The sequence below is a fragment of the Panthera uncia genome, chromosome A2 (assembly GCF_023721935.1).
Source record: "Panthera uncia isolate 11264 chromosome A2, Puncia_PCG_1.0, whole genome shotgun sequence".
Lineage (NCBI taxonomy): Eukaryota > Metazoa > Chordata > Mammalia > Carnivora > Felidae > Panthera > Panthera uncia.
The window spans coordinates 74,947,762-75,091,940 of NC_064816.1; the positions used below are offsets into that span (position 1 = coordinate 74,947,762).

Genomic DNA, 144,179 nt, shown 5'->3' on the forward strand with positions numbered 1-144,179 from the left:
TTCTTCTTTAATTTTAATTATTGCTTTCTAGGTCTACTGAACAAAGGTCGTTCTGAGATTTTTTTTGTAAAAAATTATTAGAAGTGTAAGTAATTGTATTACTAGGTTAATTCTACCTCTTTATTTCACACTTTTTCCTAGTTTCTCACCCTTATTAAGCTGAATCATATCACTAAGTAACATGCAAAAAAAGATACAACAGTAACATCTTTTTTTTTAAGTGCTAAATTTTTCTACTTAATTCTAGAATAGCTTATCTAATATGGAATGGGGCTTTAAATCCCTTGCTAGCTGGTGAAAGATGAGATACCAATCTTCAGTTATAGATTAGCTCATCTTTAAATTTAATGTATTCTGAAAACCATGTCCTTAATTACCTTGAGATAAGATAAACCCTTGACTGCCATATGTATTACTCCAATTGTTCCTATGTTTTCACCACTTGGACCTCTGCAGAAACCACTGCCTTTGGGACAAAAGAGAGACACAAAGTGCTAGAAGTACCAATGAGATAGCGACACTGATGAAAAATGAGAACTGCCTGTACCTATCTTCCCCATTAATCTTCAATCTGAACCAGACTTCAGGCAAAACATTGAATCCCACAAAGAGAGCTAGAAGAGATATAAAACAATCTTGGCAAAGTGTCCTTGATATGAAGGACCTTATGCCCTAAAGAGCACATGCCACAAACGTATTTTAAAGAGAAAAAGGCTGCGTGCGTAATGTTAGAACAATGATGTCAAGAACAAATGACCTAAAATGACCTAAATGGTTCTGCTCCATTTCATTATCAACTTACTGAGCCAAAAACAGTAAACAAAAAATAGTCATCAACATACATCCACCTGAATGGTACTTCTGAAGATATAACTGTCCTAAGCACTCCGAGGGCATGAGACTATGAAAGGTCAAGGACTTGCCAAGGCTTCCAGGCCTACCTATTTTCTTTTCTCTCCAGGATCTTAATATATTGTTCTCTTTTGAATCCTTCTGTCCCCTTTAAATACACTCAGTTTTCTCATGTTCAAAATAAAGAACAAAAGCAAGAAAAGAGAAAGAAAATATTTTAAGTTCACTTCCCTTCTGAAGATGCTCCTTCACTGCCAAACTTATCAAAGGTATTAGTTACTCTTGCTGACACCGTTTCCATATGTATGTATGTATGTGTATGGATGTATAGGAAAAAGCATAGTGGATATAGGGTTCAATAATGTCCATGGTTTCAGATACCCACTGGGGGTCTTTGAACACACCCCTGTGGTTAAGGCTGGGGATTACTGTACCTTCTTAGGCAGTCTCAAACACACCCAAATCTTAATTATCATATATCTTTTTTTATGGATAACACTTTGGTTTTTTATTTTATTTTATTTTCTCTAAATATAATTTATTGTCAAGTTAGCTAACATAGTGTATACAGTGTGCTCTTGGTTTCAAAAGTAGATTTCCGTGATTCATCGCTTACGTACAACACCCTGTGCTCATCCCAACAAGTGACCTCTTCAATGCCCATCACCCATTTTCCCCGCCCCCCTCCATCAACACTGTTTGTCCTCTGTATTTAAGAGTCTCTTATGGTTTGCCTCCCTCTCTGTTTGAAACTATTTTTTCCCCTTCCCTTCCGCCATGGTCTTCTGTTAAGTTTCTCAAATTCCACATGTGAATGAAAACATATGATATCTGTCTTAATTAAAGTATAGTTGATATATTACTTTCAGGTGTACAACATAGCATTTCCACAGTTATTCACAAAATGGTCATGACAGTAAGTGTAGTTACCATCTGCCACCACGCAAAGCTACTGCAATATTATTGACTGTATTCCCTATGCTGTACTTCTTATCCCTGATAATTATTTATTTTATGACTAGAAGTGTATACCTCTTAATCCCCTTTACCTAGTTTGCCTATCTGCCACTCTCCCACCCTGGCAAGCAACCACCAGTTTTTTCTCCATTTATGAGTCTGTTTCTAAGGTTTGTTTGTTTGTCCTGTTTTTTTTTAGATTCCACATATAAGTGAAATATATGGTATTTGTCTGACACATTTAATTTAGCTGAATACCCTCTAGGTCCACCCATATTGTAGCAGCCCTTTGAACAGCACCCAGACTTCATGTGAGAGACTCATTTGCTAATTTTAAAGTGTTGGTCTGAGGTGTAGGGACCTGGGAGTTACTCTCCAAGGATGGCAACTAGTGAGCGCCATCTTCCTGCTGCCTTCTGCCTTGCTAAAAAGTCAGGAGACACCACCTTTTTCTTTTTCTTTCTTTCTTTTTTTTTTTTTTGTTTGTTTTCTTTAAAATTCTTTTTTTCTTTTTCTTTCTTTTTTCCCTTTAGAAAATTCGTTCTTTACTCAGCAAATGCCATCTTTGCATGCTCCCTCCACCTTATTCCAGCTGGTGGGCACCATCTTAATGCTCAACTTCCGCTGTGCTCGAGTGCCAGTATCCCCCACAGGAGAACTTCTACTCATGTCTGGTGCCCCAGCTTTTACATCTGGTGACCTAGTGTTTGTAGCTGTTACCTAGGGGATGCCCCTTGATCACTGGCTCTACAAGCCAGGGAGACTTGCACTCCTGGGTCCCATGGGATGGTAACAATCAGAGAGACAATTCATGACAGACTACAGTTCCCATGGCTCTGCATGGGCAGCAGACTAAAACACACCCCCAGTCTTTCTGTGGAAGAAGCCTATTTGTTTATCCTGGAGTTTTGACATTAAGGGCAGGCTTCAGATCTGGCGCATTTCTAGAGGCTATGGAGCTATGCTTGGGGTACACAGGCTGGAAGATGTTATCTTTATGCTCCCCACTAAAGCTCACTGGTATCTCCCAGAAAGGAATTTATATACTCATACTCATCTGGAGCCCCGATATTTTCAACTGCCACCAGCAGATACCTCCAGATAGGCTGGCTCTGGTGGCCATGGGCCTTATACTTGTGGTCCTATAAGATAATATGTATTTTCATTCCTTAGAAGCTGCTGCCCTGATTGGAAGCCAGAGTCTAGGTGCTGAGATCCTCCCTTTGGGATACTAACTCGTCTTGGCACACCCTCAACTATTGGGAGCTATGAAAACTAAAATAGGCTGCCTGGACAATCATAAAGGCTTGAGAGACAACCAAAAGCTAAGGTGGGGTTGAATGTTAAGTTTCATCTCTGACACAAGGCCAGCCAGCCCTTCAAGAGTAGGAGAGGTGACTATTTCATCTAATGCATATAAACCAACACAGAAAGTCAAGCAAAATGAGGAAACAGAGGAATATGTTCCAAACAAAGGAACAAGACAAAATGTCAGGGGAAAAAAAAACATAATAAAATGGAGATAAATTGGGGCACCTGGGTGGCTCAGTCGGTTGAGCGTCCGACTTCGGCTCAGGTCATGATCTCACGGTCCGTGAGTTCGGGCCCCGCGTCGGGCTCTGTGCTGACAGCTCAGAGCCTGGAGCCTGTTTCAGATTCTGTGTCTCCCTCTCTCTGACCCTCCCCCGTTCATGCTCTGTCTCTCTCTGTCTCAAAAATAAATAAACGTTAAAAAAAATTTTTTTTAAAAATGGAGATAAGTAATCTACGTGGTAAAGAGTTTAAGGTAGTGGTCATATATATGCTCACTGAACTTGGGAGAATGGATGAATACAGCGTGGACTTCAAGAGAGTGAGTTTATAAAAAAGCATGAAACAGCAGTCACAGAGCTGAATAATATGGTAACTGAAGTGAAAAATACACTAGCAGGGTTTTACAGCAGACTGAATGAAGCAGAAAAAAGGATCAGAGCAGAGGAACTCACCCAGTCAGAGCAGCAAAAAGATAAAAGAATGAAAACTGGTAAAGATAGCTTACGAGATTTAGGGAGCCACATCAAGTGGACCAACATTGCATTGTAGAGGTCCCAGAAGAAAAGAGGCAGAAAGGGGCAGAAAGTTTATTTGAAGAGATAATGTCTAACCTGGGGAGGGAAAGAGACATCCAGGTCCCAGAAGCCCAGATAGTTCCAAATTGAACACATCGTCTATCCCACCAATTCACTTCATCTATGGTGTCTCATATTTCAGTAAATGGCACTGAACTCCAATCAACGGGGCAGGTCAGAAGCTCAGGGGTTGTCCTAGCCACCCGGTACTTGCTTCTCCTCCATGTCCAAACAATCACAAAGAGTTGTTCGTGTTACCTTCTGAATATCTCAGTCAATTTCTTTTTATCTCCTCTCTTGCCACCGTAGTTTAATCTACCCTCAACTCTCACCTGGACCATTGTAAAAGCCTCTTACCTGGCCACCTCATATCCTCCATCCAGTTGTCTACTTTGTTGGTGAATTGATTTCTCTTTAATTTAATCTAAATATGAGCATGCCATTTCCCAACTTAAAAGCCTATCAATGAATTCCAATTGCTCTGAAGATCAGGAACAAAATTTGCATTCTGTGTATAATGTGACCCCTGTCCCCCTTTTCCAGCCTCATTTCTCAATGCTCTTCCCTCATGGGAGTGACTCTCAGACCTCTGGTCACTTTGGCCTTCTTCCAGTTCCCAGAGCATGCCATGCTTAGTCCTTGCTCAAGGCATTTGCATAGTGTTTTTTCTCTCCCCAGTATGCTTTCTTCTCCCCATGTTTACCTAGTTAATTCTTTCCCTTCCTGTAGATTTTAATTCAAACATCACTTTCTCAGTGAGGCATTCCCAGAACTACCAGCCCAGGTCAGGACCATCTTTTAGACATTATTTCAGCCTCTTGTATCATCTTTTCCCACCACTTCTCATGGCTCATAATTCAATGTTTGACCCCTCTGTCTTCCCAACTTGACTGTAAACTCCATGAGAGCAGAAACAGCCTCAATGTTTCTATCACAGTGTAGCCCAAACATCAGGCATATCAGTTGAAACAAAATAGATGCTGAATAAATAAACAAGTCGGTAATGGTGTTTTATTGTGCAAGGCAGGCAATAAGAGGTAAAGAAAGATATTAATTCTATGCCTCATGTAATGCAATAAATATAAAAGGACTCAGAGGAGGAAAAAAATCAATATAAATAAATTTTCCAGTGACATATTTATGAACCTTTTAGGAATTGGACCAAAAGGTAGTTGGGAAATGGTATATAACTTTCTGCCACATCCTCTGCGGTGCTGACAGATTTAATCTGGAAAGATAAACCTCCCAATAATAGATTCTTTAAAAAAAAAACTGAAAGAAATAGAACAAGAGTTTATGATTTATGAGACAATTGGAAATTTGAGCACTGGTTTTATTATATTAAGGAATTATGTTTTGGTTGATAACAGTATCGTGGTTATAATTTAATAGAGAGTATTTTTCTCTTAGAGATCTATACTGAAATACTTACTCATAAAATGGTATGGTATCTACGATTTTCTTCAAAATAGTATTTAAAGTGTTACATTTGCCAAGATTGACCCTGAGCTGGCAGTTGTTGGAGATGGATGATGTGTGCATCATGTTTTATAATGTCATGCTATTTTTCCATATGTTTGAAATTCACAGTTAAAAAGTTGTTTAAAAAGAAAGAAACAAGCAAAAGAAATGCACCAGGTCAAATCTGTTCACTGAAGAATTCCAGCAAGTAACGGTTACCTTGTATAAACTTTTCCAGAACATAGGTAAAGAAGCAAAGTTTCTCAACGCCTTCTTTGAGGTTAGTACAACTCTAATAATAAAACAACAGAAGGAGGGGCACCTAGGTGGCTCAGTCTGTTAAGCGTCCAACTCTTGATATGGCTTGGGTCATGATCTCATGGTTCATGAGTTCAAGCCCCACGTTGGGCTCTACGCTGACAGTGCAGGTTCTGCTTGGGATTCTGTCTCCCTCTCTCTCTGCCTCTCCCCTGCTCGCTCTGTCTCTCAAAAATAAACAAATTTAAAAACATCAATAAAAATAAAACCACACAAGGATATAGTATTAAAATATACAACTCTAGGCTAATACTATTCCTGAACCGACTTTAGGTGTAATATTAACAAATTGCAATACTAACAAATTGAATATAGCAATATATTAAAGAATAACACATGAGTAAGTAAAGTTTACTCCAGGTAAACAAAGTCAGCTCAATATTAGGAAATCATTCTATATAATTTACCACACTGAAAGATTAAAAGAAAAAGACATTTCAGGGGCACCTGGGTGGCTTAATGGTTAAGCACCCAACTCTTGATTTTGGCTCAGGTCATGATCTCACAGTCGTGAGATCGAGTCCCAAGTCAGGCTCTGTGCTCACAGCATGAAGTCTGCTTGGGATCCTCTCTCTCCCTCTCTCTCTGCCTCTCCTCCACTGGCTCACATTCTCTCTCTGTCTCTCTCTCTCTCTCTCAAAATAAATAAATAAACTGAAAAAAAAAACTTAAAAAAAAAGCCATTTCATTAGCTACCAAAAAAGTATTTTAGAAGAGTCAATACCCATTCATGTTTAAAAACAGAAATGTATAGCAAACCAGAACATAAAAATCAATTTACAATATAACAGAACAGATGGTAACTATACTGTGGTAGTGAACACAGCATAATGTATAGACTTGTCAAATCCCTGAATTGTACACCTGAAACTAAGGTGTCTCAACTATACTCAAAAAAATCAACTTAAACTTTTTACCCAATATTGTCCTGAATTCTATAAATATTCAAGATAATCTATGTGTTGAATACTCCTGTCATGGACGGTGGGAAGTTCTCAGGCCCAGCACAGGCCAATGCAACTGAGCAGTGAAGGACAGTGAAGGGAGCAAAACTCAGCAGAGGTGAAGATGGGGGGGTGGGGGGGTGCGGGGTGTATGTGACACTATCTCTTACTTGAAAGAGGGCAGAGCAAGAAGAGGCAAGAAAGGTGGGCACCTGCTCCACTCCCTAGGGTATAAGACAGAGCCCAAGGTTCTATTTTGTATATAACATATTATTTTTAATTAAAGAATAGTTGACATATAATACCTTATATATTTTTTTTTTATTTTCTCATTTTAGAGAGAGAGAGAGAGAGAGGAGGGGAGAGGGGAAGAGGGAGAGAAAATCTTAAGCAGGTTCCATGCTCAGCACAGAGCCCGATGTGGGTCTTGATTGTACAACCCTGGAATCATGGCCTGAGCCCAAATCAAGAGTCAGATGCTCAACCAACTGAGCCACCCAGACACCCCTCTATTTTTTATTTTTTGAGGAATTTCCTTACTATTTTCCACAGTGGCTGCACCAATTTACATTCCCATCAATGATGCACAAAGGTTCCCTTTTCTCCATATCTTTGCCAACACTTGTTACTTCTTGTCTCTTTGACAAGAAGTATCCATTCTGACAGGTGAGGGTTATAGCTCATTACGGTTTTGATTTGCATTTCCTTCAGGATTAGTGATGTTGAGCATCTTTTTATGTATCTCTTGGCCATCTAAATGTCTTTTTGGGAAAATATTTATTCAGGTCCTCTGCCCATTTTTAAATCAGATTGTTTTATGGTGTTGAGTTATATGAGTTCTTTATATATTTTGGTTATTAACCCCTTATCAGATGTACATATCATTTGCAAATATCTTCTCCCATTCAGTAGGCTGCCTTTTCATTTTGCTTATAGTTTCCTTCACTGTGCAAGAGCTTTTTTGGTTGTGTAGTCCCCATGGTTTATTTTCGCTTTTGTTTTCTTTACCTTAGGAGACAGATCCAGAAAAATATTTCTAAGACTGATGTCCGAGAGATAACTGCCTAAATTTTCTTCTGGGAGTTTTATGGTTTCAGATCTAACACTTAAGTCTTTAATCCATTTTGAATTTATATTTTGTGTATTGTGTAAGAAAGTGGTCCAGTTTCATTCTTTTACTTGTGGCTGTCCAGTTTTCCCAGCACCATTTGTTGAAGAGACTGTCTTTTTCCTGTTGCATATTCTTACCTCCATTGTCATAGGTTAATTGACCATATAAGTGTGGGCTTATTTGGGGCTCTCTGTTTTGTTCCATTAATCTGTGCATCTATTTCTGTGCCAATACCATACTGTTTTGATGTTTTGATACTACAGCTTGGTAGTATAGCTTGAAATCTGGAATTGTGATGCCACCAGGCTTTTTTCTCTCTCAAGGTTACTTTGGCTCTTCATGTCCTTTGTGGCTCCATACAAAGTTTAGGGGTATTTGTTTTAGTTCTGTGAAAAATTCTATTGGTATTTTGATAGGGATTGAATTGAATGTATATTTGCTTTGAGTAGCATGGACATTTTAACAATATTAATTTTTCCAGTCCATGAGCATGGAATATCTTTTCATTCATGTGTGTCTTCTTCCATTTCTTTCATCGGTGTGTTATAGTTTTTAGAGTATAGGTCTTTGACCTCTTTGCTCAAATTTATTCCTAGGTGTTGTTTTTGGTGCAATTGTAAATGGGATTGTTTTCCTTACTTTTCTTTCCACTAGTTTGTTATTAGTATATAGAAATACAAAAGATTTGTATGTTGATTTTGTAACCTTCAACTTTACCGAATTCTTTTATTACTTCTAATAGCTTTTTGTTGGACTTTTTATGGTTATCTATATATAATATCACATCATCTGCAAGCAGTGACAGTTTTACTTCTTCCTTAGCACTTTGGGTGACTTTTATCTCTTTTCATTGTCTGATTGCCTGACTAGGATTTCCAGTACTATGTTGAATAAAAGTGATGAGAGTAGACATCCTTGTCTTGTTCCTGATCTTAGAGGAAAAAATTTCAGCTTTTCACCATTGAATATGATGTTATCTATGAGTTTGTCATATACGGCCTTTATTATGTTGAGGTATGTTCCCTCTATACCAAGGTTGTTGAAATTTTTATCATGAATGGATGCTTAATTTTGTCAAGTGGTTTTTATGCATCAATGAGATGATAATGTGATTTTAATCATTCATTTTATTCATGTGGCTTATCACATTTTTGATTTGAGGATATTGAACCATTCTTGCATCCCTGGAACAAATCCCACCTGATTTTACTGAATGATCCTTCTAATGTATTATTGAATTTGGTGTCCCAATATTGTAAATATTGAGTACTTTTGCCGCTATGTTCATCAAGGATATTGGCCTCTCATTTTCTCTTTTAGTACTATCTGTGTGGTTTTGGTAACAGGGTTATGCTGGCCTCAGAATCAGTTTGAAAGCATCCCTCCCTTTCAGTGTTTTGGAATAGTTTGAGAAGGATAAGTATTAACTCTTCTTTAAATGTTTGGTAGAGTTTACCTGTAAAGCCATCTGGTATTGGACTTTTGTTTGTTGATAGTATTTCAATTACCAATTTGATTTCATTACTAGTTATCCATTTGTTCAGATTTTCTATTTTCCTGATTCAATCTTGGAAGATTGTATGTTTCTAGAACTTTATCCATTTCTTCTGAGTTGTCCAATTTGTTGGCATATAATTTTTCATAGTAGTCTCATAATCCTTTATATTTTTATGCTATGAATTGTGCCTTATCTCTTTTTCTGATTTTATTTAAGTCCTCTCTTTTTTCTTGATGAATCTCACTAAAGATATATCAATTTTGTTTACTTTTTCAAAGAATCATCTCTTAGTTTCATTGATATTTTTGTCTATATTTCATTTATTTATTTAGTATTTCTGATCTTTAGTATTTCTTTCCTTCTACTAACTGTAGGTTTGTTTATTCTTTTTTTTTTTTTCTATTTTCTTTCAGTATATGATAGATTGTTTGAGATTTTTTTCTTGTTTCTTGAGGTAGGCCTGTGTCACTATAAACTTTCCTCTTAAAATTGCTTCTATTGAATCCCAAAGTTTTTGGAACATTTGTGCTTTCATTTTCATTTGTCTTCAGGTATATTTTATTTCTTTTTTGATTTCTTCATTGACCCATTTGTTGTTTAGCCTCTCTATGTTTATGAGGTTTTTTAGGTTTTTTAATTGTAATTGATTTCTAGTTTTGTATCCCTATGATTGGAAAAGATGTTTGATAAGATTTCAATCTTTTTGAATTTATTAAGACTTGTTTTGTGGCTTAATATATCACCTATCATGGAGAATATTCCCTGTGTACTTGTAAAAAATGAGGATTATGTTGTTTGGTACGAAATGTTCTCTATATGTGTTAAGTCCATCTGGTGTAATGTGTTGTTCAAAGCCACCATTGCCCTACTGATTTCCTGTAATAGTTGCTTAATTTAAAAAATTAAAAATTAAGGGGCGCCTGGGCTGTGTCGGCTGAGCATCCAACTTCAGCCTAGGTCATGATCTCACAGTGTGTGGTTTCGAGCCCTGTGTCGGGCTCTGTGCTGACATCTTGGAGCCTGGAGCCTGCTTTGGATTCTGTGTCTCCCTTTCTCTCTGCCCCTCCCCCATTTGCACTCTATCTCTCTCTCAAAAATAAACATTTAAAAAAAATTTTAATTACAAATTACAAAATAATGCACAAATGATCAACAAATTATATAGATCAAATTTATTGCATAAATTTCCAGTTCACCACCTTTATATCTCTGTCAGCCCAGCATTTATCACATGATAAAAATTATACAAACTTCTAAATGTGTAAAAATAATTGGAATGAATAAATATAATCTGTATAAATTTCCTTCTTCTTTGATTTTTAACATATATCTATATACCAATTAGACTTTGGAACCCATGGAGCATTTATGCCCATTTTTGCTTTCCAAATTATGTAAGTCCTCACACTTCATTAGATTCATACATGTCAGTAATTATTTTGTATAATTTCATTGTGAAGAATCTTGTGAATTTTCAGTAAACGTAATCTGGCACAGAGCTTTAAAGTCATTCTTAAAACTTGAATATTGTTGGCACATGAAGGACTACACAAAAATATCCAGAATATGGGGATAGCATACGGAGAAAAAAAATCATCTGAAAGTGAAAACAGAAAGAAATATAATCATAACACCAAAAGCTGAAGAGACAGCTTACAAATGTGTTGCTTGATTTGGAAAACGGTTGATTCCTGTGTCAAGAAGACATGGTTCATATGTCACTGATGTAAAAGGAAACCGTTCCCCCTCTCCAATTGCACTGTAACTTGCCTGGCACACTGAAATGGTACCTGTGGAATTTGCACTGTTTTCTGATACTATCCAGGAGGTGCTTTGATTCTAGAAGACAGCCCTAATAACCTTGAACTTATTGCCAGAATGAAGAAAGCTAATTTTCCAGACTTAAATGGTTTAATGAAGATGTCTTTTGAGAGCATCTAACACTCTGTGTCTTATTCTGTATCTACCAACCAAAGTATTAATATGTAAACAGTTTTTCAGGGAGTAACTGCTATATACAGATAGTGGAATCCCAATTTCAGGTCAGGTTTATTTCACATTGCAATTTATTAAATTTTCCCTTAAAGCAACCAAACTTGAAGTTTCTTGTGAGCTTGGTTGGTGTTTCACAAGTCTTTATAGCTTAATCAGCATTGAGCAAGCAATTGATGGAACTATTTCTGGTCCAGCTCTAGGACCATGAAGATACCCTAAAGACATTTTTTATCTGAAGAACATAATGACCTCTTTGGTGCTTCTTCTTCATTTGCAATAGGTATTTACTCTCCAAATAAGAAAATATCAATAATAAATATCCAACTTGCTAATATCTGTTTAGTATTTGGCCATTTCTTAATACGTATTTTATTTCTTTGCTTATGCCCACTAAAATGGGCAACAAAGGAAGAAAATTATACAAGATTAAAATTTCCAACACCTTGTTTCATTTGAAAAAAAAAAAAAAAAGATTTGTCTGTCCCCAACAACTTCATGTGTGTAGACTTGATTTTTGTAGTCCCAAGGTATCCTGTGATACGGGGTCTGAGTTCACTCTGGAGACAGAAAACCAGACCTGGGCAGAATGGAGCTTGAGAAAGTGAGAATTACAAAGACTGGTCTGAAAACAAATAACAAGGAAATTGTTTAAAAAAAACAAACAAAACAGAGGAAATGATAGGGGCACAAATTTATTCCTAAATTTGGAAGCATTTGGGACCAGGTATCCATTTAACCAGGACATAGGAAGGAGAAATCCAAATAATCAAAAACTCAGTAGGCAAGCAGGTAATCTTATAATTGTCTAATATAAATCCCAAGCTTAAACTGCCCAAATTGAGCTTTTAATTTGATCCACTAAATCTCTTTCCAAAGTTGTCCACAACTCGTGTAATGAGACCACCCTGTAGTTAAAGTCAAAACCTAAGAAGAATCATTGATTCCACTCTTCTCCATCTAGTCCTAATGAATCTCCTCCTACTCTCCCACACACCATATTTCTCAGCAAGTCCTGTTAACTTTCCAAATATCTCTGATCTTTTATCCTCTTTCCACTACTGCCCTCTTAATCCAACCCTCTTAATCCAAGTCCAGTCTCTCACGTGGACTGCAATGGTCACTTAGCTGCTTTCCACACTTACTCTCGTATCCTGTCTAGTCTCTTCTGCATACAGCAGCCATATTTTTTTTCAATGTTCATTTATTTTTGAGAGAGAGAGGGGAGACAGAGAATCTCAAGCACGCTCCACAAGGTCAGTGCAAAGCCCGTGTGGGTCTTGAACGCACATACCGTAAAATCATGACCCAAACTGAAATCAAGAGTCGGACACTTAACCGACTGAGCAACCCAGGTGCCCCCAGCAGCCAAACTGAGGCCAAGTTGATGACCAGTGTTGGAGTAGCCGATTTAGACCACAGGATCAGAACCTTGCATTGAAGATAGCAAAGCAGGAGCACAGAGAAAGAGCATGAATTCCAAAGGCATTTTATCATTTCTGCACTGCTTATTCCCAGAGAAAGAAGTAAACTTAAATCTTATTTAGGGCACTGTTTCTCTTAGTTTCTCACGCAGCCAGATAAGTCTGACTGCATCCTAATAGACTCTGTATGGAATAATGTGCTCTAACAAGGGACGTGCTTTTAAAAAGGTAAAGCCTGTCCCATGTTTCTCTGCCTTCCGCGGTGGTCCTTGTAGACGGGGCCCCATCACTCAGAAGGCTACAGTTCGAGCTGTAGGAGCAGCAAGTGATTCGAGGTGGGAGGTCAGCAGAGCAAGGCTAATGTACACCATTTCTGAGGGGACATGAAGGCGGGAAAACTGATTCTTGGGTTTCCCCATAAAATTGTTTGCCTCTAGAGGGCAGAGTTTGTATCATTTAAATCCTTGTAGGTCCAAGAAGATCTTAAGCGTAGGAGGTGCTCATGAAAGGATAGAATTCAATAAAGGCCTTTCTGAGAGGCAACCATCCCTTTGAGCCCATCTTGAGCTTGGTCTCCCTCTTTGTCAGTGAAAATTATGAATTTTTAAATCAATCTGTTACTTTCCTATGTTTAATATTAAACCTCTGCGTAAAATGTGTTACACTGTTTTGTTTATTTCCCAGCTAGAATAGTGCTCTGTGGAATTAGGTGCTTTGGGAGGGCAGTGATAATAATTTTTTGAACAGAAGATCCTATTAATTTTTAAAAGTTTGAGCATTAATACACGAAAATGTATCTAGATGGTGCTTAAAAACTGTGATTGACAACATGAGAGCCAATACTGTGTTAGATTCAGTGTAATGATACAGTGGGCACATGGTGTAAGATTACAGTGAAACTAGTTGAATAAATGTCTCTGAGAATAAGTCGATATCTTGTGCTTCCTCAGGGATTTTAAAGATTGCGCTAGAAAAAAAGTGTGAACATGTTTGCTAGCCCGCACACATTTTCCTGAGCCTGCATAAGGAGTGCACATCACCTTTTGTTGCTTTACTGCAGCAAAACCAGGGGCAGGGGCCTGGAAGGAAGGTGGCAGAGGAAGATAAGTGGCAGAGACAGGACTCATTTTGCATGTTCTGGAGGGTGGTTCTGGAGTCCCAGAAATGAGGAGGTTATTTACCTGGTAACAAAGAGACCTAAGAGGCCAAATCTCGGGGGAGATTCCTTTATGGAGACAGAGAATCAATTCACTCTGAGACAGACCTCTGAGGTATCTGGGCTCCTAGCTGGTAATCACTGATGCTTCCCGAGCAGCAGACATTCCTAACCCCCTTCTTTCTTACAGGTGAAGCTTTCGTCTCGTTTCCACAAACGGAGTAGGCCAGCACTCACTGTTTCATCCTCCTTCACAGCTAGGTCATGGGCAAACCTCCCACTGTGACCAGGAGGGCCCAAGGGAAGTCTGCTGGGGCCTCTTGGAGAGGTTTTCACATCTAATACAGAGAGAGATGCGTTCATAACAAAAGCCTACTTTCTTTCCTTGCTCCTGCATGTTCTTGTGTGAGGTCGTGATAGACCTGGAGCAGTCACCTTTTGATGTGTGTGACAAAGACACATATTCAGTACATGGAAGGTCACAGAGGGGAGAAAATGGAAAAGAGCAAGAATCTTGATATCTTTGAGTTACTGGACCCACCCTAGAAAAACCTACCTTGAGACTCCCTTCTGTGGATGAAATTAAACCCCTATTCCTTAAGCTACTTTTAATAGCAGTTGTGATACCTGGAATCAAAAGCATTCTATCTGAGAAAAGTGAGGGAGACCTTTTTATTAAAACAGGATGATACATAGGGGTGCCTGGGTGGTTCAGTCAGTTAAGCATCCAACTTTTGGATCAGGTTATGATCTCATGGTGTGAGTTTGAGCCCCACATCAGGCTCTGAGCTGACAGTGTGGAGCCTGCTTGGAATTCTCTCTCTCCCTCTCTCTCTGCCCCTCCTCCACTTATACTCTCTCTTTCAGAACAAATAAATAAACTTAAAAAAAAAAAACAACAAGCAGGATGGTACACTCCAATATCCTCTAGGTAAGCCCTTGAGAAGTTGTCCCAAGTATCTGAGAGAACTACACAAGCCAGAATTCTTTTTAAGGGTGTATGATGAGCTGTAATCACTGGTGGTCCAAGAGCCTTACCCAACACTACAATTTACAGAGGTACAAAGCCACCATCTGAGCACAAGTTCAGGACATGTGGCTACAGAGTGATGACAAGTGGGCTAGAAGAGCCCACCATCAACCAGAGCAAAGAGCAGAGAGAATGACTCCCAAATCCAAGAGTAATCAATGTATTGAAGTGAGTCTCTTTGAAACCTTAAGAAGGGAAGAGCTGGGATAATTTGGAAGGAAAGAGAAGATTGTAAGTCCTAAACCATTTTGTTTGTTTTACAAGTTCTTGATTGTTCTGCAAGGTTGGTGTGCCCTCAAGAAACAAAACAAAATCTAGAACCATTTTTATGTGAGTGCCTATAGTATCATAGGTGTGGCTCAGCAAACACTTAAAAAGAACACTTAAAAAGCCTTGGCAAGCACCACGAGCTTTAATTAAATTGGATTATTTTAACTGAGTAGTATATACAGACATACTGCTCACTTTTGGGGGTGATACTTGTGTTCATTCTTACTGAGTTTGGATGAATTTGAAGAGCAGATTCATATCCTTATATGTAGCTTATAGCATGAAGTATCTGTGGGAAATCCAGTCCATGTGCCCAACTCGGAATGCTGAATTTCAGAGAAGGCCATAAGGATTTCTCTGTGCATGAAGAGCCCCTTTCTCTCCTCTGAAAAATAGGGAAAAGATCTTTGGGCCTGAAGTTGGCCCCAGGATAGTATGATTAATACCCCTGGATAAAGATAGAAAAAGGCAACAAAACCAGTCTGGGGGCACCTGGATGGCTCAGGTCATGATCTTGCAGTTCATGAGATCAAGCCCCAAGTGAGGCTCTGTGCTGACAGCGTGGAGCCTGCTTGGGATTCTCCCCCTCTCTCTCTCTCTCTCTCTCTCTCTCCCTGCCACCCCCTCAAAATAAATAAATAAACTTGAAAAAGAAAAAAGAAAACTAGTCTTACATCAAGGTTATGAAAATCCTCAGACATAAGATAGGAAAGGCAAGGAAAATAGTAAGTTTCACCAGTCTGAGTATCCCTTGCTGTGGCTTCATCCTAAGTATTAATTTCCAAGAAAAATTGAGTCTTAAATGCCAGTTATACTTTTCTAAAATCCACTAGAAATAAACACATACTTACTGAAATGAGAAACATTTATCTGAGTACCTCTGACACACATCATATGCCATCAGTGATAAGCAAACCACACTTAGGAAAACACTGCAATAAAAAATCTTGACAGTTTTTATAGTTCTAATGGTCTTTCTCTCCGTCATTGATTTTGGCCATTGAGTCCTAAGGTGACCATCAGGAAAATGCATAAATAATTATGACCCCCAAATCCCCATACATAGCATCATAACATATGCACATTTGCCTTACTTTATTTTTTTTAAGTTTATTTTATTTATTTTGATAGAGAGAATCCCAAGCAGGCTCCATGCTGTCAGTGGGGCTTAATCCCAGGAATCATGAGATCATGACTTGAGCCAAAATCAAGGGTTGGGTGCTTACATGACTGAGCCACCCAGGCGCCCCTGCCTTACTTCTACAGATGAATCAAACCTTTTTATTTTTGCTCTTTACCATTATTTCCCACTTTATTTGTTTGGGATTAGAAAAATGTATGTTTGGATATAATAGGAAACAAAAACACAACTAATAAAGATGGGGAAATTGATGCAGCATACATAGATTGGGAAACTTCTTGCAGGATATGACATGTGGAGGGTTTAACATCAGATGGATGATCAACCCAGCATTGCCCAGGTACATAGTGGGTGTAGCAGACCACAGGACATTTGCAATGGAATGACTGTGCACAATCCATGTATGTGTGCTAATCCTTCCTGTATGTGGGTTACACTTACTCTATCACTTCTGTACTTTCAGAAGACTCAGCAGTTTTCTGGGTGTCTCTGTGTGACTGCAGTGAACCCAGCAGACTGAGTCATTAAAGGGTCAGCAGCACTGATAATCAGATCCACGAAGACCCACATCTTTCTGTAGATGAGTCCTTTTCCTTGGGAAATCACAACTCTGGATGGTCCCCAAAGGGCCATGCAAATTTGAATGAACTTCTGTTTAATTAAAAAGGTTTTCTTTTTGTCTTTGTGACAACTGTTGATGCTTGGTAAAGCTAGAGGAAATTATAAAGGGTGATGGATAGGACCATTGTCAGGAGTTGCAGATGGGTGAATCCCAGACCTACTTCTCTGTTTGGGGTTTACTTTTTTTTTTTTTTTTTTTTTCCTGTTTTTGTTTTGTTTTTGTTTTGACAGTGTTTCTTACTGAAGTGAAATGTGGTCAGACCGGAATATCTGAGGCAACCTTTAAATACAAACATGTGCCAAAGTCTGTCTGGAAGAGTGTGGGGCAACAGAAGTGATGTAGTAACACCCACTTTGCCTGATCAAATGTATGAGTGGCAAACTTTCATAGCACTCTGAGGGATACAAATAAGGAGCTGGATGCCCAATTCACCCTGCTTGACTGGCTATTTGGTAGGAATGGTAGATTAATCCAGGGCTTGGAATAAAGTGAAGGGGCCCAAATGAGTCTTTGTATTGACATTATTTGTCATGTGTGGGTACTCACGAGAACAGTTTCTCAGAAACTTTTACATGCTACTAGATAAACATACTAAATGCTAGCTGTTAAACTGTCTTTCAAGGGAGGCTATTTCAAAACGAAATCTAAACTTTGTATTTGGTAATAATTTCATGGTTCTAAACCCCAATTAATTCAAAATTGGTCCTGCATTAAGCATGTAGGTAGTTACATACAGTGTGCCTGATTCTGTCTTAGAAAAATGGTGATTTTCTGTTGCTAACATATCTTCTTTTCCTCTGGAGATGGCGTTGATGGTTTAAGTCACTGATAATGTGTGTAGGCCTTGTGACTTTCTACATTTAACAAGCAATGTCAATGAAATACTAACATTTTTGCTTGTCCTGATATTAAACTTTTTCACCTTAACAGTGCAAATACAACACCAAGACTGTAAGATCAAATTTTATTTTGCCTTAAAAAAATGCTACCATAAACAAAGCCCATTTTGTAATCAGAACCCTATTTTTTTCCTGTGTAAGGCAGCATAGAACAATGGTCAGTTATACATACATGGATTCCAGGAAGCAAAGCCAAAAAAATTTGTCATTTAAGTAAAGTAGGTTATGGAAATTTTAAAATGAAGAAACAAGCACCAAATTAAGAGAGGCATACAGGATCATCTTCCTTCTTTGAATCACACTGCATGACTTAAAATTTCCCAAAATAAAAAAATTTTAAATAATTCACTTAAATGTTTTAACAAGTTATTTTCCCCAGTAAACACAGTCAACCAAAAAAAAGCCTCTTTTGTTTTCAACCTTTTTGCTGAAAATTACTCTAAATGTGTTATTATTTACTACTCTGGTGAGTGTATTGTCACTACCTTGGTATCTCACCACTTCCATGATCTTTGCCTGTACGGACTCCATACATGAAGGTGACTGTCCAGAACCTGTACTTACTCCAAGACCATAGTCTAGACCGAAGTTGCTATTAATTGAAGAGGTCTCCGTTTTCTTGTGATGAATTTCTCCATTCACAATGTACCCGTTTCCACCCCACTCTGCAGATAAAATGAGAGATTTTCACTAACTTGAAAAATAGTCTGTTAAGTCCCTGCCAGTTTTCACTGAACCGTCCCCTCCATGGCTACTTGTATCTTGTAAAACCTAAATCTTACAACTAAAAAAAAAAAAAAAAAAAAAAGGCAGCACCAGCTACTGACCATGTGGACAAAGGAAATCTGTTTCACGTAAAAATGCAACCACGTATAGGAACTGCGCAAGTGGATGGTCTGTACTTAGATGAAGTCATCTGACGTCGTTTCCCTTGCTTCTTATTTGGAGGTTGCCAAACCATTTCCCAAGATTTAACGATTCTAACAATGATGAAAGTCAGTTTTGCACCGTGTCAAAATCTTGGCCCGTTGTCGTTTACTTCTGGGCACTATTAGATTCAATCAGGCCTTGTACTTTCATTAGATGTGAGGACTGAATTCAACCCCCGCCTTCCCGCGCAGGGTATTTTCTCTGGGAAAATATCAAAACATCATTCAAAGGATCAAAGAGCTCAGCCACACAGTCGGAGGAAAGCGGAGTCGATGTGGCAGAGTAAAGGGGCCCCTCAGACCTTATTCCTCACCGCAGATCTTCCGATTTTAAAGAGTGGGTTAGAAGGACCAGGAGGGACAAGAGGGATGGAGGCAAAAGGTTCGCTTTTCAATCCCAGCCGGAGACAAAGGTAAGTAACTGCACGGGGGGGGATGGGGAGAGCGGCAGAGGGAGGCTCCTCGGCCCCCAGCCGGGTGGCGTGACTTCTGGAGGACTCAGAAAACGGGCCAGGACTGGGTAGGACGGGAAGGTGTCACGCGGCGGGCGAACCGGCTAATCGCAGAAGGAGCGAGGCTGGGAATTACCCCTCCCCCGCCCCTCACCGTCCCGCCGGGAAATGAAACCGAAGCAGGAACACAAATCCCCGACCGGGACTGCCCGGCAGCCTCCGGTTTCCCGGAGCCAGCGTGCGGGAAAAAGAGCGCGTGCCTCACGTCCTCTCCGCCCCGCCCCGCCCCCCCCCCCCGCGCGTTGCGCACGCGCGGCCGCGCCCCGCCCCTCGCCTCTGCTCCGGGATGATGGGGCGGGGGCGGTGAGCCGAGGTGAGGAGTCGGTCGGAGTCCCTGGGCTGAGAGCTCGAGAGCTGCCGCCGCCACCACCCCCCGCCGCGTCACGGCTCCCGGGCCCGCCCTCCTGTGGCCCCTCCTCCCCACTCCGCTTCCCCCCCTCTTCTCCCCCGCCCCTCCGGCCGAGCGGTGACTTAAGCAACGGAGCGCGGTGAAGCCCATTTTTCTCCTTCCTCGCCGCCGCGCTGGGCAGCTCGCGGCGCGTGGCCCGCACACTCCCGCCCGAGATGAATGCTGCGGCAGACGCCGATTTCAACATCCTCCTAGCTACTGACTCCTACAAGGTAGAGGTTCGGGGCGGGGGCAGGTGAAGGGGGAAGAGAGGGCGCGTTCGGGACGAGCGCGGGGCTGTGGGGCGGGGGGCGGCCGGTCTGGGGTCGTGGCGCTGCGCGAGCCCGAGGGAAGAAGCGGGCGAGTGGCGGCGGCCGGATGAGGCAGGTGAAGCTGGCGCCGCAGTGGGGAGGAGGTGGATGGAGGAGGGATGGAGGGATGGACGGCAGGAGGCGGGGCTTTGGGGTGCGTGGTTGGGGGGGGCGCGGCGAGGGGCTGAGGCGGGCCCCAGCCGGCGCAGCCCGCCTGCCCGCCGCTGGGCTCGGGGCTCGGGGCTCAGGCGGTTGTGGCGGGGTCGGGGCCCGGGAGGCTTGGGCGTCACCGGCCGAGCGCACGCTTTCCCCAGGAGCTCGGCCTTTTGGCCTTGGCCAGGTCGGATTGGGCCGGCCTGGGCGAGGGCTCTGCCGAGGAGAGCGGGTCAGTTAGGTAACGGCTCCTGGGGCTCGGCCCTTGAGAAAGGGAGTGGGGTTTGAGAAGTGGGTTTTCCCCGCCAAGCTGAATCGAGTGCACTTCCCCGCCCTTGCTGAGCAGGTACGTCCCTTCCCGAGGAGGAGGTGGGCGAGGACCTAGTAGAGGTGCTAGTAGGGGTGCCGCAGCAGCCAGCCACGTTCCTCTGCCTGTGGCCGGGGTGTGGAGGACACCTATCTGCCCTCGGGAAACATGCTGGATTCCCTCGTCCCACTCCACTGGGCTCCGTTTCAAACTCGTTTGCTCCTGGGGATCACTCGTGCTCCTTATCCCTGTTGTAAAGGCCGATCCCCTGCCCTTACTCCATTAGGGTCACTACAGGATTTCTGTGAAAAGGAATGTGAATCACGAGTTAAATGAACTGTAGTTTTAACCCTGGAGAACTTAGAGGAGTGGCACAACACAACATTGTGTTAATATGCCTATTGGACACTTCAGTGTATTGCTGCCCCATTAAGTTTGTTTGAAACCCACACAAATTAGTAAAGGAAAGAATGATTAAAGGAAAATGTGGCAAAGTTTTTCCCCCTAGTTTCCAAATTACATGAAGTAAACTGAACTATACTTTGCTAAAGCTTTGTTGGCCAACACACTTAAAAGATGAAATGTCAGGCCAGAAAACCCACTTGAACAAAATAAAGTTCAGTTTTTACTTGACAGTGTGGTGGTTTGAAATACAAAGGGAAAGCATATTTTTGGGTTTTGTTGTGAGGTTTTGCTTTTTGTTTCTTTCCTTAAATTTAATTGGACAAAGTATTTTGGAGAATCCCGTTTTACTTAAGTTCTGTTTTGTTCATTTCTTCCCAGGAGTTTAAGATTCTACTAACGATAATTTAGACGGGTAGTTACTTAAAACAGAGCCAAGTTTCCTTAACAAGTGGACTTTTAAATTGAATTTTAAAGTGGAAATCTACACCATTGTAAGGAGATCAAAGTATTATCAACTATGGTTTTCTAAGCCTTAAAACCTTCTCTTGTCTTAGGTCCTAGCATTTTGAGTATCTTCAGTAGTGATTTTAGAATGGTCTCATTCATAGTTTTCTCTTAATTAAATTTTTTCACCCAATTTTTTTCCTAAGTCTTTAAAATGATTTCCAATTTTTATAATGTGGTAATTTATGATTTGATTGAAAATGGGAAATAGTTGATGGGTCTAACTTTTAAAAACAAAATGAGTGTAAATTCCTTTAGTTCGTGGTTCCTCGAGCCATTATACGTAAGGAATGTAAAATTACCTTAACATCAGTTTTCTGGGATGCTTTTAATTAGAATGAATTACCATAAAGTTTTCTAATCTAGCAGGGCATACCTAATGCACTAGTAAAATTTGTATCTCTTTAATAGCTTATTCCTGCCCGTTTTCAAATCAGACTGGTATATTTTATTCTCTAATATGAAGCCTATTTGTTTTTTATATGTTTTTAAGTTTTTATTTTAATTTCAGCTATTGAACATACAGTGTAGTATTCATTTCAGGTGTACAATATAGTGATTCCATCACCCAGTGCTCATCACCCAGTGCTCATCACAAGTGCCTTCCTTAATCCCCATCACCTATTTAACACATCCCCCCCGCCTACCTCCCCCTTGGTAACCATGTTTGTACTCCATAATTAAGAGTCTGTTTTTTGGTTTGTCTGTCTTTATTTTCTCCTTTGCTCATTTGTTTTGTTTCTTAAATTCCACATATGTGTGAAATCATGATATTTGTCTTTGACTAGTTCACTTAGCATTATACTCTCTAGTTCCATCCATGTCTTCACAAATGGCAATATTTCATTCTTTTTCATGGCTGAATAATCCATTGTGTGTGTGTGTATATACACATATATACACATATATGTATGTATACATATATATGTACACACGCACACACACCACCTCTTCTTTATTCCTCAGTGGAGGAACAGTTGGGCTGCTTCCATATCTTGGCTATTGTAAATAATGCTGCTATAAATATAGGGGTGTATGTATCCCTTTGAATTAGTGTTTTTGTGTTTTGGGGGTAAGTACCCAGTAGTAAAATTACTGGATCGTAAGGTAGTTGTATTTTTAACTTTTTGAGGAATCTCCATACTGTTTTCCAGATTGGCTGCACCAGTTTGCATTTCTACCAACAATGCAAAAGTGTTCCTTTATCTCCACATCTTCGCCAACACCTGTTGTTTCTTGTGTTGTTGATTTTAGCCATGTTGACAGGTGAGAGGTGATATCTCATTGTAGTTTTGATTTGCATTTCCTTGATGGGGAATTGATGTTGAGGATCTTTTGATTTATCTTTTGGCCATGTGTATGTCTTTGTTGGAGAACTATCTGTTCATGTCTTTAGTCCATTTTTTAATTGGGTTATTTGTTTTGTGGGTGTTGAGTTGTAGAAGTTCTATATATATTTTGGATTCAAACCCTTTATTAGATACATCATTGTCAAATATATTCTCCCACTCAGTAGGTTGTCTCTTTTAGTTTTGTTGATGGTTTCCTTTGCTGTGCAGAAACTTTTTATTTAGACATAGTCTCAATAGTTTATTTCTGCTTTTGTTTCCCTTGCCTCAGGAGACATATCTAGAAAGAAGTTGCTACAGCCAAAGAAGTTACTGCCTGTGTTCTAGGATTTTTATGATTTCAGGTCTGACATTCAGGTCTTTAATACATTTTTAATTTATTTTGTGTATGGTGTAAGAAAGCAGTCCAGTTTCATTCTTTTGCTTGTAGCTGGCCAGTTTTCCCAATGCTCTTTGTTGAAGAGACTGTCTTTTTCCCATTGGATATTCTTTCCTGTTTTGTTGAAGATTAATTGATATGTAGTGGGTTTATTTCTGGGCTTTCTAATCAGTTCCATTGATCTGTGTATCTATTTTTGTGCCATACTGTTTTGATTACTACAGCTTTGTAATATATCTTAAAGTTCAGAGTTATGATGCCTTCAGCTTTGCTTTGCTTTTTCAAGATTGCTTTGGCTATTCGGGGTTTTTTGTGGTTCCATACAGATTTTAGAATTGTTCTACTTCTGTGAAAAATGCTGTTGGCATTTTGATAGAGATTGCATTAAATGTGTAAGTTGCTTTGGTTGTATAGACATTTTAACAATATTCTTCCAGTTTATGAGCATGAAATGTCTTTCCATTTCTTTGTGTTGTCTTCCATTTCTTTCATGAGTGTTTTACAGTTTTCAGAGTACAGGTCTTTCACCTCTTTGGTTAGATTTATTCCTAGGTGTCTTACTATTTTTGGTGCAAATGTAAATGGGATTGTCCTCTTAATTTCTCTTGCTGCCGCTGCAGTATTGGTGTATAAAAATGCAAGATTTCTGTACATTGATTTTGTATCCTGCAACTCTGCTGAATTCATTTATCAGTTCTAATAGTTTTTTGGTGGAATCTTTTGTGTTTTCTATATGTGGTGAGACCATGTCTTCTGCAAACAGTGAAAGTCTTACTACTTCCTTACCAGTTTGGAAGCCTTTTCTTTTAGTTGTCTGATTGCTGTGGCGGGAACTTCCAGTACTGTATTGAAAAAAAGAGGTGAGAGTGGACATCCTTGTCTTTTCCATGACCTTAGGTGAAAAGCTCTCCATTTTTCCCCATGCAGGATGATGTTAGCTATGGGTTTTTCACATATGGCATTTACTGCATTGAGGTATATTCCCTCTAAACCTACTTTACTGAGGGATTTTATCATGAATGGATGTTGTACTTTGTCAGATGCTTTTTCTACATCTATGGAAATGATCATGTGGTTCTTATCCTTTCTCTTATTTGTGTGCTATATCACATTAATTGATTTGCGAATAATCAGCCACTCTTGCAGCCCAAGAATAAATCCTACATGATCATAGTGAATAATTTTTTAATGTATTGTTGGATTTGGTTTGCTAGTAATTTGTTGAGAATTTTTCATCTGTGTTCATCAGAGATATTGGCCTGGAGTTAGTGGTGTCTTTATCTGGTTTGATATCAGAGTAATGCTGGCCTCATAGAATGAATTTGGATGTTTTCCTTCCTTTTCCATTTTTTGGAATAGTTTGAGAAGAATAGGTATTAATTCTTTTTTAAATGTTTGGTAGAGGGGCACCTGAGTTGCTCAGTTGGTTAAACGTCTGACTTCGGCTCAGGTCATGATCTCACAGTTCGTGAGTTCGAGCCCCACATTGGGTTCTGTGCTGACAGCTCAGAGCCTGGAGCCTGGAGCCTTCCTCAGTTCTGTGTCTCCCTCTCTTCTGCCCCTCCCCTGCGTGCTCTCTGTCCCTGTCTTTCTCAAAATTAATAAACATTAAAAAATTTTTAAAAATATTTGGTAGAATTTGCCTGGGAAGCTGTCTGGTCCTGGCCTGTTGTTTGTTTGGAGTTTTTTGATTAGTGACTCAATTTTTTTGCTAGCAATAAGTCTGTTCCAGTTTTCTGTTTCAGTTTTGGTAGCTTATACGTTTTTAGGAATTTATCCATTTCTTCTAAGCTGTCCAATTTATTGGTATATCGTTTTTCATAATCTCATAATTGTATTTCTGTGGTGTTGGTTGTTATTTCTTCTCTCTCATTTGTGATTTTATTTATTTGAGTCCTTTCTCTTTTTTCTTGATGAGTCTGGCTAGAGGTTTATCAATTTTGTTGAGTTTTTCAAAGAATTAGCTCCTGATTTCATTGCTCTATTCTATTGCTTTTTTTAGTTTCTATATCATTTGTTTCTGCTGTAATATTTATTATATCCTTCCTTATGCTGGTTTGGGGTTTTGTTTGTTCTTTTTCTAGCCTCTTTAGGTGTAAGGTTAGGTTGTTCATTTGAGACTTTTATTGCTTTTTGAGATTGTCCTGTATTGCTTTAAACTTCCCTCTTAGAATCGTTTTTGGTTGCATTCCAAAGGTTTTGAACGATTGTGTTTTCATTTGTTTCTGTGTACTTTGCAATCTATTCTTTTATTTCCTGATTTACGCATTCATTGCTTTTTAACCTCCCTTGCCATCTTTCCAGATTTTTTCTTGTGGTTGACTTCTGGTTTCCTAGCATTGTGGTCAGAAAAGACGCATAGTGTGTCTTTGATCTTGAATTTGTTGAGGCTTGTTTTCTGGGCTAACATGTGATCTATTCTGGAGAATGTTCTGCGTGCAATTGAAAGGAATGTGTATTCTGTTTTAGGATGGAATGTTATGAATGTATCTGCTAAATCCATCTGTTCATTCAAAGCCATTGTTTCTTTATTGATTTCCTCTTTAGGTCATCTGTCCGTTGATGTAAGTAGGGTGTGTTAAAGTCCCTTATTATTATTGTATTCTTATCAATTAATTCCTTTATGTTTGTTATTAACTGTTTTATGTATTTGGTGTTCCTATGTTAGAGGCATAAATATTTACAATCGTTATATCTTCTTGTTGGATTGTCCCCTTTTTTATTATATAGCATCCTTTGTCTCTTGTTACAGTTTTTGTTTTACATTTATTTTTGAGAGACAGAGAACGCACAAGCGGGGGAGGGGCAGAGAGCGATGGAGATGCAGAATCCAAAGCAGGCTCCAGGCTCTGAACAAGCTGCCAGAACAGAGCCCAATGTGGGGCTCGAACCCACGAACCACGAGACCAGAACCTGAGCCGAGTTGGACACTCAACCAACTGAGCCACCCAGGAGCCCCACAGTTTTTGTTTTAAAGTCTACTTCGTCCGATAAAAAGTATTGCTATTCCAGCTTTCGTTTGACATTATTTGCATGGTAGATGTTTCTTCATCCCCTCACTTTCAATCTGCCAGTGTTTTTAGATCTAAAAGGAGTCTCTTGCAGACAGTATGTAGAAGGATCTTGTTTTTTATCTATTCTGTCACCCTATATCTTTCGACTGGAGTGTTTAATCCGTTTACATTCAAAGTAATTATTATAAGATATGTATTCACTGCCATTATTTTTTTGTGATTGTTTCTGACGATGTCTCTGATTCATTCTTGTCTTTCTCTCATGGTTTTCTGGTTTTCTTTAATATATTTGGATTTTTTTCTCTTTGTTGCATGTTTATTAGTGGTTTTATATATGTGCTTACCATTAGGTTTGTATGTAACCTCTTTGGCATATAGTAGTCTATATTAAGTTGATGGGCGTTGGAAGTTTGAACCCATTCTTTACTCCTCTCCTTCCCACATTTTAAATATACGTTCTCATATTTTGCATCCTTTTATTTTGTGAGTTCCTTGACTGATTTTTTACAGAAATACCCATTTTTACTGATTTTCTGTTTCCTACCTTTATACTATCCCTTCTGGTCTCTGTTCTGCTCAGAGACTCCCCTTTAATATTTCTTTCAGGGCTTGTTTGGTAGTCATGAACTCCTTTAGCCTTTGTCTGGGAAACACATGATCTCTCTTTCTATTCTGAATGACAGCCTTGCTAGATAGAGTATTCTTGGCTGCAGATTTTTCCCATATAGCACTTTGGAACTAACATGCCACTACCTTCTGACTTGGAAAGTTTCTTCTGAAAGATCCACTGATAGCTGTATGGGGTTTCCCTTGTATGTTACTGCCTTCTTTTGTCTTGTTCCTTTAAACATTGTTTCTTTATTTTGCCACTTTAATTACTATATGTTTTGGCGTGGATCTGCTTTTGTTGATTTTTTTTGGAGGGTCCTCTGTGTCTCCTGGATCTGGATATCTGTTTCCTTCTCCAGGTTAGGTAAGTTTTCAACTATTATTTCTTCAAATACATTTTTCATCCCCATTTCCTCTCTCTTCTGGGATTCCTATAATATGAATGTTACTATGCTTGATGGAGTCATTGAGTTCTCTAAGTCTATTCTCGTTTTGCGTAATTCTTTTTTCTCACCTTGATTACTTTCCATTGCTCTGTCTTCTAGATTATTAGTTTGTTTATGTTCTTCCAGGCTGTTGCTCATTCCATCAAGTGTGTTTCTCATTTCATTTACTTAGCCCTTTATCCCTTCTAAGTTATTCGTTATTTCTGTGTTAATGGTCTCACTGATGCCTTCCACTCTTTTCTCAAGTCCAGTGAATGTTTTCATGATCATTACTTTAAATTCTCTGACATGTTACATATATCTGTTTCACTTAGATCTCTGCCCATGGCCTTTTCCTGTTTTTCATTTGGAACAAGTTCCAAAATGTCTTCTCATTTTGTCTTAGTCTCTTTGCCTGCTTCTCTGTGTTAGGAAACTTAGCTACGTCTCCTGTTCTTGAGGGTAATGGCCTTATAAAGAAGAGGTCCGATAGTGCTCTATTGTGTAGTGTCCCCTGTTCCCCAGGGCCTGGCACTTCTGGGAATGTCTCCAATGTGTGCTGCATGTGCTCACCTGTTGTGTCCTTTAGGCCAGTCATCTGTAGAGGTTCTCTTTGTCTGCCATGGGCAGTATTTGGTCCCTAGCCTGAATGTGGTGCATTTTAACTAGGTGTGCTCTGTTCTGTTTGTGAAGTGAGACATGTCACTATCACCAGTAGAACTGAGGCCCTGCAAATCTCCCACCTCAGGAAGTGCCATGTGCTCAGGGTTTGGCCCTCTTCTGGGCGAGGGGGCCCAAAGTGCTAGGACTGAGGCAAATGTGAATGGGAGGGGCAATTCCACCCAAGTGCACAGTGGCAGGGGGTCGTGGGGGCTTGGTGTAAGCAAGTTAGGTAGGGAGTGTGGGTGTTGCACTGGTTCCCACAGGTGGCCCTGTGCTTATGCTGAAGGGCAAGGGGAGTGAAATGGCTTCTGCCAGGGCCTTTGTTCCCAGAGGAATCTATCTATGAATGCTGCCTCTCTGGGACATGGTCCAAGATGAGCAGATAACCTCCCCACTGTGTGCCCTGGCTGTTTTGCAGATCACTGTTTTTTCACACTGTATGTTCATGGGCTGTTTGCCTGCCTTTTCTATAGGAGCAGGGCAGTGCCCTCAGCTGTATCCCGGCCAAGCCTCCTGACCTTTAAAACTCCAGGCTTTAAGCCCTGCTGATTGCAAGAACTCACAAAATTTGGCTCCTCTCACTTTCCAAGCCAAGTGCTATGGGGATTCATATTCCTCCGTGCTCCCTTGTGTGTTTGTCTGTCTGTAGCCCTTCTCCCTTCCACCATAGCGGCCACGATCTGTTTCTCCCAAACCACGTCTCCATACTTCTGCCTTCTTTTTTGTGGCCTCTTCTCTACCTTTAGTTGTGGGATTTGTTCTCCCGCCTTCAGGTAAATTTCTAGGGTATTTAGTATGATTTGATAATTATCTAATTGTTTTGGGACAAGGAAAGCCTAGGGTCCTCTTATTCTGTTGTCTTCCAAACTGGTCTAATATGAAATCTTTTTACTAAGATTTTTAATATCCCCCCAAAAAATATCCCTTAAGAGCATTTAGTCAGGTTGATATGTTTTATACCAATGGTTTACAACAGCACAATAAAATACATTGTGTATTCCATACTAATATTTTTAAATTTTATTTGCCTTATTAGTGGTCTTTATAGGCTATATCCCATTTTTACCTTTTTATCTTCTTAGATGAAAAGAGACAAATCAGAATCTTGACGTTAGAAGCAATGAAATTTTTATTTGGCAATTAAATGAAACTATTAGATATCCTTATCAGCACTTACAAAGTACTGGCTAGTTACAGTAGTGAACCTAGTGGTTTTAGACATGTTGATGGATAAGAGAATAACATTAATTTCTTTCTAAAACTGAAGAAAGAATAGTTGGTCGTCTAAGGACCATAAAAAGGTATTTTGCAAGTAGTACGATAGTGCTTAAGCACATGACAACACAGGTGCTTTGTTTGTCCTTGTATCCTCTCCAGAGGGTTCATTTCTGTAATCACATACTATATCATACATAATAAGGAACTGAGGAAACAGGTAAATGTGGTTGTTTTTCCATTTTCATCCTGGGTTCCTGTTTAATCATTTCAAAATGGCATAAAGCACAATTATCTACTGGGTTGTATTTACATTGTGCTAGGCCAGGTAAGGAAGGGTGCATTGAGGGGTGTTAGTCACTGCGGTGCTTAAAAGGCATTTGGAAATTTTCGTGAAGGAGACAGGTCAGGTTTCTGTTTGGGGGTGGAGGGTTCCCCACCTATCTCTGGGGTAGCCAATGATTAGTTTACAAATAACTGGCTCATTAAAAGATGCATTTCTGTTCCTTGTTCCTTTTCCTTCTGTGTGGATAATGTCTGTAACAATCTACAGCAGAGAATAGTTTCATTATTTCTGAACATTTATCCTGTTAGATAAAAATGGAAGATGTTGTCAATTAAGTTTAAAAAATATATATAGTGTATAACAGTAATCTCTAAGCAATTTACACATCACCCATTGTTATGAAATGTGTATTAAAACATATCACCCATTGTTATGAATTGTGCTGTCCAGCGTGGGTTGCTTCTCAAAAGGTCATTTGTAAACTGGTTATCTAGAACTCAGCCCATTTTCATCAATTCATTTAATAAATATTGGAGATCTCCTAGGTATTTAAAAGACAAAAGATGTCTCTTAAAATTCAGAATGGGTGAAAATTGTTTTTAGAGAAGTTACAGAAGATTATATAATTTATGATGATGAGGCACCCAGGGTGGCTTTTGTAAAACAGATTTTGCTGTCTCATTAATGGCGAATAACAAACCTTAAAGGTTTGGGCTTTTTGGAAAAAGAGTTGGGGATAGATGAGAATCCTCTCACTGGCAATTTTGTCCTGGCTGGGACTTTAGCAACCCAGTGTCTTTCTCTGACATGTCCCCATTTTTCATAGTTGCTTCTCTTTCATTGCTTCTGATCGGGCAGCTAAGTTATGTCACAGCGGCTCTCCTGGCAGCCTAATCTTTGTAAGGAGTGGAGGACTGTTGCAGTTTCTATGTCAAATTACCTGTGCATTCTTACAATGCAGTTTCCAGTAAGGTTTATACTATAAATTATAGGAAAAGCCCAGGCAATAGAAATAAAATCTTGTATGTAAGTTATGAATATAGTTCAGAGGAAGATTAACTTAGATCAGTAAAGTTTTATAAGATTTTGCAAAACAAAGATACCAGAAGCTGGTGTCCTCTTTGTCAGTTGATTAAATCTTTTTCAAGGGTGCAGCCAAAAAAGTACAAATTATCAAACGCTCTGTGCCAAAGAGGTTTAAGGGAAGGGGTAGTGTGATTATAACTGATTTGACAATTTCCTCTCTCCCCCAAAATGTAATCCAAATATTTTTAAGCCATACTTTTGAAGTTGTTATCGCTTCAAAAGCCAAATAGCAAAGAATTATTTTCTGTGGCAACAGAAGTATTTCCAGGACTTGAAAAATTTTTTAAAATGTTGAAAAGAAGATTGATTGATTGATTGATTGATTTTTGCTATTTTAAGCACAGTAGCATTGAAGAGACATAAAGTTTTAGCCATTCATTGTAAGGCTGAGTGGATCGTCTTCTGAGTGCCCTTACAAATTTTGGAGATAGTAAAACTTATTCTGTGGCATTATACATGTTACCCCATGTGCTCTTATATACACGTGGTATTGTTAAAATGTTGGCTTATGATAATTATTTAGCTGTTAAAATTATAACTGGTAAAGTAGGTTAGTAGTGATTGCCTTTGGACATGTGATCCCATTATGAGAGGAAAGCTCTTGAAAAGACACCAAATAGACTTTATGGAAAATCTGGAGAAGCTCAGGAAAAAGTTAAGAGTCTGCTCTCACAGAAAGATTCTATGCAACTTAAATATTTCTCATATTTCTCTTTAAATGTCATACTTGGGACAAGGATATTTACCCTAGGGATTATAATTTTTAGAAGCTTTTCACGAAGTAAATCACTCACATGACTGTGAAATTAGGTTCTGTTAAAAGAACTGCATTTTCTTGTGTGCCTGTGTTCTTTACCACACATGTATTTATGTACTGGTAGTGCTCTATTAGCTGTAGGAAAATCATGCTAGTTTAGGAAACATTTTTAGGAATAAGGTTTGCTGGGGATATTATGAGAAATTAGCTATTCTCATCTTATAAAAAATGCTGTTTACCATAGAACCATTTTTCCTATTGATAGAAGCTAAAGTAGTGCTAAGAAAACCAACGTGATTTAAGAGCTTCTTTTGTGTAGTTTAATTTTGAATACTGTGAGACTTTGTTAGCATTACATGACATATTTAAAACAGCTCTAATCCATTCCTTCCACAGCCTTTCCCATCTCCGTAAACGGCACCCTTATTCACCCAGTTGCTCAAGCCAAAAATGTAGGAAACAGTGCTAATCCCTCCCCCTTATTATACCCCACATCTAGTGTTTTAGCCTAATTCTCCTTTACCTCCAGATGAGCCACTGCTCTCACCTAAGCTAGTCTTTGGTGTAGTAATCTTTTACCTGATGGTCCTGCTTCCTCTTTGGTCACCTTGTAATCCATTATCCACCTCACTGTCCAGCTGATCCTTATAAAATATGAATCAGATCATATTCATTCCAGCTTAAAACATCCAGTGGCTTTCTATTGCACTTGATGTAAAATTCAAGCTCCTCGTGGTTGTCTGTAAGCCTTACATGATCGTGTCTCTGCATCTCTCTGACCTTACCATGTATGTACTTCCTCCTTCTCTGCACCTCTAAGAACCAGCCATGCTGGCCTTCATCGTGTCCTGTCCCTTACGTCAGTGTGTCTTCTATCTCCTTGTTGTGTAGGTCACATGTCACCATCTCGGAGAAGCCTTCCTGGCCCCCTATTTACAGCAGTCTCTCAGGCCCCCTCTGGCCTATCATTTTCTTTTAAGTTTCCAAACCTCCATCTGTATCTGAAATTATGGTGTTTTTATATTGGTTTTCTCTGACCTTTCAGCCCTCATTAGCCCTTTGAGAATAGAAACTATCTCAGTCCATTTTATTTCCCCATCCTCAGAATCTGAAACAGTGCCTGATATATAGTGGACACAGGATTTATATTTGTGAATGAACTATTTATAAAATAACAATTAATTAATTTGATTTTCTGCTGTATCATCTTATTTTCTGAAGGTTCCCAGGTTCAGAGAGACCTTAGCAGAAAGTAAAATGAAGAGGATAGTAAACCTACCAGAACTAGAATCATTGTAAATCATCTTTTGGCTGTATTTGTAGAATAGTATTTACTAAGAAGCTCGGTTTAAAAATTTCCCCGATTTAAACAATGGTATAAACCAATACAAATATATCTAACTATACTATTTTTTCTATAAATGTATTGGGTGTTCATTGGTAGGTGGTTAATGGTAAATTAGATTTCATGGTTAATTACCTGAGAATTAGCTGCTTTAACAGTTCAGTTCTTAAACCTAGAGAACTGCAGAACAGTTCTCTAAAGCTGTCCAAAGAAGATGTTTTTTTAACGTTTGTTTATTTTTAGAGAGAGAAAGAGCAAGTGTGCACAAGCAGGGGAGGGACAGAGAGAGGGAAAGAGAATCCCAAACAGGCTCCATGCTGTTAGCATGGAGTCCAATGCAGGGCTCGATCTCACTAACCCGTGAGATCATGACCTGAGCCAAAATCAAGAATCAGACACTTAAATGACTGAACCATGCAGGTGCCCCTGTGCTAAGGCTTTAAGTACCATAATTAAAAAACATGGCAGAAGTAAAGCTTTAAAATTATAAACATGTCCAGTTATTGGCCAGAACTGGGACTCTATTTGTCTGATCGAAAAATTTTAGTATACTTTTAGACCAAAGAGGAGAGTTAAATGCTTTAGGGACATTTCCATTCAGCTTTTAACTGTTTGGTCTACTCAGAAGATTCATTTACCTTCTCATACTTTTAAATTTGATGTAGAAAAAGTAAATTTATAAAGATGTACCTTTGAGTATCTGAACTGTAAAAGGTCAGGCTAACTACTGAGAGTCACAACTATGAATCTGGCTTTTATAAACTTGCATGATGTGATCCAGACCTTCCTTCAATTTTTACTTCATCATAGTTGACTTTTCTACCTCACTGCTTATTCCCACTAAAGGAGTTAAGAGTTATTTAGATTGTAAACTGGGCATTTTCATTTTTATGTACTTCTTGGGTATGTTTTTAGATAGTGTTCTCTTTTTCTAATCAGTTGAAATAGGGTATCGTTCATACGTATATAAATGTTGTTTTTGCATTTTAGTGAATCGGCTTGAAGATTTAACTGCTTTGGGTTTGGCTTTAGCTATTTCACTGAGCTGCTACTTCAGCCTCCAGTGGTATCAGTCTCCAGGTTCTAACCTTGAAAAAAAACCCTGGTGTAGTACTTCTAGGTTTAAAATTGACCACCCAGTTGCCTTTAAGCAGTGTACGGGTGCTGTTTTCATAGAGTGACAAGTTGCTTCTGTTGGAGCAGAAACATTTATTAAACATTTGTGATCTTTTTTTCTTTTGCTCTCTATATAGAGTATGTTCATCTTAGAATTTTTGTGCTAAGCTACAAAGGTTAAAGCCAAGTTTCATTGGGATTAAGATTGTGCAACCAAACAAGGAAAGCATTGGTTTCCCTTAAACTGAGGATCAGAGCTAACCAGGAACCATGGTTCATGTCACAGTGGTCATTCATGAAACTTGTGCTGCAAAGATTATTCCACCATGACCTACCTTACCACCCTGTACCTTAAGTTTTAGGACATGACCATTCCTAATGTTACAACAGAGCAAGTACACATTATTCTCCCAGTTATTTTCTATAGGTAAAATGTTTTAACCACATTAAAATATTTTTTAAAAAATCCAACTATAATGAACTCACTTTTTTTCTTAAAACAAAGATTAATTTTCAACAATGACTCTTACCCATATTTATGGAAAAATTTATAATACTCATTTTTACGCTCCTAAGGATTTGATGTTGCATTGGATAGACTTATTTCCCAATTTGGTGGTAATTGGAGAACAAGTAGTATTATGTATGAAACAAGATATGTTTTCTCCTGCTGTTGCTTTCATCCAGGTTCCATGTGTTATTGTGAAGATCAGAGTCATTCTCCCTACCTGGCTGTACAGATGAGTCATGGGAAGCATTGCCTATTGACTTCTCAAACATACCACATTTAGATAGTAACAGTACCACCCTCTTCCAGTATGTTCTTTTATATCCTGGTTATGCCCCTGCCAGGCAGCTACGTCTCTCTTCCCCTGAAGGAAGACCATTCCCCAAGATCAAATGAGATAACTTTCTTCAAACTTTATTTTCAAGTGCCTGTCCAGCTTAGAAGCCTCCTACTTCCTTAAGTTCATTTGATTTGTTTATAAAAGTTAATACTCTCCTGTGGTTTTCAAAGTAAGATAGTGAACATTAAAAGTATCCTAATAAGTATGATACTTATTTTTTATTCTTTACAGCCGGGAAAAGAAGCTGATGAATAGCAAATAAGTTTAGTTTCTTTGGTTTTAAATAATTTCAAGCCCTTTCAGTCATGATTTCTATTCTGTTCGAATGTTTTCTAACTCAAGTATTGCTTTCCCCTTTAGGTTACTCACTATAAACAGTACCCACCCAATACCAGCAAAGTTTATTCCTACTTTGAATGCCGTGAAAAGAAGACAGAAAACTCAAAAATAAAGAAGGTGAAATACGAGGAAACAGTATTTTATGGGTTGCAGTACATTCTTAATAAGTACTTAAAAGGTATTATTTTTCCTAGTACATTTCAAACACTGCTTTTATGTAAGCTCTTTATAATTTTTCTCCTATATTGTTATATTCTTAATTTAAAGGAACTCATTGAACAGTTTAATTTTGATATTTACTAAATTATTTTGACTATTCTAGGTTTTTTTTTTGAATTGTAAAAAATGTGTTAATTTGAACACATAAATCTTATAATTTGGTATATGTGATTGGTTCTAAATATGAGAAAGGTTTTCTGAAACTAATAAACTTGGGAATAAGTTTAGAAAAGTCAGTAATTTTCTGAGGCTAATCTGGTATGTTAATAGATTTTAAGTCCTTAATTCACAGTAGAGGATTCATTATTGACCTGGGAACTCATTTTGAATCATGGTAGCAATTAGAATATTTTTATCATAGTCATTTTTATCTTAAAGGCCTATTTTTCAGAACTACCTGATGCTGCGGCCTTAGTCTCAAATGTATTTTAAAATGGAAAACCCCCAAAATAATTTCTGTGCAGTTTTATTTGAAAGTCCATTTCTAGTTTGTTTTATAATGGTATTTCAAGGACGGTGGGGGGGGAACAGTTCCCAAAAGTTTTATACATTTTGGAAAATTTCATCTCTGACCTTTTGAAATAAAAATAATCTCAGAATTGAATACAGATTAAGTTGAATTTTACACAGATAAAAACTGAAAATTTTCCATAATCTTGACAAATTTTTAAGACTGATGTCACACTTCAATTTTACAGCTTAAAAACTTGATACAACATGACATTATTAATTATACCTAAAATATACTGACTACCTATTACAGGCCAGCATTATGCTAAGTGCTTCCTGTGTCTTAACTCAGTCCTCACAATCCTGTGAGTGGGTACTCTACTATTACCCTAATTTTACAGCTAAAGATAACTAAAAGTGTACTTGAGGAGCAAAAACTTAAACTTAGTAATTGTGAAAATTATTGGATTATCACCCCTGAAGACATCCTTTATGAATAAAGCAAAAATATTCACCTGGAAAATTATCTGTATCAAATTTCAAGAGTATTTAAATTAATAGTGAGAGAAAAAACACATCTTAGAAGTTAACTTATTCCTGGGATTAAGAAAAAAAATACTCTGTGTAATAGTTGCTTCTGCACACCTGTTTTTCAAACTGGAAATTAACATAGGGTGAGTGATCAGAAGTTCAGATTCCATTTCTGGCTCTGCTGTTGACTCTGGGTGATCATTTAATTTCTCAGTTCTTGTTTTTTTTATCCACAGAATGGTGAAATAGGTAGAGACATGAATCCTACCACAGCTCAGCAATTCATAGAATGCCTTTAGAAATGTAAACAGGAAACGTTTGTCCTTTTAGGTAAGGTTGTGACCAAAGAGAAGATCCAGGAAGCCAAAGAGGTGTACAGAGAGCATTTCCAGGATGATGTCTTTAATGAAAAGGGATGGAACTACATTCTTGAGGTAAAAAATGTTTTTAACGTTTTGCTCTACTTTGGTTTTTCTTTCAGTTCAAAATTTCTTACAAAGGAATTTGAATAGAAGACTGTTCTATAATTACAACTTTTTTCTGTCTGGCCCAAATTTAAGAGCTATTTTAGACATTCTTGGGAAAAGTTAAGGGTAACATTTAAATATTTTTTTATGGTGGCAAATAATTAGTATATAGAATCTATAGCAGGTCTCAGTAATTTGTTGTAATATAAACAAATGATAATTTAAACTTTTTTTTTTTTTTTAACATTTATTTATTTTTGAGACAGAGAGAGACAGAGCATGAACGGGGGAGGGTCAGAGAGAGGGAGACACAGAATCTGAAACAGGCTCCAGGCTCTGAGCTGTCAGCACAGAGCCCGACGCGGGGCTCGAACTCACGGACCGCGAGATCATGACCTGAGCTGAAGTCGGCCGCTTAACCGACTGAGCCACCCAGGCGCCCCTAAACAAATGATAATTTAGATAGTGTTTTTCAGAAAGGTGATTTCCTCTTTTCTTTGAAAATATTAGGAAGGGGCATCATTATTTGGCAATTTTGAAATTTTGGTCTATTTTCTTGGCTGTAGCTTATCTAAGGCAATAGATGCAGTGAGTCTATCATTACCCAGTACTTCTAGGAAATTTCCCTTACTGAATAATTGGAATGGTTTGGTGTAGATCCATAAAGTTGGCTTTCATTCTTTATTGTACTATGATATTAATACCTAGCATGTTTGGATCAGTTACTTAATTTTGAGCATCCAAAGATACGGGAATTGAGTTAGAAGAGTTGAATGGTGGTGATTATTATGAAGATAGGTTGGGAATGGGATCTTTAGGCATCTTGGCGCGTTAAGTGTTAATTCATTTATATCTTAAAAACAAATGTCTTTTCCATTGTAGACTATCATCAACAAAATAATTACAAATACTTTAACTTTCAGGCCTATGTTGTCATACTGAGTTTTACTATTTTTTACTTATGGGTCTTTGAAGAAGTCAAGTAAGCACTCTGTGGTATAATTTCCCCGTATCTTAAGTAAGGTCAGTAAAATCTGGGGGCTAATTCCTGCACTTACCCTATTTGGTTTGTTGGGAAGAGAATAGGAATAGATAAGTGTTAGGCTATATATAATTCCCAGTAGCCAGGGTGATAAATCTTTTGATTTTTTATGTTCAGAGAATCGCAGGGATCTAACCTAGAGATGGTCTTATCTAACCCTGTTGAAAGAATAGTCTGAGACGAGAAATGTTGAATGACTTGCCCACAGTCTGAGTCCAGATTGTTGAGTCCGAGCTGGGATTTCTAAGGCAGTATTCTTTCTTTTGTATCGTGAGACTTCCAGTGCTTCTCATTAAACAGACTTTTATCTATTTACCTGTCCCAAATCACATAAAAACTACTAGGATTTCTGAAATAATTTGCCTTCCTAGCCAAAATGTAGCCACAGCCCTTACCTTTAAAAGAAGGGGGGTGTAATTAAATATCTGATCACATAGTCTGTAGCAAATATGTTGCAGCCTAGTTTTGGAGAGAATTGTTGTACTTGGATATTCATTGCCAAAGCTCTAGAAAGTATACTTAATGATTGGTCTATCCACTCTACGAAAACAGAATAAAGGGAAAACCTGCTTAAGGTTCTTGTACTGTCAGGGACCTCTCTCTCTTTTTTTTCCTTTTTTTGTTTGACATTATTTTGTTCGTGTTGCTCTTTAATAGTAGTCCCTTATTTTATCTTTTAGTATTTAGCTTTTGTTTTACAAAAATGGCGACTAGAAGAAGGAGTGTTCTTGGAAAATTTTTGGAATATGTTGGAATAAACTCTTCTTTTTTTTTGAAATCTTGAGAAAAAACAACTTTTTTGTTTTGACCAGTTTGAGATTATCTCTGTCTTCTGGTAGAAATGTTCTTAGCAGAAGTACTTGGACTACATAAAATGTAAAAATTAATGTCGGTGTCTAAACTGTTAAATCATCTTAGCTAATTTTAAGAGAATGAGGATATTACTAGCAATATAATAACATGTACAATTGCAGTTTCTGTGACAGTAAGTTTAGCTTCTGTAAAATATGAAGAACCTATTAAAGCAGGTATCTGATTATCATTTGCTGAATGAATAATTTCATTATTGTCTTTTACCAGAAATATGATGGGCATCTTCCAATAGAAATAAAAGCTGTTCCTGAGGGCTATGTCATTCCCCGAGGAAATGTTCTCTTCACAGTGGAAAACACAGATCCAGAGTGTTACTGGCTTACAAATTGGATCGAGGTGAATTGTTTTGTTTTGTTTTTAATTTTTATTTAACATTAATTGACAGATACCATATGTTTTCACTCTTATGTGGATCCTGAGAAACTTAACAGAAACCCATGGGGGAGGGGAAGAAAAAAAAAAAGGAGGTTAGAGTGGGAGAGAGCCAAAGCATAAGAGACTCTTAAAAACTGAGAACAAACTGAGGGTTGATGGGGGGTGGGAGGGGGGGAGGGTGGGTGATGGGCATTGAGGAGGGCATCTTTTGGGATGAACACTGGGTGTTGTATGGAAACCAATTTGACAATAAACTTCACATATTGAAAAAAAAAACATTAATTGAAGATGTAAAAACCATTCAACTGGGATTCTAGTTTTAAAATTGCTGCTGATAAAGCTGTGTAATCTACAATTTACTAAATCTTTCCAGGCCTTAGTTTCCTCATTTAAAAAATGACAGTTGAACTAAATAATCTTTAAGGTTCCTTCCAGCAAAATCTAACATTCTAAGACTTTATCTGTGTGAAATTATTAAGAACTAGTACCGGTAAGGCTCAGTTGGCTTCCGTCTCGTTTGTTGCAATCTGAAATCTATGTTGTCATAGAAAAAACTGAGAAAAACAGCACAGGTATATTTTTAGTAATTTAAGATATTTTGTGGATATTCTGTTCTAATTATACAAAGGGAATTTTGTTCAGATTTTTAACAGCTTTCTTCATTATCTAATCAGTTTAGAGCTGAGGCTTTACTACCTGATATGTCTCATCTAAACACACTCAACACTTGCTGATCATTAAGTCCAAAAAGGAGGATACATAATAGACTCTGAGTTTATATTGCAAGGCTTTTTATTTGTTTTCCTTTCATTTGGACCCAAGCAGTCCTGTCTTCACGTGCTCATAGTTTTGATATTATTTACATATGTAACCTAGTTAGCTTCTCAACAGTTCGATTTAGATTTTATCTATTAGAGGAAATATTCTAGAAAGTGACTATAGAAATACCACTTTTCTGAGAGGTGTTTTTTACTTAGTGCTTAGAACGGATTCTTTATCTTAATTAGTTTATTAAGCTCATTTGTTGTATTGTAAAATAATACATTTGAGGTTATTTATAAGGACTAGAAAATTTAGGGGAATTAAGAGGTCCAAGAATGTGTTTGAAATACAATTTCTAAGTTGACAGAAAATTTAAAACTTCTCTTTATGGGACATTAACTTATAGTAGGCTAATAGCCCCAGAAAAAAATGTTCAATTAACCAAAATAATGATTTTAAATGGTTTACTGCTGTGTCTTAAAACTTTGAATTAACTGTGAACTCAAAGTAAAAGAAAACTTATCTCATTATTAGTTTTTGTACAGGTGTTACAGAATTTGTACTGGGAAATATGTGATTTTAAGAGGATGGTATTATTAAAAACACAAGAGTAAGCGTTCTTAACCACAACATCTTGTCTACCCGTATATCCTTTTACCATCAATACCAGAAGAGCCCAAACAGATAAACCTTATTTTGAAAATCATCATCACTTTTTTCACTTTTTCTGTTTTCTGATTGAGGGTTTAGTCAAGAAGTACTTTTCCCTGTGTTTGATGGAATTCCCATAGAGCAGACATTTATGGAGGACTAGTTCCCAGTTCACCTGCCTCATGTATGTTTTTCTTTATCTTCAGAAGGTGAAAAAAACACCAGCCTTTGAAAACAACCACCACCAAAAACCTGTTGTCATAATCATTATTTTGGTGTATTTCACTAAAACATAAAGTTAAAAAATTTTATATATAGATCCCTTAGAGGAGTAGTTTGTTAGCAAATAAAGAAATACCACTTTTAATACAAGAATTATTAAATGTGGGGTGCCTGCGTGGCTCAGTTGAGTGTCCAGCTCTTGATTTTGGCTCAGACTTTGTGAGATCGAGTCCCACTGATAGTGCGAAGCCTGTTTGGGATCCTGTTCTCTCTCCCCCACTCTCTCTGCCCCTCCTCTGTTCTCTATCAAAATAAATAAACTTAAAAAAAATTTAAAATAAAAATTTTTTAAAGTAAAATCCAGTGTGGGAGTGCTGGCTTTTGAAGGGAAAAAACATACATAGGTACGTGTTTTTATTTGCTTCTGCAACAGAACTTCCCTCAAATTTACCTTCTATTCTACTAATGTATATGATTTTAAATAACTTCAGTCCTTGCCAGGTATTTTTATCTAAGCCACAGTTGTTTATGGTCTGACACAATCCCTATTTTAGTTTCTGACAGATCCTGTGTTTTATAAAAAATTGTGTTTACACTAGATACCAAGTCTCCAGAAGAGACTTTTTCATAGTAACTTTGCATCCTTTGTGGGTTTCTGTTGTGAGGGTTAGAGAAGGTTTATCCTAATCTTATCCATCCCCAGCCCAAGTTTACCACCATGTGTATGAAATCTGTTACCAAATCCAACAAACTTGTTATTTACAAACTTAAAGTTGTTCTTCAGGCAACCCTTGTTTTGAAACATTTTAAATAATAGTGTTCCTTCCAGTAACCTCTCCCAGTGTATGTTCAAAGTTACTAATAATATCCTTTGATTGTTACTCACCATACACTGAATTTTAAAACCCACTAAAATTATTGGATTGCTTTAGCAATATCAATACTGGTGCTCGAAGAAACCTTAATTCTCGTCAGATTTCAAAACCTGTTTAAAAGAGCCTAAAGGTTTTGCAAAGGTGTCTCAGACTTACAAAGGGGCTGAGGAATGAACATATTGAGCTAAACTTAACTGTTTCTTCCAACCAAAAAGCAAAACAAAACCTTTTTGCTATTAAAAAGAATTGTAAAATAGATGGTGATCTCACAGTTTTACAGCACATGCAGAAATGTTTCATGTGACTTTTTTTTTTAATTTTTTTTTTTTTTAATGTTTATTTCTGAGACAGAGCATGAGCAGGTGAGGGACAGAGAGAGGGAGACACAGAATCTGAAGCAGGCTCCAGGCTCTGAGCTGTCAGCACAGAGCCCGATGTGGGGCTCTAACTCACAGACCGTGAGATCATGACCTGAGCCGAAGTCGGACGCTCAACTGACTGAGCCACCCAGGCGCCCCTCATGTGACTTTCTTAAAGTGACTTGCTAAAAGCCAAGGATGTAAAGCATAACTCAGTTAATAGAATTCTCTAGTGCTAAGCAAAAGTATATCTGAACTAAATAACCTACCAGTAGTCATAATAGATCTAAGAAAAATTAGGTCCAAGACTATAAAGAGGAGTAAATGAGTAACTTCTTTAGACCCAATACACCATTCAAGGTGTATTCCCGTGCTGCTGCATAAACTGTTTGATGCAGGTCCACATCAAGTAAAGAAATTGAAGATAGCCTAACTTACTTAGAAACTTCTACGGTGGGGCACTCAGGTGTTGGCTCAGTTGGTTGGGTGTCCGGATCTTGGTTTGGGCTCAGGTCATGATCTCACCATTTGTGGGTGTGAGCCCCGAGTCGGGCTCTGCACTGACAGTACAGAGTCTGCTTGGGATTCTCTGTCTCCCTCTCTCTCTGCCCCTCCCTGACTCGTGCTTTCTCTCAAAAATAAAAATAAACTTAAAAAAAAAATGTTTTTAAAGAAACTTTTATGGTAATTGCCTCAACATCCAAGTATGAGTGTAATATTATTTGCTTTGTGGCACTTTGGATAGAAACTAGGTAATCTGATGTTCTCTACTGTTAAGGTCCTGCTGTGCTTATCCTTTGTGTTGCTGAGCTGAGAACTGAGCTGTGCACTCTTTCTGGAATGCACGTGGTAGGCATCTTGCAGTATGGTTGAGACGTCTCACTAGTATTTCCAGTAGTATGGAGGTCTAGGACATACCTCCAGAGAAAGCAGGGAGTTTCCTCAGAAAAACTCAGCATTTTATGTTCTAATATTTGTGATTAATTTTATCACTACAGACTATTCTTGTTCAGTCCTGGTATCCAATCACAGTGGCCACAAATTCTAGAGAGCAGAAGAAAATATTGGCCAACTATTTGCTGGAAACATCTGGTAACTTAGATGGTCTGGAGTATAAGTTACATGATTTTGGCTACAGAGGAGTTTCTTCCCAAGAGGTATGGAAGTATGAAATGCACTTCATTTAATAAAATGTGGTTTGTTGGTTAGATTGCCATTATAAATTTGGGGGGAATTTTGATAGTGACCTTGGTTCTGAGCAGGCTACATTTTGAAATTCCAGGGATTCAGTCAATATATATATATATTATAAATATATATATATTATATATTTTTATATATATTATATGTAATATGCATATATATTATATATATTATACATATATACGTGTATGTACATATGTATACATGTACATATACATGTATGTAATATATATATTATATATATAAACTACCTACTATGTGTTAGCTTCTGTTCAGAGTACCTGGAATAAAGCTTTCAGCAAATGTCCCTGTCCTTTCTCTGTTAGATGGATGATGGATGGACAGACTTAAGTGTAACATATTATAATAAATATAGCAGATGTCAGATAATGCTACAGAGAAGCACAAGGCACAGAGTAAGGGAAAAGAGGCTGGTGGGAAAAGGGGGGGTGGGTCATTATTTGGTAGGTTTCTTTGAGGAGGTAACAGTTGACTCCTTAAATATTTAGGAAAAACTGGATCTTTGCCATAAGGAACTATTATGTCTGATAATGGTATCTCTAAGGATATCTGAAGACAGATATTCCTTTGAGAGCTATGCTGCTTTATACCTCAAAGTATGGGTCTTTTTCTTTTTTGGATTTTGGTTTATGGTTTATTTTCCAGACTGCTGGCATAGGAGCGTCTGCTCATTTGGTTAACTTCAAAGGAACAGACACAGTAGCAGGAATTGCTTTTGTTAAAAAATACTATGGAACGAAAGATCCTGTTCCAGGCTATTCTGTTCCAGCAGCAGAACACAGGTAAAATTCTGTCTTCATCTGCCTATTATCTAAACATTTGTTTTCTGAAATGATTTTTTTTCACTCTTGTATTGGTAATTCAGTGATATTTTGCTTAATTTCAGAGCCAGGTACTACAGTAAATCCTCATGAATTTAAGCCATACAAATTTAGCATTTATACTAGGCATAAGGACTAGTATCAGCGAGGTAGAGAACTTTGAACCATCCTCATGAAAACAATTTAAGAGCTTGCTTTCAACTCTCACATTCCCATGTAAGTTTTATTTTAGGAACTTTTTCAACTGCTCTATTGCCATATGCAGATAGGTTTCATGTGTTAAATCTAGAAGCACTCACTATAAAACTTGGTCACTTTTTCCCTTTTCCTGCTTTTCTACATGACCTCACGTAACCTTACCCTGGAAGCTGTCGCTTGGACCCAGTGCCCTCAATTGTAGAAAAGCTAGTAAGGCCTTTTGATGAAAGGAAGAGAGTTCATATCCTTCTTACGCTTCCTTATGTGACGTTAACTAAACATCTCAAGTTAAACTAGGGGCTGCGGCTGCCCTGCTCCTTGTGATAACTTTGTCGGAAGGCAATGGAGTTTTTACAGTGTACGACAAGCCTGATTTCTGGTTCTTAATAGCAAAAAATACTTACAGTAATGAGTTTGGGAAAATTTAGTAAGTTCTGCTCATACTCGGATCTTGCAGGGTTCTAAAACCAGCAGTGAGTTTTAAAATAAAGCTGAGCTTTTATCCAAGGCAATCTACTGGGTGCTAAAAGGGATAGGAAGATATAAAAAACTGACCCTATATTCAGTATAAAAATAATACACTACAAACACTCTGCTCTGTTAAGTACTTTTAAGGTGTTAGAGTGCACTAGTGTGCAAGGGAAGGAAAGGAAAGATGTTCTCTTCCTGGCAGGACCGAGAAAGTTTTATAGAGACAGTATGTGAAATCTTCATTTCTTGAAAGAATGGTTAAATTTAATGGGAGACATGAGCGAGCAATCATTCTGAATAAATCTTTTTTGCGTGCCTACCACACATCCAACATTGTCTTGAAAGAGCAAGAATGAAAGAGGAGAGTGACTGTGCTTTGGGAATAAGGGCTGAAACAGATTTTGTAGGGAACATGGGTTGGACTCAGAAGACAGGTTAACCTGTAAACGCCCTTAAATTCATCTTGACATTGAATGTTAACTATGTGCACATCATGCGAGGTTATTCTAATTCCTTTTTTAAATGGGAGTGGGCATCAAAGTTTTGAGCGTAAGCAGCTTTGTCATCAGAGAAATATTTTAGGATGGTTGTTTTGATAGGACATATTATGAATTGATAAAAAGAGAAATAAGAAATTAGGCTGAAGAGGAAGCTGTTCTAACAATTTGGAGAGATGCACAAAGGTTCAGAACGAAGTGGCTCAGTGAATGTTAAGTGGCTAAACACAGGCAATGGCTTAGGAGACAAAGTTGATAGAACTTGAGGATTCAGATTGGAGCTGGCGGAGGGTAGATTCCGCTAATATTTATGAGCCTTGCTGTATCAGTAGGGCCCTTGTTAAGGATTCTGACAGTCGAGACTCATCAGAGTCAGAACACAAGGATGTTGGTTCTACAGTTACAGTATTTTTATTTTGGACTTAAGGAATATCCATATATTAGACTCTTACTGATGGTTTTGCTTCACAGTAGTAATATCACAAGTATGAATCTGAGAAGAAAGGTATCTTCTTTAGGGTTTTCATGTTAAGACAGGGTGAAATCCATTTTAAAGTCTCACAGTAGTATTTACTACATTTGTAAAATTTACTCTTTAATATATAAAAATATTTCAGATGCTCTTAAATAGAAAAGTCTTTTAAACAATACATGGTATAGTGAAAAGAGCTTGGAAGTCAAAGTTGGGAAACCTGAGTGACCTAGTGACCCTACAGCTGACATTCTGGGTGGCCTTGGGCAAGTCACTTCCCTCTCTTCCTCCGTTCCTCCATCCAGCCAGACAAAAGGAAGAGCTAAAATTTTTTGTCTCCAACATCAGAAGGTCATTAAGGATAAATGAGCTAACATCTAAAATCACTTGGCCACCTGGGTGGCTCAGCAGTTGAGTGTCCACCTCTTGATTTAGGCTCAGGTCGTGATCCCACGGTCGTGGGATCAAACCTGGCATCAGGCTGGGTGCTGAAAAATGTGGAGCCTGCTTAAGATTCCCTCTCCTTCTGCCTCCCCCCTCCTCCTTCCCCCTCCTCACACTCTCTCTCTAAAATAAAAAAAAATTAAAAACTTCAAAATAAGAGAACTCTAAAGTTTAGAGCATTGCCATTATGGTTATAAATATTTTCTTAAGGAATGTATGAATCTGGGCTTAGAAATATGCCACTATCATTGTTTTAACACAACTTTTCTGTTTTCTTCCCAATGTTCTACCAGTTCACATAGTCAGATTATTTCTATTCATATAGTAGGTTTTCATATTCCTGATTTACTTATTCTGAGCATACTTATTCTGAGCCAAGCATATGTTAAAAAAAAAAAAAAAAAAAAAAAAAACACTGAACCCAAAGATGTGGGGAGAGTTTGGTTGACCAAAAAATTTAAGAGAGACATTAGACTATTTAATATAGAACCCAATTTAAAATTGTACATCGTGTGGTTAAGTGCTTACATTCTGTGGTTGATGTGAGCTTATGTAAAACTGCCTTGTTAAATTATATAAGTAAAACAAAATAAATCAATAGAAATTGAGAAAAAAAAGAAATATGCTATTGTGTAACCTTTCCCTCAAACTTTGGAAAGGTATCGATTTGATGCTGGAAATTAGAATAATAGCATTAGGAGAATTCATTGAACAAATATTTATGAGCTCCATATACTATCATCAGAAGAACAGGTGTTATGATTGGATTATGTAGAGGCTGCTGCAGGAAATGTCTCCAGGATGATGACGTAATAAAGGTAATCATCTCCCTGCCTAACAAGTAGATCTGGAGTCCAGAAGAAAAACCTGGACTAAGGGACAGATTCTGGAAACCCTTACCATGAGGGGATTTTTTAAAAGCTTTGAATATTTTTCACACAGGGAGTTGTATAGAGGAAAGCAAGTGTGCAGGTCAGAGCCTATGTTGGATTGAAGGAGAACATGACCTCTGAGGGGGACTGTAAAGGAACCATAGAAATAGGAAAAAATAAATAAATGAAAATGAGAGAGAGGTCACTGAAGTCATGGAAAAGGAAAGTTAAAGTGCCAGAGAAAGGAAGTAAGGTAAAGACTGAAAATGAACTTTGCTAGACAATACAAACAGCAGAGTTAGATGACTGTATCAGTGCATTGCTGGTGAAACAGAACTGTGTAGTCAAGGAGCTCTACCTGTAGGAGGTCATTATTACGTTACAAAGCTCTCTGGCATCGGTATTGAGCTTAATTCTCTCCATCCTTATTAAGAGGACAATAGTAGTTGACAGAAGGGGGTTTTCTTTGCATCTGAATTTTCCCTTCAGCCTGCAGATGTTGGCATGAAGTCGGGAGTTGGCATCATAACTACTAGCAGCCTCTGGAGTTGTTAAGAAGAGTGTTCACTCTAAAATGAGTTTTATGTAAATAGACTATCTCTCTGTTTCAGATAAGAGTAGTCTCTGGGTAGCTGGCTCTTTATAACCCTGAAGTGTACATGCTCTGTTATCATCAGTGTATCATTGACAGCAAGGGAAAATAGTCTACCCCAGTCCTTTAGGAAAAAAAATAATAAAATAACAGTTTCAAATATAAATTAGTATGACTCTTCAAACAGTTCTGAGATAAACTTATACCTACATGGGGTTATATAATAAGTGAAATGGGCTCTCTTTCCATTACTTTACTTAGGAAAATGGATGGGGTAGAGGAGAAGACTAGAAAACTAGGGAGAAGGAAAAATTGCTGGGCATGAAGAATTGGTAAAAGTTTTTCAACATTATTAGATTCTATTTAAGAATTTTTTAAATGATTTATATTAATCAAGAAGTACTTGTTACAAATAATTATTCAGTAAGAACTATTATTGAGGACATTGTGAAAATCACTATAACGGTTTTTGCCTAATAGAAACTCACATCTTACTTCCCATCATAATTATGTTTTGCTCAAACTAAGTATTAAAATTCTTACATTCCCTGGGCATATATTAACTTTATAGATGAAATAAATGACTGCCTGTTACTGGCCATTTGAAGATATAACAGGTAAAGGGTTGGTTGGCTGTATGTATGTATGTGTGGTATAGTATAAATAACTGCCTAAGTAGTTGCCTTTAAGTATAGGAGTTTTAAAGATAAAAAAAACTAGTGTATGTCCCTGCTATTATTGGTATATGGTTTTGAAAGTTCACAGAAGGGAGCAGGTCCTTGCGTTACGTAGCAAAATAACGGGAGTATGTGTTCATTGTTTCTCACATCTTGGCATAATGTACAGAGTGCATTCAGTAGCTGCTTGTTTTAGTCAACTAGTTTTATTGTATTTTTTAAGTGAACTCTACATCCAGCGTGGGGCTCAAACTCACAACCCTGAGGTCAAGAGTTGTAGGCTTCCAGCTGTGCCAGCCAAGCACCCCCTAGTTAACTGATTTTAAATGAGTAGGTTTAGGAATACAAAAAAAACAAAAACAAAAAGTTGGTTGAAAATAGGAGTTAAAATAACTATGAGACAGGAATAAGATTCCTGATAGTATTAAACATCAGCCAAGGGGTGGTTTGGCCCAAATAGTCGATGATCCTTATTACATGCATTCAGTAAACTAAATCTCACCTTTGCAGTGTTGATGGTATTAGAAGTATGTAGTACATCAGATATGATTTAGGAATAGATAATGTGTCTGCCTAAGTAAATCTGTATTTTCATTTTGTTTTCTAGTACCATAACAGCTTGGGGGAAAGACCGTGAAAAAGATGCTTTTGAACATATAGTAACACAGTTTTCATCAGTGCCTGTATCTGTGGTCAGCGATAGCTATGACATTTACAATGCATGTGAAAAAATATGGGGTGAAGATCTAAGACATTTAATACTGTCAAGAAGTACAGAGGCACCACTAATAATCAGACCTGATTCTGGAAATCCTCTGGACACTGTATTAAAGGTAAATTTTAATACATAACTTGATTATTAAAATGCCTGTGGACCCACTGTATCAATACTGTTGTAGTTTCATTCATGCACATGGCATTTCAGAACCATTTCTGGACCAGGCCCCTTATTTTAGAGTTGCAGCTCAGGGAGAGTAATAAATTTGTCCAAGGCCACACATTAGTAACAGAAAAAGGATACCCACAGTTCTGGGTTATTTATGTACTGTCGAATAGATAATACTGTTGAACAGATATTTTCTGCTTACCTTGAAAATTAATAGTATTAATCCTGTGCTTTTGTTACCAAGTTTGTGTTTTTTCTTTACTACAAGTCATTGCTATACCTTTGAAGTTTTTAGTGCAAAAGAAATATGTGGAAGGTGATGTGGAATAAAAAGAATTCAAAAATACTTTTCAGGTAGTGATTCTTTAGAGATACTGTTGATCCTCAGTAGAGCATTGTTGTTTTGGTTTTTTTTAGTGTTTAGGACTTGGTTTGCCTTCTTCAAAAATCATTAATAAGAACAAGTTATTTGATGCCTATTGCTAGAAAAATATTGTGTTAGGTGCTTTACTTAAGCTATGTCATATAATCTCTGTGAAAACCCTATGGTAAATATTACTCTCTCTCCAGATGTGGGGTCAATCTCATGAACCATGAGATCGTGACCGGAGCAGAAACCAAGAGTTGGGACTGAGCCACCCAGGCGCCCCAGCAAAGTCCTTTTTTTTTTTTTTTTTTTTTTTTAACTTTGAAACCTTTTCACACTTTTTTTGAGTTTGTTATTTTGTGTTGTATGTGTATTTTCCCCTACAGGTTTTGGATATTCTGGGTAAGAAGTTCCCTATTACTGAGAACTCAAAGGGCTACAAGTTGCTACCACCTTATCTTAGAATTATTCAAGGGGATGGAGTAGATATTAATACTCTACAAGAGGTATGTGTTTTATATTAAAGGTCCAATAAGGCAACCCTTATAATTAAGCTCTTTATTGGTTTGATAAATAGCACATTAATGATTTAAACATAGTTGTGATTCTTTTCATAAATGTGAAAAGCATAATGATAGCATATGTCTTTTCTGTTAATTGCTTAAAGTTTGTAATAAACGCAGTTGACCCTTGAATAGCGCAGGGGTTAGGGTCATGGACAGTCCCCTATATCCCACACAGTAAAAAAATCCATGTATAACTTTTGACTCTACCAAAACTTAACTCCTAGAAGAATGCCATTGACCAGAAGCCTTACAGTAACATCAACAGTTGATTAACATGTATATATGTATTATGTACTGTATTATATACTGTATTCCTAGTAAGCTAGACAAAAGAAATATTTCTTTTATATAATTATATATAATAGATATTTTATTAGAAAAAATATTAGGTAAAATATTAAGAAAATTAAGGAAGAGAAAATACATTTATAGTACTATACTGTATTTATCAAAAAAAATCTGTGTATAAGTGGACTGGTGCAAACAAACCCATGTTTCAACAGGCAGCTGTACTAGTGAGTTAAGGTCTAGGTGTATCAGCCATACCACACTTAACTACTCTCTGTCCTTAATTGGGCACCCTTGATGATGAGCCTGAAGAAGCGTCAGCATGAAACAAAATGCTAAACAACATTTCCTTGTATATAAAACAAAACATTTTGACACTGCTTAAGTAGGTGTGTTTTATTGGAATGGAGCTGCACATACTTGACAATTTATTATAAAACTTGAATGGTATTAATGTATGCTTTCTTAAAAAGTATAAAATGGTTTATCACCTCTTCTAAACATTAACTGTCATCACTGTTACTGTTAGATTTAGCCAAACAGTGTTCTATTATCTTAAAACTTTTGCCTCTTTTTCCCCCAAATAAGCTTTTAAAGAGCTATTATTTCATTTTAACAAATACCTAAAATACTCCATAAAAATTAAGGCTATCATTTGATATTATAATTTAGACTACTATCGTAAAACCACTGATATTTTAACGTCTATCAGCCTCAGATGGTATCCATTTTCATAACACAAGTTTATTAAAGGATTTTTCTGTTTGCAAGAATTTGGTGTGGTGAGAGTAAGGGCAGTATCCAAACTGTAAATAGTTTGTGTTCCAAATGATCCATATAAAAGAAAGAACTATTGCATATAACAAACTGTTTCTGTGGTGATGTGCATGTAAAGTTCCAGAATGAGGTTTCTGGAATAGATCGCTTGCAGTTACAGAAATGAGGTTTTTTCCACCCAGCTCTCCCAAACCGCTTTACCTAAGAAAAGTGGAAACTCCCCAAACTCCTCTAAGTGATTTGGTGTTGGGACATTAGGGGCTTCCATGTGAGAAGGAAGGAAGGCATAAAGTCCACAATGAGGAGGAAGACCTAAGTATAGAAATCTCAGCGGGCATTTTTTTAATAGCTGTTGTCTCCTTAGCTAATGTAAGGGTTTCTTACTTCATCATCAGTTAAGAACTGTTACCCATACCTGCATTTTAGCCGGTTTAGCAGGTGCTGTCACCCACATTTCACCCTCTTTCAGATGAAACATCATGGGCAGGGACCTGTGCCATTGTCAGAAAACCCATTAGCTCTTCTCATGGCTCAGACCTGGCATTCAGCTCTTTAAAAGTCAGGTGGTTCAGTCAGGTATTTGAACTTCCCTTTAAAAACCAAAGTTTCCTTTCCTTTTTTTTTTTTTAAATGCTGAGAATGCAAGTGCATTTTTTTAAGTTGAACTGAGTTTAAAACTTGAACTTTTTTTTTTTTTTTAAACTTTACAAACAAGGAGTTAAATATTGAGACAGGTACTCTTTATTCATCCCTGACCAAGGTTTCACCAGTGCCAGTTTGTGTTAATGCAGATGCACTTGTGTGTTGGTTTACATAAAGGGTAATACCTGCTTTCTTCATCCTGAAGGGGACTCAAAATAAGTTTTCCGAAGTAGGAAAAGGAACCATATGGTTTTGCTTCCTACATATAGTAGATGCCTTAATTTTGACACAATGAAAAATCTGTTTAACTTCAAACTTCTCTCATTGTCAGCCTCACTTTTGAACTTGGCTCTTCATGGTCATTCTTCCCTGTGACATGTCATGAAGTTGATGGTATAACCCCACTCTGGGGTTCTTGTGTACCAGAATGAATCCACTTATTTCAGTAAAGAGGCAAAAATCTCTTTTGTGTTAGACACAATTCACCAGGTGAATCCTTGACTCCACAGCCATACCCGCAGGAGGTCACCCCGTACACAACCCAGCTCTCCTGAGCAAACACACGAGTGGTCCTCCACTGTCTGCCTGGCAGCTGTCAACACATTTGTGTTCATGTAGATTTCCGGCACAAGACCTTACCTGTCTTATCACCAGTTACTTCTCATTCCCTCATTTCCTTCATTCCCCCGACCCTAACCACAGCCACAGTGACAACACAACAAATTCAGGAGCTCTGAATGAAATCCTCCTTCTGCACTTACACCTCAGCCCGGCATTTTTGAAGGTGGGTAGGTCTTTTGAAAGAGAAAATGTGGACTATAACTCTGTAGGCCTTACTCTTCACTGTGTATGGTGTTATAAAATGGCTCCAGGATGTTTTACTTTATTCATAACTATGACCCGGGGGAAATAACCTCCTTCCTCTTTCAAATTACTTAGTGTTTTTTGATCTTCTAGATTGTAGAAGGCATGAAGCAAAAAAAATGGAGTATTGAAAACATTGCTTTCGGTTCTGGTGGAGCTTTGCTACAGAAGTTAACAAGAGATCTGTTGAATTGTTCCTTCAAGTGTAGCTATGTTGTAACCAATGGCCTTGGGGTATGTCCTTCAACTTTTACTCTTGTGTTAGTACCTTCTTTATGTGTCAGGTAGAATGCAGTTACTGAATGCAGTAGTCAAAGGATATGTCCTAAACTATGTTGTCAGGTACCACTGACCTTGACTCAAAGCAAGGAAAGAAAAGAGATCTTAGGTAAAAAAAATGACATGACTTGGAGAAAGGAGGAAAAAGATGATTATTTGAGAAGTAATGCAGGCCAGTCATTGCCCACTGGTTCAGTATTAGAGTCAAAAAGTTGACCATTTTGAAGGGGAATGTCAGCTAACCCAGCCATCATATATGAAAGATAAGCAGGTGTGTAAGCACCATCAGTGTTTTAGGAAGGTGGAGCATGGAGTGGGAGTTGTGATACCAGAATCCTGTTCTAATAGCCTTAGAACAGGACCCCAAGCTGCCTGTTTCAGGCAGCTGAACAACAAGGATCTTTGTAGGCTCTTGAGACTCTATGGATCCAAAGGTGGGAGTGGGAGATATTAAGAATTCTTCAGAACACCTGGGTTCTGGGTTGGTTCCTTGCTTTCCTCACCTCTATCTTTGGAACCTTGGAGTTGATTCATCTGCTTCTCCTCCAGAGCATCACTCCTTGCTTCTATTATGTTGGCCTCCTACCTTTCTGCTCTTTAAACAAACCTTGTGTTCTCCTCAGGTTCTCTAGGTCTTTGCTTTTCATAGTAACAAGGAATAAAGTAAAAGGTAACAAAAGGAAAAGTTATGGAGTATGGAATGGAAGCCTTTACCTTAGTAAAAATCTTAGTTCCCTTGCCACAGATTATATAATACAGTTGACATAGTTTTTTTTTGTTTTCTTTTCCCAATAGCCTGCATGTGCTGTACTGGAATGTTAGAAAGGATATTCAAGACTTCAATTTTGTTCATAACCCTTTTCCCTAACAGAGGACTCTGTCTTCCAACAGAGGCTAGAGTTCTGTTTCTAAAAGCTCGATGTGGATTCGTTTAGTTATACCAATAAAGTGCCTTAGGTTTATATATAAATTATGTATAAACTTTGTTCTTTAATGGGAATAACATTCCTGATTAGTCTTTTATTTCTCTTTCTTCCAGATTAATGTCTTCAAGGACCCCGTTGCTGATCCCAACAAAAGATCCAAAAAGGGCCGATTATCTTTACATAGGACACCAGCAGGGAATTTTGTTACACTTGAGGAAGGAAAAGGAGACCTTGAGGAATATGGTCATGTATGTTATCTTTGCTGATCTTCCATTTTATGAAAGCGGGCTCTTACGTTGCATTTTTTTTTTTTTTAACATTTTTTATTTTTATTTTTGGGACAGAGAGAGACAGAGCATGAACGGGGGAGGGGCAGAGAGAGAGGGAGACACAGAATCGGAAACAGGCTCCAGGCTCCGAGCCATCAGCCCAGAGCCTGACGCGGGGCTCGAACTCACGGACCGCGAGATCGTGACCTGGCTGAAGTCGGACGCTTAACCGACTGCGCCACCCAGGCGCCCCTCTTACGTTGCATTTTTAAAGTATCTCCAGAACGTTTTTTTATTGAAGGACAAAGTACTTTTGCTATAAAACGTGTGCGGTTGCTAACCTAGCAACCAAAATAAGATGAAAACCAAGAAGGAGCTAGATCATAAATAAGAACTGTGCATACAATGGGTGACAAACTAGGACATTTCATAAAAAAGCAAAAGTTCATCCACACAGTGAGCAGCAGGGTAGTGGCTGATGAACTTCAGCAAGCCCTCGTGTACTCCACCGTACTGTCAGTGCCAACTTGGCAGCGAGTCCTTTCTGAAAAGGAACGGCTAAAAATACTTAAAGGAAGCTATTTATGTTGTAAAACTGGTAATTTAATAAAGGAAGGGCTATCCAAATTCTAAGGTGTTGAAAGATAATCCCATTTTTTAAAAACTTAACAGAATCCAGTTGAGATGGTTTTCTGTAGTCTCCTGTGCTTCTCACAGCAATTCTGGGCTACAAAAGCAGATTATGTTATCTTAATATAAGATGTGAAAACATTATGACTGGATTCTGATTACATAATAATAATAATAATAATAATAATAGGTGAAACCTACATTAAACCAAGTTTTCTGATTCAAGTCAACCAAACTGGAAAAGTTTATGGTATGCTTAAGTGGTCCATATGATCTGATGCTCTTTAACATAAAAAATACACTTATATTTGTAAACTCAGAAGCTACAAAGTGTATTTTAGCCGCTGGATTGAAAAAAACTCATTTTTAGAGGAAAACTGCTCCAAACATAAAACTAATTTATCACTGTAGATTCTTTATACCATTTCAGATATTCTACTTATGGTATATGTGATACTAAGTTTTGAGCTAGAACTGAACATTTTTCTGTATTTAATGAAAAATAAGTTCCTAAACAAACTTTTCAATATAGCCTGTTGTTCAGGTCATTGAGTAGCATTCACTGAACTCTTGTAGCTACTGAGAGTTTGCCGAGTGAGTGTGTCCAGATGGACTGATAAAGTCAGTGTAGACAAAGCCCCAACAATGGCTTTAAAATGCATTGATTTCAAGAGTATGTAAATGACACCCTAGAACATCTGAGGCAGTAATCAGTTATAATCATCTAGGCATTTTAAGAATAGGAACCACCATTCCTTGATGATATTTAACTTTATGAAAGAAAAGGTTATGCACCTCAATCTTGATGGAAAACTTAGGCACAACAGATTACATCTGTCGATTTTTCAAAGGAAACCAAGGGCAGACAATTTCTTAGGGAGACGAAAGTGGCTTTCTCAGACTTAAAAGGGAATTCAGTTTTCTCAGTTGACTGTTGTTACCCTTGCATCGATCAAATGGATTACGTGTATCAGTAACTTCTGGAATACACACCGAGTTTTTAAATCCGTCATTGAGCATTCATCAAGAAGCCAATACTTACTTCTGTTTCTGGTTTGGTTTCTTTTTTTTTTTATGTTTTTTTGTTGTTGTTCTAAGTCCAAAACTCAGTGACTAGGAAATTTATTAAATTCCAGGGTTGTAAGTTTAATCAGTGTTGAGTCTGTTGTCTAGGAACAAGGGAGGGCCTGGCAGGCTTTCCTTGCTGTCAGTCATAATTATCAGCAACAGCCATGATTCTTCTGGGCAACCAAGCAATAAGCATCTTCCACCTGGAAAAATAAAGAGAAGGATCAGCTACCGTTTTCGTGTTTTCCCTTCAAGGAAAACTTTTACGAATATTTAGATTATTGCTTTATATAAAAGCTAAATATTTCTACATAGCCATTTTAGATAGTGCCATGCTTTCCGCCTACTCCACCAGCACTGCGTGTAAACATTCATAATTTGAATGCCATCAAACATCTCTGTATTTGACTAGTGAGTCTGACTCCTCAAAGCCTTAACTTATTTTGCTTGATCGTCTGATATAACGGTTACATTTTAGTCTTATTATATTTGTGCAGGATCTTCTCCATACTGTCTTCAAGAATGGGAAGGTGACAAAAAGCTATTCATTTGATGAAATCAGAAAAAATGCAGAGCTGAATATCGAACTGGAAGTAGCGCCTCATTAGGGTTTATGACTGGGTGTGCGTGCTCGCCTGCGTGTGTGTGTACATGTGCATGCATGCACGTGTGCACCAGCGTGTGAGTATGTAATCATGTTTATTGTACAGATGTGGGGGGTTTCTTTGTGTTTTATGATACATTACAGCCAAATTATTTGTTGGTTTATGGACATACTGCCCTTTCATTTTTTGTTTTTTTCCAGTGTTTAGGTGATCTCAAATTAGGAAATGCACTTAACCATGTAAAAGATTAATGATAAGTAAGCTTTTTAGGGCCCTTTGCCAATAGATAGTAATTCTATCTGGTATTGATCTTTTCACAAATAACCGAACCCAGAAACTTTTATATATAACTGAAGATCACATAAAACAGATTTGCATAAAATTATCATTGATTGCTTTATGTTTATATTTAACTTGTATTTTTGTACAAACAAGATTGTGTAAGATATATTTAAAGTTTCAGTGATTCAACAGTCTTTCCAACTTTTCATGATTTTTATGAGCACAGACTTTCAAGAAAATACTTGAAAATAAATTACATTGCCTTTTGTCCATTAATCAGCAAATAAAACATGGCCTTAACGAGTTGTTTGTGTTATTGTACAATTTGAAAGTTATGTCAGGACATACCCTATAGAATTACTAACCTCACTGCCCCTTGTAGAATATGTATTAATCATTCTACATTAAAGAAAATAATGGTTCTTACTGGAATGTCTAGGCACTGTACAGTGATTATATATGTTGGTCATTGTATTGTACCAGTGAAATGCCAAATTTGAAGGCCTGTACTGCAATTTTATATGTCAGATATTGCCTGTGGCTCTAACATGCACCTCAAGATTTTAAGGAGATGTTTTTAGAGAGAATTTCTGCTTCCACTACAGAATATATACATAAATGTAAAATATTAACAAAAGTGGAAGTAGTGTATTTTAAAGTAATTACACTTCGGAATTTATTTTTCCTATTCTATAGTTGATATGACTGAAATGAATTACTGGACTGGGTAGTGAGTGTACTTATTTTAAATGTTTTGATTCTGTTATATTTTTCATTAAGTTTTTTTAAAAATTAAATTGAATATTAAATTGTATGGACATCATTTATTAAACTGAATCCCTCCATAAATAATAAGATAATAAGCAGGTTCTTAAATGAGGATAAATTAAAGCATGAGGACATAAGTTTGAATAGAAAAGTCTTAACCAAAAATAGTAAGTTGGCTACATGCAAAGCAAAGCGTTCAACATCAAAATGTTCTAGAGTGATTAACTGCTAGATTCTGAGTCAGTCATCTGACTAGAGACCAGGTTTGGTTTTTTAATGATTCTGTTTTATTTATATCTGTTGTTCTAAGGCAGGAGGCCGACTAAGGCCTGCAGGCCAAATTCAGACTGCTATTTTTGTAAATACCTATGTCTATGACTGCTTTCTCAGGGCAGCACAGAAGTCAAGTAGTTACATAGTGACCATATGACCCACAAAGCCTGAAATGTTTATTACCTGGCCCTTTTGCAGAAAAAGTTTGTTGACCGCTGGGGTCTAAGAAGAGGAGCGTGCCTTGAAGTATAAGAGAAATGTTGAGTTTGGGGAAGGGAGGAAGCTTTGTTGATAAGGAGTTTGTCTCTTTTATCCTTTCTTTTATTTAAACATCTCATCTTGGAAGACTGATTTCTGAAAGCTTTAACATGACATTAAATGTGAAATTTTAAATACTGAAAAGCCATAAATCATCTGTCCTAAACAGTTACATGAGAAGGTATTTATCAGTGGACTAATCGAAGTAGAAGTCTGTTAAATGTCTCCTATAAACATCATTAAAAAGAACATGGTTTTTGCAGATGATTCTAAACCCTTGTTTAATGAGAACAATAAGCATTATTTACTTTTATTAAGAGTTTTCATCCTGTAATTCCTGGTGGAAAATAGTTTTAAGCTGATTCTTTTAAATGTATCTAAAAATTAGTAATATTAAGAAGAACACAACTTTCTTCACAAAATGTGATGGGGGTTAGAGAATTTAAAAAACCATATTTATTACCAAATAACAACTTTGATAAACCATCCATAATTTTGGTTTTCTTTAAACATGGGAATTCTATAAACAGTATTCTTTGTGTGCTGGGACTTTCAGCAGTTTCAGAGTAGCTGGAGTTTTACTTTTAAAAAATCTACACTTGTACATGGCCGTAGATTGTAGAAGAGGTGGAATGATTAATTATTTTAGCCACTTGGAACCAATGAATCTGAATTTGTCACTAAGCACTTAGTATTTGGCCATCCCCATTCTCAGTAGCAAATGGTTAACATAGTTCTCAAATAGGATTCCACTGTGTGTCACCTTTCAATCAGTCTAACTCTTCCAGACAAAAGCAAATGGCATGTATGGGTTTGCTTAGGTCCTTAGATTTGCAGTTGACATCAGTTAATCCCTCTCAATTCATACTATCATGAAGTATTTGTATTTTAAATAGAAGATAGGAGTTCTGTGTTAAGACTCTTTATTTGTACTCTATACTTAAAGTCAAATGGTTTTAATCCCTTATTTCCTTTCTTGAAATAAATTGTTATGAAAAATATTTTATAACAAAATTCATCTTGGAAAACCAGAAAGAGAAAAATGGCAAGGTAATTATTGTTCTGTTTGCCATAATTTAGAATTCAGCACTTAAACAAGTATTTTGTAGTTTTACATTCCTTTTTAACCCATTCAGTGGAGAACGCTCAGCTTTTCTCCAAGTTGTATGTTAATTCTAATATGTATACAACATCAAATATAAACATGTAATTAACATGGAAATAAAGTTTAGCTCTATTAGCGAAATGTTAAATTTGACTGTGTGCTTCAAATAATGGCCATTTCTAGACTTACCCTCTTTTAGGTACTCCTCTATTTTCTGCCTTGTGCAACCATCTGAATGGCAGTGCCTCTTATTAAGGACACTGGAGAGAGACCAGATCTGGAGGGAAAGGGCAGAATTTCTAGGTTAAGATCTTTCATGAGATGCTATAGAGACACTTAGATGTGGATGTTAGGTAGCTGGATATACAGATATGGGGACACGTGAAAGGGTACCTCACTAGGAAGCATATAAAATATGGCCTGGCACACCACATGCAAAATCCAGCCCGTCTGTTTTTGTAAACAGAGGCTTTTGGAATAAGCCATGCCCATTAGTCTAATTCTTGTTTATGGCCGCTTTCACGCTACCATAACAGAGTTGAGAAGTTGCTAAAGACAGACTTTGTACCCTGCAAAGCCCAATGATTTTACTTTATGGCCCTTTAAAGTAGAAAACCTGCTGTAGAGTACAAGGAAAAGAAAACTGAGGGAAAAACCAGAGGAACGCTACAAAAGTTAAGTGGCAGAAGGTAAGAAGGCAAAGGAGACTGACAAGTGGTAGCTGAAGAGATGAGAGGAAAACCAGGAGGAGTAAAGGAAGAAGGGAGTTTTTCGGCACGGTACGGAATGCTGCTGAGAGACCAAGTAGAGTGAGGGATTAAAAGCATCGACCGAATTTAACCGGGAAATACCAGTGGCTTGCAAACATTCCCTCCACAGCAGCTGAAGCAGCACATGGCAGAAAGAAGCTATCTTACAAAACTATGAATTTTGGACATGAAAAGGAGAGAATGAAGCAACAATGTGTCTCCCTTTCCCGTTTTAGCTACTGCTTTACTTTCTAAAAAGGACCCGGCAAGAGGGAGAAGTTAAAGATAAGAGAGCCAAAAGGAATCAGTGATGCTTTTGGGTTCCATACAAGGTTGGAAGAGGATGGGGTCCAAAGCGCCTGTGGAGAAACTGGCTGGCTTTCACAAGGAAGGGGTGGGGTGCTTCTATTCTAGAAAGAAGGAGAAGGGGATAGGTGCACATGCAGGCTTCGGTTTCCTCGTTAAAGTCAGAGACCAAAGGAGACTGGACTTTTGAAAAAGGTTTTAAAATGGTTTTTGTGGAGAATGAAGTGACCAAATGTACAGCAGGATGATAGAATGGTATGGAGGACCCACCTATTTGGTGACTGAGAATTTAAAGTTTAATTTGCCTGTTGTGATCTTTGTTGTTCCCCTCCATAGTAGCACCCCGATGCCTGGGTACAGAGAAAATGGAGATACTTGCTGTTTTGCCAGATGAGTTTGATCAAAGGGATGTTAATTGAATAACTGCTGAAACAGTGGTCCTACATATTTAAACTGTGGATAGGTAAGGACATGAGGGCTACACAGAGCATTGGGAAGACAGTAAGGAACCTGATGGATAGTCTGATAACAGATCTGGGCTGCTGGGAGTTGCTGGAACAAGCAGGTTTGGAAGGACAGGAAACACTAGTCTCAGACCAGGATGTGTGGATTAGTGATCAGAGAGGAGCAAGGTCATGGTGGAGTGTGATCTTGCAGTGGCTAAATGAAGATCATGAGACCAAACGAGAACAGGAAACCTGAAAGGACAGTTGGGTGGGATGGTGGACATTAAAATCATCCAGGAGGACAGCAGAAGTTGAAGTAGAGAGGAAAGCTAGGTCAGGCACCGACATGTTCAGTGAATGAAGAGAAGTGACCAGGAGGTCAGCAGGAGGCAGCATCAGTGAAGGGTGTGAGCCTCAAAGAGGGCAGAGGAGACCACGGACTCAGGCCAGCCTGCAAGAGGAGGAACTCAGGGTCTGAGCACGCATGGACAAATACAGACTGATTAAAAAGCACCTGTGTATTGCCAAAGGTTTGATGTCCTTTACCAGGCCCTCAGTCAATATTTGTTGACTTGATGAATGAAGGGAAGGAATAATTTAGATTTAAAAAAGTCTTGATTTTATTAGCTTGCTACAAACATCCCTTCCACTGACACAGGCCCAAGTGTTCAAGCCTTTAAATACGTTTTTGAGTGTGTTTTGTCTTGAATGTTAAGATTTACTTTTTTTTTTTTTTTTTAAAGCAACCAAAGCATTCTGCAGCCAATTAAAATCAGTCCTCCCTCTTGTATTCGGGTTCTTCTCACCTTGTTTTAAATTATTGTTTTATTTGAAGATATCTGTTCCCTAGAGACAACTCCATCTTTATTTGGTTCACAGTTCTTCATTCTATTAAAACTTATTTATTAAAATATTTGTTTGCATTATTCCAGCAAAGAGAAATACGCTCTTGAAAGGAATTTTAGAATCAAATTACCAACTTCACCAAAATTTTTTTAATTAACATAAAAGTGGGTCCATGATGATCAGGAATTTTGCCTGTATGCTATCACATGGGTGGCCAAGCCTTCACTTTACTGGTACAAAGGACTCTTGGTGACTTAATTAGTATTCATAAGGGACATGGAACTTTTACCACTTTTCAGGGCTTGTGCTGCTCTCTTGGTGAGTAGTATAAGCTGCCAGGTCACTTTTCTGCCAGTCTATAGCATAGTCTCCACAGAAAAATACACTCTTCGTTTATATTGATTTATATTCATCCCAGAAAAAGCAGTATCATTCTTTGATTGACAACAAATTTTATTTTATCCTGTAATTGGCTATTGAGCTCTTACTTCTTTGACTTAAAACTTAGGGAAGGCATAGGTTTTAACGAAGATGGATTAGTTACTGTGCTTATGAACAGTCCTGATGCACGAACTGGCTACAAGTTTGATTCTGATGCGGTCTTCCTGAGTAGCCTGAAGATTCCTACCAGATTTCTAAGCTTGGGAAAAAAACAATTCTTATCTTCAACCTCTCAGTTTCTATTCCTTCCTCTTCAGGAGCAAACATGTTCCTGTTTCATCCTTTTAGGAAACGTAAATCTCGTTAACATCAGCTCTACGCTCCCTTCTTCCATTCAGATCCAGAGTTCTCAAGCTGTGCACATTTACCACCTCACTTTTCCCACCCCCCTCTGGTTCTCGTCCCTCATACAGTGACCTTGATTGCCAACTGAGTGTGTTTACTTCTGATCTCATCAGAGGATCTCTTCTGTATTTGCCACTAATAATTCATTCCTTAAAACTACTCCTTTGTCCTCTGTTGTAATATGATGTCTCCCTTCTCTTCCCTGGGCTCTTATTCACACACTTACCTTTTAAATGTCCTATCCCATTTATCTCCACATTCATCTTGGCTGATCTCAGCCATTCTCATGGTCTCAGCTATCCCCTATCTACTAAAGCCTCCATGCATTGATCTCTAGCCCAGACCTCTGAATTTTTCTACCTGTGATGCATTCCCACCCAGAGACCTACTCAAATACAGCAAGTCCAAACTTATCATGTTCCTGGATTTCTACCTAATTTGGGGGTTCAACCACCCACCCAAATGAGACTTCCCACTCCATTACCCCACATGTGATCAGACTCACAGTCCTGTTGATCTACATACTAAATATTATATGTCTTCCCTCTAACTCTCATTTCAGACTTGCAAATCTCTTCCTGAAACAATACAAAAAACATAACGAGTTTTCCTATCCCGGACCCTCTCCCTCCCATTCTACAACCAGAGTATATTTATAACAAAATCTAATAGCTTTAGTCCCCTGCTTAAAACATTTGAAACTCCCTCTAGCCTCCAGGATAATGCTCAGAATCCAGCCTAACCCACAAAACTCTCTGATCTGGCCCATGCTACACAGATGGCCTCATGTTTTGCTTTTAATTTTCTGTGCCAGCATCACTGACTTGCTCTACCTTACATTCACGCACACATATTCACAATACACAGTTTTCTGCCTTTGCTCATGCTGACCTCTCAGCCAAGAATGCCTTCCTCTGGCTAACACATTTTAGGTGATTAGGTGATAATGCCTCCAAGAAGCATTCAACAACTCGCTTATCTGCCATCCTTACTCCACATGCCCTTCTGGGCTCCACAAGTATTGAGTGTATTTCTAAACTAGCACTTGCAATCCATAGATCTATGTCCTATGGTGTAGGATGGTGTTTTATTCATCCCTGCTTCCTGCATTCAGCACACAGTACACACTCAAATGTTTGTTGAATAAATGTCATTAAGATAAACACTTAAAAAGTTGATTTATTTTGAGAGAGAGAGCGCACAAGGTGGGGAGGGACAGAGAGAGAGAGAATCCCAAGCAGGCTCTGCACTGACAGCCAGAGCTCAATGTGGGGCTCGAACTCACAAACTGAGATCGTGACCTGAGCCGAAATCAAGAGCTGGATGCTTGACTGAGCCAACCAGTAGCCCCAAGACAAACACTTTTCTATAATGTCTACATAATGCTAATACCCTGAACATTTCACTAAGTGTTTAAAAAGTAGAACATTTTTATTAAGTTTTTTTTAATGAATAACTTTCAAAGCATGATCACATGCTACTGTCTTTTTGAAAAATCATTACAGTATATTCATGAAATAAAGGGTTTCATCAAAATGTAGATTAGAGCCCAGAGATTGGATGATGGCATGAAGTAGAAGGCCCCTAGGTACGCCGGGTCCCGTGAATACAACAAGATGAGTATCAAATCATTCTAAATCCCCCAGAAATTGACCTGAAGACTGGCAGAACAAACTCCACAACTAAAGGTACAGAAGAAGCCATCATGAAGAAGTTAGGAAGCGGGGAGACGCGGTTTGGGAGAGAAACGGATCGAGGCTGCTGTGGTGGGGAGGAAGCTGCGGTCACGGAGACAGGCTAGAGGCAGACTGACACAGGGAAATGAATGCTCATAGCACTTGGCTTCGAAAGTGACGGGCCAAATTTCATGAGTTCTTGCAGTCAGTAGGGCTTAAAGCCTAGAGTTTTAAAGGTCAGAGGCTTGGCTGGGATGGAGCCCAGGCGGAACCCAAGGGCACTGTGCTGCTGTCGCAGAGAAGGCAGGCGAACAGCCCACAGACCTACAGCGTGGAAAACAGATGTGAAGCACACCTGAGGCACACAGCGGGGAGGTGTCTGCTCGTCTCCAAGCATGTCTCCGAGAGACAGGGTTCATGGAGAGACCCTTCTGATGATAAAGGAACGGCCATTTCCCTCTGCCACTCCTCAGCGTAAGCACAGGGCAACCTGAAGGAACAGCGCAGCACCCACACTCCGTACCTACCTTGATCACACCAAGCCCCGACACCCAGTGGAACCACCTTTCTAGCCCTGCTGCCCGAGTCCCAGTGTGGTGGGCTCCTTCCCCAGAGGACTTCCCCAACCTACTGTGCACACTGTCTACCAACTTGGGAATATCGCAGGGTCTCAATTCTGGTGGTGGTGAGGTCTTGTTTTACACGCACCAAAGCTAAAACAGCACATTCAGGCCAGGGATGAAATTTTACCACCCACAACAGGAAAAAAGAGCCTCTGCAGATGACTGCCCTGAAGCATAAAGTAGCCAGGACACGACAGCCGAGCACACGGCAGCACACGTTGGAGACATGCAGAAGTGCCAGGTCCTGGGGAACAGGGACACCACATGGCACAGTACCACAGGACCACTTCTTAATGAAGCCATTACCCTCGAGAACAAGAACAGGAGTTGCAGTTCTTTCCTGACGTATGGAAGCAAGCACAGAGACTAAGACAAAATCAGAAACTTGTGCCAAATGAAAGAACGGGACAAGGCCATAAGCAAAACAGATTAATAAGTAACATGCCTGATTTTTCTTTTCTTTTTTTAATGTTTTTTTTTGAGAGAGCATGAGTGGGGGAGGGGTAGAGAGGGGGGAGACGGATGACCTCAAGCAGGCTCTGAGCTGTCAGCACAGAGCCCGACGCAGGACTCAAACTCACAAACCATGAGATCATGACCTGAGCTGAAGGTGGACGCTTAACTGACTGAGCCACTGGGCACCCCAACAGAGAATTTAAAGTAATGATCATAAAAAAAAAAAAACAAAAAACAAAAAACAAAAAACAACAAAACACAAACCTCACTGGACTTGAGAAAAGAGGGGAAGGCATTAGTGAGACTATTAACACAGAGATAAGGAATAACACAGCAAAGATAAAGGGCTCAATAAATGAACTCAGAAACATGCTTGATGGAATGAGCAGCAGGCTGGAAGAACATAAACAAATTAACAACCAGAAGACAGAGTGATGGAAAGTAATCGAGCTGAACAAAAGAGAAAAAAAGAATTATGCAAAATGAGAATAGATTTAGGGAACTCAGTGTCTCCATCAAATACTCAAATTATCAGAGTCCCTGAAATAGAAGAAAGAGAAAAGGGGGAATAAAATTTATTTGAAGAAATAATAGCTGAAAACTTACTTAACCTAAGGAAGGAAACATATCCAGGTATAGGAGACAAAGAGGACTCCCCCGCCAAACCCCCAAAATCAACAAAAGCAGATCCAAAGACCTATTGTAATTAAATAGGCAAAATATAGTGATAAAGAAAAAAAAATGTAAAAGCAGCAAGACAAAATAAGACAGTGACTTACAAGGGAAACCCTGTAAGGTTATTAAGGGATTTTTCAGCAGAAACTTACCAAGCAAAAATGGAATGGTATGATATATTCTAGTGCTAATTGGGAAAAATCTGCAGCCAAAAATATCAAGCAAGGCTATCTATCGTTCAGAATAGGAGAGAGAGTTTCCCAGACAGCAAAGACTAAAGGAATTCATGACCACTAAACGAGTCCTGCAGGAAATATTAAAGGGGACCCTGAGTGGAAAGGAGAGACTAAAAGTGACAATATAAAAATAGGAAACACAAAAGCAATTAAAATGAATATTTCTCTAAAACGTCAAGGAACTCACAAGATAAAAGTTAATAAAACATGACAACATATACCTAAAATGTGGGGAGGAGTAAAGAATGGGTTCAAACTTAATCTTCAACTTAATATAGACTGCTGTATGCCAGAGGTTACATACAAACCTAATGGTAACCATTAGGTAACCATCAAAAACCACTCAAATATGAAACAAAGAGAAAGGAATCCAAATACATCATTAACGAAAACCACCAAACCATGAAAGACAAAAGATGAGAGAAAATCTTGAGAACCACAAAAAATAAGGTGACAATAAGTACATATCAGTAATTACTTTGAATGTAAATGGACTAAACACTCCAATCAAAAGACACAGGGTGACAGAATGGATTAAAAAAAAAAAAAAAAAAAAAACAAGACCCATCTACATCCTGCCTACAAGAGACTCCTTTTACACCTAAAGACACGTGCAGATTGAAAGTGAGGGACTGGAGCAACATCTACCATGCAAATGAATGTCAAAAGAAAGTTGGAGTAGCAATACTTCTATCAGACAAATTAGACTTAAAAACTGTAACAAGAGACATAGAATGATACTATATAATAAAGGGAACAATCCAACATGAAGATACTATAAATATTAATGCTTCAACATAGGAGCACCCAAATACATAAAACAGGTAACAACAAATATAAAGGAACTAACCAATAATAAATACAACAGTAGTAGAGGACTTTAACAAGCCCACCTACATCAGGGGACAGATCATCTAAACAGACAATCAGCAAGGAAACAATGGCTTTGAATGACACTGGAACAGATGGATTTGACAGATATATTCATAACATTACTCCCCACAACAGCAGAATACACATTCTTTTCAAGTGCACACAGAACATTCTCCAAAATAGATCACACCGGCCACAAAACAAGCCTGAACAAATTAAAGAACGTCAGAGTCTCACCATGCATCTTTTCTGACCACAACATAATGAAACTAGAAGTCGACCACAAGAAAAATAATGGAAAGTGACAAATACACGTATGTTAAATAACATGCTACCAAACAATGACTGGGTCAGCCAGGAAATAAAAAAAGAAATAAAAAAGTACATGGAAACAAATGAAAATGAAAATGCTATGGTCCAAAACCTATGGGATGCAGCAAAAGTGGTTCTAAGAAGGAAGTTTATAGCGATACAGGTCGAACCCAAGAAGCAAGAAAATTCTCAAACAACCTAATTTTACACCTTAAAGGAGCTTGAAAAAGAACACCACATAAAACCCTAAACCAGCAGAAGGAAAGAAATAATAAAGGTTAGAGCAGAAATAAATGATACAGAAAGAAAAAAACAATAGAACAGATCAATGAAACTAGGAGCTGGTTCTTTGAAAAGATCAATGAAACTGATAAACCTCTAGCCAGACGCATCAAGAAAAAAAGAGAAATGACTCAAATAAGACCACATACGAAAGAGGAGAAATGACAACCAACACCACAGATATACAAATAATTATAAGAGTATTATGAAAAAATTTATGCCAACAAATTGGACAACTTAGAAGATAGGGATAATTTCCTAGAAACCTACAAACCACAAAACTGGAACAGGAATAAATAGAAAATTTGCATAGAATGATAACCAGCAAAGAAATTGAATCAGTAATCCAAAAACTCCTAAAACAAAAATCCAGCACTGGATGGTTTTACAGGAGAATTCTACAAAATATTTAAAGAAGAGTAAATATCTATTCTTCTCAAACTACTCCAAAAAAAAAAAAAAAACAAAACAAAAAACAAAAAACAAAAAAAAACAGAAAAGGAAGGAAAACTTCCAAATTCATTCTATGAAGTCCAAATTACCCTGATACCAAAAGCTGATAACAGACACCAAAAAAAGAGAACTACAGGCCAATATCCTTGATAAACATAGATGCAAAAATCCTCAACAAAATACTAGCAAAACTGAATCCAATAATACATTAAAAATATTCACCATGATCAAGTGGGATTTATTCCTGGGTTGCAAATGTGGTTGAATATTCACAAATCAATCAGTGTGATACATCACATCAATAAGAGAAAGGATAAGAACCATATGATCATTTCAACAGATGTCAAAAAGCATTTGACAAAGTACAACATTCATTCATGATAAGAATTTTTTTTTAAAAACCCTCAATAAAGTAGGTTTAGAAGGAATATACTTCAACATAATAAAGTCCTTATATGAAAAACCCACAGTGAGGGGCACCCAGGGTGGCTCAGTCCAACTTTGGCTCAGGTCATGATCTTAGGGTTTGTGAGTTCAAGCCCCATGTCAGGCTCTGTGCTGACAGCTTGGAGCCTGAAGCCTGCTTCAGATGCTGTGTCTCCCTCTCTCTTTCAAAAATAAATAAACATTAAAAAAGAAAATTAAAGAAAAGCCCACAGCGAACATCCTACTCATTGGGGAAAAAGAGAGCTTTTACCCTAAAGTCATAAAACAAAGATGTCCAGTCTCACCACTTTTATTCAACATACTATTGGAAGTCCTAGCCACAGCAATCAAACAACTAAAAGAAATAAAAGGCATCTGGATTGGTAAGGAAGAAGTAAAACTTTAACTATTTGCAGATGACATGATATATAGAAAACCCTAATGACTCCACCAAAGCCTACTACTAGAACTGATAAATTCAGTAAAGTCACAGGATACAAAATTAAATACAAATCTGTTACATCTCTATACACCAATAATGAAGCAAGCAGAAAGAAATTAAGAAGACAATCCCATTTACAATTGTACAAAAAATATTAAGACACCTAGGAATAAAACTAACCAAAGAAGTGAAAGAACTATACTCAGAAAACTACAAAATACTGATGAAAGGAAATTGAAGACAACACAAAGAAATGGGAAGACATTCCATGCTCCTGGACTGGAAGAACAAATATTGTTAAAATGTCTATACTACCCAAAGCAACCTACACATTTAATGCAATACCTATCAAAATACCAGCAACATTTTTCACAGAAGTAGAACAAATAATCCTTAAATTTGGATGAAACTACAAAAGACCCTGAATAGTCAAAGTAATCTTGAAAAAGAAGAGCAAAGCTGGAGGCATCACAATTCTGCACTTCAAGTTATATTACAAAGCTACAGTAAGCAAAACAGTATGGTAGTGGCATAAAAATAGACACATAGATCAATAGAACAGAATGGAAAGCCCAGAATAAATCTACAACTATTTGGTCAATTAATATTTGACAAAGCAGAAAAGAACATCCAATGGGAAAAAGACAGTCTCTTCAACAAATGGCGTTGGGAAAACTGGACAACAACACACAAAAGAATGAACTGGATCACTTACATCATACACAAAACTAAACTCAAAATGGATTAAAAACCTACGTGTGAGATCTGAAACCATAAAAGTCCTAGAAGAGAACATAGGCAGTAACTTCTTTTACATTGGCCCATGCAAATTTTTTCTAGATATGTCTCCTAAGACAGGGAAACAAAAGCAAAAATAAACCATTGGGACTACATCAAAATAAAAACCTTCCACACAGTGAAAGAAACAATCAACTGAAAGGCAAGCTAGAGAACTCAAGAAAGTATTTGTAAACAACATATCTGATAAAAAGGGTAAGTATCCAAAATACATAGAACTTATACAACTCAACACCTACAAATCAAATAATCCAATTAAAAATGGGCAGAAAACGTGGACAGATCTCCAAAGAAGACATACATATGGCGAAAAGACACACGAAAAGATGTTCCCCCATCACTTACCATCAGGGGTATGCAAATCAAAACCACAATGAGATATCACCTCACACCTGTCAGAATGGCTGAAATCAACAACACAAGAAACAACAGGTGTTTGTGAGACTATGGCGATAAAGAAACACTCACGTGCTGCTGGTGAGAATGCAAACTGGTGCAGCTGCTCTGTAAAAACAATATGGATATTCCTCAAAAAGTTAACAACACAACTATCCTACCATCCAGCAATCGCACTGCCAAAGAATACAGGAGCACTAATTCAAAGGGATACATACACCCCCTGCTTATTAAAGCATTATTTATAATAGCCTAGATATGCAAGCAGCCCAAGTGTCCATCTATTGATGAGTAGATTATGTGGTATATACATATATATATATATATGTATACACATATATACATATATATATATACACACACCTATACACATACACACACAATGGAATATTCAGCCATCAATAAATGAATTCTTGCCATTTGTAATAATGAGGATGGAGCTAAATAGTATAAATGCTAAGCAAAATAAGTCAAAGACAAATACCATATGATTTCAGTCATGCGTGGAATTTACAAAACAAAAAAAATGAAAAGGAAAAAGACAAATCAAGAAACAGACATTTAACTATAGAGAACAAACTGATGGTCATCAGAAGGAGGCGGATGGCTTAAATAGGTGATGGGGAAAAAGGAGTGTGTGTGCTTGTTGTAATGAGCACCGGGTGATGTCTGAAACTGGCGAATCACTCTATCATACACCTGAAACTAATGTAACGCTGTATGTTAACTAGAATTTAAAATAAAACTTAAAAAAGCCAGAAATAAGCAAAAATTAAAATAATAGATTTAAAAACTAAGGTATAAAAATGATACATTATTTGTATGCAGTTCACTAGTTATTAATTTTCCTTGGGTCTCAGACATCTGAGAATTGGCTCAAATCTATGAACCCTCTTGGCAGAAAAATTCTTATTTGCAAATAAACAAAAAAAATTGCACAGAACAACTCAGTTTTTCCACCAACTCCACACTGGGAGCTCTAGTTAGTAGCAAAGCAGAGATGAGCATTCAAAGCTATATTTACCAAATGCCCTTACCTCTCTTTGAATTTCTAGTGGTGCTCTTAGGAATTGTAAGATTTTAATTACCTTCAATTGTTTTGGTAACAAGGCAAAGTAAGTAAATATAATTTTAACTCAATTCTCAAATGGTTGTTAAATAGAAAATCAACTGAGTAAATTTAAAGACAAGCAATTCATGGAAAGCAGGGAGCATCCCACTAGAAAGGAGCTCCACTGAGCTGTAGAGAAGCCAACATTTTTTTAAAGGCAGAAAGGTGGCAGAAAAAAAAATTATTAGCAAAGAATTCACTGTTTCATGGCAAGGTCGTCCTCCTAAGGGGAAGAGAAGGGCCTATGAGGCAGAATACCTCAGTAGTGCTGGCCAGGTGATTCCAGATTGGCTAAAAGTTTCATTCCTGGGGTGTTGAAAATGCAATTAGGAAAGCATTAAGTCTTGGTTTGCTGGGTTTAACACAAGTGACTTCATTTTGGGCTGCAGCCTCCAACAAAGTTCTGCAGGGTTCACTGATGCAGATTCCAAAATCGGTGGCTATTTTAAATGCCTTTTGCTTTTGGATTAAGAAGCAGAAGTTTAGAGAGGAAAATTAAGAAATATGACCAGGTGATGTGGGAAGAGTAAGAAGATAACGCAGGAATCTTCTGTGCAAATCAGCAGCACCAAACTTTTGACAAAAGCTTTCTTTGTATTTTTATAACCAGAAGATTTTGTTTCCAGAAACATATGAAGGCTAGGTAATTCTGACCATCCTATCACCAAAAACAACAAAAACTAATGGGTAACTTTTTTTTATTGTTTTATTTTATTTTTTTAATGTTGATTTATTTTTGGGAGGGAGGGAGAGAGACAGAGAGAGACACAGAGCGTGAGCAGGGAGAGAGAGGGAGACACAGAATCCAAAGCAGGCTCCCGGCTCCGAGCTGTCAATAGAGACTGATGGGCTTGAACTCCCGAGCTGTGAGATCATGACCTGAGCCGAAGTTGGACCCTTAACCGAATGAGCCACCCCTTTAATATTGTTTTTATTATTGTTTTAGAATAATCTGACAAGACACTAAGAAATTACCAGATCAAAATCCAGGTGAAAATAGGACCCTGGAGAAAGAACCAACCCCTAAAGGTGATTTTGTCCTGGGGCGTTTGCCAAACCTTGGGACTATGAACTTTACTTTTTAAGGCCTGACAGGACATGGTTAACAGAAATCAAAGACCCTCCTTCTACAAAGCAGGCCCCCAAAGGGCTAGGGTGAGGATGAACCAATAGTAAACCCACCACCACATTAGAACACTGCAAGAAAAGTTGCTTTAGGCAGACAAAGTTGACAAAAAAAAAAAAAAAAAAAAAAAAAAAAAAAAATCCCAAAGAACTTACCAACGTAAGCTAGGCCTTGCACCTTTCTGAAGTCCACACACCCTCATGTTACAGAAATGTCAGGCTATACATTTGGTTTAAACTGGACTGGTAGAGTTCCCTAACTGCACGACGGAATATAAATCCTCTCCGAAAGGACTCTCATCATAAACCCCAAAGGATCCCCAGAATAGTTTTCTAAGGAGAATGAGTGGCTCACAAAGTAACTAATTACACAAGGAAACAAGACATCATGAAGGAGGGTGACTGCAATGGATCTGTAAAAGGTTCAGATATTGGGGGTGCCTGGGTGGCTCAGTCGGTTGAGCATCCGGCTTCGGCTCAGGTCATGATCTCACAGTTTACGAGTTTGAGCCCCGCATCGGGCTCTGTGCTGACAGCTCAGAGCCTGGAATCTGTTTCAGATTCTGTGTCCCCCTCTCTCTCTGCTCCTCCCCTGCTTGTGCTCTGTCTCTCTCTTTCTCTCTCTCTCAAAAATAAACATTAAAAAGAAAAAATTAAAATAAAGGTTCAGATATTGAAATTCTGAGACATTCTAAAATAACTATGCTTAGTGATTTTTAAAAATAAAATAATTTGGAGTTAAGAGGACAGAGAAGTTGGGGGACCCTGGGCTTTCCTCGTCCCTCAAACACAGCTGTATTGAGGTCAGATCACTTGGAATATCCAGGAAATTGATCTGCAGACTGGCAGAAGGATGTCTGCAGTTGGAGGAGGACGGCGTGGCAGGTGTGACATGTATGGAAGTGAACTGGGTGAGAGAAAAATGGCTGTGCTGCGGAGGGGAGGGAACCCTTATAGTGGAGAGACAAAAGGGAGAGAAAGAGAGAAGGGTAAGATTGCATCATCAGTTCGCACAGGAGGAAAACCTCCCTGGACCACAGACTGGGGAGCCAGAAGTACTGAGTGTTACAGGATATTTTTTTTTACAAACAGCATCTGGAGCTCAACTCTAAGGTTTTGGACATGTGTGACTTTCTCTGGAGCCGAGCTGTAACAAGTGCTCCTGGGGAGGAGGAAGCTGGCCCCAGAGGGCACGGCATGGTATAGAATCTCAGGGGCTCATTGGGAGAGAACATCCCCCTTCCTAGAGTACTTCTGGAAGAGGGTATATTGCCTCCCCAAGGACAGAAGACCTTGTGGGTGCCAGCAAAAGGCGACAGAGGTGCACCCAGAGAGAATATAACCTTTGCTGATTTTAGTGGTGCTACACCATAGATTCCACACACTGCACAGGTGTGGGACTGCTTTTCAGGGACAAAGGACTTCTGGCACAGCGTGAAGATGTTCTACCCTGGAGGAGGGGGAGCAGGACCACATAGTGCCAGGTCCTTTAACACTTCAAGTTTTGAATCCCAGCTGTGTGCCAAAGAAAAAATGCAGGAGTGTTGTGGCTCAGGGTGAGCTGACTCCCTCACTATTCTGGGAGGGCTGCCTAAAGACGGGGGCTGTGAGATCCCCTGTCCAGGGTGAGATTGGGATGGCGCCATTTCCCCCCCCCCCCCCAACACCAACACGGTGGGACTTCAGAGAACGACACGGCATCCCCCAGTGGAGGTAAGATCTGTTTACACCAAACCCCATCCACCTGTGCCTGGCAGCTGCTTATTTCCTGGGGCAAGACTTACTCTGAGCCAACACAGTGAGACTCTCCCCCAGAAGACCAGCACAGCCAGCACCCCACATCCATCAATGTACTGAAAATTAAGTGCTTCAAAATTACACCTGAAGTTTTGGTGGAAATACGACCAGACTTACTTTTTTTCCTTTTTTTTTTTTCTTTTGGAATCAGGCTCATAGTTCCTTGTTTGTTTTTTTTCATTTTTTTTGTTTTTGTTTTTTGAATCAGCCTTATATAACTTTTTTGATTCTCCATTTGGGTTTTCGTTTTTTGTTTTTGTTTGTTTGTGTTTTGAGATTAGGGTTTGTTTTCCCTTTTTTTCCAGGGTTATTTTAAATAACAAATCAAAGCACACCTAGTTAAAGGTCCAAAGGCTCCCTACTGCAAGCAAGGCAGAGCTCTGCAGAGGACTGACCAGTGGGAAAGAGCAGCCAGAATGCAACAACAGACTGCACACAGCATACACAGAAACACTTCCTGAAGTGCTAGGCCCTGGACAGTGTATGACCCCTTTTTAATATAGCAGTACTCTCAGGTGCAGGAAACATAACAAGCTTTTAAAACACACAAAAGACAGAAACTTGGACAAAATGACAAGATGGAGGAGTTCTCCCCAAAAGAAAGGTCAAGAAGGAATCACAGCCAGGGACTTGCTTAAAACAGGTATAAACAATATATCTGAACAAGAATTTAGTTAGTCTTATGATTACTAACTGGGCTTGGAAAAAAGCATAGAAGACACCAGAGAAACCCCTGCTGCAGAGATAAAAGACCTAAAAACTAGTCAGGCTGAAATAAAAAATGCTATAACTGAGGTATAAAACCGACTGGATACAGTCACAACAAAGACTGAAGAAGCAGAGGACAGAACAGGTGATAAGATAAAATTATGGAAAATAATAAAGCTGCAAAAAGAGGGGAAGGAAACCATTAGATCATGAGGGGAGACTTAGAGAACTAAGTGATTCCATGAAACAAAACAATATCCATATCATAGGAGTCCCAAAAGAAGAAGAGTAGGGGGGAAAAGGGCAGAAGGTTTATTTCAAATTATAGCTGAGAACTTCCATAATCTGGGAAAGGAAGCAGGCATCCAAGTCCAAGAGGCACAGAGAACTCCCTCAAAATCAACAAAAACATGTCAACACCATGACATACCATAGTCAAACTTGCAAAATACAAAGATAAAGAGAGAATTTGGAAAGCAGCTAGGGACAAAAGGTCCTTAACCCACAAGGGCAGACACATAAGGTTAGCAGCAGACCTGTCCACTGAAACTTGGCAGGCCAGAAGGGAATGGCAGGACATATTCAATGTGCTGAGTGGGAAAATTTGCAGCCAAGAATTCTTTACGCAGCAAGGCTATCATTCAGAATAGGAGATAAAGAGTTCCCCAAACAACTAAAGGAGTTCATGACCACTAAACCAGCCCTGCAAGAAATATTAAGGGTGATTTGGGGGGAAAAAAGACCAAAGTAACAAAGCTTACAAAGAACCAGAGAACATTCCCAGAAACACCAACTCTACAGGTAACATAGTGGCATTACATTCATACCTTTCAATAATGACTCTGAATGTAAATGGACTAAATGCTCCAATAAAGAATAGGGTATCAGAATGAATAAAAAAAATAAGATCCATATATATGCTGCCAACAAGAGACTCATTTTAGACCTGAAGACACCTGCAAATTGAAATTAAGGGGATGGATAACCATCTTTCATGCTAATGGACATCAAAAGAAAGCCGGAGTAGCCATACTTCTATCAGACAAACTAAATTTTAAACCAAAGACTATAACAAGAGATGAAGAAGGGCTTTATATCATAATTCAGGGGTCTATCCATCAAGAAGATCTAACAATTATAAATATTTGGAAGCACCCAATTTGGAAGCACCCAAATACATACTCAAGTAATAACAAACATAAAGAAACTCATTGATAATAATACCATAATAGTAGGGGACTTTAATAACTCACTTACAACAATGGATGGATCATCTAAGCAGAAAAATCAACAAGGAAACAATTGCTTTGAATGACACACTGGAATGATGGACTGAACAGATATATTCAGAATATTTCATCCTAAAGCAGTAGAATGTACATTCTTCTCAAGTGCACATGGAACATTCTCCAGAATAGATTACATACTCAGTCACAAATCAGCCCTCAACAGGTACAAAAAGGTTGAGATCATACCATGCATTTTTCCAGTCACAATGATATGAAACTTGAGTTTGGCCACAAGAAAAAATTTGGACAGCCCTCAAATACATGGAGTTTAAAGAATATCCTACTAAAGAATCAATGGATTAACCAGAAAATTAAAGAAGAAATAAAAAAAATACATGGAAGCAAGTGAAAATGAAAATCTGACAGTCCAAACCCTTTGGGATGCAGCAAAGGGAGTCCTAAAAGGAAAGTGTATTATAATTCAGGCCTATCTCACAAAGCAAGAAAGGTCCCAAATACACATTCCAATCTTACACCTAAAGGAGCTAGAAAAGGAACAGCAAATAAAGCCTAGAGGCAGCAGAAGAAGGGAAATAATAAAGATTAGAACAGAAATAAATGATATGGAAGCAAACAAGTAAACAAAAACAAAACTAAGAGCTTGTTCTTTGATTTTTTTAAATGTTTATTCATTTTTGAGAGAGCGAGAGCAAGTGCGGGGGAGGGGCAGAGAAAGAGAGAGACACAGAATCCGAAGCAGGATCCAGGCTCTGAGCTGTCAGCACACAGCCCGACACGGGGCTCAAACCCACAAACTGTGAGATCATTACTTGAGTCGAAGTCAGACGCTTAACTGATGGAACCACCCAGGCACCCTTAAGAGCTGGTTCTTTGAAAGAATAAACAAAATTGACAAACCCCTAGCCAAATTTCTCAAAAAGAAAACAGAAAGGACCCAAATAGATCAAATCATGAATGAAAGAGGAGAGATCACAACCAACACCACAAAAATATCAACAATTGTAAGAGAATACAATGAAAAATTATATGCCAACAAATTGGACAATCTGGAAGAAATGTACAAATTCCTAGAAACTCACAAACTACCAAAACTGAAACAGGAAGAAATAGAAAATTTTAACAGACCCATTACCCACAAAGAAATTGAATTGGTTATCAAAACTCTACCAACAGAGGCACCTGGGTGGCTCAGTTGGTTAAGTGTTCAACTTCATCTCAGTTCATGAGCTCACGGTTCATGAGTTTGAGCCCCACATTGGGCTCTATGCTGACAGTTCAGAGTTTGGAGCCTGCTTCAGATTCTGTGTCTCCCTCTCTCTCTGCCCCTCCCCCACTTGCACGTGTGTGCACGTTCTCTCGTTCTCTCTCTCTCTCTCTCTCTCTCTCTCTCTCTCAAAAATAAACATAAAAAAAAAAATCTACCAACAAACAAGAGTCCTGGGCCAGATGGCTTCCCAGGGAAATTCTACCAGACATTTAAAAGACATGTTCCAAAAAATAGAAATGGAAGAAAAACTTACAAACTCATTCTATGAAACCAGCATTACCTTGATTCCAAAACCAAAGACACCACTTAAAAGGAGAATTACAGGCCAATATCCCTGATGACCATGGATGCAAAAATTATCAACAATATACCAGCAAATCAAATTCAGTTATGAATTGAATATGAATCAAATTCCTTAAAAGAATTATTCACCATGATTAAGTGGAAATGTGATACACCACATTAATCAAAGAAAGGTTAAGAACCATATGATCCTCTCAATAGATGCAGAAAAAGCATTTGACAAAATACAGCATCCTTTCTTGATAAAAACCCTCAAGAAAGTAGGGATAGAAGAAACATGCCCAATATCATAAAGGCCATATATGAAGGCCCCATAGCTAATATCATTCTCAATGGGGAAAAAGTCAGAGCTTTCCCCCCAAGGTCAAGAACATGACAGGGATGTCCACTCTCACCACTGTTGTTCAACATAGTACTTGAAGTCTTAGTTTCAGCAATCAGACAACAAAAAGAAATAAAAGGCACACAAACTGGAAAGGAGGAAGTAAAACTTTCACTCTTTGCAGATGACAGGATACTCTACATGGAAAACCCAAAAGACTCCACCAAAAGTCTGCATGAATTCAGCAAAGTCACAGGATATAAAATCAATGTACAGAAATCTGTGGCATTTCCATACACCAATAATAAAGCAGCAAAAACAGAAATCAAGGAATCAATCCCATTTACAATTACATCCAAAACCATAAGATACCTAGAAAAAACCTAACCAAAGAGGTAAAAGAGTTGTATGCTGACAACTATAAAAAACCTATGGAAAAAATGGAAAAAAAAACACAAAGAAATGGAAAAACATTCCAGTTCATGGATTGGAAGAACAAATATTGTTAAAATGTCTATACTACCCAAAGCAATCTTCACATTCAATGTAATCCCTACCAAAATAACACTAACATTCTTCACAGAGACCTAGAACAAACAATTCTAAAATTTGTATGGAACTAGAAAAGACCCCAAATAGCCAAACAAAGTAATGCTGAAAAAGAAAACTAAAGCAGGAGGCATCACAATTCCGGACTTCAAGCTGTATTAAAAAGCTGTAGTCATCAAGAAAGTATGGTATTGGCACAAAAACAGACATGTAGATCAATGGAATATAATAGAGAACCCAGGAATGGACCTAAAAATGTATGGCCAACTAATCTTTGACAGAGCAGGAAAGACTATCCAAAGGAAAAAAGATAGTCTCTTCAGCAAGTGGTGCTGGGAAAACTGGACAGCGACATGCAGAAGAATGAACCTGGACCACTTTCTTACACTACACACAAAAATAAATGCAAAATGGATGAAAGACCTAAACATAAGGTAGGACACCATCAAAATCCTAGAGGAAAACACAGGCAGTAACTTCTTTGACCTTAGCCACAGCAACTTCTTACTGGACATGTCTCTGGAGGCAAGGGAAAGAAAGCAAAAATAAACTATTGGGATCTCATCAAGATTAAAAGCTTCTGCATAGTGAAGTCAACAACGGACTGGGAGAAGAGATTTGCAAACAACATACAGGATAAAGCATTAGTATTTAAAATCTATAAAGAGCTTACCAAATTCAACACTCAAAAACAAATAATCCAGTGAAGAAATGGGCAGAAGACACGAATAGACACTTTTCCAAAGAAGACATCCAGATGGTTAACAGACACATGAAAAGATGCTTAACATCACTCATCATCAGGGAAATACAAATCAAAACCACAGTGAGATACCACCTCACACCTGTCAGAATGGCTAAAATTAACAATTCAGGAAACAACAGATGTTGGCGACAGGAACACTTCTGCACTACTGGTGGGAATGCAAACTGGTGCAGCCACTCTGGCAAACAGTATGGAGGTTCCTCAAAAAAGTAAAAATAAAACTACCCTACAACCTAACAATTGCACTACTAGGTATTTATCCAAAGGATACAAAAATGCTTATTCAAAGGGGCACATGTACCACAATGTTTATAGCAGCACTATCAACAATAGCCAAAATATGGAAAGAGCCCAAATGTCCATTCACTGATGAATGGATAAAGATGTGGTATTTATACACACACACACACACACACACACACACACACACGCACACACACACACACATGCACGCACACAATGGAATATTACTCGGCATCAAAAAGAATGAAATTTCACCATTTGCAACAACACAGAGCTAGGGTGTATGATGCTAAGCGAAATAAGTCAGAGAAAGACAAATATCATGAGTTCACTCATATGTGGAATTTAAGAAACAAATGAATATAGGGGAAGATAAAGAAAATTAAGTTAAAAACAGAGGGAAACAAACCATACGAGACTGTTAAGTACAGAGAACACACTGAGGGTTGCTAGAGGGGGGTGAGGTGAGAAGATGGGCTAAATGAGTGATGGGCATTAAGTAGGGCACTTGGTGGGATGAACACTGAGTGTTACATGTAAGTGATGAATCACGGGGTTCTATTCCTGAAGCCAATACTATACGGTATGTTACCTAACTTGATTTAAATAAGTAAGTTTGTTAAATAAATAAATAATGTAGTAAATAAGTAAGTAAAATAACTTGAAAATACCCGCAAGGAATGGAAAATTTTTAAATGACTCAACAAAATGCTAATGTTAATAGAACTTGTGGAAATAAACAATACAGAAACAAATTAATCAGATTTGACAGTTGCAGAGGGAACAGAAGGGCAGACAGCTCAGAAGGCATTTTTCACAATATAGCACAAAACAAATGGACAAAATCAAAAAGACGTCAAGCAACATGGAAGAGGGAAAGGACTAACATATGTGACTAATCAGAGCTATGGAAGAAGAAAGAGAAAACGGGGTAGATGTACATTTCAAGAGATAAGCATTCAGGATTTATTCAAATTTGTAAGGAAAAAGCAACTCTCTAAAGATTAAAGGAGCTCAATGAGGGGTGCCTGGGTGGCTCAGTCAGTTGAGCAACCGACTTCAGCTCAGGTCATGATCTCACGGTTTGTGAGTTTAAGCCCTGCATCGGGCCCTGTGCTGACACCTCGGAGCCTGGAGCCTGCTTCTGATTCTGTGTCTCCCTCTCTCTGCCCTCCCCAACTCATACTCTGTCTCTGTCTCAGAAATAAACATTAAAAATAATAAAGAAAGACAGAAAGACAGAAAGACAGAAAGACAGGAAGGAAGGAAGGAAGGAAGGAAGGAAGGAAGGAAGGAAGGAAGAGCGAGCGAGCTCGATGAATTCCAAGCACACCCAAACACATTACTGTGAAACTGCACATCAACGATGGCAAAGAAAGGATGTGAGAAGCAGCCGGAGCGAAAAAGTTGGCATTCTAATGAAAGAGACTGACAGCTGAACTCTCCACAATCAAAACCAGAAGATAATGCAACATCCCAAAAGGACAATGGTCCTAAAAGGAAACCTCTGCCAACATAGAACCCTATTCCCCCTAAAAATATTTTTCATGAATAAAGATAAAATAGACATTTCAGACCACCAAACACTGCAGGTTTTCCACCAGCATACCTTCACTAAAGGAAGTTTTAAGAGAAGAAGGAATAAAGAATAAATGTAGTAGATATCTATGGAAAAACGAAATTGGCTATATGAAATAATGATGCTGTCTTATGGATTTAAACAATACTTAAAATCTACAAGTACAGCTGAAATCCACAAGTATAGCAAAGTAAATGCAGTTACAAGTGTTCTGAGGCACTTGAATCACCAGGAGGAGATTAAATTTATTGATCAATTTCAGACTTTGTTAAGTATGTATGTTGAATTCATAGGAATAGGTACAAAGTATGTTACTTTCAAACAGGAAAGGTTAAAATTTTTCAAAAGATGGGCAAAACTGAGAGAAAAAGAAATAAAAACAAGCGGGACTAACAACAACAAGAATGATACATTCTCTCTATATAACACATATGAGTAATACATACATATATTCTATATGCACAAGTTACAAAATAGAAAGGTTTGGTATTTGCTTGTGTTTTTTTTAATGTAAGTATTTGCTGCTTACAAGAGATACATCTAAACTATAAGATGCAGGGTGCCTGGGTGGCTCAGTGGGTTAAGCATCCAACTTTGGCTCAGGTCAGTATCTCACTGTTTGTAGGTTGGAGCCCTGTGTCGGGCTCTGCTGACAGCTCAGAGCCCGGAGCCTGCTTTGGAATCTGTGTCTCCCTCTCTCTCTGACTGTCCCCAGCTCACGTTCTGTCTCTCCCCGTCTCTCTAAAATATAAAAATGTAAGATGCAGAAAGGTTGAATATGTTTTCTAAATTAGCAATTCAGTAAAAAATAATTGCTATTTTCCTTTAAATCAGATGACCTGTTTGCTCGGGGTTGCTGACCCAGACAGGCTAAAACAACACATTGCATCACCGGGCTCCAGAATGGTGATAAGTGGCACTCACAAGGAACAGAGCATTCTAGCTATGTGCTCCTGCCTTTCTTTACCAAGCTTTGTGGATAATATGTGCCTCTGGCAAAGAGCTCTTTCGGTCTTCCCACAGCGTATGGGGATGCCCAGGAAGCCACTTTAGGAATGCCAGAAGACATTTCAGGAAAAGATACATTCTGAGAAATAGTACCTGCTGTTGATTCTTTTTCTGAACTCTCTTGTATCCAATTTTTATATTTTTCACATGCATTCACTGTGTATTTCCGCAGGGTTTCAGTGCATCACCTTTGTATCAGTAACGAGTAGGAAAGGGATAGGTTGAGAATTATCTGTGGGGGCTTTTCTGAACCTGAACATTTGCTACTTGCCACAATACAACAGCAAGAAAGGCCTGTGTAATTTGGATAAACCACCAGAGTATTCTTAAACACCCATCATTTCTGGTTGAGAACCACTGCTCTATATAAAACACTACCCAGATATTGACTCAGGACTATATGCTCTATAAACCATATCACCTCTATTCTAAACCTTCAGCTGTGTTCCCTCTTCTGCTTGGAGAGCAAAGCAAAGTGAAAGATGGGCCCAGAATGGTTTTATGAGATTGATACAATTTGTCATCACCCTAGCCTGCCTGAGGAAGGAATGTCGCTATATTTTTCCTATAGGGCGCAAAGAGGAGAATGACTTAGCTCTGGGAAAAGGACACATTTCATATTATTTGCAGGCTCTGCAAGTCTATTAACATGTCAAAATGTGTCCTTTCTGCTCCTCTTCAGATACGATAACCTGGAAAAATAAACCTCTAAGGAGGCTTCTAGCAACAATCTCCACACACAGAAGAGTTCTAGGTATACACTTTTCTATTACATATATTCCCTAAAAGGGGCAAGTGTAGCTGTTATTATCTCCAAACGGCAAGCATTTTTGACAAATGGAATTACAAGTGCTGGCCTCCTAAGACAAGACAGTGGCATGCCCAGGACTCCTCGGGAAATGAGTTTTTCCGAGTGCTGGAGGTGGGTGGGGAGAGCTTTCAGCTATCGAGAGCCACTGGCCCACTGAAAAAAACTTAGGACCATGTAACTGAAAAGCAACTTCATTCAGCATTGTGTGTATGAGTATGTGTGTGTATACATATGTGTGTATATATACATACGTGTGCGTGTGTACACACACATACACACACATACACTCATTCTTCTCCTTAGCTAGTTTTAAAATTAGAAACACAAAACAAAATAATCAATATACATAAGACAAATAGTTAAAAATCTATTTCAATCGCATATTATATCCAGGGACACTTGAAATCTAGACAAGCAAAAAACATGATTCACTGGTTAAAAGGATTCTTTGGCAGTCCTTATCTGTTTCCACCACTAGATACTGTACATTTCAGAGGCAGGAGCAAGGCACAGCAGACCTTGAACAATCACATGCTGAGTGAATTAAGTTTCATCATCCTAGCTCATTTCCACCTCACTGTCAACCCCCTCCACTGTCAAGCCACATCTCATTCTCCAGCGGTCTCATCTACTGCATACCCCCCAAAGCCTTGTTAACCTGAGCCACGTGCTGATATTTAAGGAAAAAAAAAATGATCAGTGAGAACTGGTCAACCATTCCAGTAGCTCTTGTGTATCCGCATCTTGTGGGGGAATTTCTGACTTCTTATTTCCATCTGTTTTACCCGGAAAAGGTCAAATTTGATCATTCCTCAACAGACCCCCAAAACTACAAGTGGTTTGAAGCTCTCAGGATTTCACTGTTCACAAGGCCTGACCTCTCGAGGCAGTTAGAACTCCCTGAAGTGTGAACCGGTCGCACACATATACCTGTGTTACCGGACCCTTACTTTGGGCAGTGCACTCGGATACTGTCGTACCCGTTCTGTTTGCTTCTCTTCTACTCCACTCTACTCTGTTGTGTTGTTTTCTAACACTGATTCTAGACCACAAAATTGATTTCTGGAACCACTAGTGGTCATGACTTGCAGTTGAAAAACACTGACCTAAACTGACCCAAGTACCACATCACCCTCCCTGGTCTCACATTCACAAGACCACAGCTCTCCAAGAAGCCCCACATCAAGCAGTTCCCAAGCCAAATTTTGGAGCTCCAAGTCTAACTAGGTGAGCTTCAGGAACGTAGTGAGTAAACAGACTTGCACACTGTGCCATATACTATGTAAAGAAAGACGAGAAGGGAAAGGAATGAATCGTTAGGCTTGCTAACTCTGTGCTAAGCATGCTGGGAGTCTGCATGAATGATCTCCCTTCATCTCTTCAACAACTCTCTGTGGTAGGCATCACCCCCACTTGAGAGGTGAAAAGGCTGATGAGCATAGATGGAAAGCAACACACACAAGGCCACACAGTTAGTAAGGAACAAGATTTCCAGCCAGGACTTTGTGACTCCACAGGCCACCATGCTCATCTTCCTGACCATATTGCATCAGCCACGAGGAAGGACCTTTTCTCTTGCATCTGTCCAAGGGTGGCTTCTCACTCCAGACCTGGCTTTACCTTTTTTTTAAGATTTTATTTTTAAATAATCTCAACACTCAACGCAGGACTCACATTCACAACCCCAAGATCAAGAGTTGCATGCTCTACTGACTGAGCCAGCCAGGCACCCACAGATCTGGTTTTCTATCACTTTCTCCAGGAAGGACCCTCCGAGAAGCCACTATCTGTCAACCCCTAGATGTACAACTGGCACTTGATTTTTCCATGAGATTCTGCAGTGCTTGGTCATTGCACATGCAGTGTGTGCACAGTATCAAATGTATATGATATGCTCTTCTGCCAAAATCACACCCAGGTTCTCAGTAAACAGGCACTGGCAGTTCTTGGAGCTGCACGTCAGACTCCGTGATTCTCTCCTGGTGTCTCATGTGACCCAGCTACTTGAGAAGGACTAGCTAGAGCATTTCTAGCTATTTTTAGTTCCTTCTGACACTGACCTAGGCTGTTCACTGAGGAGGCCGTAGGAGATGGGAAGGCCTGTATCAGCTTCCTCAAAATGACTTCTCAGGCAGCTGACTGCCTGCAGCTTTGTGACAAGACTGAAAATAAGAAATCATATGTGCATCACTTTCCAGGTGGGGGAATAAAGAACAAGCAATCCAGACTGCCCACCAACAATCCAGACGGCCACCTGGGCTGGCTGAGGCTGTGGGAGAAAAGAAAGCAAAGAATATAAAGCGGGAGGTAAGGGCTCTCTGACACGTCGGGCACCAACGAACGCCTAAGGGCAAAACCATGAAAAGAACCAGAGACCGGAGCTCCTTCCTGACTTCCTCCTTCAGCTTTCCTCATAGGATTTCTGGTGGAGATGGTACTAGGAGGGAGTCAAAGGCAAGCTAATGCCCCCCATCCAGGTGGGGGGCTGCCCAAGAACAAAGGAAAGAGAAAAACCAATGATTAGCTGATAGAGATCGCAGTCATGCAGGACAGGAGGCTCCAGCAGTTTGCAACTGTCTTAATGATTTACAAGAAAGGCAATCTCTAAAACATTCCTCCAAGAAACTCCTAACTGTCTTGTCTTAATGTCAACGCCTTACCAGAGGGAAAAATAACTTTAGCTCAACAATAGCAAGGCCTCCAGTAACTTGAGAGTCCTCTTTAGCCTATGAAAGTCCTTCTGGAATCCTCCCTTTTTCCTTAACCTTCCCCCCAACTCCATAGTATATAATTTGTCACCCCTCACATTTATAAGGCAGTTCTTTCTGCCCACAGTTCCTGTCCCTGGGCTTTGATAAAACCACCTTTTTGCAACAAACACATACCAGTAATTCTTTCTTGGCCGTTGACTCCAAACCCCAACACTTCAAACTGCATCAGTACCATGGGAAACTGAGAGCAACTTGCCCAGGCTGTGTACTTGGAGAAGCACCCTGCACTCATATTGTGGTAACGGGGGCTCAGCCTAATAGACACAAGGCAAATTCCTTTGGTTGGAACATGTCCTTCTTCAGACTGTAACTGAACTATCCAGTTGCCAATTTGGCATATATTCTGATCCAATCTCATTTTTTAACATCTTTATTTATTTTGAGAGAGAGAGAGAGAGAGAGAGAGCGCGCGCATACGTGCATGAGTGGTGGAGGGGCAGAGAGGGAGGGAGAGAGAGAATCCCAAGCAGGCTCCACGTTGTCAGCACAGAGCTGTAAGGCCCTGTAAGACTCTATCTCACGAACCATGAGATCATGACCTGAGCTGAAATCAAAAGTCAGGTGCTCAATTGACTGAGCCACCCAGGTGCCCCTCTAATCTCACTTTTAAAAACTCTTCTATATCTATTGGTTTAAGGATATGTAGAGAGAGTGCAGATATGTACAGATATACAGAAAAAATATATATGGATATGTAGAATAATCAGAGAGAGAGAGAGAGAGAGAGAGAGAGAGATTGTACTCAACACTTTCACTCTAATAGACCAACATACATTAGAGATGATAATTGATACTTAAGAGAAAGATTGTCTTTTAGTTCTACTACCTTTGCTCAAAGGAGCTCTAGCCCCAAAGAACAAATCAGGTCTTTTCAGATCATTTGAACTGATATTTTTGTCTTGCCACAGACTAAAAGGAAATAGTTTTTTAGCCTTTCTCTGCTTCTCAGAGCAATAAGAAAAATACTAACATTTTACAGTATAGTCAATGGTTCAGCTTATTATAATCTGAAGACTGATGTGTCTGTGTTCACAGCTACCTCCATTTCAAGTTTTTGACATTTAAATAATCCATCTATCTATGAGCACATTTCTTGATGAAGGGGCAGTAGCATCTATTCCAAACATTTTCAGCATTATCAATGGCTGGTTTCTATGATAAAACAGCAGAATTGAGAAGGGGTTCCTTTTCACCCCATTCCAAATGAAACCCAAACTTCATTATTTATATTTCTTCACACCTAAAAATAACAATAATTTTTAATATCATCAATGACTGAGTCAGTGTGCAAATTTCCCCAACTGTCCCATATTTCTTTTTTTAAGTTCATTTATTTATTTTGAGAGAGAGCATGCAGAAGGGGCAAAGAGAGAGGGAAAGATAGAGAATCCCAAGCAGGCTCCACACTGTCAGCACAGAGCCTGGTGTGGAAGCAACTCAAGGCTCAAACCCATGAACCACAGATCATGACCTGAGCTGAAATCAAGAGTTGGATGTTCAACCGACTGAGCCACCCAGGCACCCCAACTGTCATAATTCTTAAAAGCCTATTGGAAGTACACATGAAGCATTCTCCAGGATATATCATATGTTATGTCACAAAATAAGTCTTAATAAATTTAAGAAGACTGAAATCATATCAGGCATCTTGTCCAACCATAATGGTATGAAACTAGAAATCAGTTATAAGAAGAAAATGGGAAAATTCACAAATATGTGAAGATTAAACCACATGAACAAAACCAGTGGATCAAAGAAGAAATCAATAGAGAAATCAAAAAATATCTTGAGACAAATGAAAACAAGGATTACAATATACCAAAATTTATAGGATGTAGCAAAAACACTTCTAAAAGGGAGAGAACTCCATATAGATAAATGCCTAATAAGATCTCAAACAACCTAACTATACACCTCAAAGAACTAGAAAAAGAACAAATTAATCCCAGAGTTAGTAGAAGAAAGGAAATAACAAAGATCAGAATGAAAAGAAATGAAATAGATACTAAAAACAAAATAGAAGAGCCTGATAAAATTAAGAGCTGGTTTTTTTGAAAAGATAAAATAGATATACCTTTAGTCAGACTCACCAAGAAAAGAGAAAGAGAGCTTAAATGAGAAATAAAAGAGGAGACATTACAACTGATACCACAGAAATACAAAGGATCCTAAGAGACTGCTATGAACAATTATATACCAACCAACTGGACAACCTAGAAGAAACAGATATATTCTTAGAAACACAACCTACCAAGAATGAATCATGAAAAAATAGAAAATCTGAATAGACCAATTATTTGTAAGAAAATTGTATCGGTAATTAAAAACCTTTCAACAAAGAAAAATCCAGAACCCAATGACTTCACTGGTGAATTCTGTCAAAAACTTAAAGAATTAATGCCAATCCTTCTCAAACTCTTCCAAAAAATAAAAGAGGAGGGAATACTTCCAAACCCATTGCACAAGGTCAGCATTATCCTGATACCAAAACCACACAAGGACACTACAAGGAAAGTATAAGCCTATATGATGAAACGGATGTGCCCGACCAAATATTAGAAAACCAAATTCAAAAGTACATTATCAGGGGGCGCCTGGGTGGCTAAGTCAGTTAAATGTCTGACTTCAGCTCAGGTCATGATCTCACGGTTTGTGGGTTTGAGCCCCACACATGGAGCCGGAAGCCTGCTTCAGATTCTGTGTCTCCCTCTTTCTCTTCCCCTCTCCCATTCGTGCTCTGTCTCTGTCTCAAAAATCAATAAACATTAAAAAAAATTTAAAAGAAAAAGTACATTATCAGGATCATACGTCATGATCAAGTGGGATTTACTTCAGGGATGCAAGTATGGTTCAGCATCCACAAATCAGTGTGATACACACCACGTTAACAAAATGAATGCTGGCACTCCTATGATCATCTCAATAGATACAGCAAAAGCATTTTTGACAATATTCAACATCCAGTCCTGTTAAAAAACTTTTAACAACTGGGTATAGAGGGAATGTACTTCAAAACAACAAAGGCCATATAAGACAAGCCCACAACTAACATCATACTCATTGGTAAAAAACTGAAAGCTTTTCCTCTAAGATCAGGAATAAGACAAGAATGTCCACTCTCACCACTGTTAACACAATACTGTTAATCCTAGCCTCAGCAATCAGACAAGAAATAAAAAGCATCCAAATTGGAAAGGAAAACATAAAACTGTCACTATTTTCAGACAACATGATACTATATATAGAAAATCCTAAAAGCTCCAAAAGACTATTAGAACTAATCAATGAATTCATTGAAGTTACATGATACAAAAAAAAAAAAATCAGCAGTGTTTCTATACACTAATAATTAACAGAAAGAGAAGTTAAAAATAATCCTATTTATAACTATATTAAATAAAGAGAATAAAATACCTAGGAATAAATTTAACTAAGGAGGTGAAAGATTTGCACACTGAAACCAAAGAAGTTGAAAGAAGCACAATTAAATGAAAGGTATACAGTGCTCATGGATCAGAAGAATTAATATTGGCAAAGTGTCCATACTACCCAAAGCAATCTAAAAGTTAATGCAATCCCTATGAAAATTCCAATGGTACTTTTTAACAGAAATAGAATAATCCAACCTAAAACTTTTATGGAACCACAAATGACTCCGAATAGCCAAAGCAATCTTGAGAGAGAAGGGCAAAGTGGGAAGCATCATACTTCCTGATTTCTAACTATATTATAAACAGAACAATACTGGCATAAGAACAGACACACAGATCAACAGAACACAATACAGAACCCAGATATTGTGTGTGTATGTATGTATGTATACACACACACACAGTCAGTTAATTTAAGACAAAGGAGCCAAGAACACTCAATAAAGAAGAAATACTCTCTTCCCTAAGTGGAGAGGGGAAAAGTGGACAGCCACACGCAAAAGAATGAAACCGGATCACTGTCTTACACCATACACAAAAATCAACTCAAAATGCATTAAAGACTGTGGACCTGATAGCATAAAACTCCTAGAAGAAAACATAAGCTGTTGGACACTGGTCTTAGTAATGACTTTTTGGATTTCACACCAAAAGCAAAGGCAACTTATTTTTACAAAAAAGTGGGACTACATTAAACTAATAGGCTTCTAGACAGCAAAGGAAACTATCAACAAAATGAAAAGGCAACCTACAAAAAGGGAGAAAATATGTGTAATCATTTATTTGATAAGGGGCTGATATTCAAAAAATATATAAGAAGTGCACTTGCTGTGATGAACACTAGATGCTGTATGGAAGTAGAGAATCACTATATTTACAGCTGAAACTAATATTACACTGTATGTGAACTGGAATTTAAATAAAAACTTTAAAATATGTACATAAAGAACTCATACAACTTAAAAACAAAAACTAAACAATCCAATTTAAAAATAGGAAGTGGATCTGATATTTTTCCAAAGACATATAGATGGCTGATAGGTATATGAAAAGGTGTTCAACCACACTATCATGGAAATGCAAATCAAAACCACTATGAGATAACACCTCACACCTATTAGAATAGCTGTTATCAAAAAGACAAGAAATAACGGTGTTACTGAGGATGTGGAGAAAAGGGAAGCCTCGTACACTGTTGGAGGTGGGGGGGGATGCAAATTGGTGCAACCACTTTGAAAAACAGTACGGAGATTCCTCAAAATATTAAAAATAAAACTACCATATGATCCAGAAATGACACTTCTGTTATTTAGCCAAAGAAAGTAAAATCATTACCTCAAAAAGATATCTGCACCCCCATATTCACTGCAGCATTGTTTACAATCACCAAGATGTGGAAACAACCTAAGTGTCCTTCAACAGATAAATGAATCAAGAAAATGTGGTATACTATATACACAATGTGATATTATGCAGTCACAAAAAAGAAGGAAATCCTGCTCTCTGCGACAACAGGGATGGTCCTTCAGGGTATTATACTAAGTGGTATAAGTCAGACAAAGACAAAAACTGGTGTTGTTGACTTTATTGTGGAATCTAAACACAACACACACACACACACACACACACACACACACACACACACACACACAAGAAAACAACCCCCTGAACTCATAGATAGAGAACAGATTGGCAGTTGCCAGAGGTAGGGGTGGGAGGTGGGCAAAATGGGTGAAGGTGGTCAAAATGTATAAATTTCCAGTTACAAAATAAGTGAGTCCTGGAGATTTAGAGTACAGCACAGTGACAATAGTTGACAATAATGTATTGTATATTTGAAAGTTGCTAAGAGAGTAAATTGTAAACGTTCTTAGCACAAGAAAAAAGTGTATAATTTTGTGAAGTGATAGATAATAACTTATGGTAGTCAACTCAAAATATATACATTTATCAAATCATTCTGCTGTACACCCAAAACTAATACATTTATTTCATCGAATGAACTGACTTCGTCCACACTTTCCAACTGTCTGACAAATTTGTTGATTCACTCCCTGTGGTTGTTCCCTGGGCATGCTATATTTTCTGTAAATAGGTGTTAAATCTAGAGGCTAGATCATGTTCAGATCTAATATCTTTGGTAATACCACTTCAATGGGAGCTTGCATACTTTCATAAAGAGGTACATAATGTTCAGCTGTCTCTTTTTGTGATAGTAGCAGACTCTCAGGATCTATATCTAGATCCATCAATTCAACTGGCATTAAAAACTGGTGATATTCTAGCTCTCGTATTTATATATCATTGATTATCAGGGATACAACTATACAAGAATCAACCTTTCATCAACCATATGATTACCCTGAAGTACATGTCATATAGGCAAAACATGATAAATGCTGGAACCTTTCCATTTACCAGTTTTCAAAATAACGAGCTGGTTTTCTAAATTCTCTAAAGGTAACAAATGAGGTTGCCTTTGTCAATTTACTATCATTACCATTATGAACTCAAAGTTTTTTAGCAGATGTTGTTGATGCCCAAGCTCCCCTCAGATTTTGTCTACATTCAGAGTAGGCAGTAACCATGCATACTGATGGTTTACCATGTCACTCTCCACTTTGCTTCTTTGAGAGCTTTCTCCAATACCATCAGAATTTTCTCAGCCCGCCCACAGGACAACCAGAAATGATAGAGATTAATGTCTCAAGAAACAACTTTTAATCACCAGTGAAGGGCAGCTTTCCCTCCTCTTGGTGGGACAATTCTTAGAGCTACTGCACATAACTTAGGAGAGGGTCTTCAACTCATTAATGTATATCTGATTAACTATTTTCCCTTCTCTGTCTTACTTTCCTCATTCTCTGATTTGTGTTGCCTGGAATCAACTCTCAAACAAACTTTGTCCAATATCCAATTCTTTGTCTCATGTTCTGCTTGGGGGTGGGGGGGGGACACCCAAACTAAGATAAATTTAGGTGCATTTAGTGACTTTTGATCTACTGCAACTATTACCCTTACAGACAACTCTAATGATCCCATGTTTGGTCAGCTGGAGTCTATTCAAGTGGTTTCTGAGTCTCTTTCACATGACACTACTTTCTTTCTGATATGACAAGATGTTTCTGGTTCATTTTGTGTATTTATTTCCTCAAACCTGGGATCAGCCTTAGTTTGTGCCTTTTTCTTTACATAGGAAATAGTATTTAGACACCACAATTTTGACACTAAGGTACTTATTGCAGTACTAATTGCTACTATTTGGTACTTATTGCAATTAGATTTATATTTTTTTTCTAGGCCTTTCAGTAGACAGAGAAGGACACTTCCAAGTTTCTTTGTATGTCTTATTTTTTGTTGTTGAAAAATAGACATTTGAAATAATATAATGTGGCACACCTGGAAATTATATCCCCCACCAAGAATTTTTTTGTTGATGTATCATTGTTATTGCTGATGGCGTGTGCTTGTTTAGGGGCTTTTCTGAATTCTGTAAAATCTGTATTCTTTGACATGTGTGACCACTGAAATCTCTGCTTATTTCACTTAGTAGTCAGTTAATAGGCTAGAGACCTCTTCATGCCTGAGCCGGCAGTCTCCTACCCTTTTCTGAGAACTCAGTGTGTGTGTTGGGACACACCTTCAATGCTCCATCACCTTCACTCTTGCCTATGCAAAGCCTCAAGGTCAGTCAGAGGTGGCACAGTAGGACCTTCTCTGATCTTTCCTGGGCATACACACAGCCTTGCACAAGCACACAGCTTTCTAGATAATCTTGGAGCTTTTTCAAAGTCCCTATGGAAATCTCATTCTCCAGTTTTTCCTTATGTTTTTGATCAGCCTCGTTAGCCCCAACTAGCAATGCTACTTTGGGCAGCTGAACTGTTAAACAGTTGTTAATGATTGTTTTAAACAAATCTCTAGAGGACAGTTATACACACAGAGTCGAATAAAGACGTGCTCTGAGAATGGAGCTTTCCGGTGAGTTTCCAAACATATCAAATAGTGACAATTCTCTGAGAGTGGGTTTTTGGGAAGTGCCAAACAATTCTGCCTCCTCCAGTGCCTGACAAGCTTTTAGTCTTCAAAGTTATCATAGTTGCAAGTTACAATGCAGCAGGGGTTAGGGGGATGGGATTAGGGCAAGCTAAATCCCACAAAGCTTACTGTTCTTACCAAGAGTCAGTAAGTTTTTTAATAAACTCTCCTCAAATTGTTGCAAGCTTTTAACTTATAGAGTCCTGAAAAAGTTTATCTTGACAGTTTTTGCCACTGTCTTCCTTGTTTTTATGAAGAAGCAAATTTTTGGAGAGCATTATTCCACCATTACAAAAGGAGGAATTCTGGAAATTTTTTTTAGGCAAAAAATCAAGAATTCATACTAATACTTAAAATAGATTTTTTCTTCACCTTATGGATATCAACCTCATTGATTTTACTTAATCTCCTCTCTCCTTTATCAAAAATCCTGTTTTTCAGTAACCATCAAAATTATTTGCTTTATCCCACTTTTCACATACAGCAGACTCAGGATAACAGTACCAACACTACTGCCCACAATATGATTATTAGAAATAGGTTATGATATTTTTCAGTTCTTCCTGTCTTTAGACTTTATCCCACCAGGGTGTAGGCACATTGCTATATTTTAAAGTCAGTTTGAAAAGATTCTCTCCGTGTGGGTTTACCTCAATGTGGACTGGCAGTGGGGTTTAGTTGATTTTACTTTCTTTTTTCAGAATTGATTTTTCATTTTAATTTATAATTATGTAAAGTATTCACATGGCCCCAAGGTCAAATCTACAAAAGAAGGCATTCAAAGAACTATAACTACTATCTTTATCCCTTCTATCTTCTGTGCTCATCTTCCAAGCATAACCATTTTTAAAGTGTTATAGTTTATTCCTAAATTCTTATTTTTTACCATTAATATAAGAACATATGTGGGTATATCTTTGGGCATGTAGGAAGGGTTATATTTATGTTCTAATCATTACCTTTATACTAATACCTTCACTTAGTACTCATAGAGCTCTCATTTTTTTAGTTGTCTATTGGTTTTTACCATGAGCAATACTGAAACTAGCGAAGTTCTTTCTTTTCCTTTCTTCTCCTTCACCATCTAATTTGAAGTAATATTGTTTTACTCCCAGATAATACTGATAAGGCAATCAGTAGTCTTAATTGATTTTTCATATAGTCACCCTATTCTTCCCCCAGTTTTTCACAGATGCAATCTAAAATACTATCAGAACACACAGCCATCACACACCATACTTACACATATACATTTATAATCTTCATTTAGATTTAGCTCCACAGATACTTAATGCTTACCACCAGTATTTCTATCAATGCCCCTCCATTATTTTGTTGTCTGAAATTATTCTTTAGTAGTTTCCTCAGGAAATGTCTTTAAAACAATATTTCCTAAATTCTCACATCTCCAAAACAATTTTCCTGAAGACTTTAAAACTGAATGTGGGCAGGATTAGGTACAGAGTCTTTGGCTAATGTTTGGTTTTTTCCCCCCCCCCCATTGACATAAACCAATGTTGTAACAAAATGTGATAGTAATTTAAGTCTAACAAATGTCTCAGTTCAGTCTGGCACTGGCACAAAAACATACACATAGATCAATGGAACAGAACAGAAAACCCAGAAATGGACCCACAACCATATGGTCAACTCATCTTTGACAAAGCAGAAAAAATATCCAATGGGAAAAAAAAAAAAAAAAAACAACAGTCTCTTCAACAAATGGTGTTGGGAAAACTGGACAGTAACGTGCAGAAGAATTCATTCCAGTTTCAACTGGACCACTTTCTTACACCATATGCAAAAATAAATTCAAAATGGATGAAAGACCTAAATGTGAGACAGGAAACCATCAAAATCCTAGAGAAGAACACAGGCAGCAACCTCTTTGACCTCTGCCAGCACAACTTCTTACTAGACACATTGCTGGAGGCAAGGGAAACAAAAGCAAAAATGAACTATTGAGACTTCATCAAGATAAAAAAAAAACAAACTCCTGCACATCAAAGGAAACAATCAACGAAACTAAAAGGCAACCACAGAATGGGAGAAGAGATTTACAAATGACATATCTGATAAAGGGTTAGGACCCAAAATCTATAAAGAACTTATCAAACTCAACACCCCACCCAAAAAAAAAGTAACCAGTTAAGAAATGGGCAGAAGACACGAGTAGACACTTTTCCAAAGAAGACATCCAGATGGCCAATAGACACATAAAAGATGCTCAACATAACTCATCATCAGAGAAATACAAATCAAAACCATGATGAAATACCACCTCACACCTGTTAGAATGGCTAAAATTAACAACACAAGAAACAACAGGTGTTGGTGAGGATGCAAAGAAAGGGGAACCCTCTTGCACTGCTGGTGAGAATGCAAACTGGTGCAGCCACTCTGGAAAACAGTATGGAGGTTCCTCAAAAAAACTCAAAATAGAACTGCCCTACGATCCAGCAATTGCACTACTAGGTATTCATCCAAAGGATACAAAAATACAGATTCAACAGGGTACATACATCCCAATATTTACAGCTGCATTATCAAGAATAGCAAAACTATGAGAGAGCCCAAATGCCCATCAATTGATGAATGGATAATGAAGATGTAGTATATATACAACGGAATATTACACAGCCATCAGAAAGAATGAAATCTTGCCATTTGCAATGACAGGCATGGAGCGAGAAGGTACTATGCTAAGCAAAATAAGTCAGAGAAAGAAAAATACCATATGATTTCATTCATATGTGGAATTTAAGAAACAAAACAGATGAACATAGGGGAGCAGCAAGATATAAGAGATGGAAACAAACCACAAGAGACTTTAAATGATAGAGAACAAACTGTAGGTTGATGGAGGGAGATGGTAGGTGGGAGACAGGCTACATGGGTGATGAGTACTAAGGAAGGCACTTGTTGTGATGAGCACTGGGTGTTGTACGTAAGTGATGAATCACTGAATTCTACTCCTGAAACCAATATTGCATGTTATGTTAACTAAAATTTAAATAAAAATTTAGAAAAAAGAAATGTCTTCATCCTTTTCTCTAAAATTCCAATTTTTAAAAAAAATTCCAAAAATTGTACAAGAATAGGTCTCAGTTAAATCTGCTTTAAGTCATTTTCCCACAGTTACACATTGCATTCTTTCAAGATACCGTTTTGAGGTCTATTTTTCAAGGTAGTTTTTCTTGAATAGTTTTTAGCATTGGTTCTTTTCCAATGCTTGGTTTTCCTTTACAAGAATTCCCGTTATACAGGTGTTTCATCTTTAGATATGTTCTACTATTTTCTTCAGATCCTATCTCCATTTTTTATTTTAAAAAATTTCCTTTTAATATTTCTTAAAAGGTATGTGTTTTATGATCTTAAATTCAATATAGTTTATTCTTCATTTCTAAAATAATTTTTTTTTAATTTCTAATTCTTATCTGAAGTAAATCTGTCACCTCTATATTCCGGGAATTTCTATTGGCTTTTTAAGTCTCTACCTTTAATTCATATTGTCCTTTCATACTTTTTATCATTTTCTTATTTTAGCTTGTTTTAAATACTAGATTAGAGTTTTCATCTCTTTTATGAGTATGTCCTTTTTATGTGCTTTCATTGTCTGAAGGAATGTTATTGTGCTCCTTATTATATTTTTTCTTAGAAGGATTTTGGATGGACTTTGACCGTGGTCTTTTCCTGTTACTCATAATTAAGCGAAATGAATTTTCTTTTTACTTTTGCAAAGGATGGATAGCCACTAATACTTTTTCTAGCTTCACATCTCTAGAGGCCCTTCTATTTTGTCGTTTTGTGACAATACGGCCTTAATACTTTCCAAAACATGTTTCTATATACCCTTGCCCATTTTTCTTCATTCTCTGTTTCCTTGTCCTTTTCTGCTCAATTTTTATTCATTCCAGTACTTTTTCCTCAGCATGGTACTAAGAAAGCTTAGTAGGAGAAGAAAAATAATACATAACAGAGATTGTATGCAGCCCATAAAGCCTAATACAGTTACCACCTGGCCCTTTACATAAAAGCTTGCCAATCCTGTCCTATAAGCAACTGTGCCTTTTGTCTAGAGGTTCCTCCCCATTCCACGTGGTCTACGTGATGTTGTCAATCCCTGGGCACTATCACAGCAGTGAGATGTGACTCAAGCAGGAGACAATGAATGGAGTCTTTCCTGGAGTTGGTATGCAGATATTAAGAGAAAGGTCTTTCTATTAGAGTGCTTTAGCTATGGGTTTGTAAGTCTCAGGTGGCTGGTGGCCACTGCTCTTAGCCACACTGAGGAAGCGTATTTACAGTGAGAGGAAAGGAGGCTCAGATTATGAAGAAAGCTGGAGTGATGGATGAAACTTCTGAATCAAGTAGAGGTAACTGTATCCCTGGACTTTGCAGTTAAATTCACTTTACAATTTTATTCCAATAAATTCATTTTTCTGCTTGAGCTCATTTGAGGTGGATTCTGATATGGTGACTCAGAAAAACCAGACTAACACAGATGTATACATGAAAATATGTGTGCATGGCCATTTAAAGGATTTTTCTCAAATTATTGCCTACTGAGTCTGTTTTTCTTTTTAGCTATAAGAGGATTAAAGACTAATGAAAGAAACAAAAGCTTAACAAAGGATGTATGAAAAATTACTTTGTGAACAGGAGAATACCGTAGCTCAGATTTTGTAAATTAGTGTAAACTTTTTTAAAGTATGCACTAAATAATTGCAGCTTATGTTTATAAATAAAATTTAAAATAATTCAGTTACTGATAACAACTGATATCACATTTTGATGCACTTGTGCTGGCAGGGTTTAAATTTAAAAATATAAATGACTATTTTGTAGAATGGAGCCTATCAGAGCCACCAGTAGACTTTTTACAAAAACCAGATTTTGAAAGACCACACCAAGGACCTACAATGGTAACTCTGATAAACAGAAAAGCTCTAATACAGACACTGTAACCTTTTAAAAATTATGTGTATTTTATATTTTGCTTTTTTTAAGCAACAAAGGTTTCTTTTAATGATAAAGTTTCAAAGTCTTTATTTCTGTCATCGCTAAATATACACTCATACCACCACCAGATGATTTCACCAATGCAACATAGCAATTTTTCAGTTGATTACACTTAGCAGTAACAAGGATCTGGGTAAATTTTATAGATCTTTTATACCAAGGTCAGACCCCAAACAAAAACTAACAATGATTAGGAAACCAGAAAGGCACAGAACGAACATTGAAAATTCATTAAGTTGTTTAATAATACTATCAGAGCAATAGTCTCTTTATCTTGAATAAGAGAGTAGACAAAAAGCTGACCCTGATAAATAATTTAAGACTGACTCCAATATGCTCCTGATGTGATTCTCTGGTTATTAAAATCACTCATGTGTAAGCATGGCAGATGGAAGCCCTCGGGCTCCTGAAAACAACCTCCCTTGTCTCTCATCCTTAGAGGGGCTGAAAGGACCACTAAATGCTCTCTTAGATACTAGAGCAAGGCAACAAGAGGCCCAGAACAGCTACAACTCACCTTGCAGGCGCCAAGGATGAAACAGAATGCTCAGTGGTTCTCTGGAAAGGACCCGGGGGCCACGAGTGCTGTCCAGTGGGAGCCTCTCGACCACATCTGTGAGGAAGAACCCATTCCAGTTCCATTGATAACTGTGCCGTAACCTGTCCCTACAGAGTTCTGTCCTGGTTAATGCCAGAAGAGATGTATGAGAAAGAGGGAAGGCCAGGAAGAAACAAATGTCTATCATTTTCTTGTCCTGTGACCTTTTACAAGATAATTCTTTTCCATGCTTTTTAAGTCTCTGAAATCAAAAGAAGCTAGTTCTTGATTTGGATGAGGGAGGGGATCAAAAAGGATGCCTATCCCTCCTGTATTTTGCTTAAGTTCTTCCAAAACAATAAATGCACTTCCCCCTGATTTGACCTTGTAAATGAACTTGGCCATTTCCCAGACAGCTCCAGAAGCCAGCTAAAAATCAGAACTTGGGTCACTAATTGGAAAATAACTCTGAATAACACTCCTGGCTTTCCCACACATTCTGTCCCCAACCACTTCCTAGAAGCCCAGGGTGACCTGTAGCAAGTTTTTTACTTGCCTCCTATCTTCATCCAGTCTAGAAAGAGGACCTCCCATAAAGCTCTCAATAATGGTAGCAGCATTAATAGGCCTCAAATCAGTCTGACAAACATCATCATATTTGATTTCCAAGCAATCCTATGGCAGAAATCAAGTACTATGGTCTTTCTATAGACTTACAGACTGAGATTCATTAAAACTAAGCTACAAATGGAAAAAGCAAGCCCTTGAAGTTCAAATCTTGTTATAACCCAGTTCAAGGATGTGGATTTTGATGTTAAAAGAGGTTCTATCACCTGCCCAAGTTATCTCAACTAATTAGTTGCAGTCATTGAAGTTGACAGATTCAATAACTACTGGAACCAGAGACATCAGCCTCTCAAGTGTTAACAGGAGTCCAAAGCTGTGTAGCTTCCTTGGGCTTCCCATGGAAGATGAAATGGCTTTGCTCTGTCATGCACTAGAGAGCTCACTGGTGATAGAATGGGGAAATGGACTTTAACTTGATAAAACAAAGTTACATCTAATGCTTACAGTCATCAATCATATGCCTCAGATATAGAGATAATCATGTTAGAGATGGTCTAAAAATGCAGGCCATCCAAGGAGACACAAGCCATGTGTGGACTCAGAAAACATCTCTGGTCCTTTCTAATCCCAAAATTTCTGAGTCCCTGGAAAAGTGGGGAGGAAGGAAAGAGCCTGTGAAAAGCAGAAGTAATGATTCAGTGACGATGATGGCTGCTTTTTCACTCTGGACAGTGATCTAGAGAATAAAGAATAGATTTTTCTTTATTTTCTAAGACGTAGGTAGGAAGAATGGAGGGGAATGGAGTAAGGATTAACACAACTGGAATTGAAGACACAAAAGAACGCAGGGAACAAGTAGGTAGAGAAAAGAAAAGAGGAAGTTTTCCTGAAAACTCTTTGAAGGGACACCACATCTTAAACCTGATAACACCTAACAAACTCACCTCCAAGTATCCGGCAAAAATAAGAGAAAGGGATCACCTAATTGAAAAAAATTCAAAAACCTGTTTTTAGTCCATTTCTTTACCTCTTCCAAGCAGATATATTTAACCAAGCATTACAACTGGTGTTATGTGCTGGTTGAATTGTGTCCTCCAAAAAAGGTATGTTGAAACCCTAACTCCCATTACCTCAAAATGTGACCTTCTTTGGAAATAAGGTCTTTACAGAGGTAACCAAGTTAAAGTGAGATCATTAGGGTTGGTCCTAATCCAAACAGACTGTGTCTTTATTAAAAAGGGTAATTTAGACACAGAGACAAACAGGCACAGAGGGAAAATGCTATGTAGTGATGAAGGCAGAGATCGGGGTGATACATCTACAAGCCAAGAAACCCCAAAGATTGCTGGTCAACCACCAGAAGCTAGGAGAGAGTCAGGGAACAGATTTTCCTTCAAAGCTGGCCTATTTCCAGGAGGAACCAAACCTGCACTCAGCTTGATCTTGGACTTCTAGCCTCTAGAACTCTAAGACCGCAAATTTCTGTTTAAGCCAGAGTCGGTGGGTGGTATTTTGTTAAAGTAGCCCTAGAAAATTGACAATACAACTGGCTATTCTGAGTTTCACCTTTTCCAGACACACACTTTCTAAGTAAAGTTCTGAAGTGCTCTACAATTATGAAGCTCAAAGTCAAATCAGAGCAGGAAATAGTCACAGAGGTCATTGAGTACAACTCTCATTTTACAGACAAGAACATCAGAAGTCAGGAAAAGTGAGCAGGTTGCCCAAGTCCTCACAGTGGCAAAACCAAAACCATAACTAGGCGTCCTAACCCAGGCATCCTAAGTTCCAGGCCACAGCTCTTCCCACCAAGACTTGATTGTTCCCAAACTGCAAACATGGCTCTCGAATAACCGTATGCTGAGTGTGCTCATCTTAAGTGTGATACCAGAGGCTGCGTTCATTATCTCAGTAGCGTGGCAGTTGGTGGAGGGGTGGGGGTGTCATCTTATTCCCTAAGGAATCTGACCAAGAGCTGCATCAGGAAGGCCACTGCTAGGAGGACTAGATGCACCTGCTGTCTACAGACATATTACACTGCTGGTCCCTCCCCACCTTCCTCTGTAACCCTGCCCAGATGGTCAGACCAGGGAACTGAGAGGGCTGGAAAGGAAAGGATTTCACACTAGCTCAAATGCCCAGGGGTGTGGGGAGGGGGGCGGGGGGACAGTGACTACAACATATATTTTCTAGGATCTCACAGAATTCAGCTGAGAATAAACTTTTTGATCCCCAGGTAAATGTTCAAGGAAGGAGGCATGTTCTTCACCTCCTCCACATCTATAAGAAAAGACAGCACTGAGCAATTTATCCCCAGCCTTACAGATCAAAGGACAGCAGAGGCCTGGACTTTTGAAGTGGCTTGTCCTCCCAAGTCAGAAGGCATGTGGGTTGGTTTCCTCTCCAAAAGTCCTCAAAAAGCACAAGAGGAAAATAACTTCATAAAGGGGGCTGCCTCGAGCAGACCCTTGATTTCTGTCCCACCCAGTAAACATGCTGAGTGCCCGATAATGGCACATTTAAAGGGACAACAATTAAGTAAAACTCTGGTGAATAAGGCATGGCTTTGTCTACCAATTCAGACTGAAGGAGCAAAGGAAAGGGACTCTTTCTCTTAATGTCTCCTGAGACAGTTTCTCTGGGTTTGGTCTCTCAGGAGGAGGAATGAGGCAGAGCTGCATTTAAAGTGGCCTAGAAACTGGAGAGTATTATGCTAAGTGAAATAAGCCATAAAGAGAAAGACAGATACCATATGTTTTCACTCTTATGTGGATCCTGAGAAACTTAACAGAAGACCATGGGGGAGGGGAAGGAAAAAAAAAGGTTAGAGTGGGAGAGAACCAAAGCATAAGACTCTTAAAAACTGAGAACAAACTGAGGGTTGATGGGGAGTGGGAGGGAGGGGAGGGGAAGGTGGGTGATGGGTATTGAGGAGGGCACCTTTTGGGATGAGCACTGGGTGTTGTATGGAAACCAATTTGACAATAAACTTCATATATTGGAAAAAAATAAAGTGGCCTAGAGCTCCATGGAGTTGATGGGCAAGGAAGGATCTTGGATCACCTGTACAAAAGGGCACCACGGAAGTCCTTGGTTCAGATGCTCAGACAGACACAGGACTGTGGACGGAAACTAGGTAGGGTTTGGGGCTGCTGGCCTATCTTCCTTCTTATGCCTACTTGCACACTACTCCTACCCCAACAATAACCAGATAGAATTTGCTGAAATGATTAGCTTCTCACCTTGCCTTTTTCTAAATGGCCATTTTCAGCTTGGTGCAGACAGACATGGCAGTGAAGGTGAATGTGTGGCCTGTTTTCTTTCAAAGTATAGAATCAGAGTTTTCTCTGCTTATAGCCTGACCTACCTGCCCAGTCACTTTGTACATTTCTAGGCTTCAAGGAGGATATGGATTCAAAAGTAAATAACTATCCTTGCCATGACTTTTAAGTAGATACTTAAATATTACATATATACACATGCTATAGACTGAATGTTTGTACACCCCAAAATTCATTATTTTGAAGTCCAATCCACTGTGTGATATGATGGTATTTGAAGAAGGGCTTTCGGGAGGTCATTAGGGTTAGATGAGGTCATGACAGCGGGGCTCTCATGATGAGATTAATACCCTTTTTAAGATTAATACACTTTTTAAAAAATTTTTTTCTTAATGTTTTCATTTATTTTTGAGACAGAGAGAGACAGAACATGAGCAGGGAAGGGGCAGAGAGAGAGGGAGACACAGAATCTGAAGCAGGCTCCAGGCTCTGAGCCATCAGCACAGAGCCCAATGCGGGGCTCGAACTCACAGACTGTGAGATCATGACCTGAGCCAAAGTCGGACGCTCAACAGACTGAGCCACCCAGGCGCCCCTGATTAACACACTTTTAAGAGTAAAAAAGATCTGTCTTGTGAAGACACAGTGAGAAGTAGGCTAACAAACCAGGAAATGGACTTATAGCAGAACCCAACCATGCTGCCATCCTGCTCTTACACTTTCAGCTTCCAGAACTGTGAGAAAAAAATATTTGGTGCTTAAGCCACCCAGGCTATAGTATTTATTATAGTAGCCCAAGTTTACTAGGACAATACATATATAAACCCATTTTTTTTGCAGGGGATGGGGTCTGTCCAACCCTTCCATTTTCCAACCTTGACACACTTTACCAGGAGTTGTCCTTCCCCTCTTCATCTACAAAGTCACTGAGGGAAGAGCCATGTGTAGACAAAGTACCCCTGTCCCTGTAAATCACAACACCCCCTTAGCCTATTGGACCAGATGATGTCCCCTCCTGAGGAATTTGGAATTCGAACTGATACATTAAGCCTCAATCAGGCTGTGCTTGCAAATGGAGGAGATACAACACAGGACCTGTTGGCAATGGTCATTTTCTGCCAAGTGGATTGGAAAGTAGAGGAAACTGCTCTTCAGCCAGATATATGGATAAACTAGACTTACAGAGAAGCAGGGAAAAAAAGAGAGTGAGAGAATCCTTAAATCTCCACAGGGCTTTAACTCCTGGTTCCATAATATCCCTAAGAGCCAGCTGCCCCTTTACCTTGGGTTTCTTGAGAATGCTCTGGCTTGGGCTAGCTCATGTAGACTTCTGTTCCTTACTACCAAAAGTCCTCATTTACCAGAAATCATCTATGAAACCACTGGTTGGGCAATGGCCAAGAGCAGAACACCATGGGACTCCCCCAAAAGCACCTCCCAGGAAGCTGTGCAAATTTACCTGTGTCTTTCAAGCCACATTTTATCACCTTGCTCACGAGGCTAAAATTTGAGTTTCTAGGATGACTTGATGACATCCGGACACTCTGATCACCACTACTTTACTTTGAACTGGTACACTGACCCCAACCAAAGTCCTGCATTCATTCTAGCTGCCATGTTGTTTTTTGTTTTTTTTTTTAACATTTATTCAATTTTGAGAGAGACAGAGCATGAGTGGGGGAGGAGCACAGAGAGAGGAAGACACCGAATCTGAAGCAGGCTCCAGGCTCTGAGCACAGAGCCTGACATGGGGCTCAAACCCACGAACCATGAGATCATGACCTGAGGTTGGATGCTTAACCCACTGAGCCACCCAGGCACCACTAGGTGCCATGTGTTCAGAAGGGTAATAGGTCACAATCCCTTATCTGAAATTTCTGAGGACCAATGGTTTTGGAACTCAGAAATTTAAAAATTTTAAAAAGTATGACCCATACATCATAAATTACACATTGCCCCCAACAGGGTCTGGGGCTGTTCCCTAACCAAACATGTTAATATTTCTGTAGAAAAATGCACAAATATTTTTTTAACTGAGTTAAACAAATCGTTTAATATCAAGTTTTCCTGCTAAATAGGTTCACATCAACTTCAAGCAAGATTCTGTCCTCAAGTGATTTAGTAAAAACCTTAGTTTCAGGGAGAAGGGTCCAAGATGGTAGAGTAGAAAAAACCCAAAGTCACCTCCTACATATAGAATCTATTCAAAGTCACCTATATATAGAGCAGTACCTCCTAAAGAAACTGAGGGTTGACTGAACAGCTTCTGCACACCAAAGAACAGAGGGATCACATAGGGAACAGCAGAGACAGAGCCGGGACCCTACTCTTGAAGCTACAAACTGCAGGGGGTGGATAGCACTGAGGGGCCCACGGGCAGATTTGACTGCCCTGGGGTACGGCAAAACAAAAACAAAAATAAAACAAAACAACAACAAAACCCAGCTGTTTAAAGGGCAACTGGCATACATGTGAAGGAAACCCATTTACTAATCCTAGAGCATGGGCTAAATGGTGAGGTAACTGCTGGAAGTCTCTCTGGGGTCGGAGGTACCAGCAATCACCACTGTTTACATTTCCCCTCCACTTTGATAGCACAGACAGGAGCAGGGTCTGGGTGCTCTAGCTGGTCTGCCATTTCAGTGAGGCCAGCCGCTAGCCCACACCAGCTCCAGCAATCCCCCACCGTGACCCCCACACACACACTCACTCTAGCCTCAGCCATCCTACCATGGTGCCCCCTGTATGAAAAGCCCTGGCCTATTCCCACTCCAGATAACCCACCAGGGCAGCCCCAGTGCACAGCACCCTGGGAACACCTGGCCTGTGCGCATTTCAGCTCGAGCCATTCCAACAGGCTGGCCCTAGCGCAGAGTGTCCTGGGACTCCTGGCCTGCACCTGCTCCAGTGCCAGCCAGCCAGCTGAAGCTAACAGGCGCATGCAGTCTGTACAAGGGATGTTCCTACACAAGTCCACTCCTTCAAGACTGGGAAAGGTGGATGTTTTGCTTATTAATTCAGTAAAACAGAGAAAGTCAAACAAAATGAGGAGACAGAGGATTATGCTCCAAATGAAAGAACAAGACAAAACTTCAGAAAAAGAACAGAATAAACAATCAACCTGAGAAAGAGTTCAAAGTCTTAAAGATACTCACCAGACTTGAGAGAAGAGTGGAAGAACTCAGTGAGAACTTCAACAAAGAGATAGAATATATGAAAAAAACTAATCAGAGCTGAAAAACAACTGAAATTAAAAATATGCTATAGATAATCAACAGCAGATTAGAGGATCTAGAAGAACAGATCAGTAATCTGGAAGATAGGGTAATAGAAAGCACTCAAGCTGAACAGCAGTAAAAAAAAAAAAAAGAGATATATGAAGGGGAACTCTGGGACATCAAGAGTCTAACATTTACATCATAGGGTCTTGAAGGAGAAGAGAAAAGGGTAAAAAATGTATTTGAAGAAATAATAGCTGAAAACTTCCCTAACCTGGGGAAGGAAATAGACATTCAGGTCCAAGAAGTATAGAGAACCCCAAACATGATGAACTCAAAGAGGTCTACAATAAGACACAAAATGATTAAAATGGCAAAAATTAAAGATAAAGAGAGAATCTTAAAAAGCATCAAAAGCAACTAGTTATATACAAGGAAAACTCCATAAGACTATCGGCTGATTCTTCAGCAGAAACTTTATAAAACAGAGAGAGTGGCATGACATATTCAAAGTGCTAAAAGGAAAAATCTCAAAGCCAAGAATACTCTCTCCACCTGGCAAGGTTATCATTCAGAACCAAAGGAGAGACAGTTTCCCAAACAAAAGTTAAAGGAATTATTCACCACTACACAGCCTTACAACAAATATCAAAGGGACTTCTTTAAGTGGAAAAGAAAAGGCCATAACTAGAAGAAAATTATGAAATGAAATAAAACTGCATTGGCAAAGGCAAACATAGAGTAAAAGTAGTAGATCAATCATTTATAAAACTAGTATGAAGGTTAAAAGACCAAAATAGTAAAATCGATTACAGTTGACTCTTAATGAAGAGATTAGGGGCACTGACATCCTATACATGTAACTTTTTACTCCCCAAAATTTAACTACTAATAGCCTACTATGAATCAGAAACCTTACCAATAACATAAACAATCAAATAACACACATTTTGTATGTCGTACATATATACATATTACATATAAATGATAAACCTTTAGCCATGTGCATAAAGAAAAAAAATAGAAAACTCAAAATTGGAATGAAAGAGAAGTTACAACCTACACCACAAAAATACAAAGGATTAGAAGAGATTGCTAGAAAAAATTATATGCCAACAAATCAGACAACCTAGAAGACGTAGATATTCGTAGACATATACAACTGTATTCTTACAATAAGGAAAGCTATAGAAAAGAAAATGTTATTAAGACCATAAGGAAGAGAAAATGTCTATTGTACCATACTGTGAAACTTTCCACATAGGAAAAGAAAATGAGTTAAGGGATTCATAAAAGAAACAGATGTAAAATATGACATCATATACATAAAACATGTAGGGAGAGGAGTAAAAATGTAGTGATTCTAGAATTTGTTTGAATTTAACTAACCATTAAGTTTAAACTGCTATATATTTAGGATGTTAACTATGAACCTCATGGTAACCACAAACCAGAAACCTGTAACAAATACACAAAATATAAAGAGAAAGGACTCCAAGCATAACACTAAAGAAAGCTATAAAACCATAAGGAAGCAAGATAAGAAGAAATAAACAGAAAAGAACTACAAAAAACAACTAGAAAACCATTAACAAAATGACAATAATACCTATGAATAATTACTTTAAATGTAAATAGCCTAAATGCTCCAAAAGATGTAGGCGACTGAGTAGATTAAAACAACAACAACCAAAAACAAGACCCATCTGTACACTGCCTACAAGAGACTTACTTCAGACCTAAAGATATATGTAGATTGGAAGTGAAGGGACAAAAAACATATACCATACAAATGGAAGTGCACACACGCACACACACACACACACATAAACACACACACACGCCAGGATAGTAATACTTATATCAGACAAAACAGACTTTAAAGACTGCAGCAAGAGACAAAGAGGGGCACTACATAATGATCAAGGGATCAATCTAATAAAGGATATGGCAATTGTAAATATCTATGCACCCAATGTTGGAGCATCTAATTACATAAAGCAAATATTAACAGACACAAAGGGAAAATTTGATACTAATACAATAATAGTAGGGTACTTTAACACTCCACCTATATCAACAGATAGATCATCCAGAAAGAAAATCAACAAGGAAGCGGTGGCTCTGACAGCACAATAGACGAGATAGTTTTAACATATATATGCGTGTGTGTGTGTGTGTATATATATATATATGTTTTTAACATATATATACACATGTATATTTTAACATATGTATATGTATGTATGTGTATGTATATATATGTGTGTGTGTGTGTATACACACACACACACACACAAACACACACAACACTCCATCCAAAAACAGAATACACATTCTTTTCAAGTGCAAATGGAACATTCTCCAAGATAGATCATATGTTAGGCCACAAAATAACACTCAAAAACTTTAAGAGGACTAAAACCATATCAAGCACCTTTCTGACTGCATCAGTATGAAACTAGACATCAACTACAAGAAAAAAAAATGGAAAAAATATAAAAACACAGGGAGGCTAAACATGATACTAAACAACCAATGGGTCAATGAAGACATCAAAGAGGAAATTTTAAAAAAATAACTGGAAACAAATGAAAATGGAAACACAACAGTTCAAAATATTTGGGAGGCAGCAAAAACAGTTCTCAGAAGAAAGTTAATAGCAATACAGGCTAACAAAAAAATACAGAATAAACTACATTACTTACACCTAAAAAACTAGAAAAAGAATAAAGGCCAAAGTTAGAACAAAGGAAATAACAAAGATCAGAAAATAAATAAATGAAATAAAGTCTAAATAAGAGACTAATAAAGAGACCAATGAAAAGTAGAAAAGACCAACGAAACCAAGAGCTGGTTCTTTGAAATAATAAACAACAATGATAAACCTTTAGCCATGTGCATAAAGAAAAAAAATAGAAAACTCAAAATTGGAATGAAAGAGAAGTTACAACCTACACCACAAAAATACAAAGGATTAGAAGAGATTGCTAGAAAAAATTATATGCCAACAAATCAGACAACCTAGAAGACGTAGATATTCGTAGACATATACAATCTTCTAAGACTGAATCAGGAAGAAATAGAAAATCTGAATAGACCTATCACTAGTAACAAGTTGAATCAGTAATCAAAAAATTCTCAATACACAAAGTCCAGGACCAGATAACTTTACAGGTAAAATCAACCAAACATTTAAATAAGAGTTAATACCTATTCTTCTCAAACTATTCCAAAAAATAGAAGAGAAAGGAAAGATTCTAAATATATTCCAAAGGCCAGCACTATTCTGATAACAAAACCAGACAAAGACACTACAAAAAAATTTTTAAAAATTAGAGGCCAGTATCCCTGATAAGCATAGACACAAAAATCTTCAATGAAATATTAGAAAACCAAATTCAACAATACATTAAAAGAATCATTTAGAACACCTGGGTGGCTCAGTCAGTTGAGTGTCTGGCTCTTGATTTTGGCTCAGGTCATGATCTCACGGTTCGTGGGATGGAACCCCACATCAGCCTCCAAGCTGTCAGCGTGGAGCCTGCTTTGGATTCTCTCTCTCTCCCTCCCTCTCTGCCCCTCCCCCACTCTCTTTCTCAAAAAATAAACTTAAAAAAAAGAGAAAACGATCATTCACCACCATCAAGTGGGATTTATCCCAAGGATGCAAGAATGGTTCAACCTGAATCATCCACAAATCAATCAACATGATACACTACATTAACGAAATGAAGGATAAAAATCATGATCATCTCAATAGATGCAGAAAAGGCATCTGACAAAATTCAATATCCATGTAAAAACTCAACAGAGTTGAAAAAATATATCTTAACATAATAAAAGTTATCTATGACAAGTCCACAACTAATATTATATTCAATGGTGAGAGGCTGAAAGCTTTTTCTTTAAGATCAGGAACAAAACAAGAATGTCCACTCTTGCCACCTTTATTTAACATAGTACTGGAAGTCCTGGCCATATCAATCAGATAAGAAAAAGAAACAAAAGGCATCCAAATTGATAAGGAAGAAGAAAACCATCACTATTTGCAAATGACATAATATTTTACATAGAAAACCCTAAAGACCCCACCAAAAAAAATCTATTAGAATAAATGAATTTCATAAAGTTGCAAGAAATGAAATTAATGTACAGAAATCTACTATGTTTTTATACACTTACAGCAAAGTAGCAGAAAGAGATATTTAGAAAACAATCCCATTTATACTGCATCAAAAATAATATACCTCAGAATAAATTTAACCAAGGAGGTAACACACCAGTACTACGAAAATTGTAAGACACTGATTAAAGAGACTGAGGATGACAAAAACAAATAGAAAGATACACCATGCTCATGGATTGAAAGAATAAATATTGTGAAAATTTCCATGCTACCCACAGTGAGCTACCCAAAGAAAATGAAAACACTAATTCAAACAGGTGTATGTTTCCTATTTTTATTGCAGCATTATTTACAAGAGCCAAGATATGGAGGTAACCCAAGTGTCCACTGATAGATGAATGGATAAAAAAGATGTGGTACATATACACAATGGAATATTACTCAGCATTTAAAAGAATGAAATCTGGCCATTTGCAACAACATGTATGGACATAGAGAGTATAATACTAAGTGAAATAAGTCAGACAGGAAAAGACAAATACCATATGATTTTACTAATTTGTGGGATCTAAGAAACAAAACAAATGAACTAACAAGCTAGACATAGACTCATAAAAAAAAAAAAAAAAAAAACCAGAACAAACTGGTGCTTGCCAGTGGGGAGCAGAGTGGGTTAATGGGCAAAATAGGTGAAAGGAATTAAGAGGTACAAATTTCCAGTTATAAAATAAGTCATGGGGATGAAAATTACAGCATAAGAAATACAGACAGCCAATAACACTGTAATAACTTTGTATGGTGACTGATGGTAACTACATGTGGTGAGCATTTCATAACGTTGAGTCACTATGTTGTACACCTGAAACTAATATAATATTGTTAACTATACTTCATATTTTCAAAAATTTCAGAGCTCTTGGTATTGTGGTCAGAAATCACTATTAACTCCCATTTAATAGATAAGTAAACTGATGGCCAGAGAGATTTAGTACTTTACTCAGGGTACCCCAGACATAAACAGGCCAAATTGGGATGCAAATCCAGGAAGTCTGGCGCAAAGGTAAAAGCCTTAATAGCACTCCACTAATTATACTGCCTCTCCAAACTTGACACTTCTGAGCATCAGGTTATCAGGCTGGTTCCAGATCTGGAAAACCACATGGAGAACAATTAAAAGAGAACTTGAGCTATTTAGCAAAGAGCAGAGAAAACCAAGGAGGAGATACCATGTTTTATTCAGATACCGGTCCCCTTCCCAGATTCCTTCCCTAACTCCATTTTTTTATGAGAGGACATTAGGCTACCAAAGACTCTGGGATCAACTACAAAGATAAGAAGATTCTGAGAGATAGGAGCTGAGAGATGTGTGTAGGATGTACAAAGGCCAATCCTACTCTTTGCTGAAGTAAAGCAGAGGCAAGCTATGAATTAGAGGGTAGCTGTCAACAGCTCTTTCTCTGTTAGCTTATTCATTTATCAAACACTCGTTGGGTACCTAGCCTGTGCACAACTGTCCTCAGTGCTGGGAAATGCCAGAGAACAAACTGCTCCTGCCTTCCTTTCTAATCTTATGTCCTCCTCTCTCCCACTCCTGCTAAATCCAGCCACAAGGGTCCTTCTGTACCACAAACCCTCCCAGATTCTTTCCGCCATCAGGACCTTTGCACCTGCAGTTCCCCATTCCTGGCATATTCTGTTTCCTGTTCTTCAAGTGGCTCAGCTTATACATCATTTCCCCAGCAAGAGCATCCCTAACCACCCCATCTAGTTGCTTGTTATATTAATTTTCATCTTTGCACTTACTGGTATCTAATGTTTTTTTCCAGTATTTGTTTACCTTCTCCCCCTATTGAATTTAGTTTAATGACTTTTTTTTGGTTTTGTTTTGCTTTTTAAGTAGGCTCCATGTCTAACATGAGGCTTGAATGCATGACCCTGAGATTAAGAGTCACATGCTCTACCGACAGAGCCAGCCAGTGCCCCTGAATTTAGCTTAATGAAATCAGGAACTTCATCTGTTTTTGCAGTCTGCTGTATTTATGATGTTTTGAATAGTACCAAGCATATAGCAAGTAGTCTATAAATATTTACTGAATAAATTAATAACCAAGAAATTATGCTTCCATTTTGGGGAATGTGTTAGCTTTGTCGTTTTGAAAGCCTGTCCTGTGGTTACAAACTAGAGAAAATATAATGAGCTGTGTGGTTGAGGTGGCTAAGTGTAGAGCAACATCCAAACTCCTCCTCTTTAACAGGACTCCCACTGGAGTTTACTGACCCCAGCATTCTTCATAGAAAGGATTTGGTCATTGGGGTCTGGGTGGAAAAATGAAGTGTGCCATTTCTATGTCATGCCCTTAAAACAAAGGTAGATGTGGCCACTGGCCCTTTCTCCACTTCCCATTACCTGGAAGATGTCAGGATCTAAAGCAACCACTTTGGATCCAACAATGGAAATCCTGTGCATCGAGAATGACATAGCTGCTCTGCCAGCCTTAGACAGTTTACCTCTGGATTATGAAATAGACACAAATAAGCTTCCATCTTGTTTAAGCTGCTGTATTGGAGGGCGGGGGGGAGGGGGTGGGGGCTGCTTGGTTACAACAGCTAATAACTCTAATAACAAGTCTTAGGTCTTTTTTCAGCAATCTAGAGGATCCTTGCTACACCTGGCCTGCCTCTCTCAGGAACCACTGCCTAAATACTATTTCCATATTTTTTCATTTTTAAATTTTATCCTTCCCATCTTTCAAGTTAGTTTCTGTGTCGCACAACACATTGCCTTTGCAACCTTCCACGTGCAGAAAGGGAAAGGAAACACATTTAGTGAATGCTGAGTAGGAGCCACTTACTATGCTAAATGCCTTGTCTATAATATCTTAACTCTCTCAATATGTCTGTGAATCCAATGTCATTTCAATTTTCCAAATAAGAAATGCCTTGCCTATAATATCTTAACTCTCTCAATATGTCTGTGAATCCAATGTCATTTCAATTTTCCAAATAAGAAACAGACTCAAGGATGTTAGATGTCTGGTCCAAGGTCATACAACTATTAAGTGGCAGCGTTAGACTTTGAACCAGGTGAGAGCCAACTCTATAGAGCCACTACTCCATGCTGATACTGTGGCATGCACAATGACTGACGGCTTGCATTTGTGTTCTTAGATTACTTTTTTTTTTTTTTGCTATAACTTACTAACATAATTGCATGACTTTTACTTGACTTGTCCGTATGCCATCTCTTTACTCAACTGTTAGGGCGTTTGCTTTTTATAAATTGTGGTCATATATAACATAAGATTTACCATTTAGCTATTTTTAAGTGTCCAGTTTAGTTACATTAAGCGCATTCAGGTTGCTGTAGAACCATCCACCACTATCTATCTCCAGAACTTGTTCATCATCTCTGAAAAAATATGAGAATCTCCATGAGTTTGTGTGTCATCCTTGCACCAGGGGACATGCTAATCTTCTCTGCATTGTTCCAATTTTAGTCCATGTGCTGGCCAAGTGAGCACAGGGGGCCAAGTGTTTAAGTCACTGGTTTTCTCATTCTTGGCCTCTCTCCCCGTTTTCTTTCTTTCCTTCCTTCTGTGACCTGTTGCTTGCTGCTTAGTAATGAACTGGAGCATCCTAGCAATAGATGTGCCTGTTCAAAGTCATGAGAAAGAGGAAGGAGAAATAAACATAAAAGGGCCTGGCTAGGATCCTATCTTTATCCTCTGCCCCAACCAATCCCCAGGGAGGAAGGGGATTGAGCAAGGAAACAGGAGACTCACAAACAGCCTAATTTAAAATGGAATCACTGTGAAGTTTCTTAGCCCTTCAAACAGCAAGTTAGCAATTCTGATCTGCTCTGCCCTGCATGACTCACTGTCCAGTGCCAAGTACTGCCTGTGTCTCGGAACTTCGTCCTCCTCATCTCAAGCTCCCAGGCCCTACCTCCATTTTCTCCTTTCCTTCCTCCTACTCTCTCTCCTCTGGAGGTGTTCACCACCTGCAAGAAAGCCTGGCAGGGAGAAGTGTCGGTGCTTTAAGGGGAGGAGATCAATTCAGTGTGAATTTCTGTTTTCCATGAAAGGCTTTTCCATGAGAACACCAGCATTTGAGAGTTTCCTGTGTTCACTGCCCTCTCAACTCGGTGGTGACCCTTCCCCAAATCCCTACAAACACCAGAGCTGCTCTGCTTCTCCAAAACATGCTTTGTCCCCACAAATGCTACTTGTGGGAAGAGGCTCTGAGTTTGGCCTGCTCCTGCCATTTGATTATTTGCTTATTGTGCTGATTCGATACATAAGTAAGCATTTGGACTTCTAATTTATACTCTATGTGATTTTGAAAGTCTAACGATGGGTGCAAAGAGCTTGAAGCTGTTGCAGTGTGACTTCCATTACCATGCTTGCGTGAGCCTGAATCTGCTGCCCGCCCTTCTCCCTCACCCTCACAGGGTCAATGGGAGACAGCCTAGGGTGCAAGCCAAGCATCTCTCTCGGACCCGGTGGGGGCAGCCTGAGGCTGGGCTGAGCCCATCAGGAGAATGGAAATGGTGTAGGTATCCAGGCCTGGTCCTTGAGAAACGGAAAACCTTATAGGCAGGGGCAATCAATGTGCAAAGTTATACCTGCCATCGGTAAAAAGGTGAGCTCCTTTAAAAAATGCGTTTGCAAGAGTGACAGTAATGATTAGGCTCATGTGGGGCATGAAGAAGGACTTCCTGCTAAGGCAGTTTCAGTATAAATCATTTTTCTTGTTGGGGTGTTGTTATTGTAACAGTAAAACATATTCTTGGTAGGAAAATCATACATATATTCGAATCCTTCCAATCCCACAATACAGAGATAACTGTTGTATATATTTCTTTAAAACTTATTCCATTTAGGTAAAGAAATTGTGGTTTATATACACAATGGAGTACTATGTGGCAATGAGAAAGAATGAAATAATGGCCCTTTGTAGCAATGTGGATGGAACTGGAGAGTGTGATGCTAAGTGAAATAAGCCATACAGAGAAAGACAGATACCATATGTGTTCACTCTTATGTGGATCCTGAGAAACTTAACAGGAACCCATGGGGGAGGGGAAGGAAAAAAAAAAAAAAAGAGGTTAGAGTGGGAGAGAGAGCCAAAGCATAAGAGACTCTTAAAAACTGAGAACAAACTGAGGGCTGATGGGGGGTGGGAGGGAGGGGAGGTTGGGTGATGGGCATTGAGGAGGGCACCTGTTGGGATGAGCACTGGGTGTTGTATGGAAACCAATTTGACAATAAATTTCATATATTTAAAAAATAAATAAAATTTAAAAATTTAAAAAAACGTATTCCATTTAATTTTACTTACTTTAGCAGGGAAAAAAGGTGAAGTGAAACTAAAGGAGCTGAATTTTATGTATATAGTTCTTCAAACAAGACCTGTTAGTTACTAAGGAACTCTTCAAGTAAGTTACAAAATTACGAGGCTTAGATATTAGGGTCAGTGGATATTATTTAAAATTTTTTAAGCTTATTTATTTATTTTGAGAGAGACAGAGACAGTGAAAGCGGGGGAGTGGCAGACAGAGGGGGAGAGAGAGAAAATCCCAAGCAGGCTCCACACTGTCAGCACAGAGCCCAATGCAAGTCTTGAACTCACAAAACCATGAGAGATCATGACCTGAGCTGAAACCAAGAGTTGGACACTTAACTGACTGAGCCACGCAGGCAGCCATCAGTGAATATTATTTAAAGTTTATGCTTCTTAATGACCATAAGTTTGTTCCCAAATTTATTTTTTATTTTTTTTAAGTTTATTTATTTTTGAGAGACAGAGAAAGACAGAGCACAAGCAGGGGAGGGGCAGAGAGAGAGAGGGAGACACAGAACCTGAAGCAGGCTCCAGGCTCTGAGCTGTCAGCACAGAGCCCGATGTGGGGCTTAAACCCATGAACCATGAGATCATGACCTGAGCCAAAGTCAGATGCTCAACCAACTGAGCCACACAGACGCCCCAGTTTGCTCCCCAATTTCGAGGTTTAGAGGACTGTCCAGTCAAAATCCAAAGTCACCTTTGCTATGTTAAAAACAACAAAATCGTATTCCTTTATTTTTTGAGGGAGAAACCAAAAGAGAAAATGAGAACAAAATTTTATATCTAAGTTTGCCCTCTGGGTGATTCTTCAAAAGAACTATTAGGGAAAATCTGATCCGTAAAGAATAATACGCTATAAAAATGGCAAACCACTTTCAAGAATAAAAAACAACACATTCAACACAGAGAAATGTTTGTGCCCAGTACTCATTACAAATTCAAACATATTTAATTCAGAGCCCATCACTATTTCTTTTACACCAACTGCTCAAAATCTAATTTGATTCATATTTAGACCAGGACTTTCTTGTAGAGTGTTTTATTCTATTTCCCAAATTATTCAGTGGCCATTCTTTCTCTTGTTGGAAAAAAGAGACTTCACCACCATGTTATTAATAGCCGGCTATAGTGACACTTCTAGATCCTAATCACAAGATCTGTGCAGTGTTACCCTTTCTTCCTGAAGACTGTTTCCATGGAGCCCTCTGACTTCCCCTTCTGATTTGGACTCCCCACCGTCTAGGCGTGTGAAACAACTATCATCGTCCTAGGATTTCTCTCATCATTGTCCTTCTAGATTGGTCTCTTGGATCCTATCTTTTCCTCTTTCTTGGGTTCTGTTTCTGTTTGGCTCTAGTACAGTTGTGAGTAACTCTTCTAGAAAAAGTATTTCGAAGACAATCTTTCTGAGTCCCTGCCTGCATCTGAAAATACATATGCTTAATCTAGCTGGGATGTATTTTCAAATATATTTGAATGTTCAAATATTTCCCCCAGAATGTGGAACTCCCCACTGCATGGTCTTTCAAAATCCAGTGTTGCTAATGGGAATTTGATCCAGTTCGACTTGAGTCCCTTCATAGGCAAGCTTGTGTTTGCTCTGAGAACTTGAAGGATATTCTTTTTATCCTTGTAGGACAGAAATTTCACCAGTAGGTATCTAGATGGACCCTTTCAATCTGAAGACCCAAATCATTTCTCTGTTTTGATTATGTCCTCTGTGTTCTTTTCATCCTTCTGAGATTCCAGTTGGAGGATACAGAGGGTACACTGCTAAGATCTTTGCTCAGCCTCCTTCTCAAACTTTTTCTCTATTTTTACATCACATATCTAAGTTTTAGAAGATTTCTTTTTTCAACTTATCTTCCAGATTACTAATTCAGTCCTTGGCTGCTTCTATTTTTTAGATTTTGGTGGAATGTCAAAGTTAACTTTGGTAATCATATTTTCAAGATTCTGGTTTTCTGATTATTCCTTTCAATGTAAGGATATAAGTCAGTCCTCTTCAGTCTCTCCATGTTTAAGATTTTGTTTTTATACACCCAGCATGGGGTTTGAATTTATAACCCCTGAGATCAAGAGTTTCCTGCTCTACCCACTGAGCCAGCCAAGAACTCCTCTCCAAGGGTTCTTTTATTTATTTATTTTTCAACATTTATTTATTTTTGAGACAGAGAGAGACAAAGCATGAACAGGGGAAGGGCAGAGAGAGAGGGAGACACAGAATCTGAAACAGGCTCCAGGCTCTGAGCTGTCAGCACAGAGCCCGACGCGGGCAGCACAGAGCCCGACGCGGGCAGCACAGAGCCCGACGCGGGGCTCGAACTCACGGGCAGTGAGATCATGACCTGAGCCGAAGTCGGACACTTAACTGACCGAGCCACCCAGGCGCCCCCTCTCCAAGGGTTCTAATGAGACGTCAAAAGTTTCCCTCCTCCCTAGTGTTAGTTCACTTTACCCTAGGGGTATGCTGTTCTATTTAGACTCCTTTTGTGCTGAGGGTTTTCTTTAATTACCTATTTATCTTTGTCCTTAGATCAGGACCAGTTTGCCCTGGGCTTCCCCTGAGCTGGTTTTTGAGCTATATTTTGAGAGGTGAGGACTCATTGGCAAAGTCTGTGTAAAGGCATCCCAGGTTGACTGTTTCGTTTCTTGTGGGGGAAGAAGTAAGCAAATCAGGGTCAAGGCAAAGAAATTAATATGACTAGGAAAAAAAGTATCCCACTGAGGGTAAAAAAGAGAGGGATAAAATTGGAAGGTGTGAATTTAAGATGGTAACTAACAAAGGATTTTTAATGGTGGGTGGGGGGATATGCCGGTATGATATGAAATGGAAACACTCCCAATTTCCTGATCACCATAGACCCTACCCCTGCCACCACCTGCTGCGGTCCTCCCAGAGAAGACATGGAGACTGATTTCCTTTTTTTACTTGCCTCGCAAGAAACAGGAGCATCTGCTCCTGCCTCTCCCTGGGGTCCTACACAACTGAGAGAGAAGCCATGAAGCAACCTGAAAGAGAGGCCCCGTTGTTCAGGGTCCAAGGGTACAGCACGGTCCTGGCAGGCTGCTCAGGTTCTGGGTCAGTTCCCACTTTGGGCAGCACGCCTTATTGCTTAACACCACCATGCTATGGTCATGTTGCTTCCTAGCTGGCCTTCCCGGTCAATTTAACACATGACGTCTCTGTGACTTAGCCAACTCTGATTAGTGAAGTAACCTTGATGGGCTTTGCATGCTATCAGGACTTTTTCTTTTAAAGCTACTACTTACGAAAATTCTCAAACATATTCAAGGGTAAAGAAAACACTATAATGAGCCCTCACGTGCCTGTCACCCAGTATCTTAGTCTATCTGGGCTGCTCTCACAGAATACCATGGACTGGGTAGCCTGTAGACAGCGGAAATTTGTTTTCTCACAGCTCTGGAGGCCAAGATCAGGGTGCAACTGTGGTCAGGTTCTGGCAAAAGCCCTCTTCCTGGTTCATAGACAGCCATCTTCTCACTGAGTGCTCACAGTGGGGAAGGGACGATGGAGCTCTTTGGGGTCTCTTTCATTGGGGTACTAAGCCCATTCAGGAAGCATCCACCCCACAACATAATCACCTCCCCAAGGCCCAATCTGCTAAAACTATCACACCGGGTGGGGGGGTTAAGATTTCAACATATTAGCTTGGGGTAGACACAAACGTTCCAGCTTCAACAACTACATCAACATTTTGCCAATTTAAGAACCTACTTTTAAGCAGCACCCATTTTTCAAAATGAGACTCTCCTTTTTAATAAACATGTGGCTAAGCCCCACCGTTGGAAATGCTGTGATCAAGCCTCCCCCAAAAACCATAGTTTTAAAAAGTTTCTCAAGTGATTCTGAGGCCCACAGAAAATTGAGAGCCACTGCTGTAATGAAATGACAACAAGAACATGATTCTACCATATGCATAACATTCAAAAGCGTTTACTAGCAGAATACCCAGAAGACATAAAGGAAAAATGGTTATATCAGTCTATATGAAAAATGTAAATGGCAGTATAGCAAAAGACCACTAAAGAAAAGAAATACAGGGGTGCCTGGGTGGCTCGGTCAGTTAAGCATCTGACTTCGGCTCAGGTCATGATCTCACTGTTTGTGAGTTCAAGCCCCACATCAGGCTCTGTGCTGACAGCTCAGAGCCAGGAGGCTGCTTCAGAATCTGTGTCTACCTCTCTCTCTGCCCCTCCCCCACTCACTCGCACACGTGCTCACTCTCTCTCAAAAATAAAAATTTTTTAAAAATTAAAGAAAAAGAAAAGGAATACAAATAATACAATAAGAGAAATATGTTCAACTTGTAAAATATCCTTAATTCATGGTGTTTATAAATTAGCAGCATTTAGTCAAAATAGCAGTAATTATTAAACCCCATAGACAAAGGCTATGAACAAACAACCTGTTAAGACTTGACAAGAAAATCTGAAAATGGCCAATAAATCTGTGTGCCCAGTCTCTTTAGAGATCAGTAAAATGCCAATTAGAATGATAAAGAAACAATTTCTAACCATCATATTAGCCAAAAGTGAAATGATTTCTAATCTCCCATGCTGGTTGAGATTTGGGAAGAAGACCACCCCCTTTAGTAACAGGACTGTAAACTTGTTAGGTAGCAGTTAGACACCATGTATTAAAATTGTAATGCATATACTCTTGGACCCCAAATCTTACTTCAGGGCATCTAGCTAGGAAAAACAAAAGTATAAATTTATTAAGATATGGAATAGTAATTATATGTATTTCATAATAATATCATGTTTTACAATGTCAGCAACTAACATTTAATGAGTGCTTACTATGTGCCAAGAGCTGTGCTAATATGCTACAAAGGACGTCTGACTTCATCCTTGCGACAGCTTGAGGTGGTAATTACCAAAGATTTGTTTTTAAATGTGCTAGTCAGTGTTGGAGTTGGAACTTGAAACTGTCAATATGACTGCAGAGTTCACACTCTAAGCCACTGCAATGCACTGCCAAACTGGAGACAAATAACCGAAAAAGAAAACTAACCCAAATGCCCTTGACAGAGGCATGGTCTTTACAATGACATCAACTAGTGCACAAAATGCCCAGTCACAATTAATATCCACTTTGGGGGTAGGGAAGTTGCAACACATTTGTTTTCCGTAGAAACAGAAAAAGGAAGTCATGATGGGGAAGGGACAAGTATGAAAGTCTTTGAAGAGATTTCTCTTCAAGTTTTTCCTGTAAATTCCTGGTTAGAAGGGTTCTGACCAAGCCATGGACAGAGTACGGGTTCCCCAAGTTTCCAATGAGAAGCAACTTTGTGGCCTCGTCCCAACTGGCCCTCCCAAGGAAAAACACTGAGGATGTGAGCAACTTTTTTAATTGGCTGAGGGATGGTGCTTATGAGGATTCTGAGGGCACTGGAAACATGGCCTCAATTTTCCTGGGAAATCACCACTTGTTCGTTTTATTTCCTTGGAATTTGGAGAGAATGTCATGAATACTGTGTTCTCATCAAGCCTGTGGCTGACTCTGCCCTGAAGGCTTACTTATTAACTCCTGCTGAACAGAGAGAAGCTTCTTACCAACGGCAGGGTCATTTGCCATCATGTTCTGGGTTTCAGGACAGACTCTCCAAAGCCTCTAGGTTTTATGTCTGGAGTGTGGGGAAAACTCCACAGATAAACCACATGCCAGAGCTGTAGCCTGGGAGCATATAATAGAATATGTTCTCAATTTGCTTTAAAATAGATTTAAATCGATAGTATGAACAAGTCACAAGGACCCATGTAGACAGTGTGTAATAAAGATTATTAATCTAATTGTGTGTGCCTGAAATTAAAAGAAAATAAACAAGTAGCAAGTATTACCCCAATACTCTAATAATCTAACAAATAATCTATTTAAGAAACTGTGACAACCACTGTATTTTTTTCTTATTGTCAACTATTATTAATAGCTACTTAACCTAACCTTGTTCTCTTTTCAGACTCATGGGAATAAATACACTTCTAACTTGTGCAAACCCCTGCCTTACAGTAAAATCTTGGAGGCATATTTACTGCTCAAGCACAAAAATGTGATATTTCCAGATGACTTTTCACACCAAGTCCTTGTAGAAAGTTCCTATTAAACTCTTTCCTTGTAGGAAAAGTCTGCTTATTACCAGCTTGTCCAAGAAGACAAGTGGCTCCCTTGTCAGGCCCAAGAACCCCGAGCACCCTGAACAATGTCACATCTTCCCAGCTTTTGACCAAAACAGAATGAGAAAAACCTGGGTTGAAGCATTAGACAGAAGTCAAGTGCTCAGATTCTGGGCAGATTATTATTTGGGTTCAGATATGAGCTCTGCCGTTACTAGCAAGATACTTCACTTCTCTGTGCCTCAGCTATGCCATCTGTAAAATCATGGGGCAATAACTGTTCCTCCTTCACACGTTTGTTGTAAGAAGCAAATGAGAAATTGCACATAAAACATACAGCACTAGGTCTGCACAGAGGAAACGCTCCATAAAACTGACCTGTATCTGTTTTGTGTGTCACGAAAAAACCACCTTTGACGGACCCTCCTTGACAGTTGGAAGAGTGGTTAAGCTCTTAGCTCTGGCATCTAACACACGTGGGTTCAAATATAGTTCTGATATTCACTAGCCATGTGACCTGTGATTTTTCTTTCTTAACCTTTATAAGCCCTTTTTTTGAATCTATAAAAATAGAAGTGACTGTAGTACCTCACCTCTTAGGTTTGTTGGGAGGATTAAATGAGATAATGCATGTCCTCTCCAATGCCTGGCACTTTAGTAAGTGTCCAATAAATGTTAATGGCTTTTTATTTTCATTTTAATACTTTTGATTTCAATTCTGCTTGAATCAAGTACAGTTGACCCTTTAAACAACACAGGATTGAGCTGTAGAGGTCCACTTACACATTTTTTTTCAATAAATACAGCACAGTACTCTAGATGTATTTTCTCTTCCTTATGATTTTCTTGCTTACATTTTCCTTTCTTGGTTTACCTTATTGTAAGAACACAGTATGTAATACTCATAACATACAAAATACGTGTTAATTGTAATATGTGTTATCAGTAAGGCTTCCAGTCAACAGTAGACTATTAGTATTAAGTTTGGGGGGAGTCAAAAGTTAACAGGAATTTTCAACAATGTCGGGGGTCAGCTCCCCTAGCCCCCATGTTACTCAAAGGTCAACCATACTCATTAATTAGAGCACAATGGACTTCCCTGGTTTTTTTTTGTTTGTTTGTTTTAAATTTTTTTTTTCAACATTTATTTATTTTTGAGACAGAGAGAGACAAAGCATGAACAGGGGAGGGGCAGAGAGAGAGGGAGACACAGAATCTGAAACAGGCTCCAGGCTCTGAGCGGTCAGCACAGAGCCCGACGCGGGGCTCGAACTCACGGGCAGTGAGATCATGACCTGAGCCGAAGTCGGCCGCTTAACCGACTGAGCCACCCAGGCGCCCCTGGACTTCCCTGTTTTAAAAATGCAGTAAACCTGCAAATCTCGTCAGTCCATTTTTGGGGGTCAAATTGTGGCTTGGGAGTCAGAATATAAAGATACTGGACATGACTCTTAGCCAGAGCTAAGAGCTGAACCATTCTCCCAACTGTCAAGGAAGGTCCATCAAAGGTGTTTGTTTGTTTTTTTTTCACGACACACAAAACAAAAAATAAAGATACGTGATCTCAAGAAATATCAGAAGCTTGGATTTCTTAAACTATAAAACCAAACATAAATGTCTCCTCTTATTAAGATTTTCACGGGGTAATGGATGAAACATGTTCTGTAAACTATAAAATACAAAATGTAAGACTTCATCATTTTCCCCAAGATAAGTAAGGACTTAATAAATATAAACAGAGCATAATATAGACCTATAAAATGATTTCTCCATTGGCTGGATTTTTTATTTCTGAATAAGTTTAAAGTGATTAATAATCTCTTAGTTTGGAGCTGGACAGAAGGACAGAATTCCATCTACAATCATCAGTTAAGCAGTGTATGTGCTTTGGGAAAATGATGCCCAGAGAATGGAGACATAGATCCACCTTCGGCATATTGAGAAAGGAGCAAACCTTTACTTCTAAGTGCCCGGCCAAATCATTTGGCCATGGATTATGCTTTGGCACTTGGTGGATAATATTTCCTTTTGCTAATTTTTATTCTGTATCTCAATAAACTCTCCCATGCTAATAGCCAAATATCTGAAGGTCTCTCAGTTTCTCTCTCTCTCTGAAAATAAATCTATAAACATCAATAGAATGCGATAGGCTAGTGTTCACACTTGTACAAAAAATGAATTGCAATTAAGCCAGGCAAAACAGAAAAATCCATGATTATTTACATTCCTCAAAATTGCAACTGGTAGGTATTTTTTGTTGTTTGTTGTTATTGTTTTCTCTTTTTTTTAAGAGTATACTTTTTTCAATCAAAGTCATACTATGCATCTTTTCTGAACACAATGCTAAGAATCTAGAAATCAACCACAAGATAAAATATGAAAAGACCAATGGAAGTTAAATAACATGCTACTAAACAATGAATGGGTCAGCCAAGAAATCAAAGAAGAAATCAAAAATTATATGGAAACAAATGAAAATGAAAACACAATGGTCCAAAACCTTTGGGATGCAGCAAAAGCAGTTCTAAGAGGGAAGTTTATAGCAATACAGGCCTACATCAAGAAGCAAGAAAAATCTTGGGGCGCCTGGGTGGCTCAGGCGATTAAGCGGCCAACTTCAGCTCAGGTCATGATCTCACGGTCTGTGAGTTCGAGCCCCATGTCGGGCTCTGTGCTGACATCTCAGAGCCTGGAGCCTGTTTCAGATTCTGTGTCTCCCTCTCTCTGACCCTCCCCCGTTCATGCTCTGTCTCTCTCTGTCTCAAAAATAAATAAACGTTAAAAAAAAAAATTAAAAAAAAAGAAAGTAGAAACATCAAAAGCATTTAAAATAAAATAAAAATAAAAAAGAAGCAAGAAAAATCTCAACTAAACAACCTAATCTCATACCTGAAGGAGCTAGAAAGAGAACAACAAAAAACTCCAAACCAGCAGAAAGAAGGAAATAATAAAGATTAAAGCAGAAATAAATAGTATAGGAACTAAAACAAACAAAAAAACAATAGAACACTTGATGAAACCAGGAGCCAGTTCTCTGAAAAACTCAACAACACTGATAAACCTCTAGACAGACTTAGCAAGAAAAATAAGAGGGACACCTGGGTGGCTCATTCAGTTAAGCATTCAACTCTTGATTTCAGCTCAGGTCATGATCTCATGGTTGTGAAATTGAGCCCCGTGTAGGGCTCCACACTAAGCATGGAGACTGCTTAAGATTCTCTTCCTCTCCCTCTGCTCCTCCCCTGATTTCATGCGGATACACACTCTCTCAAAAAAAGAGAGAACTCAAATAAATACAATCACAAATGAGAGAGGAGAAATAACAAATACCACAGACATACAATTATAAGAGAATATTATGAAAAACTATACACCAACAAAATTCACAACCCAGAAGAAACGGATAAATTCCTAGAAACATATAAACTATTAAAAGTGAAGCAAGAAGAAATAGAAAATTAGAACACACTGATTACTAGCAAAGGAATTCAATCAGTAATCAAAAAACTCCTAACAAACAAAAGACCAGGAACAGACAGCTTCATAGGCAAATTTCACCAAACATTTAAAGAAGAATTAATACCCATTCTTCTCAAAGTATTCCAAAATCAGAAGAGGAAGGAAAACTTCCAAATTCAAACTTCCAAATTCATTCTATGAGGTCAGCGTTACCACGATACCAAAACCAGATAAAGACACTACAGAAAAAGAGAAGTACAGGCCAGTATCTCTGATGAATACAGATGCAAAAACCTTCAACAAATTACTACCAAACCTAATCCAACAATACATTTAAAAAAAATCATTCACCATGATCAAGGGGGATTTATTTCTAGGTTACAAGGGTGGTTCAATATTTGCAAATCAACCAACGTGATACATCACATCAATAAGTGAAAGGGTAAGAACCTTACGATCATTTCAATAGATGCAAAAAAAGCATTTGACAGAGTATAACAGCCATTCATGATAAAAACCCTCAACAAAGTTTAGAGGGAACATTACTCAACATAATAAAGGCTTTATATGAAAAACACACAGCAAACATTATACTTAATGGGGAAAAACTGAGACCTTCCCCGAAGGTCAGGAACAAGACAAGGATATACATCATCACCACTTTTATTCAACATAATACTGAAGTCCAAGCCACAGCAATCAACAAGAAAAAGGAATAAAAGGCCCTCAAATTGGTAAGGAAGAAGTAAAACTTTCACTATTTGCAGATGACATGATACTGTATATAGAAAACACTAAAGACTCCACCAAAAAGCTACTAGAACTGATAAAGGGATTCAGTAAGGTCACCAGATATAAAATCAATGTACAGAAATCTGTTGCATTTCTTAGGGGGCGCCTGGGTGGCTCAGTCAGTTAAGAGTCCAGCTCAGGTCATGATCTCATGGTTCGTGAGCTGGAGCCCCACATCAGGCTCTGTGCTGACAGCTTAGAGCCTAGAGCCAGCTTCAGATTCTGTGTCTCTGTCTCTCTCTGCCCCTCCCCTGCTCATGCTCTGTCTCTCTCTCTCAAGAATAAACATTAAAAAAAGAAGAAATCTGTTGCATTTCTTCAATATTGAAGCAGCAGAAAGAAATTAAGAAAACAATCCCATTCCCATAAACACTAAAGAAATCGAATTAGTAGTCAAAAATCTCCCCAAAACCAAGAGTCCAGGGCGAGATGGCTTTCCAGGAGAATTCTACCAAACATTTAAGGAGGAGTTAGTACCTATTCTCTTGAAGCTGTTCCAAAAACTAGAAATGGAAGGAAAACTTCCAAATTCTTTCTTTTTTTTTTAATTTTTTATTTTTTTTAACGTTTATTTATTTTTGAGACAGAGAGAGGCAGAGCATGAACGGGGAAGGAGCAGAGAGAGAGGGAGACACAGAATCGGAAGCAAGCTCCAGGCTCTGGGCCATCAGCCCAGAGCCCGACGCGGGGCCCGAACTCACGGACCGCGAGATCGTGACCTGAGCCGAAGTCGGACGCTTAACCGACTGAGCCACCCAGGCACCCCTCAAATTCTTTCTATAAAGCCAGCAATACCTTGATTCCAAAACCAGACAAAGACCCACGAAAAAAGAGAACTATAGACCAATTTCCCTGATGAACATGGAAGCAAAAATCCTCAACAAGATATTAGCCAACCAGATCCAACAATACATTCAAAAAATTATTCACCACGACCAAGTGGGATTTATACCTGGAATGCAGGGCTGGTTTGATATCCATAGAACAATCAGTGTGATTCAGCACATCAATAAAAGAAAGGACAAGAACCACATGATCCTCTCAATAGATGCAGAGAAAGCATTTGACAAAATACAGCATTCTTTCTTGATAAAAACCCTCAAGAAAGTACATCTCTACTTTCCTTTTATCCCAGAAGGATTATACCTCAAGATCATAAAAGCCATATATGAAAGACCCAATGCTAATATCACCCTCAATGGGGAAAAACAGATAGCTTTCCCCCTAAGGTCAGGAACAAGACAGGGATGTCCACTCTCGCCACTGTTACTGAACATAGTATTGGAATTCTTAGCTTCAGCAATCAGACAACACAAAGAAATGGCATCTAAATCAGCCAGGAGAAGGTCAAACTTTCACTCTTCACATATGACATGATACTCTATATGGAAAACCCAAAAGATTCCATGAAAAAACTGCTAGAACTGATCCACAAATTCAGCAAAGTTGCAGGATATAAAATCAATGCACAGAAATCGGTTGCATTCCTATTCACCAACAATGAAGCAACAGAAAGAGAAATTAAGGAATCGATCCCATTTACAATTGCACCAAAAACCATAAAATACCTAGGAATAAACCTAACCAAACAGGTGAAAAATCTATACACTGAAAACTATAGAAAGCTTATGAAAGAAATTGAAGAAGACACAAAAAAATGTAAAAATATTCCATCCTCCTGGATAGGAAGAACAAATATTGTTAAAATGTCGATACTTCCCAAAGCAATCTACATATTCAATGCAATCCCCATGAAAATTACAACAGCATCCCTCACAGAGCTAGAGCAAACAATCCTAAAATTTGTATGGAACCAGAAAAGACCCCAAATAGCCAAAGCAATCTTGAAAAAGAAAACCAAAGCAGGAGGCATCACAATCCCGGACTTCAAGATATACTACAAAGCTGCAATCATCAAGACAGTATGGTACTGGCACAAAAACAGACACTCAGATCAATGGAACAGAATAGAGAACCCAGAAATAGACCCACAAACGTATGGCCAACTAATCTTTGACAAAGCAGGAAAGAATATCCAATGGAATAAAAACAGTCTCTTCAGCAACTGGTGCTGAGAAAACTGGACAGCAACAGGCAGAAAAATGAACCTGGACCACTTTCTTACACCATACACAAAAATAAACTCAAAATGGATGAAAGACCTCAATGTAAGACAGGAAGCCATCAAAATCCTCGAGGAGAAAGCAGGCAAAAACTTCTATGACCTTGGCTGTAGCAACTTCTTACTCAACATGTCTCTGGAGGCAAGGGAAACAAAAGCAAAAATGAACTATTGGGACCTCATCAAAACAAAAAGCTTCTGCACAGCGAAGGAAACAATCAGCAAAACTAAAAGGCAACCGACAGAATGGGAGAAGATATTTGCAAACGACGTATCAGATAAAGGGTTAGTATCCAAAATCTATAAAGAACTTATCAAACTCAACACCCAAAAAACAAATAATCCAGTGAACAAATGGGCAAAAGCCATGAATAGACACTTCTCTAAGGAAGACATCCAGATGGCCAATTGACACATGAAAAAATGCTCAACATCACTCATCATCAGGGAAATACAAATCAAAACCACAATGAGATACCACCTCACACCTGTCAGAATGGCTAACATTAACAACTCAGGCAACAACAGATGTTGGCGAGGATGTGGAGAAAGAGGAACCCTTTTGCACTGCTGGTGGGAATGAAAACTGGTGCAGCCACTCTGGAAAACAGTATGGAGATTCCTCAAAAAATTAAAAATAGAACTACCCTATGACCCTGCAATTTGCACTACTAGGTATTGATCCAAGGGATACAGGGATGCTGTTTTAAAGGGGCACATGCACCCCAATGTTTATAGCAGCACTATCAACAACAACCAAAGTATGGAAAGAGCCCAAATGTCCATCGACTTATGAATGGATAAAGAAGATGTGTTATATATACACAATGGAGTAGTACTCGGCAATTAGAAAGAATGAAATCTTGCCATTTGCAACTATGTGGATGGAACTAGAGGGTATTATGTTAAGCGAAATTAGTCAAAGACAAATATCATATGACTTCACTCATATGAGGACTTTAAGATAGAACATAAGGGAAGGGAAGAAAAACCAATATGAAAGCAGGGAGGGGGACAAAACATAAGAAGAGACTCTTAAAAATGGAGAACAAACTGAGGGTTACTGGAGGGGTTGTGGGAGAGGGGATGGGCTAAATGGGTAAGAGGCATTAAGGAATCTACTCCTGAAATCATTGTTGCACTATATGCTAACTTGGATGTAAGTTTAAAAAATAAATTAAAAAAAAAAACAATCCCATTTACAACAGCACCAAAAATAATAAAATGCCTAGGATAAATTTAACCAAAAAGGTGAAAGACCTATAGTCTGAAAACTATAAAACATTAATGAAAGAAACTGAAGATGACACAAAGAAATGGGAAGACATTCCATGCTCATGGAATGGAAGAATAAATATTGTTAAAATGTCTATACTACCCAATGGAATCTACACATGTAATTGCAATCAAAATACCAATAGTATTTTTTACAGAAGTAGAACAATCCTAAAATTTGTATGAAACCACAAAAGATCCCGAATAGCCAAAGCAATACTGAAAAAGAAAAGCAAAGCTGGAGGCATCACAATTCCTGACTACAAAGTTATATATTGTTATATTACAAAGTTATATATTTGTTTGTAGTACTCAAAACAATATGGTACTGACACACAAAAATAGACACATAGATCAATAGAACAGAACAGAAAACTCAGAAATGAACCCACAATTATATGGTCAATTAATCTTCAACAAAGCAGGAAAGACTATCTAATGGGCAAAACACAGTCTCTTCAACAAATGGTGTTGAGAAAACTATAGAGACACATGCAAAAGAGTAAAACTGGACCACTTTCTTATACCATACACAAAAACAAATTCGAAATGGATTAAAGACATACATGTGAGACCTGAAATCATAAAAATCCTAGAAGAGAGCACAGTAAGTAATTTCTAGGACATTGGCTGTAGCAACATTTTTCTAAATATGAAACAAGGAGACAAGAAAAATAAAAGCAAAAATAAATTACTAGGACTTCTGCACAATGAAGGAAACAATCAACAAAACTAAAAGGCAAACCTACTGAATGGGAGAAGATATTTGCAAGTGACATATCCAATAAAGGGTAAGAATCCAAAATATATAAAGAACTTATACAACTCAACATCCAAAAAAAACCCAAATAATCCAATTAAAAATGGGCAGAAGAGATGAGTAGGCATTTCTCCACAGAAGACATCAGATAGCCAACAGACAGATGAAAAGATGCTCAACATCAAGAAAGTGCAAATCAAAACCACAATGAGAGATCACCTCCCATCTGTCAGAGCGGCTAAAATCAAACACACAAGAAACAACAAGTATTGGAGAGGATATGAAGAAAAAGGAACCCTTGTGCACTTTTGATGGAAATGAAAACTGGTGCAGCCATTGTGGAAGACAGTATGGAGGTCCCTCAAAAAATTAAAAACAGAACTACACTACAACCCACTAATCACACTATTCAGTATTTATCCAAAGAATACAAAAACCATCAAAGGGATACATGTGTTTATTGTAGCATTATTTACAATAGCCAAATTAGGGAAGCAGCCAAAGTGTACACTGATACATGAATGGATAAAGAACATATGTTATAGATACATAACATGGGATATTATTCAGTCATAAAAAAAGGATGAATTCTTGCCATTTGCAACAATATAGATGGAGCTAGAGAGTATAATGCTGAGCAAAATAAATCTGTCAGAGAAAGACAAATATCATGATTTCACTCTTATGTGGAGTTTAAGAAACAAACAAGGAAAAAGAGAGTCGAAGAAACACTCTTACTTACATACAGAACAAACTGACAGTTACCAGAGGGGACGTGGGGGTGAGGGGGATGGGTGAAACAGGTGAGGAGGAGGGCACTTGTCCTGATGACCACTGAGTAACAGACAGAATTGTTGAGTCACTGTATTGTACACCTGAAAACTAATATAGCTCTGCATGTTTACTATACTGGAATTAAAATAAAAACTGAATAAAAAATGCAAAGTTTTTTTCAAAAGAACATACTTTTTTCTACTTGAGTTTGTGAATTGTTTTATGGCTGAGAAAATTGGAAGAGACCCAGGATGCAAGAAAATCCGTCTGTTTTCCCTTTTACCGCCATGCAGGCTGTAGCACTGGCAACCCTAATACCTGACCATATGGATCTCTGCGTCAGTCCACTCCTAAAATGTGCTGTCATGAGGCCCATGCACGTGCTGGGACCAGGAAGAGTCAAATTTTTGATAAAATCCATGAGAAGAGGACGAGTAGGAAACGCGTTTATGTTACAAAGCATAAATCTGAAACGTGCTGTCCACAACTACGGGGCAGCCTGCAGTCAGGGTGAGATCAGAGTCCTTCCTCCTGGTAGCTTAATCTATTCTTAATTCCCTACTTAAAAGAAAACCTCCGAGAAAAAAAAGGAGAGAGAAATTGGTGTGTGTGTGTGTGTGTGTGTGTGTGTGTGTGTGTAAATACTTATTCAAAGTGTACACACTGAGCGTCTAAGCTGAGCACTGCCAGGCAAACAAGACTAAGTGAGACATGGTCAGCTCCGTGCAGACGTTTCCTTCCGAGAAGGCAGATTAGACCTGCCGGTACACCAGGATTCCCGTCCACCCCCACACCACTGCAAACCAACATCTGAAGCAGGTCACGCATCCCCTCCTTCCAAATGTTTCTCTAAGGGTTAGGGCTTTAATCCTGCATTTCCGCCCCCCCCCCCCCCCCCCAGTACTCCCCGCCCACTCAAGTTCAAGTTCCGGGTACTTCCGTCAAATGCCCGTAAACAAGGTGTGACTTCACCCTGCCCATGACTCCAGCTCTCTTTGCTGCAAGAATGGCTTTTCCCTTCCCCACCCAAACTCTGCACTTGGTCCAGCCCTCTTCGGACTTGACCTCCCAGGAAATCTGTTCCCTTTCGCCTCATGCCAGCAAATTCATTCCACCCTCCCTGCAGCCTGCTTTGCTCCTGTGGGATGGCAGCTGGTCCAGCGGTCCCCTCCCTACTCTCACCCCCATCCCACCCCGGTGCTGTCTGCTTTCCATCATTGTCATGACTCCCAAAAGGGCAACGACCAAGTCTTCATCTCTGTTATTTCTATACCCTCAAGCAGAGCACAGAAATAACTTAAGAAATCTGCTGGCTTGAATTAAACAGAATACTGTGAGGGAGCCTATGCTAACTGTCCTCAGAGCAACCCCTAAAGAGTTTTGAAAGTCCAGTGGAAGGATAGAGGAAATATGAAGTTACAGAATTCCTTTAACAGTCTTTAAAAAGTTGCAAAGCCAACTGATCAGAGTCTAAAATTTCAGAAACATATAAGCATAAGGACACATGCTCCTACAAGTGCAGAGAGAAACTCTTCGCTAAATGAACACAGATGAGGGGGGAGGGGACAAGAAACTTACATTTTTGAGCTCTAGGGATTCTACTAAAGTGACTCATGGACGAGCTTCTGAAAAATTTGGAGGTGTCTTCCCTCCTTTCCGAACTCAAACATTCCAGCCATCTGGACATTTACTTGATTTCTCAAACCATCCAGAAAAGTACACCCTCCTTAAAAATACTCTGAAAATAGGGGAAAGTGACAAGGGTAGTGACAAGGGTAGTGGACACTGGACAAGGGTAATGACACTCATTCCCAGCACATTTTACTTGTTTTTTCACTACAGTCTGATGGTTGGTTTTGTTCCACTTCTGGCAGCGGACCCAGTGTGGTCCCCAGTGCGTATTTGTACCCTTTTCCTTAAATGCTATTCAGCCTACATCCACATGCCCTCATGTTGTCCCAGATTCCTTCAATGATAGAATAAAATAATTCATCCACAGTAAAGCATTAGTGGCTCCCTATGTTACTTTTCCCAGAGCTGACCTGGAAGAGAGGACAATTTAAACAAAGGGATTAGTCTCTGATGGGGGGTGGGGGGGAGGATTTCAGACAATGTGGCAGACAAGGAGGAAGCAAATCTTAGTATCTCAGGGTGAATGACCTCTGGTCCCCCCAATACAAGGCTTGTTGCAACTACCTGTGCTGTCCATGCATAAAAGTTAAGTGTGGCTGCCCTCAGGATGTGCCTCCGACATCTATGACAGCAGGGAGCCCAACTGCCTGGGCTGAGAACCCACCAAGGCATCTGCACTGAGGCTGTGCTTCACATGACTGGACACAAAGGCTGGCCCATTCCTGTGAAACCCAGGACTTGTTCAATGGGAGATTTGGGCTTGAGGCCTCCACATTAGCCTGGCTGAACCTTTCTGAGAACTACACCACAATCTTAAGACTCTTTCTACCCGACATTTCCTCTATCCCTTCTCCTCCCCAGGTCAGACTTAATATCTGACTGCTCTCCCGGCCTCTTCCAGCTCCCTTCCCATTTTCCTCAAGGCATGTTCCCCAAATTTCTTGCATATCTAATCCTGTCTTGACATCTGCTTCTTGGGGGGAGCTGAACTAACACACCCACCTAATGCCCCGCTCCCGCAAGCCTCATGTAGCAAATGCCTCCAGTATCTACATCACATCCTTCAGCCCACCTGCGTGAGCACACACTCACCATGTGCTGACAGCATCCTGCCTCCAGCAAGAGTCCAGGTTTCCACTAGATCTCAGAGCCTTCCCCACAACCACAGGGGCCCCTAGTCTAGAGACAAGTACAGATCTGACATGTATAGGAGGCTTATCTCCCAGGTGAAAACAGTCAGTGAGAGCTGGGAGCTGGTGCATAAATGTCTCGGCCTCCCTTCCTTCTGTACCTTTCTTAGCAGGTCCCAGAGGAAGGAAGTCCATGGTGGCCATAGCAGCAATCCCACAATACACCCTTAGATATGCTTTCCCTTCTTCCCTGCCCCACTTTCCACACTCCCTCCCTCCTGTTTCCTGGGATCACCTCCTAAATGAACTCTCTAGACCAAGTCCTTGTCTCAGGTTCTGCTTTCAAGAGAACCCAAACCAAAACACCTGATAATTTGAGTTTAGCAATACAATCATTATAGACCAAACTCTCCTTTGAGAAAACACTGCTGAGTGTCTATGTGGACTGCATAATTTAAAAATATTCTGTATTTAAGTATCCTACATTAATGCTTCCTTAATGGGTATGGTCTCCAGCCTCCATGATGGCCAGACTGTGGGCCACCTCCTGGTAATCGTGCCCTTACATAGGCCCTCCCACAATGAATATGAGTGGGACAAAGGAGAAGTGACAGTGTATGATTGGCAAAGCCAGTCTGTAGAAGCATCACATTTCCACAATGGTCTCTTAGATCTCTCTCTCTAGGGGAAGCCCACAGCTCAGCAGCTCTGAAATTCTAGACCCTCAGAAACCCTGAAAGAAAGTATATGATGATTCTTGTTTCAGGCTAAGTGTTGGGATCTGTTATACAGAAATAAACAAATAATAAAAAGGAAGATTCTGAGGGTTCTCACAGCTTTACATATAGAACTCGGTAACACTCATACCAATCCTGTGAATAAGCACTATTTAGTAGCCCTATATATTTTTTTCCAATTCCCCCAGGGAAAAAATCTTGGCTCAACTCCCCAGCATGATGTAGTAAGATGAGTACAATCTGTTGACGGCCCTGAGAATGTTTAGAAAGTAAACCTTCCTGAGCTTCCTAGTCAAACTTGGGCTAGATGACAAGCAGGGCCCCCTCCCACGTTCACATTCTATTATTATTCTTCCATCTATTTAACTAAATAGGATCTGCCTCCAGTCCAAAGAGCAAAACAAAGAAATGAAAAACGAAGACTTAACCAAACTTTGGAAATTAGGGTGTTTAATGTTAGGGCAGGAAGAGTAGGCTGCTGATTAAAAATTAGCTTGAGGGAAGTAAGAAAATAGACACAGGTATTGATAGGGAAAAACAAATATTTAGTAAGTGGCTATAAAGACTCTCTCTCAAAACAAATCATCTCTTCTATCTGAAGAATAATTCAGGATATGAAAGGAGAAAAATTGGGCAAGGAGTGACTTAGATAAAAATCTCTACTGCTTTTCCCATGCTCTGGACTTCCGGGTTCACAGAGAGGGGTGTGGAGTGTGCCTCACTCAACATACGCTCAGGTCCTGCAGACAGAAACAACCACTGGGCCCCACGTTCTATCACTCCTGGTATACCAGCTTTTTAGTCTGGAAATTGCCAAGCTGGTTTCTTTCCTTCTGCAAAATAGAACCTTCCTTGCTCCTCTCCTGGGGGCACCTCCTGGTAACATTGCCCTCTGTATTCCATCTTCTGCTGGCCTGGCATTTTGCATTGTCTTTGGGTCAATGAATCAGTAATCTGGGCTCCTGGGAGCATCTACCTTACTTACTGATTCTGTTCCCAAGTTACCCCAAACGGAAACTGGGCCCTCTTACCCATCATTTAAATGCATTTCAGTTGCTTATGTTACTTATGAAAGAACTCGCTGCCAAATCACCTTAATTACACCCTTTTTCTAAAGCCACTTAACCCACATTAGCACAAACATTGGTAAAAAAATAATTATACATACACCCATACTGTACTAAGGATTCTGAAAATGACCCAGTATTTTCTGAAAAATGTGCAAAGATAGATTCCAGACTGTTCAGACATCTGAATTTTTTCTATTTCTTCACTTTAATTCTGATCAACATTCAAAGACACACTAGGTGGCCATTGAACACACATAATCAGTAATGACTGGCTGTAAATGACCACAGGCTGGCTCTCCCTCCTCTTAAAATACAAATTATTATGTATGTATTGAGCACCTGCCCATACCTGGTACATAAGTACCACTGAATTTCATCCTCATCATAACACTATTAAGGTTGGAATTATCATTGGCTTTAAACAAGGGAAAACCCAAGATTTCGAGAGGTTATGACACTTGTCTGATGCCACAGAGCAGGTGAGGCTGGAGTTCAAACACAAGGTTTTTTACTCCTAGACTCAGTGCTTGCCTGTTTCTTTTTCCATCTAGTAAAAAAAATCAAATTCATTAACTATACTCTTCTATTCAGATTTAACCTTGATGAACAGGAATTTGATGTATGGTTTCATATTTTATTATTTCCCCATCCTAATGTCTGATTTTTTTAATTGAAGTACAGTAACACTGAGAATGTTATATTAGTTTCAGATGTACAACACAGTGTTTCAACCATTCTACATGTTATGCTATACTCACCCAAGTACAGCTACCATCTATCATCATACCATACTATTACAATACCAATGACCATATTCCTTATGCTATATCCTTCATCCCCATGAGTAACTCATTCCAAAACTGGAAGCTTGTACCTCCCACTCCCCAACACTTATTTTGCCCATCCCCCCATCCATCTCCCTTCTGGCAACCATCAGTTCCTTCTCTGTTTTTATTGGTCTACTTCTGTTTTTATTTGTTCATTTGTTTTGGTTTTTTTATATTCTACATATAAATAAATTCATATAGTATTTGTCTTTCTCTAAGTTACTTCACTTAATACAATACCCTTTAGGTCCATCCATGTTGTCGCAAATAGCAAGATCTCATCCTTTTTTATGGCTGAATAATATTCCTGTGTGTGTGCGCGTGTGCGCGTGTGTATGTACACACATTTTTATCCATTCATCCATTAATGGATTCTTAGGTTGCTTTCCTATCTTGGTTATTATAAATAATGCTACAATAAACACAGGTGTGCAAGTATCTTTTCAAATAAGTGTTTTTGTTTTCTTTGGGTAAATACCCAGTAGTGGAATTATTGGATCATATTGTATTTTTAAGTTTTTGAGGACCCTCCAGACTGTCTTCCATAATGGCTACACCAGTTTACATTCTCATCAACAGTGCACAAGGATTCCCTTTCCTCCACATCCTCACCAACACTTATTATTTCTTGTCTTTTGATTCTAGCCATACTGACAGGTGTGATGGGATCTCTCATTGTGGTTTTGATTTACATTTCCCTGGTGGTGAGTGATGCTGAGCATTTTTTCACGTTTCTATTGACCATCTATAGGTGTTCATTGGAAAAATGTTTATTTTGGCCCTCTGCTCATTTTTTATTTGGATTATTATATTATTATTTGCTACTGAGTTGTATACGTTCTTTGTATTTTTTGGATATCAACCCCCATCAGATATACCATTTGCAAATATCTTCTCCCATTCAGTAGGCTGCCTTTTTTGTTGTTGATGGTCTCCTTTCTTGTGCAAAAATTTTATTTTGGTGTAGTCCCAAAAGTTTATTTTTGCTTTTGCTCCCTTGCCTGAGGAGATACATCTAGAAAAATGTTACTAAGACCAATGTCAAAGAGATTACTGCCGGTATTTTCTTCTGGCAGCTCCAAATTTAAAACAAAAGAAAAAAAAGGCACTGAGAAGTAAAGTACTTAGCCAGGGTCACTCAATAAGTACAAGAGCAAGGATGGACACCAGGCAGTCTGGCGTCAGCATCTGTGCTCTTAGCCACCGCACTGCCCTGCCTTGGTTGTGGGAGTTGCCTTGAAAAGAAAGTATTTGTATTTCTCAACTTATCCTGAATAATACGTTGTACTCTAAAAAATTTCCTCTCTGCTTTGGCATTTAAGCAGAAGTCTTTTTTAGAAATTGACTCTAATTCAGGACATGATTTTTGAGTTGGAGTAAACACTGCTTTCTTCCAGGAAACACTCTTCCAATACTATAAAATATCATTGGGAAGAAGTATTCAGTGATCAAAATGTTACTGCCAAGCTATGTGGGAGCACACAGGCTCTTCAAAACAAGGCACTTCTTTCATCCCATCAGCAATGTTTATTTGTCCTCAGTAGACGTATGGAATTTGGGGGAGGCAGTATGCAAACAGCTAGTGGTTAATCTTCCTTGAATTCCCACCACTGTAGTTAATCTGCATAATTGGGCATCTGTTGACACTATCTTGTATTTTTCACCTTTCCTCTTAGACATCCTCCTGCTTCAGTGACCAGCTCTTCGAGTGAAAGAGTAATGGCTTACACCTCTCCTCCCCTCCATAGAGCCTTGCACGTAATGGGCTCTCCAGTGTTCGCTTATTTAAGACATTTCAAACCTTCAAAAATAAAAATCGTTCTATTCGTTCTCTGAGCCACTACAAATTCCACAAGCTTCTCTTGCCTCTGGCACCCATCATTTCTGTGCTGAGAGCTGATTAGCCCACCCGGTCAGGCTGGAAATAGACAGAATGATAGTGTTCCAAGGGTTCTAACTGTGCCCAGTGGAACCAAGCCAAAAGCCACCAGAGGACTACCAGACTCAGTGCTAAACCCCACACTTTAGGAGGGACTTTGCCAAGCTGGAGCTGCCCCGAGAAGGGTGACCAGAGAGAGAAAGTTCTGAAAACCTAAGCATGCAGAAGGCTGAAAGATGCAGTGATGTTCAGTTTGGAGCAGACCATACTTGGAGCACACGCTCAGGCATTTGAAAAGCTGGCCTGGGATGGGAGGATCATGCTAATTCTAACTGAGGGACACCAGAGCCTTTCTCCCCCAAGCTATTTCCAGTGGGGCATTGATATGCGGCTATGAAGAAAAGAGTTGGGTGGGTGGATAAATTTGGAAAATGCTACAAAGGCAATCCCCCTCTGAGATTCACAAAGCATGTCAGCATACAAAAGATTCTGAGAAAATCCCCTCAGAAAGAAATCTTTGTTAGAGTTTATTTACCTTACTTATTCTGTACCACAATCCTCCCTTTCGTTTCCCCGTATAATGCCTATGAACATCTCACACACAGTACATGAGAAGAAGGTGCCCTGTGAAACGCAACTGGGGCTGGTTTTCAGAAATTATCAGGAGGTAAATTTTGATATGATAGATATTTCCCACCATTCAGGCTGGCCAAAGACAACGGGCTGTCTTGTGAGGCTAGGAGTGCTGAGCCACTGAAGTTGTTCAAAACAGGCCAGAGGCGGTGAAAAGTCTGATCATCAAGTCTGAAATTCTGGATTCTATAACTGGCAGGAAAAAAGAAGGAATTTCCATCGAAGTTCCCATGTTCAGTTGGTCTTCCCTGTGGAGTTAGGGACCTCCACTTCCTTAGAAATAATTAGTCTCATTACGTTTGTGTTCCAATTACACTTGCAGCATTATAATTATTTATAAACATGTCTGTCCCTCTAGACAATGACTCAGTCTGGAGAGCAGAGCCCACTTATTCCTCAGTTATGTAATGGAAACAATAATGGTACCTACACCATAAAGTTATTATAAATGTCAGGATAGTTACTTCATGTAAATCACTTTGAACTGTGGCTGGCACTGCTCAACAGATCCAGCAAATATTCTTGTAATTATAGATGCTGGGGCAAGACTAGCTTTGAGAACTCCTACACTAGACTTTTAAATTCTTGAGATCACAGTTTCTTTCTGCCTATTACTATCCTCAATATATGAGGTATTCAATATTATAAAATACATAATTATAAAATACGTGGGTAGATGGAGGAAGGGAGAGAGGGATGGATGAATATTTAAATGGATGGATGAGTGGGTGGATTGGTCTTGTCTCCATTGACGTAGCTCATGGTGTCTGCGTGGCTTGGTCCATCAATATCTCCAATGCGTCTCCAATGTATAGCCGCAGGCCTTCCAGAAGGGGCTCCTCTATCCTTTCTTTTGTAGGGGCACTGTAGTCTTAGAGCAAAACTTCTCCTTTATCCCACTGAAGTACCCCTTTCTATGCAGAAGAATGGCCGTCCTGGCCTGCCTTCCAGAGTCTGAGGGCATGCCTAAGTCTGATTTTTATATTAAAATTCAAGAAAATTTACGGTTTATATCATAACAGGTCTGTGTGCTTTTAAACAAATGTTTTAAATTTTCACCAACAGGTAAAATTGATGGTACACAATATGTTGAGTTCGTCCTGTGGCTTCCAGCCCCTCTGACATTCTGGTGTGTACCTTCAAGAAATACACAGCCCTCCAGTTCCAGAAACCTAACAACCTTCTCTGGGTCTCATCACCCAAATCCACTTGCTCTATTTTGTTTGTTCTGTGTGTAGATTCACACCCTGGAATTTGATGTTTCAGATCCATTTTTGTTTCTGCCAACAGTAAATCTCAGGCAACATTCTGGAAGGCAAGGAATTTATCACATTTACTCATGTACTTGCTTTGAGGCATAAATAGAGAAGACACAAATATGGAGTCTAAGGATATTCTGTCTGACAAAGAAAAATGACCATTTATACGGCTTTAAAAAAATCTTTTTTTAACGTTTATTTATTTTTGAGAGACAGAAAGAGACAGAACATGAGTAGGGAGGGGCAGAGAGGGAGGGAGACACAGAATCGGAAGAGGCTCCAGGTTCTGAGCTGTCAGCACTCAAACCCACAAAGTGTGAGATCATGACCTGAGCCAAAGTCAGATGCTTAACCGACTGAGCCACCCAGGCACCCCTATATAGCTTTTAAAGTAACAGTTCTCAATTTGAGTACCACTACTGCTGAAGACCAGTTAGCATTAAAAGGTGTTCAGAGGCTTTTCAAGAATATATTACAGAAGAGAAATGCTGGAAATCTAATCTGCTCAAAGAATTTTTTTAACTCACAAAAATGTAATAACTTCAAAATACAGGTCAGGACTCCATCTTGATAAGTACTTTCTGTTTCCAAGTTTATCTAAAAAATTTCTCCTCATTGGCTTTGCTGTTTAGTTTACCAATCCTGCAGGCCTATTCAGCTAATCTATCCAGAGTTCCTTCTGGACTGGACTTCCTCCTTGAGAAGCAGGATTTCACTTGCAAGAACTGAATCAAAAAGCCAGGGACTAAAGACATTTCAGACTTAATAAAGGAATATAGAAAGTAATTTTTTAATGAAAAAAGTTGTATCTGTATGCCCTGAACCTCTCTTATCTGGAATATAGATAGAACTGCCCCCTCTCACCCCACAGAAAGGGTCGGGCCCTCCAGTTCCTCAACCAAGCCCAGTCCCAAGATTCCAGCCTGAGCCAAAGCCCCAGACCCCCGACTTAGCCAGAAGGGAAGATGGCAGGAAGGCCATTCAACAGAAGATTAATACAAGGAGGAATTTTCCCCAGCATTTTATGAAGGCCTAGACTTTTTTTTTAATTTTTTTTTAATGTTTATTTTTGACAGAGAGAGAGAAAGACAGAGCATGAGCAGGGGAGGGGCAGAGAGAGAGAGACATAGAATCTGTAACAGGCTCCAGGCTCTGAGCTGTCAGCAGAGAGCCCGACACGGGGCTCTAACTCGCAGACCGTAAGATCATGACTTGAGCCGAAGTCAGACACTCAACCGAGTGAGCCACCCAGGCGCCCCTCAAGGCCTAGACTTTAAAGGCAGAATCTGGGAACTTCTGCTTCCCACCAAGATGGAGTGACAAGGAATGTATTTATCCTCACTCCTGAAACAACTTCTAAAAACAAACAAAAAAAAAAGCTTTTTATCTTCATGAGGTCCCAATAGTTCATTTTTGCTTTTAATTCCCTTGCCTTTGGAAATGTGTCAAGTAAGAAAGTGCTGCAGCTGAGGTCAGAGAGGTTTTTTCTTGCTTTCTCCTCTAAGGTTTTGATGGTTTCCTGTCTCACATTCAGGTCCTTTATCCATTTGGAGTTTATTTTTGTGAATGGTGTAAGAAAGTGGTCTAGTTTCATTCTTCTACATGTTGCTTTCCAGTTCTCCCAGCACCATTTGTTAAAGAGACTGTCTTTTTTTCCATTGGATATTCTTTCCTGCTTTGTCAAAGATTAGTTGGCCATATGTTTGTGGGTCTAGTTCTGGGGTTTCTATTCTATTCCATTGGTCTATGTGTCTGTTTTTGTGCCAATACCATGCTGTCTTGATGATTACAGCTTTGTAGTAGAGGCTAAAGTCTGGGATTGTGATGCCTCCTGCTTTGGTCTTCTTCTTCAAAATTACTTTGGCTATTCGGGGCCTTTTGTGGTTCCATATGAATTTTAGGATTCCTTGTTCTAGCTTCAAGAAGAATGCTGGTGCAATTTTGATTGGGATCGCACTGAATGTGTAGATAGCTCTGGGTAGTATTGATATTTTAACACTATTTATTCTTCCAATCCATGAGCACAGAATGTTTTTCCATTTCTTTATATCTTCTTCAATTTCCTTCATAAGCTTTCTATAGTTTTCAGCATACAGATCTTTTACATCTTTGGTTAGGTTTATTCCTAGGTATTTTATTAATCCTGGTGCAATTGTGAATGGGATAAGTTTCTTTGTCTTTCTGTTGCTTCATTATTAGTGTATAAGAATGCAACTGATTTCTGTACATTGATTTCGTATCCTGTGACTTTGCTGAATCTGTGTATCATTTCTAGCAGACTTTTAGTGGAGTCTATTGGGTTTTCCATGTATAATATCATGTCATCTTCAAAAAGTGAAAGCTTGACTTCATCTTTCCAATTTTGATCCTTTTGATTTCCTTTTGTTGTCTGATTGCTGATGCTAGAACTTCCAACACCATGTTAAACAACAGCGGTGAGAGTGGACATCCCTGTCATGTTCCTGATCTCAGGGAGAAAGCTCTCAGTTTTTTCCCATTGAGGATGATATCAGCTGTGGGCTTTTCATAAATGGCTTTTATGATATTTAAGTATGTTCCTTCTATCCTGACTTTCACGAGGGTTTTTATTAAGAAAGGATGCTGAATTTTGTCAAATGCTTTTTCTGCATTGATTGACAGGATCATATGGTTCTTATCTTTTATTAATGTGATGTATCATGTTGATTGATTTGTGAATGTTGAACCAGCCCTACAGCCCAGGAATGAATCCCACTTGATCATGGTGAATAATTCTTTTTATATGCTGTTGAATTCGATTTGCTAGTATCTTGTTTGAGAATTTTTGCATCCCTATTCATCAGGGATACTAGCCTGTAGTTCTCTTTTTTTGCTGGGTCTATGTCTGGTTTGGGAATCAAAGTAATGCTGGCTTCATAGAATAAGTCTGGAAGTTTTCCTTCCGTTTCTATTTATTGGAACAGCTTGAGAAGGATAGGTATGATCTCTGCTTTAAATGTCTGGTAGAATTCCCCTGGGAAGCCATCTGGTCCTGGACTCTTATTTGTTGGGAGATTTTTGATAAAACCTCCTGCACTGAAAAGGAAACAATCAACAAAACTAAAAGGCAACCGATGGAATGGGAAAAGATATTTGCAAATGACATATCAGACAAAGGGCTAGTATCTGAAATCTATAAGGAACTCACCAAACTCCACACCCAAAAAACAAATAATCCAGTGAAGAAATGGGCAGAAAACATGAATAGACACTTCTCTAAAGAAGACATCCAAATTGCCAACAGGCAATGAAAAGATGCTCAACATTGCTCCTCATCAGGGAAATACAAATCAAAACCATACTCAGATATCACCTCACGTCAGTCAGAGTAGCCAAAATGAACAAATCAGGAGACTATAGATGCTGGAGAGGATGTGGAGAAACGGGAACCCTCTTGCACTATTGGTGGGAATGCAAACTGGTGCAGCTGCTCTGAAAAACGGTGTGGAGGTTCCTCAGAAAATTAAAAATAGATCTACCCTATGACCCAGCAATAGCACTGGTGGGAACTTATCCAAGAGATACAGGAGTGCTGATGCATAGGGGCACTTGTACCCCAATGTTTATAGCAGCTCTTTCAACAATAGCTAAATTATGGAAAGAGCCTAAATGTCCATCAACTGATGAGTGGATAGAGAAATTGTGGTTTATATACACAATGGAATACTACTTGGTAATGAGAAAAAATGAAATATGTCCTTTTGTAGCAACATGGATAGAACTGGAGAGTGTTATGCTAAGTGAAATAAGTCATATAGAGAAAGACAGATACCATATGTTTTCACTCTTATGTGGATCCTGAGAAACTTAACAGAAGACCATGGGGGAGGGGAAGGAAAAAAAAGTTAGAGAGGGAGGGAGCCAAACCATAAGAAACTCTTAAAAACTGAGAATAAACTGAGGGTTGATGGGGGGTGGGAGGGAGGGGAAAGTGGGTGATGGGCATTGAGGACAGCACCTGTTGGGATGAGCTCTGGGTGTTGTATGGAAACCAATTCGACAATAAACTTCATATTAAAAACAAAAACAGGGGCACCTGGGTGGCTCAGTCGGTTAAGCGGCCGACTTCGGCTCAGGTCACGATCTCGCAGTCCGTGAGTTCGAGCCCCGCGTCGGGCTCTATGCTGACAGCTCAGAGCCTGGAGCCTGTTTCAGATTCTGTGTCTCCCTCTCTCTCTGCCCCTCCCCTGTTCATGCTCTGTCTCTCTCTGTCTCAAAAGTAAATAAACATTAAAAAAAAAATTTTTTTTAACAAAAACAAAAACCAAAAAAAAAAGCAGAAAAAAATAAATGAAACTATGGTTTATAAGACACTGGACACCAGGCAACAAAGAAAGTGATCCTTTAAAGAGAGGAAACCAACAAGCAATGAACCCAGGCAAGCTTGACCAATTCTCAAAGTTAAGAAACACAGCTGAAAGGCCAAGAAGACCATGGACAGCTAGAATTCCCATGATCTGCGTGCAGGGAAGAGTACCATAAAGGAGAGGACTGCACAGAGAGCACAAGAGAAAGCATGCACACATGCTCCAGAGATCTGCAGAGGGTTCCTCTTGAGTATTCAGCAGAGGGCTGCTAAGAGCATGTGTGTGAGGAAGTGCCTGAAAGGGTTAAAGGAAACAGGACCTAAAACACCTGCAGACCCAGGATTAGTGCCTGTTCTGCCAACCAGACCACAGAACACTGTAATTCACGGGCTGTGTGGGTGATACTCAAAAGTGTTGAGCATTGGGAGTGAGAAATAATTAACCCTAAACGAAAGACTGTTCCAGTTCTGCCTAACAATCTTAAAGGCAAGCCCTGAAAGGATCAAAGTCTTCCAAGTAAACTAACTGCGTCCCAGAACAAAGCTCAAGAACATTTATAACAATATGAAAATATTCAGTGTCCAGGGGCACCTGGGTGGCTCAGTGGGTTAAGCATCCGACTTTGGCCCAGGTCATGATCTAGTGGTCCCATGAGTTCGAACCCCGCGTCGGGCTCTGTGTTGACAGCTCAGAGCCTGGAGCCTGTTTCAGATTCTGTGTCTCCCTCTCTCTC

The 144,179-nt window shown here is 38.8% G+C and overlaps 1 protein-coding gene, 1 long non-coding RNA gene and 1 other non-coding gene across 3 annotated transcripts; 1 reads left to right on the forward strand and 2 right to left on the reverse strand.

Annotated features, from left to right (window-relative positions):
• The first annotated feature begins 19,539 nt into the window (after nucleotides 1-19,539).
• On the forward strand, nucleotides 19,540-56,952 carry NAMPT (nicotinamide phosphoribosyltransferase). Its single transcript, XM_049642804.1, has 11 exons — nucleotides 19,540-19,845; nucleotides 34,745-34,901; nucleotides 36,254-36,357; nucleotides 38,513-38,641; nucleotides 42,548-42,706; nucleotides 43,419-43,555; nucleotides 48,425-48,650; nucleotides 49,457-49,576; nucleotides 52,301-52,441; nucleotides 53,526-53,660; nucleotides 55,877-56,952. The coding sequence occupies exons 1-11, from the start codon at nucleotides 19,789-19,791 to the stop codon at nucleotides 55,985-55,987; spliced, it is 1,476 nt and encodes a 491-aa protein (XP_049498761.1). The 5' UTR covers nucleotides 19,540-19,788; the 3' UTR covers nucleotides 55,988-56,952.
• On the reverse strand, nucleotides 55,246-59,572 carry LOC125930777 (uncharacterized). The gene is made up of 2 exons (XR_007460237.1): nucleotides 58,860-59,572; nucleotides 55,246-55,582 (listed from the first exon to the last, which is right to left on the reverse strand). It is a non-coding gene; the product is annotated as an uncharacterized LOC125930777 (long non-coding RNA).
• A 53,125-nt stretch (nucleotides 59,573-112,697) lies between these two features.
• On the reverse strand, nucleotides 112,698-112,806 carry LOC125931098 (U6 spliceosomal RNA). The gene has a single exon (XR_007460355.1). It is a non-coding gene; the product is annotated as a U6 spliceosomal RNA (small nuclear RNA).
• Nucleotides 112,807-144,179: the final 31,373 nt, after the last annotated feature.

Excerpts from the sequence above, each read along its gene's own strand:
- NAMPT (XM_049642804.1), top strand. The coding sequence starts at position 19,789 with ATGAATGCTGCGGCAGACGCCGATTTCAACATCCTCCTAGCTACTGAC. Across the intron at positions 36,358-38,512 it reads GATGGAACTACATTCTTGAG|AAATATGATGGGCATCTTCC; the intron begins GTAAAAAATGTT and ends GTCTTTTACCAG. Across the intron at positions 43,556-48,424 it reads GTTCCAGCAGCAGAACACAG|TACCATAACAGCTTGGGGGA; the intron begins GTAAAATTCTGT and ends TTTGTTTTCTAG.